Source organism: Podarcis gaigeae (assembly GCF_964106915.1).
Source record: "Podarcis gaigeae genome assembly, chromosome: 1".
NCBI lineage: Eukaryota > Metazoa > Chordata > Lepidosauria > Squamata > Lacertidae > Podarcis > Podarcis gaigeae.
Genome location: NC_139678.1, coordinates 3,860,995 through 3,976,845, shown reverse-complemented (window position 1 = coordinate 3,976,845; position 115,851 = coordinate 3,860,995). Strand labels below are relative to the sequence as shown.

The 115,851-nt window shown below is 47.9% G+C and overlaps 2 protein-coding genes and 1 long non-coding RNA gene across 3 annotated transcripts; 2 read left to right on the top strand and 1 right to left on the bottom strand.

Moving 5' to 3' along the window:
• The first annotated feature begins 11,967 nt into the window (after nt 1-11,967).
• On the top strand, nt 11,968-69,977 carry PYGL (glycogen phosphorylase L). The gene is made up of 21 exons (XM_083732903.1): nt 11,968-12,190; nt 15,272-15,516; nt 25,856-25,957; nt 26,826-26,904; nt 28,278-28,381; nt 32,697-32,828; nt 34,278-34,389; nt 36,762-36,844; nt 42,024-42,167; nt 44,847-44,939; nt 48,478-48,624; nt 49,862-50,025; nt 52,351-52,465; nt 53,999-54,100; nt 56,965-57,112; nt 57,881-57,939; nt 58,437-58,578; nt 61,269-61,476; nt 63,791-63,925; nt 65,853-65,919; nt 68,579-69,977. The coding sequence occupies exons 2-21, from the start codon at nt 15,274-15,276 to the stop codon at nt 68,777-68,779; spliced, it is 2,580 nt and encodes an 859-aa protein (XP_083589029.1). The 5' UTR covers nt 11,968-12,190; nt 15,272-15,273; the 3' UTR covers nt 68,780-69,977.
• On the top strand, nt 50,038-52,341 carry LOC310845095. The gene is made up of 3 exons (XR_014564450.1): nt 50,038-50,605; nt 50,985-51,618; nt 52,135-52,341. It is a non-coding gene; the product is annotated as an uncharacterized lncRNA (long non-coding RNA).
• On the bottom strand, nt 69,970-115,234 carry ABHD12B (abhydrolase domain containing 12B). Its single transcript, XM_083737402.1, has 13 exons — nt 115,033-115,234; nt 101,480-101,613; nt 100,241-100,343; nt 98,721-98,840; nt 98,174-98,204; nt 97,724-97,769; nt 97,503-97,632; nt 95,361-95,398; nt 86,070-86,152; nt 80,296-80,378; nt 77,501-77,579; nt 71,765-71,889; nt 69,970-70,099 (listed from the first exon to the last, which is right to left on the bottom strand). Exons 1-13 carry the CDS (start codon nt 115,143-115,145, stop codon nt 70,075-70,077), a joined length of 1,110 nt encoding a protein of 369 aa, XP_083593528.1. The 5' UTR covers nt 115,146-115,234; the 3' UTR covers nt 69,970-70,074.
• Nucleotides 115,235-115,851: the final 617 nt, after the last annotated feature.

Here is a 115,851-nt window from a genome sequence, read left to right as displayed (position 1 = left end):
TTCCCCTGGTTCCTGGGACGACACTGCGTGCCAAGGTCCCTTCGGCAGGTCTCTGCGCCAGCCCACTTCGGGTTGATCCTCCCACCAATAAGACCCTCCCGTGCCAAACCCTGAGAGTGATCCCTCTGGGGAACTAGTCCCTGGAGTCGTCTCCTCAGCTGATGAGAAACCCTGGAAAGTGCTGGCTGAGAGTGTGGGCGTGAAAAGATATTCGTCGAAATAATCCGCTGGCATGGGTTTGTGCAGGAAAATGGTATGGAATTCTTCCTTGAGCCACTGCTCCTCCACTGCATACTCTGGCACCCACCTGTTGGCGCTGGCTGGGGTGTCTTCTGTGGCGAGGAGATATTCTATCCCTTCCTCCCCCCACCTCGAGTCTAAAATCTCTGTGGCTTCATTGAGTGGCTCCTCTCCCGGCGACCCCCCCTTCTCAGGTGCCCCCCTGAGCGGTTCTGGTGCTGTCCCTGGCGCCTGAAACCTGTGAGGTGCCTTGTAGGGCGTTAGCACTGATCTATGAAAGACCGGGTGCATTCTGGATCCCTCCGGGAGTGTCAACCGGAAGGCCACCGGGTTGATCTGTGCCTCGACTTGGTAAGGCCCTAGCTGCTTGTGCCCGAGCTTCTTCTTGGCTAACGATCTGGCCGGGACTGCCTGGGCTGCTAACCAGACCCAGTCCCCCACCCGGATGTCCTCCCCAACTCTCCTGTGTCGGTCTGCCTGCACTTTGTAAGCTTGTTTTGCTAACTCCAACTGCCTCCTGAGCTGCTCGTGGACCTCCTGTAACTCCGCTGCCACGGCCTCTGCTCCCTGCGGCTCCCCCTCCCTCACCTTCTCTAAACCCGGGAAGGTTCTGGGATGCCGCCCATTGTTGGCGAAAAACGGTGTCACCCCCGTGGACACGTGCTTCGTGTTGTTGTAGGCAAACTCGGCCAGCGGTAGGTAGTCCACCCAGGTCGATGGCTGCTGGTTCGCGTAGCATCTCAGGTACTGCTGCATGACGGCGTTGACCCTTTCTGCCTGTCCGTTGGTCTGCGGGTGTCTCGCCGACGCCAGGTTGACCTTGACGTTCAGGATGCCCATCAGCTTCTGCCAGAAGTTGGAGATGAACTGGCGCCCCCGGTCGGACAGGATAGACCGTGGTAGGCCGTGCACCTTGAACACGTGGTCTATGAACAGCTTGGCTGTCTGTTCCGCTGTGGCCACCTTCGCGCAAGGAATGAAGTGGGCCATCTTGGTGAACAGGTCTACCACCACAAGTACCGCTGTCTTCCCCCTCGAGCTGGGCAGATCAGTAACGAAGTCCAGAGCCACCCTCTCCCACGGTTCGAACGGTGTCTGTAGCGGTTCCAACAGCCCCGCCGGTGGCTTGTGTACCGGCTTGGCCCTTTGGCAGGCGTCGCACCTATTGACATAATCCGCGACTTCCCCCCGCATCATGGGCCACCAAAAGTCTCTGGCTACCAATTCCACCGTCTTCTCTTTGCCGAAGTGCCCAGCACTGGGCGCGTCGTGCAACTGTTGCAGTACTCTCGCTCGGAGGTCGTCTCCCGGCACGTAGAGGGCCCCTTTGCAGATGAGCAGTCCGTCACTTATCTGGAACTCGTCGCCCCTCGCTGTGCCGCTGCGCACCTCCTCCATCTTGGCTCGAGCGAAGGGGTCCGCCTGCAGCGCGCGACGTACCACGTCCAGGTCCACCATGGCTGAGGCGCATGCCCACGCTTCCGGTGCGAAAATGTGCTTGGCCGCCGCCGGTGCCTCTTCCTCTAGATACTGCGGTTTCCTGGATAGCGCATCCGCGCATCCGCCATGATGTTGCTGTCTCCCGGGATGTATTCTATCCTGAAGTCGAAATCTGCAAAGAACTCCGCCCAGCGGATGTGCCTCTGGTTCAGGAACCTCGCCGTGCGCCAGTACTCCAAGTTCTTATGGTCCGTGCGGACCTGCACCGTGTGTTTGGCTCCGATGAGGAAGTGCCACCACGCCTTGAAGGCTGCATGAATGGCCAGCAACTCCCTGTCCCAGATGTTGTAGTTCTGTTCCGAGAACAGGCAGTGGAAGACAGGAGTGCCTGGCGTGCTCTGGTCCAGGGGGTCATGAAGAGTCGGACACGACTAAACGACTAAACAACAACAACAAGAAGGAGGGGGAACCTCCTGCCCGGAAACCAATGTCCCCACTGTGGAAGCACGTGTGGATCCAGAATTGGCCTCCACAGTCACTTGCGGACTCATTTGTAAAACCGTGTTGATGGAAGACAATCTTACTCGGCTACGAGGGATCGCCAAAGAAGAAGACTCTCTAGCCCCACCGAGGATCAAGCCTCATCCCGGTTTGGGGACTCCAGATATTGGAGGGTTTGGCTAAGTTGTTCAGCGGGGGCCTATGGGTTGGCAAGATTGGCCCCTGCCCAGAGGGCAGGCCCAGGGGGCACAAATCTCATGCCTCCCCACTTTGGCTTGGAGTGGCTAGGAGCCCACCCAACTGCCCACTCCCCAAGCTGCTCTTCCCCTGGCTCTGGGTGGTTCCTCTGGGTGCCCCAGCAGAGGAATCTGCTCCCTGGCATGGGCCACGGCAGCAGGGTCCCCTCCCCAATTGCCCAGTGGTGTACTTAGAAGTGCAGCTCCCATTCAGCTCCTTGCCAAGGGGGCAATGGAGAGAGCCTAGGTACGTCTCTGTTGTTGAAATACCGTATATACTAAAATATTTGTTGTTTAGTCGTTTAGTTGTGTCCGCCTCTTCCTGACCCCCTGGACCAGAGCACGCCAGGCACTCCTGTCTTCCACTGCCCCCCGCAGTTTGGTCAAACTCATGCTGGTAGCTTCAAGAACACTGTCCAACCATCTCGTCCTCTGTCGCCCCCTTCTCCTTGCGCCCTCCATCTTTCCCAACATCAGGGTCTTTTCCAGGGAGTCTTCTCTTCTCATGAGGTGGCCAAAGTCTTGGAGCCTCAGCTTCAGGATCTGTCCTTCCAGTGAGCACTCAGGGCTGATTTCCTTCAGAATGGAGAGGTTTGATCTTCTTGCAGTCCATGGGACTCTCAAGAGTCTCCTCCAGCACCAGAATTCAAAAGCATCAATTCTTCGGCGATCAGCCTTCTTTAGGGTCCAGCTCTCACTTCCATACATCACTTCTGGGAAAACCATAGCTTTAACTATACGGACCTTTCTCGGCATGGTGATGTCTCTACTTTTTAAGATGCTGTCTAGGTTTGTCATTGCTTTTCTCCCAAGAAGCAGGCGTCTTTTAATTTCGTGACTGATGTCACCATCTGCAGTGATCATGGAGCCCAAGAAAGTAAAATCTCTCACTGCCTCCATTTCTTCCCCTTCTATTTGCCAGGAGGTGATGGGCCCAGTGGCCATGATCGTTGTTTTTTTGATGTTGAGCTTCAGACCATATTTTGCGCTCTCCTCTTTCACCCTCAGGGGACGCAGGTGGCGCTGTGGGTTAAAGCCTCAGAGCCTAGGACTTGCCGATCGAAAGGTCGGCGGTTCGAATCCCTGCGGCGGGGTGCGCTCCCACTGCTCGGTCCCAGCGCCTGCCAACCTAGCAGTTCGAAAGCACCTCCGGGTGCAAGTAGATAAATAGGGACCGCTTACTGGCGGGAAGGTAAACGGCGTTTCCGTGTGCAGCTCTGGCTCGCCAGAGCAGCGATGTCATGCTGGCCACGTGACCCGGAAGTGTCTCCGGACAGCGCTGGCCCCTGGCCTCTTAAGTGAGATGGGCGCACAACCCCAGAGTCTGTCAAGACTGGCCCGTACGGGCAGGGGTACCTTTACCTTTACCTTTCACCCTCAGTAAAAGGTTATTTAATTCCTCCTCACTTACTTATACTTATACTTATACTTATACTTATACTTATACTTGAGTATAAGCCGACCCAAATATAAGCCGAGGTACCTAATTTTAGCACATAAAACTGGAGAAACTTATTGACTCGAGTATAAGCCGGTTCACCACACCACAAACCGGGTGGTATCGGCAGCGGCGGAGGAAGAACAAGCAGCCGAAAAGGGCTGCTTTCGGGTTGCTCGTTCCTCCTCCTCTGCCTCCGGCAGCGGCAAAGGCGGTGGTGGAGGAAGGAGCAGCCCAAAAGGACCCTCACTCGAGTATAAGCCGAGGGGGACTTTTTCAGCATAAATAATTTGCTAAAAAAGTCGGCTTATACTCGAGTATATACGGTATATAAAAATAATAATAAGAAAATTGTCCAGTAGCACCTTAAAGGTAAAGGGACCCCTGACCATTAGGTCCAGTCTCGAACGACTCTGGGGTTGCTGCGCTCATCTCGCTTTATGGGCCAAGGGAGCCGGCGTACAGATTCCGGGTCATGTGGCCAGCATGACTAAGCCGCTTCTGGTGAACCAGAGCAGCGTACGGAAATGCTGTTTACCTTCCCGCTGGAGCGGTACCTATTTATCTACTTGCACTTTGACGTGCTTTTGAACTGCTAGGTTGGCAGGAGTAGGGACCGAGCAACGGGAGCTCACCCCGTAGCCGGGATTCAAACCGCCGACCTTCTAATCGGCAAGCCCTAGGCTCTGTGGTTTAACCCACAGCGCCACCCGCGTCCCTAAGTAGCACCTCAGAGACCAACTAAGTTTGTTCTTGGCATGGGCTTTCGTGTGCTGTTGTTGAGGCTTTGCAAATTAAGCTGGTGTGGTTTGTGGCGAAGAGTGTTGGTCTAGGACCTGAGAGACCAGGGTTCAAAACCCTACTCAACCATAAAGCTCACTGGGCGACCTTGGGCCAGCTGCTCACCTCAGCCCTATCTACCTCACAGGGTTCTTGTGAGGATAAAATGGGGAGCAGAAGAACCAAGTAGGTCGCTTTGAGCTCCGTGGAGGAAAGATATAATTTTGAAACAAACAAACAACACAATACATTCCCAGCTCAGTCTCCAGGCAGGGATGTGAATGCCTCTCTCTGTGAAATCCTGGGGAGCTGCTGCCAGTCAGTGCAGGCTTTATGGAGCTAGAAGGACCACTGGGTCTGGGCTCAGTAGAAGGCAGCATCTTGTGTTCCTCTCCAACTTCCTTCCTGCAGGAAACTCCGGCTTCAACATCCGATTTCCCCCCAGCAACCGTATTGCAGGAAGCTGCACAGAGCGATGGCTTCAGGATGGATTGATGTCAGGTCTATATTCAGTCGCAGCCGGGGGGGGGGGGAGAGAGTGGCCCTCCTCCTGCAGCTCCTTTGCCCTCCTCTGCGGTGCAGCAGGCACCCCCTGCTGTGAGCAGTCCACCCCGCTCAGCATCTTTGCATCCTTCCCAGACCCAACATCAGGGAAAGCTCATTGCTCCTGTCGCCGCTAATATCACGGGCCTCAGCCAACCCTCTCAAGCAGAATTATCGCGGGCGCCGTCGCCAGGCAAAGGACACCCTCTCCTTGACTTCTAAATTCCATTTACAAGGGCCCTCTGAGCTCCTCTTCTGTCTGGAGTTAGCATCTTCTTGATGGGCAAATGGGATCTAAGCTCCCTTTCAGACTATAATCCTATCATTGGCTCTTGGTTCAGTTGGAGAGGTTAGGGGAAGCAAGACTCCATGTGACAGATCAGGTGTGCGATGCAGACCGGTTTTCAATTTCTGTATTCTGAAATTGCCACTGCATTCTGCTCTGGTCAGACCTCACCTGGAGTACTGTGTCCAGTTCTGGGCACCACAGTTCAAGAAGGACACTGACAAACTGGAACGTGTCCAGAGGAGGGCAACCAAAATGGTCAAAGGCCTGGAAACGATGCCTTATGAGGAACGGCTAAGGGAGCTGGGCATGTTTAGCCTGGAGATGAGGAGGTTAAGGGGTGATATGATAGCCATGTTCCAATATATAAAAGGATGTCACATAGAGGAGGGAGAAAGGTTGTTTTCTGCTGCTCCAGAGAAGCGGACACGGAGCAATGGATCCAAACTACAAGAAAGAAGATTCCACCTAAACATTAGGAAGAACTTCCTGACAGTAAGAGCTGTTTGACAGTGGAATTTGCTGCCAAGGAGTGTGGTGGAGTCTCCTTCTTTGGAGGTCTTTAAGCAGAGGCTTGACAACCATATGTCAGGAGTGCTCTGATGGTGTTTCCTGCTTGGCAGGGGGTTGGACTCGATGGCCCTTGTGGTCTCTTCTAACTCTATGATTCTATGATTGTATGATTCTGCATGTCATGTATAACTCTATAAACTTGTATCACATCGCCTCTCACCTGCCTTTTCCCTAAACAAAACCCAGAAGCCCCAAATGCTGCAACCATTCTTCACAGGGGACTCACCCCAACCCCTTGATCATTCTGCACTTCCAGAACATCTTCAAGGGCAGCCCCATGCAGAGTGCACTGCAGTAATCTATCCCAAAGGTTATTAGTGCATGGGTCACTGATATAATGATAATAATAATAATAATTTATTATTTATACCCTGCCCATCTGGGTGAGTTTCCCCAGCCACTCTGGGCGGCTCCCAATTGAGTGTTAAAAACAATACAGCATTAAATATTAAAAACTTCCCTAAACTGGGCTGCCTTCAGATGTCTTTTAAAGATAAGGTAGCTGCTTATTTGCTTCACATCTGAAGGGAGGGCGTTCCACAGGGTGGGCACCACTACCGAGAAGGCCCTCTGTCTGGTTCCCTGTAACCTCACTTCTCACAATAAGGGAACCGCCAGAAGGCCCTCGGCACTGGATCTCAGTGTCTGGGCTGAACAATGGGGTGGAGACACTCCTTCAGGTATACAGGACCAAGACCGTTTAGGGCTTTATAGGTCAGCACCAACACTTTGAATAGTGCTCAGAAATGTACTGGGAGCCAATTCAGATCTCTCAGGACCGGTGTTATGTGGTCCCAGCGGCCACTCCCAGTCACCAGACTAGCTGCCGCATTCTGGATTAATTGCAGTTTCCGGGTCACCTTCAAAGGTAGCACCACGTAGAGCGCATTGTAGTAGTCCAAGAGGAAGATAACCAGAGCATGCACCACTCTGGCGAGACAGTCTGCGGACAGGTAGGGTCTTAGCCTGCGTACCAGGTGGAGCTGGTAGACAGCCGCCCTGGACACAGAATTAACCTGCGCCTCCATGGACAGCTGTGAGTCCAAAATGACTCCCAGGCTGCGCACCTGGTCCTTCAGGGGCACAGTTACCCCATTCAGGACCAGGGAATCCCCCACACCCACCCGCCCCCTGACCCCCCAAAACAGTACTTCTGTCTTGTCAGGATTCAACCTCAATCTGTTAGCCGCCATCCATCCTCCAACTGCCTCCAGGCACTCACACAGGACCTTCACCGCCTTCACTGGTTCTGATTTGAAAGAGAGGTAGAGCTGGGTATCATCTGCATATTGATGGACACCCAGCCCAAACCCCCTGATGATCTCTCCCAGCGGCTTCATATAGATATTAAAAAGCATGGGGGAGAGGACGGAACCCTGAGGCACCCCACAAGTGAGAGGCCAAACCCTCTCAGTCCAGGAATGTCTATAGCTGGTGAACAATACACAGGTAGCCATAAGCCCTCCTTGCCACTGAAGTCACCTGTGTCTCCAGACACAGCTTAGAATTGCGAAGCACTTCCAAACTACTTACCTGCTTTTTGGGGGGGGCACCTCACCTTGAATAGGCCAGCACCCTGATTCCTGAACCTCAGCACCACTGACTCATATGACCTCTGCCTTGCCAGGATTCTGGTTTGGTTTATTGGCCCTCATCCCTGCCTCCGGACACCAGTTCAGTACCTGAACTGCCTTTCCTCATTCAGATGGAATGGCGAGATAGCATAAAATGTCCCTAAAGCGATTATGCCTAGCAAGTTGGGTCTCTTGCGTTTCCTGTACCTGCAAAGCCTCACGTGCTCTTAAGAATATGAGGAGCCTGCACGCAGGATCAGGCCAAAGGGGGCTCACCTAGGACAGCTTTTGTTCTCAGAGTGGCCAACCAGAGGCCTCTGGGAATCCCACAAGCAGGATCCAACCTACCTCACAGGGTTCTTGTGAGGATAAAATGGGGAGCGGAAGAACTACCGTATTTTTCGCTCCATAGGGCACACTGGACCATAGGGCACACCTAGTTTTTAGGGGGGGGAAATAAAGGGGGGGGAATTATTTTTTCCCCCAGCCCCAAAGAGCAAAGAAGCCAAGACAGCCAGCGAGATCCATCCCACTGGCTGTCTTGGCTTCCTCTTTAGCCACACGCAACCTCTCCAGCCGGGAGAGGCTGCGCGTGGCTTTGTTTTTAGCCATGGGGCTGGGGCGGGGGAAGCCTGAGCTTCCCCCGACCCCAGCCCCCAGAACAGGCTGCTATCTGCAAGCCTTCGGAGCCTGGCAGGAACTCCCACCACACTCAGAAGGCTTGCGGATAGCTGCCTGAAGCCCAGGGAGCGCAGCGGGAGTTGGCGCTGTGCTCCCCAGGCTGCAGGCTGCTATCCGCAAACCTTCGGAGCACAGGGGGAACTCCCGTCGTGCTCAGAAGGCTTGCGGATAGCTGCCTGAAACCTGCATTCGCTCCATAGGATGCACACACATTTTCCCTTCATTTTTGGGAGGGAAAAAGTGCGTCCTATAAAGCGAAAAATACAATAAGTAGGTCGCTTTGAGCTCCTTGGAGGAAAGATATAATTTTGAAACAAACAAACCACACAATGCATTCCCAGATCAATCTCCAGGCAGGGAGGGGAATGCCTCTCTCTGTGAGGGAGCTGCTGCCAGTCCGTGCAGGCATTATGGAGCTAGAAGGACCACTGGGTCTGGGCTCAGTAGAAGGCAGCATCTTGTGTTCCTCTCTGACTTCCTCCCTGCAGGAAACTCCGGCTTCAACATCCGATTTCCCCCCAGCAACCGTAATGCAGGAAGCTGCACAGAGCGATGGCTTCATGATGGATTGATGTCAGGTCTATATTCAGTCGCAGCCGGGGATCGTGGCCCTACTCCTGCAGCTCATTTGCCCTCCTCGGAGGTGCAGCATCAGGGAAAGTTCATTTCTCCTGTCTCCTCTAATATCACGGGCCTCAGCCAACTCTCTAAAGCAGAATTAAGCAGGACCCGACTGCAACTCCGTTTGCCTCACCTGGGATTCCCAGGACCTCGGAGGCACACTGTCTCTGACAGGGAGAGAAAACATGGTAGCCATTGCTGGCTTTCCTCTTCATCAATTTGTCTAATCCTCTATGAAAATCATCCAAATTAGTGGCCATCACTGCCTCCTGAGGGAGTCGTTGTTATTATTTTATTATTATTATTACTTAAATTTGTATACGATTTTTTTAAAAAAAATCACAAAATACATAAAAGGCAAGAACAAAAACAAACCAATAATTCAATCCCCCCTCCCACAACACATAGAAAAGTGTACAGGACAGAGCTTTCCAAACATTTCATCTGGGTGACACACTTTCTAGACATGCATCAATTCGCGACACAGTAAATCAGTTTTACTAGTTTGTGCTTAGACTAACCTAGTGAAGAATATAGAGAACATAAAGATTTGACGGATTATGAAAGAACCTAAGGAAGGGAAATGATTGAAAAACAAATGTAAAGGCGAGCAAGATAACTAACAGACATGCCGTGAATGCGGTGGAAGACTTTTATAATATTTTAACTAGGATTTATATATTGTAATGTTTGAAGCATGAATTTGGTAATATTATTGATTATGAAAAGTATTTTTTGCTTTTGTCTTTTCTCTCTCTATATATTTTTTTTTAGTTTGCATTTTGGAAAACATGTATATACACAAAATGCAAACTAAAAAAAATAATATTAAATGTGTTTACAGTGTTATGTATTGTTCTTTGTTTCTCTTTCTCTTTTCTTGTAAAATTCAATAAAAATTAATAATTAAAAAACACACACCCTTTTCCAGCCCTGGAAGGAGCACATGGAGCGTTTGTGCGACGCACCTACACACTGCAGCCGACACACGGCCAGTTTGGAGAGCTCTGGTATAGGATGTTAATCAGACCAAAGCCTGGATGAAAAGGAATGCTTTTTTTCACCTGATGCCTAAGGGTATATGATAAGACACTAGCCAAACCTCCCTGGGGAGAGCATTGCACAAACAGGGAGCCACTGTAGAAAAGGTCCATTCTCAAGTTGACATGCTCCGGAGCTTTTGTGGAGGGGAGGGTCACACGAACTCAGATGATGATTGCAGGGTCCAGGTCAGTTCATATGGGGAGAGGCGGTTAGTTTGCACTGGGCCTGGAAACTAACTGGTAGCCTGTGCAGTTGGGCCAGGGTAGGTGTAAGATGCTCAAACTGTCTTGCCCCACAGCTATCTTATCACAGCTATCTGCCAACCACCCATTCCCACCACCCTTCTGAGTAATACCCCTCCCCACCTTCTCACTATATAGAAGGGTCTGGAAACTTCTGTTTCAGTGTATCTGAAGAAGTGTGCATGCACACGAAAGCTCATACCAAGAACTGACTTAGTTGGTCTTTAAGGTGCTACTGGAAGGAATTTTTTTTGTTTTGTCTTGCCCCAGTGAGCCACCAAATTCTGCACCAGCTGAAGTTTCCAAACCGTCTTCAGAGGCAGGCCTATAAATAATGTGCTGCAGTAATCTAACCTAGAGGTTATCAGAGCATCTGGTACACAGGCTGAGACCCTACCTGCTCGAGGACTACAACTAATCCAAAATGCGGCAGCTAGACTGGTGACTGGGAGCAGCCGCCAATCTTTGTTCTCTTTGACATCTGGTGGGAGGGCGTTCCACAGGGCGGGCGCCACTACTGAGAAGGTCCTCTGCCTGATTCCCTGTAACTTGGCTTCTCGCAGTGAGGGAACCACCAGAAGGCCCTCAGAGCTGAACCTCAGTGTCCGGATAGAACGATGGGGGTGGAGACGCTCCTTCTGGACCGAGGCCGTTTAGGACTTTCAAGGTCAGCTCCAACACTTTGAATTGTGCTCGGAAACGTACTGGGAGCCAATGTAGGTCTTTCAAGACCGGTGTTATGTGGTCTCGGCGGCCGCTCCCAGTCCCCAGTCTAGCTGCTGCATTCTGGATTAGTTGTAGTTTCCGGGTCACCTTCAAAGGTAGCCCCACGGAGAGCGCATTGCAGTAGTCCAAGCGGGAGATAACCAGAGCATGCACCACTCTGGTGAGGCAGTCTGCGGGCAGGGAGGGTCTCAGCCTGCGTACCAGAGAGAGCTGGTAGACAGCTGCCCTGGACACAGAATTGACCTGCGCCTCCATGGACAGCTGTGAGTCCAGAATGACTCCCAGGCTGCACACCTGGTCCTTCAGGGGCACAGTTACCCCATTCAGGACCAGGGAGTCCTCCACACAGATTGAAACAGATCTAGAACTAGTTCATCTGTGAATGCCCTGACTTTGCTGGCATTCTGCTTCATAGGATGTCCGCCGGTTCTTGTATTATGAGAGAGCGAGAAAAACGTTTCTCATCCATCCAAGATGGATGGAAACTTGTCTTCTTGAATCCGAACAATTTATTGAAGGTGGCGGGTGGGAAGGGAAGAGGAACCCTTGCAACTGCCTACCGATAAGCTCTTATCCTTTTGCAAGAAGCTTCCGCCCCCCGCCCTTCCTCACCGTGCAATATTTAAATGCATATTTTAACCACGGACGTTTCTACCCCAACGTTTTCCCACGTTTCACTGCGTCTTTTAATCCAGACGCCCTAAACGCCATGCGTGCAAATCGCTTAGAAACCTAAATCTGGCACGGAGCTGGTTCACCAACGAACCAATAGCTTTGCCTACTCAGAGGTAAGGCCCTTTGAGCTCAATGGGGCTTACTCTCGGGTAAAGAGGGAGTGAGCGCCGCCGATTTCCGCTTCACGTCCCTGCCTGCCTGCCCGCCCTGCCCTCGGGGCATGGCAAACTCCTGGCTGCGCCTGCCATCCCTCTTGCAACCGGAGCAACGCCAAAGCGGCTGGGGAGGGAAGAAGGAGCACCGCGGGAGGGGCGGCAGCCAGTCGGGAGCCCGATCCCGCCCCGCTTCCCCATTCCAGGGCTGCGCTGCTCCGCCCGCCCCTTCGGGCAAGAAAACTTCCCTGTCCAGCGATGAGGAGGCGGGGTCCCGGGGCTAATAGGCGTCCGCCTCGGCCAATGGCAGCCTATAAAAAGAGGGGCGGGGGCGGGCCTTGGCTCTTTCCGGGAAAGATCCTCGAAGCGCCTCTGCGCAGCACCGAACCCCGAAAAGAGAGGGGACACCATCCTCCGACGCCCCGGGATCCAGCGCAGGTAAATGCTTCGCGATGGGCGACGCCCTTCTGCGCGCTTGTCTTGCTTGGCGTAGCTCCCTGGGGGGCAGGAAGAAAGGGAAAGTCCTGCAGGACACGCCCCAGGGGAGAAAGTTTTGGGGGCATTTGGGGGGCGGGGAGGGTGCCCCCCATTCCCTCCCTCCGACCCCTCGCAAGTAAGCGCGCAAAGGGAGAAGGGGGAGCGGCCCGGGTGTGCGCTGCTGCAAAGTGTGCGTAAAAGCGCACAGGGTAGAAGCGGGGTAATCGGCTGGCTCTGAACTTTCTCGGGTGCAAGGAGGCACTTCCTTGGGGTGGAGGCGGACCCCCCCCCCGACTCATGCGCACACCTCGGGACAGCTTTCTTCAAGGATGTTTTGCCTCCTCCCCCCCCCCCAACTCCCCACGGAAGAGTGGAAGGGAAGAGTGCAGGCGGTTCTGTTTAAGTGATTTTCCTTGCCTGCCAGGCAAAAAAGCCACAGTTCACACGTGACTCTGAAAGAGGCGTGTTGCACTTCTGAGGTCCGCAAGAGGAGTGTGAACGCTTCCGTCGGATGCGCGTTCTCTGGGGGGAAAGAGCCCCTCATCCGCTTTAAAGGTCTCAATCTTTCCCCCATAGAGGCAGCTCAGAAGTGACGCTGTGCTTCCGTGCACGCCCTTATTTGCCGGAGAGTAAACCTCATAGAACGCAGTGGGAGTTAATTCGGAGTAAGCGTGCTTAGATTTGGGGCTACACAGTGCAATCCCAAGTATGCTTACTCGCGAGCAAGTGAGGTCTCCTTTAAAAATGCCTCTGCATAGGGTGTTATTTCTGCCACGGACCCTCTCTGACCCACAAGTGGGGCTTTCTCCAGGACCAGTTAAACTCATTGATTTTGGACCTTCTCAAACCCGAGGCCTGAATTGCTTTTGGGATCTCCACATTGGTGTCTTGTCCCACTGATCACGGCCTTTAGGTTGGAAAGGGACTGAATTTGACTTTTCTGCATCAAGAGGCAGTGTGGTGTAGTGGTTAGACTAGGACCTGGGGGAGACCAGGGTTCAGATCTCCACCCAGCCATGAAGCTCACTAGGTGACCTTGGGCCAGACCTCTCAGCCTAGCCTACTCCACAGGGCTGTTGCAAGGATTAAATGAGGAGGGGGATGCACCGCGGTGGGATTCCTTGGAGAGAAAGATGGGGGTATAAATGCAAGCAATAAATAAATTTATTTATTCTCCAGTCTGATGGGAGTTGTAGTCCAAAAACCTGGCAGGCTGCTTTGTTATGTTCTTGTGTAACTCTATTTGCAAATGGTGTTGCTTGCCACCCTGGACCTCTTTGGGACGAAGGGCAAGATATAGATTGCAATAACCAAAGCGGAAATAAAATGTTCACACTGGGTTAGCATGAGACTCTTCAGGGTCTCCAAGTCCCACAGTGGGCAAAAGACTCCTGCATTTCAGGGGGGTTGGACTGCATGACCCTCAAGGTCCCTTCCAGCTCCAGGATTCTGTGAACTGACCAAAGTCCAAAGCGGTTTGGAGAGAGACGTAGCCCATTGTGCTGCAACCAATTTATCTGGGCTTTCGTGAAAGCCCAAGTGGGGCTCCAGGACTCGTGTGCAAAAAGGAAGGAGGAAATTGAGGTTCTTTTCTTGCTGCCTGGCAACTTCCCCTCTTTCTCAGGCAGAAAAGGTTTTCTCTGTCGTTGTGACTGGCCTGGTTAGCACTGAAGCATGTAATCTGGATTTGGGCAGAACACTTTCAGGCTGCAGTTGAGAGTTCCTATAAAATAATACTCTCCTCTAGACCCCCTTCTGCCTGACATGGGACCAGGGCCCTGCAGGACTTGATCTCCTCCCTCAGGCCATCGTAAAACAGAGCTATTCTGCCTGGCCTTCAATTTGAATTAGCCTTATCCTCTGTTCCCTTTTCCCCTTTCCTCTTCTATGAAGAAACCCTTTCTGGGACCTCACATTTAAATTCTTCCCTGGTCTCCTTGCTGGCCCTGGTAGGACCAACTTGGCCAGTTAGCCCTGGTGATCATTTGATGTCTACTGACTGGGTTCCCCTCCCCCAATGACCCCTGAATTTTTGAATTTTATTGATATTGATGCTGCATTTTCTGTTGTGTTTTATGCTGTTTTTAAGTCACATTTTAATCAATGTTTTATATTTGCTGTTAGCAGCCCTGAGCTCGGATTTTAAACTGGGAAGGGCGGGGTATAAATAAAAAAATATTTTTATTATTATTATATGACATGCTAGCTGCCTAGGTACAAGGTGAAACTTAATTTTGTAATTTAAGTTTAGGAACTTAATTGGAGAGTTAAAATCAAGATGTGGAAATATCAACAAAAGGCAGGATTGAGAATTGGACATGCTTCAAGGTTCAGACTATGGGAAGTCGTAAAATTAATAATTACCGTATTTTTTTGCTCTATAAGACTCACTTTTTCCCTCCTAAAAAGTAAGGGGAAATGTGTGTGCGTCTTATGGAGAGAATGCAGGCTGCGTAGCTATCCCAGAAGCCAGAACAGCAGCGATCCCTCTTGCTGTTCTGGCTTCTGAGATTCAGAATAATTTTTTTCTTGTTTTCCTCCTCTAAAAACTAGGTGCGTCTTGTGGTCTGGTGCGTCTTATAGAGCGAAAAATATGGTGCAATTTGGAAGATGATTTGACCTTTTTATTTTAGTTTTTTTAGTTTTATTGGATTATGATTTGATATGTTAATTGGATGTCTTTTATTGGAAAATTAATAAAAATGATCTAACACACACAAAAAAGGAACTTAAACGCCAGCCCAAACCCCTAATTCCACCTGTGTCCAGCAAAGGGGCAGTCTCCCAGCTGCTTCTTTCAGAGCCCAGCTCACTTTTAAACCAGACTCCTCCTCCTCCTCTTCCTTCCTTCATTCAGTCGCTTCTCAGCCCCACAGAGGGAGGCAGAGCAGGAGGGAGGCTGGCCTGAACAGGAAAGGGCTGTACCCGGTTGCTGGCCGGGAGCTCCAGAGGTCAGTGCCTTCCCGGCCGCTCTTTCTCACTTGGCGGCTGGGCCGTATTGTGCGAAGGGCACCCAGCGCTGTCGTCTCCTTCCTCCGACAGCCATGTCTCGCCCTCTGACGGACCAGGAGAAGCGCAAGCAGATCAGCATTCGTGGCATCGTTGGCGTGGAGAATGTGGCGGAGCTGAAGAAAGGCTTCAACCGGCACCTCCACTTCACCCTGGTCAAAGACCGCAATGTGGCCACCCATCGCGACTACTACTTTGCCCTGGCCCACACCGTCCGCGATCACCTGGTGGGCAGGTGGATCCGCACACAGCAGTACTACTACGAGAAGGACCCCAAGGTGAGACATGCGGGGCAAGCCAGAAAGCGGCTCTTATTGCTGTTTTGACACAGTTGAGCTGTGGAACTCCTTGCCACAGTAGGCAGTGATGACCACCAACCTGAACTAACGTTGGCCTGGTGTCCAGCAGCCTCTTGCTTAGCTGGTCCATCAGGACTCAGATTTCTATTTATGATTTGGTTAAATTGTGGATTGTTCCATAGTTTATATAACATGCTTTTGATTGCTAGCAGGCCTCTGTTTCTTGAACAGGTGAGATACATATTTTCAAAATAAGCAGGGGCAAAGTTCCCATGCTGAAAAATCAAGGAGTTCCAGGACCTAACTTCTTTAAATTATTGTACATGGAAATCGCCTTGGCACGGTGATTTAGAAGGTGATTAATAAATCGGCGGTGGGTCTGTGCAGGTGTATAAATCACCCCTTGACTGCTTCTTGGAGACTCTCACCTGGCGGTGTTAGGTGTGGTCCTTGGAAAAACAGACAGGCTTGAGGTGGTGATGGATGTGCCGTCCTTGGTTGAATTGCAAGAGCCACATGCCTTCGCATGCCGCCGCTCCTCAAGGAGGAAATGCGATGTTCCCAGGTGAAACCAGCGCCATTGTTCCAGCAAGGGTGAGGTCCGAGATCAGGGTGTTCTGCTTGGCAATGTGTGTGGCAGGACAAAAAGCAGCAGCTCAGGTGCCCTGCAAGGCTGTCCTCCTGTTGCTTTGGGGGACCTGGCTATATATGCACACATGACACAGTTGTGCAACATGTGCCTTGTGTAATGTCTCTAACACAAATAAGTGGGATGTCTTCAGCACCCTGGTCTCTCTCCCTACTCGGCCACTGACAGTCTCTTAGGCAGGGAACTTGAGTCCTTGACCCAGGCCTTTTATCACTCACCTTTCATGCTAGTTTCCACATTTTTTGTTGTTGTTTAGTTGTGTCCGACTCTTCGTGACCCCCTGGACCAGAGCACGCCAGGCACTCCTGTCTTCCACTGCCTCCCGCTGTTTGGTCAAACTCATGCTGGTAGCTTCCAGAACACTATCCAACCATCTCATCCACTGTCGTCCCCTTCTCCTTGCGCCCTCCATCTTTCCCAACATCAGGGTCTTTTCCAGGGAGTCTTCTCTTCTCCTGAGGTGGCCAAAGTCTTGGAGCCTCAGCTTCAGGATCTGTCCTTCCAGTGAGCACTCAGGGCTGATTTCCTTCAGAATGGAGAGGTTTGATCTTCTTGCAGTCCATGGGATTTTCAAGAGTCTCCTCCAGCACCAGAATTCAAAAGCATCCATTCTTCGGCGATCAGCCTTCTTTATGGTCCAGCTCTCACTTCCATACATCACTACTGGGAAAACCAGAGCTTTAACTATACGGACCTTCGTTGGCAAGGTGATGTCTCTGCTTTTTAAGAAGCTGTCTAGGTTTGCACATTTTTACGTGCACTTTTTGTGAATGCCCCCGTGTTTGAGGGTGCTGGTTGGAGGGCTGCCTCACAAAATGCAGATTTTGAAGGATGGCTGGGTTTACGTTGGAGGCTTGGAGGCAGCAGCACTTCTGAATCTCAGTTGCTGGAAATCTCAGGAGCAGAGAACTGTTCTTGTGCCTTGCTGCTTTCTGTCAGGAGACTGCCATCCAAATGGGGAGGGAGGCAGGGGGATACTCCGCAGATTCTGAGAAGCAGCTCCTCGTCTGGCAGTAGGGAAAGCCACACCTCCAGCAGAGCAGAGGGGGAAAGAGGTAGCCGGGTGGAGGGAAGGCTCGAAGATGCTACAGAGATCCCAAGCGCCTCACCTAGCACGGCACGGCCAGGAGACACACACTCTTCCGTCGCCCTGCTTGTGCTGAGGGGTGAAACAGAAGGAGGGGAGGCGGAGATTTGGGTTGTCCAAGTTCTTATGTTGGGGGGAAAGCCGGAAGGGGCCACTCCCGGAATCTGCAAGTGACTAAGACGGACATGAATTTTGTGGTCCTGCACTGTAAATAGTTTGCACAAATAAAAACCTGCGAAAGACAGGTCGGAGCCCTGCCTGGTTACTCGTGAGCAACCACCTCACCGCCTGACAGTTTCCCATGGGGGCATCTGGTTGGCACCAATATCAGGAAGATTCTGATATTCCTATCAGTATAGGAGGCTGGACTAGATGGGTCGCTAGAAGTGCAAATTACGTAGGTGGTTTCTCTTTAAATTGCAAACAGAATTGCAGAAGTCTACTTCTCTTTTCATTCTATTATTATTCTTCCTCCCTCCCTTTGCTTTTGCTTTGTTTAGTTTTGCTCTGTTTTCCTTTTCCATCTAGATAGCTCAGTTGGTTAGAGCGTGGTGCTGACAATGCCAAGGTTGCAGGTTCGATCCCCGTAAGGGACAGCTGCATATTCCTGCATTGCAGGGGGTTGGACTCTAGATCAGGTAGATTCCCGGCTGATCCTGGCAGATTGTGGGATCCTTATTGTGTACAAAAAGTTACGGGGGGGGGCCCTAAAAAAACCCTCTGTGCAATCCTCTCCCCAAAAAGCTCCACAATCCACCCACCCACCCCACGCATGCTCCTCCTCCCTCCAATGGGTAGATCACTGTCAGTTTTTTAATACTGGGAGCAGATCAGAGTCTCTTGGGAGTTGGACATGCCTAGACTAGATGATCCTCAGGGTACCTTCTGAAATAAAAAAAGGTCTTATATATAAATAATAAATGTTCATAAATGTACCAAGCATGTACATAGATATGGGGACCACATGTCTGGAGCAGCACAGGAAGACCAACCTGAAACCATTTTGACTCCCAAACTGACCAAATGTTTTCTCTGCAAGGGGTGAGGGGGTGAGGGAACCTTCCTATTCTCTCAGGAATTGGGGAATCACCATCTCAATGGAATGACTAGACTACCAGGAAAGGCAATCAGATAAGGCATTATCAGATAACTTGGCAGACAGGAGATAAACAATGCACTCAGATTTCTGCTGTAGACCGCCTTTTCTGTGATGTAGGTATGATGTTTGTGGGGGGTGGTCTTGGGTTACACCCCTTCTGTGATGTATGTATGACGTATGGAGGGGTGGTCTTGAGTTCCAGGGCAGGGAATTTAAAATGTCTATATAAGGGCAGCCACACCTTGGTTCTGGGTCCTCCTCTGTCCTCCTGCGTGTGAGGGGAGCACCCTGTTGCAACAGATCAATAAAGATCAGGCTTACTAGCTGCTTTGCTTCTCAATATTCTCTGGTTGGCCTCTGTTATTTTCTCCTACCAACGGAGAACCTACAAAGGACTCTTTAAGGGCTATTGTGTCCCCCATAAGGGAAGAAAGGCAGATTTTGTTTACAACTCTTCCAACCCTACAATTCTCCTTGCATTTGATGCCCTCTACTCTGGGTCGATTAGGACGCTGGTGGCGCTGTGGGTTAAACCACAGAGCCTAGGACTTGCCGATCAGAAGGTCGGCGGTTCGAATCCCCGCGATGGGGTGAGCTCCCGTTGCTCAGTCCCTGTTCCTGCCCACCCAGCAGTTCAAAAGCACGTCAAAGTGCAAGTAGGTAAATAGGTACCGCTCTGGAAGGTAAATGGCGTTTCAGTGCGCTGCTCTGGTTTGCCAGAAGCGGCTCAGTCCTGCTGGCCACATGACCCAGAAGCTGTATGCCGGCTCCCTCGGCCAATAAAGCGAGATGAGTGCCGCAACCCCAGAGTCGGCCACGACTGGACCTAATGGTCAGGGGTCCCTTTACCTTTTACTCTGGGTCAATGAGGGTAGGCACATGAAGGTGATAGATGGTTGAAGAAAGACTGCATGAGAGGCAGAAGGGAAGATCTCCTGGGGTGGGAGGCTGGGAGAAGAAAGGGAAGCTCCCAGGTGAGCTACCTCCCAGGTGACCTAGCTTTTCTCTTCCTGCTTCTGCTTTTGTTTAGATTACCTTGTTTTCTTTTTTTTTATAATAATTTTTTTATAGATATAATAATTTTTATTGGTTTTTTAACAAAAAGACAAACAAAACACAAAACCAAAACATATAAAAACATTTAAAACATGACTTCCCCATACCTCCCTTTCACTGCATCCTTGTTTTACAACTCTTTAGCAACCCTTCAGTCAATTTCTCTAGTAGTTTTCTTTAAATTTCCTTAATGTTAATGTTTATAGCTGTAATTCTCTATTTCTTACCCCTAGACATCTTGTCAGTCCTCAATTTTACAACAATTTTTAAGATATATTTTAAATTTCTTCCAGTCCTCTTCCACTGTCTCTTTCCCCTGGTCACAGATTCTGCCGGTCATCTCTGCCAGTCCCATAAAGTCAATCACCTTTGTCTGCCATTCTTCCAGAGTAGGTAGTTCTTGCATCTTCCAATACTTTGCCAACAGGATCCTTGCTGCTGTGGTCGCATACATAAAAAAAGTCCTATCCTTCCTTGGCACCAACTGGCCGACCATGCCCAAGAGAAAAGCCTCCGGTTTCTTTATAAATGTCCACTTAAGGACTTTTTAAATTTCATTATAGATCATTTCCCAAAAGGCTTTGATCTTTGGGCAGGTCCACCAAAGATGATAGAAGGTACCTTCAGACTCATTACATTTCCAACATTTATTATTGGGCAAATGGTAGATTTTTGCAAGCTTGACTGGGGTCATGTACCACCTATAGATCATTTTCATTATGTTCTCTTTTAAGGCACTACATGCCGTAAACTTAATGCCGGTGGTCCATAACTGTTCCCAGTCAGCAAACATAATGTCATGACCGATATCCTGTGCCCATTTAATCATAGCTGATTTAACCGTTTCCTCCTGTGTATTCCATTTCAACAGCAAGTTATACATTCTAGATAGATTCTTAGTATTGGGTTCTAGCAGTTCTGTTTCTAACTTTGACCTCTCCTTCTGAAATCCTAATTTCCTGTCCTTAGATTACCTTGTTTTCACGGTATCTCATTATGACAAAGCCTTAATGAAAATGCTATGCCACAAAAAAGCACAAAAAGTGAAAACGGGATTGAATTTCTTCTCCCTCCCAACTTGTGGATTTCATGGTGGTGAGGACTGAGCCTGGCTTATTAGCAGAATCCATGCCTTGCACCCAGAAGGCCTCAAGTTCAATCCCTGCCTTCTCCAGCTTTGAAAGATACGCTTCTTAATAGGGCTGGAAGAGCCCTTGTCACTGCCAATCCTGAAAAGCGATAGGCTGAAAAGCAGATCTAAATCCAGCGTGGAAGAAGCTGGTTGCCCTCCTCGAATTGGATTGACTTAACCATCTCTTCAGTCAGGTTTTGGACTGTTAACGGCCTTTAATGTAGAGCTTTAGCCTGGTAGATTAAGGAGTAATCCCATTTGTGACATCAGTCGGAAGCCCTTTCTCTCAAGTGAGGTGGACAGGCTCTTTGTTGAGACAGCTTTGCTCCTAATCTGCCCTTTCTCCAGCTCCCATCTTTGATTCGGTGCTTCATGCTAGAGACTTCCAGAACCACCTTCCACCCTGCCTCTCATTTTAAGTTTAGAAAAGTCCAGTCTTGCCTCATCGGATGGGACCAGAGGTGACCCCTGAGCCACCATTTATAGCTCACATCAGGTGCCAGGGTGTGAAATAATAATAATAATAATAAATTTTTATCTATACCCCGCCCTTTCCGGTTCAAAAACCTGGCTCAGGGCAGCTATCAACAAATTTAAAACACATAATTATAAAAGCAGCATAAAATACAGTATAAAAACACGCATAACAATAAAATTCAGAAATCAATTTAGGGGAAATAAGCATTAGATAATCCCCAGGGCTAGTTGGCTGAATTGGTCCTGCTTGGGCCAGTGAGGAGGCCAGGGGAGAATTAGCTGTGGGGTCTCAGAGTGGCTGATCTTCGTAAAAGGGGAGGGGGAGGGAAGAGAAGGGAAATAAAAGATCAGGCTGAATTCACATTAAAGGCCAGGTGGAATAGCTCTGTCTTACAGGCCCGACGGAAGGAGGTTAAATCCTGCAGGGCCCTGGTCTCATGGGACAGAGCATTCCATCAGGTCGGAGCCACCACTGAGAAGGCCCTGGCCCTTGTGGAGGATAGTCTGACTTCCTCAGGGCCCGGGACCTCTAAACTTTGCTTATTCATGGACCTTAAGGTCCTCTGTGGGGCAGACCAGGAGAGGCGTCCCGTAAATACGAGGGCCCTAATCCACAAAGGGCTTTAAGATGGAGCAAGCTTGCTTTCTGCTGCTCCAGAAGGTGGGAACCGAACCAACAGATCCAAATCACAAGAAAGAAAATACCGACTGAACCTTTCTGATGGCAAGAGCAATTTGCCAGTGGAACGGACTCCCTCATAAAGGGGTGGGTGCAATTTCCCTGTAGGTTTTTCAACAGAAGTTGGCTTCCCATTGGCCAGGGATTCTTTGGCTGTGATTTATGTAATTGGGGGTTGGACTAATGACCCCTGGGTGTCCCTTTCAACTCCGTGATTCTTTCTAAGGTGAGCTGTGCTTTACAGCAAAGGGCAAAGGGCAAAGGGAAAGGAATGCAGGTGGCGCTGTGATCTAAACCACTGAGCCTCTTAGGCTTGCCAATCAGAAGGTTGGCGGTTCGAATCCCTGCAACGGGGTGAACTCCCATTGCTCTGTCCCAGCTCCTGCCAACCTAGCAGTTTGAAAGCACACCAGTGCAAGTAGATCAATAGGTACCACTGTGGCAGGAAGGCAAATGGCTTTTCCGTGCACTCTGGTTTCCGTCACGGTGTCCCGTTGCACCAGAAGCTGTTTAGTCCTGCTGGCCACATGATCCAGAAAGCTGTCTGTGGACAAACACTGGCTCCCTCGGCCTGAGAAGCAAGATGAGTGCCGCAACCCCATAGTCGCCTTTGACTGGACTTAACTGTCCAGGGGTCCTTTACCTTCCCTTCCCTTTACCTTTACAGCAAAGGGGTTGGTCAGTGTGGGAACTGGGAGAAGAGCTGTCCTGATGAGCCCCCAACTCTTGCAGGAGTAGAAATCCTCTTAAAAGCACGCACAGCTAACTTATTTGATTTTGGTCCTGCTTTCTCATGCAAATGCTCCTCATAGATGATAAAACCAATAAAATAAAATACAGTGGTACCTCGGGTTAAGTACTTGATTCGTTCCGGAGGTCTGTTCTTAACCTGAAACTGTGCTTAACCTGAAGCACCACTTTACCTAATGGGGCCTCCTGCTGCTGCCGCACCGTCGCTGCGTGATTTCTGTTCTCATCCTGAAGCAAAGTTCTAAACCTGAAGCGCTATTCTGGGTTAGCGGAGTCTGTAACCTGAAGCGTCTGTAACCTGAGGTACCACTGTAATGAAAATTGCCCCAAACCACCTGATAAGCGTTGGAGAAGTGACGATCAGAGGCAGGGGATAAGCCTATGAATTTAAACAGGCTATATTTTAGCACTGAATATGTTTCCTCCTGACTTGAATAGGGATGCGGGTGGCGCTGTGGGTTAAACCACAGAGCCTAGGGCTTGCCGATCAGAAGGTCGGCGGTTTGAATCCCCGCGACGGGGTGAGCTCCCGTTGCTCGGTCCCTGCTCCTGCCAACCTAGCAGTTCGAAAGCACGTCAAAGTGCAAGTAGATAAATAGGTACCACTCCTGTGGGAAGGTAAACGGTGTTTCTATGCGCTGCTCTGGTTCACCAGAAGTGGCTTAGTCATGCTGCCCACATGACCCGGAAGCTGTACGCCGGCTCCCTCGGCCAATAAAGCAAGATGAGCGCCTCAACCACAGAATCGGCCACGACTGGACCTAATGGTCAGGGGTCCCTTTACCTTTACCTATGTTTCCTCCTGACTTGAATACCAGGGATTTCTGAGGACTCTCTCCCTAATTTTCTGAGCACTGGATGTTCCACAGGGTTTAGACATAGGGTGCCTTCTAAGATTTGTTCTTAATTACAACTATCCAAGCAGAGCAAATAAATCACCCCTACGGCTGGCAGAAAAACTACCCGCATCAAGGCACGTTTATTTATGGATGCCTTTTTTGTGGTTACTGTACACAAAGCTGGTTTGTACCAGATAAAAACACAGAATTCAGGTCTCCCAGGGAACCTGCGTGTCTCAAGTCACGTCATCTGCAACTTCCTTCCCTCCCCAGATGGCAGACCTGGCCCTGGATTGATCCCCGGCCCCTGCCTCCCAGAGCTGTCATTTTCTTTCTTTTTTCTCTCCCCCCCCCCTTTTAAAATTATTATGTTTATTGCAAAACATACAACATAAACAGACAAAAACAATACCACAACGACAACTAAACATTAATTGACTACACATCATCTAACATCACACATATTTTTGACTTCCGAATCACCTCATCGTGCTTTCTAAATAATCTTAACCTATACACACTTCCTGTTATATCTATTACATATCAAGAAATTTTTTTACCTTTATGATTTTCTTTAATATTCAAGATTCAATCTATACCTGTCAGGAGAACTGCATTATCACAATATTCTTTTAAATATTCTTTCAATATTGTTCATACCTTGCTCACTTTCTGATTTGAGTTTCCTCTTAATCTCCCGGTCATTTTCGCAAGTTCCAGGTATTCTATCATCTTCACCTGCCGGTCAAGCTTTATAGGAATTAAGTCACCTTTCAAATTTTTTGCTACCAGAATTCTGGCCGCCATGGTTGCAAACATAAAGATGACTCTAAAGCTGTTTTGGATTTCAGTGGACATAATGCCTTACAGAATCGCTTCTAGTTTTGTTTTGTTTTTTTGAAAGAAGAGCTGTCATTTTCTTAAGGCTTCAGTCATCTTAATTTTGTTAAAGGTGGCTGTCCGTCGTTTGCACCAATCGTGCTGGGGCCAAACTCAAAACGGTGCAATCTTAACCCGGCCATTTGGCTCTGGAGACGGTTGCTGCGTGTTGGGCAACGAGATTGTTTGCTCACCGATGTACAAACCGTGACGGAATGGAGTAAGTTTGGTGGGGGAAATGTTCCTGGAATGCGAAGCACATGTCTGGCAGAGAATGAATTGCGTCAAATTGATCCTTGCTGGTGGCTTGTGGTTTGTCTAGGTCTGCCGGCTCTTCTCTTCGCCTTCCCTTTATAATACAATCTCCATGGTTTGCTGAATGTAGCTTTCCCAAAGCAAAGGAAAGATTTGACTCTGATTAATAGAATACACACGAGGCTTGACCAGCAAGACTCTGTGAGGAGTGCCAATAATAATTCCTCTCCACCCCTCGGCCCAGTTCGTTTTATTCACAAAAGAACTTTTTACACAATGTTTGTAAGAACCAATCAGATTTCCTTTGAGCATTTCAAAAACCGCACGTGGGACAAAGTCAAAAGTTAAAACTGTTGTTGTTTAGTCGTGTCCAACTCCTCGTGACCCCCTGGACCAGAGCACGCCAGGCACTCCTGTCTTCCACTGCCTCCCGCAGTTTGGTCAAACCCATGCTGATAGCTTCAAGAACACTGCCCTACCATCTCGTCCTCTGTCGTCCCCTTCTCCTTGTGCCCTCCATCTTTCCCAACATCAGGGTCTTTTCCAGGGAGTCTTCTCTTCTCATGAGGTGGCCAAAGTCTTGGAGCCTCAGCTTCAGGATCTGTCCTTCCAGTGAGCACTCAGGGCTGATTTCCTTAAGAATGGATCGGTTTGATCTTCTTGCAGTCCATGGGACTCTCCAGAGTCTCCTCCAGCATCATAATTCAAAAGCATCAATTCTTTGGCGATCAGCATTTTTTATGGTCCAGCTCTCACTTCCACGCAGTGAAAAGACCATAGCTTTAACTATACGGACCTTTGTTGGCAAGGTCCAACTACAAAGAAACTATTTCCTACTTGAGCATGCATAGTAGTCCAGAGTAAATAAAATAGGAGTAAAAGGAGGAATAAAATTCATTCAGCAAAACCCCGGAGGCCATAAACAGGAGAGACAGGATGGCAGTATTTACCATCTCCTTGTGAACTCTCTTCCTGGCCCTTAAGATCTATCTAAAGATTAAACTACACCAAAGTAACCTACTTTGTACTGAGGATGCCTGATGAAGCAACCGGCCTGTGTTTCAGAATGCTTATACGTGCCTGTCAGGTGTAGAGAAAGCAAATGGCAGAGGTGGAGAGGCTTGTGGGATTCGATCAGAAACTATTGTCAATGAATCGACCCCAGTCAACGCAATTCTTTCATAGGCCTGTTCCATATTTCACAATTCCTCATAGCAATTCCACCTGAGCCCCACACTCTGGATATCTGCACCCCTACAGTTGAAAACTCGATATATCAAAAGTGCATGTTCAGGATCACTTCCTAAGGGATGGACTCTGCTCCCACCTTTTATACAGAGGACCCGGGGTTCAAACTCCAGCATCTCCAATCCTGGCAAGTTGCAATAGAAATGGCTATTTCTTCTTCCTTTCCAGAGAGTTTACTACCTTTCCCTGGAGTTTTACATGGGCCGGACTCTGCAGAACACCATGATAAACCTGGGATTGCAGAACGCCTGCGATGAGGCAATTTATCAGGTATGGGGGGGGGGGAGGACTACTGCAATGCGCTCTACGTGGGGCTACCTTTGAAGGTGACCCGGGTCAGAATCGAGAGGAGAAACAGTATTTTGAGACCACTGAGAAGTGAAATAAATTTATCGCCTTATGGATCAGGTCATGGGATGGAGTCGAGGAAGTCTGAACCTCTTCCTAGAAGCTCCTGGCTTTGCAAATCCGTTGGCAAGTCGGATCTGCCTCTGAACACCCGTTCACACAATGTTTCCCCCCTTGTGTGCGCACACAGAAGTGATTCCTCCCCACCTTTTAAAAAATAAAACTAATTCTGGAAGCGACAGCCGGTAGCACAAGACTCTGAAAACTTACAAGCGCCAGGTGGGGGAACTTGGCTGAATTTCCCAGAGGCTTGGTTGCCTCCCATTTGCCGTTAGATTTATTTCCGTTAATGGCCCACGGCTGATCTAAACGGTGCCTAAATCACTTGCACCCTCCCAGAACAAATTGTGCAGTTGTGTTGTGTAACGGGCCTCAGCCTGCCTGCTGCAAAAAAGTCTGATTTTGACAGTTGGGCCGCCTTCCGTTCCCATTTTTGTAGGGGTGTGTGTATTGTGGGGCTTCACTTATGCTTGAAACACAACTCTTGGGAGCGTTTTGCACAGAGGCGGTGTGGTTTAGTGGTTAGAGTTTTGGGCCGGGACCTGGGAGAACCGGGTTCAAATCCTTGGGGGCAATCATCACTACCTCTCAGCCTGACCTACCTCGCAAGGTTGTTGTGGGGATTAAATGAGATGGGGTGTGTGGAAAACCATGTATGCTGCCTTGAGCACGTTGGAGTAAAATGTGGGCTATAACTGAAATAAACAAATCTCTATATGTGGCTCTTTAGCTGGGGCTGGACATTGAAGAACTGGAGGAGATTGAAGAAGATGCTGGCCTGGGGAATGGAGGCCTTGGCAGACTTGCAGGTAAGTGAGGGAACTATAGAAGTTGTAGAGTTGGAAGGGACCCCCAGCGGTCATCTAGACCAACCCTCCGCTATGCAGGAATGTTAGCTGAAAGAATCCCTGAGACTTTGACATCCAAGCTCCATTGAAAGCATTATGCTACCACTTTAAGCAGTCAGGACCCCTCCCCACAAGGAATTCTGGGAACTGTAGTTCATTAAGGGCGCTGAGAGGTGTTAAGAGATTCATATTCCCCTGGGAGAGCCGCAATTCCCAGTGTTCTCTCTTCGGAGGGATCGATTGCTAAGCCACTCTGGGAATTATAGTTCTGGGAGGGGCGTACAAGATTTCTCTCGGCAGCCTCCACAAACTACAGTTTCCAGAATTATTTGAGGGGAGGCGTGATTGTTTGAAGTTGTATTGTGGTGCTTTCAATGTGTGTTGTGAACGTGGACCGCCTGTAACTTCTCAAAACTCATCTCTGCTTCAGCCAGTGAGCGCCTTGAAGCCCGGGTTCAAATGAGAAAACACGGGTGTGAATCACGAGGCCATTTCCAATCGTGCATAGGAAACTAATCTGAGCAAAAATGAACCGTCCTTCTTGGTTCAGAAATACCAGATTTTCTTGGCGCCAGTTCACAAGGACTCCGTTAATTTATGAAACAGTATTTATTTATTTTATATGTTTTGTAAAATTTACACACCTCTTGATTGTAGGGGGGGGGCCCTCAAAGCGGTTTCCAAAAAATATAAAACAATAAGATTATGACTTTTTGAAAAATCAAAACCATAATTTAAACCATGCAAAAAGTTCAAGCCACAATAGACTAAAAGAAATTAAAATTCCTACAAGTTTTCTGAACATTTGAGTAAGGTAAGGTAAAGGGGCCCCTGACCATTAGGTCCAGTCGTGACCGACTCGGGTTGCGGCGCTCATCTCGCTTTATTGGCCGAGGGAACCGGCATGCAGCTTCCGGGTCATTATTAAGCCGCTTCTGGTGAACCAGAGCAGCGCACAGAAACGCCGTTTACCTTCTCGCCGGAGCGGTACCTATTTATCTATTTTGCACTTGTCCCTGCTCCTGCCAACCTAGCAGTTCAAAAGCACACCAGTGCAAGTAGATAAATAGGTACCACTCCGGCGGGAAGGTAAATGGCGTTTCCGTGCACTCTGGTTTCCATCACGGTGTTCTGTTACGCAAGAAACGGTTTAGTCCTCCTGGCCACATAACCTGGAAAGCTGTCTGCGGACAAACGCCGGCTCCCTCGGCCTGAAAGCGAGATGAGTGCCGCAACCCCATAGTCTCCTTTGATTGGACTTAGCCATCCAGGGGTCCTTTACCTTTACCTTTTTGTGGTTGGAACTGAGCCCAGCCCTGCCTCTCCTTCCACAGCCTGCTTCCTCGATTCGATGGCCACCCTCGGGCTCGCAGCCTATGGTTATGGGATACGCTATGAGTATGGCATATTCAACCAGAAGATCAGAGATGGATGGCAGGTAACCTCGAAACCTAAATGTGTACGATTTGAAGTTTCTACCACTGAGTTGTGCAAGAGAAGGCAGCCTACATTGTTATTGGTGAAGGAAGTGCGCAATATATTTTATTGTGTGCACATATCTTGGAGTTTACTCACAAGCTTCCTAGCTTGCATTATGGCGAAATGCTTTCATGAGCTTTGCGCATAAGTGGGCATGGGTGCGCATGAGCCTTCCCCAGCCTGGCGCATTCCAGAAGTTTTGGATTATGGCTCCTGTCAGTCAATTGATTGATTGATTGATTGATTGGTTTTCACATATTACATTACAAAAGCCAACACCATTTCCTCACCATCCCCCCATACATTTACATTTATATTTCCTCAATATTATTCTTTATCTCCTTCCTCCCACTTCCCTCCGCCCCCACTCGATTTCCTCCACATTCTACAATTTACAATAATCTTTGCATTCTACAGTCTTCTCAAATCAGTCTTGTCAAATCATTACTTACTCATTTTTCTTCCATCCAGTACTTCACATTTTAATCTAGGCATATTAGCATATCTTTTTCTGAGCAATATTTGGCCATATATTCATCAAAACATTTCCACTCCTTTTTTAATTTTTGATTTGACTGATTTCTTATTATAGCAGTTAATTTTGCCAAAATTAAATATTCATTTAGTTTACAAATCCATTCCTCCTTTGTGGGTATAGTTTGTGACTTCTACCTGGCAGCAATCTCTATTCTAGCAGCTGTACCTGCATATAGAAAAATTCTCTCCCCCCCCCCCATGGTATCTCTTCATCTATCAATCCAAGGAGATATGTCTCTGGTTGCTTTGTTATTGATATTTTCAACATCTTCATGTACTACTATCCAAAATTTCTTAATTTCCTCAAACCTCCACCACATATGTATTGTTGTTCCTATTTCTCCACCACATCTCCAACAGAGGTTGGATTTCAATTTATATATCTTTGCCAACTTAACTGGCGTTAAGTGCCACCTATAGAACATCTTTACAAAGTTTTCTTTTAATTCTATACGAGGCAGTAAATCGTATTGTGGCTCCTGTCAGTCTTAGCCAACATGGCTGAGTTGTAGAATTAATCATAAGAGTTGGAAGAGACCCCTAGGGTCATCCAGTCCAACCCGCTGCAACGCAGGAATGTGCAGCTGTACCTCCCGGGCATCAAACCTGCAACCTTGGCGTTATCAGTCTCTAACCAGCTGAGCTATCCAGGCTGTAGTCCAAAACAAGTGGAGGCCACCAGGTTTATTTATTTTGAAGGATTACAAAGCCTTTTGATAAATTAAGAGCGGAAGAAGAGTCTGCTAGATCAGACCTGCGGCCCATCTAGTCCAGCCTCCTGTTCTCACAGTGGCCAACCAGATGCCTGTGGGAAACCTTCAAGCAGGATTCGAACACAAGAGCCCTCTTCCCTCCTGTGGTTTCCAGCAGCTGCTGTTCAGAGACATTTACTGCCTCTGACCGTGGACGCAGAGCCTAGCCATTGCGGCTAGTAGCCACCAACTGCCCTCCTCCTCCCTGAATTCGTCTAATCCTCTCTTAAAGCCATTCAAGTTGGTGGCCACCACTTTCTCCTGTGGCAATGAGTTCCATAGTTCAACGATGTGCTGCATGAAGGACTTTTATCTGCCCTGAATCTTCACCTGCATAGTTTCATCAGCTTCTACCGTGTCGCCGTTTAATCGTCTCTTTTCTAAGATCAAAAGTCCCGAATGCTGAAAGCTTTCCTCTCTCTTCCCTTGATAATTTTGGTTTCCCTTTCCTGAAAAACCTTCCCAACTCTATATCATCCTTTTTAGGCTGTGAACTGTGTGTGTGTGTGTGTTTGGTAAATAGTTGTAGGGCCCCCTCCTGTTTCTTTCAAAGGCTTCCAGGGAGTAGGCTGGGACAATGATTAACAGAAAATAATCTGGCAAACTGATAACTGGAGTTCAGGGAGGAGATCACAGACTAGATGTGCATAGGCTCATTTACCTTGGATTGATAAGAGTGACTTCCCTGCTCTAGGTCTCAAAGTGGGGGCAGAGAGGAGCGAGGGGCCCATTGCATCACCTCCAAACACGCTCAAGGGAATCTTCAGTGCAAAGGGCAATTAGCTCTCATTGGGCTAGTACAGAGGAAAGAGCTCTGGGATTCTTCCTTTAGGTGTACATCTCTGCCTTTTCATGTGCTGGGAAGTCCCAGCAAGTTCAGGGATCTGAGCCAACCTTTTTTTGGCAGGATTTTGGCGCATGGTTACGCCCTTCCGGGAGGCTCTGTGACGCCCTGAGCAATGTGTATAACAGGGTTCAGGAAAAGCCTTAGATGACTTCAGCTCTGGCCAGCAGAAGGAGAGAGCTCCAGGTTCTTCTGTAATAATAATAATAATAATAATAATAATAATAATAATAATAATAATAATAATAATAATTTTATTTATACCCCACCCTTCCTGGTTCGAAAACCGGGCTCAGGGCGGCTAACAACAAATTTAAAACACTTTAAAACACTTAATTATAAAAGCAGTATAAAAACATGAATAACAATAAATCAATAAATCAATAAGATAATCCCCAGGGCTAGCTGCCGGAATTGGTCCTACCTGGGCCAGCGAGGGGGTCAGGGGAGAATTAGCTGTGGGGTCTTAGAGCAGGTGATCTTCATAAAAGGTGAGGGGGAGGGAAGGGAAGGGAGATAAAAGATCAGTCTGAATTCAAATTAAAGGCCAGGCGGAATAGCTCTGTCTTACAGGCCCTGCGGAAGGAGGTTAAATCCTGCAGGGCCCTGGTCTCATGGGACAGAGCATTCCACCAGGTCGGAGCCATCACTGAGAAGGCCCTGGTGGAGGCTAGTCTGACTTCCTTAGGGCCCGGGACCTCTAAACTATGGTTATTCATGGACCTTAAGGTCCTCTGCGGGGCAGACCAGGAGAGGCGGCCCCGTAGATACGAGGGCCCTAAGCAAGGTTTGTTGAGGTTTTAGTGCTGTGAGCTATTCTTATCTTGCACTCAAGTTGCATATGCGTGTAGATAAAACCCACTATCCTAAAGACGCCACAGTTTCTGCTGGCCCTCATTCCAAGGAAACGAAACCTGGGGGAGCACCTGCAACCTCTTACGTGCTTCACTTTCGCTGCCCACCCACCCCCTTTCACCCTTCGCACAGCACCCCATCCATAGCTGTCCACTTACAGATTTGAAAATAAGGGACCAGCACCCTCGAAAATAAGGGATCAGCAGCCAAAATAAGGGATTTTCAAAACATAGGTATGTTCAACTTCTGAGCCCCTCCAAGCCAAAGGCAGAAAGCCCAGCCAGCAGCCAACCAAAGCCTCAAGCGGTGGTTCCCACAGCGCAGCAACCCGGCAAAGGGGATGCAGCAAGGGAAACCACCATCACCTCTCCGCTGGGAAGCGCTGAGCAAAGGCGAGTCCCCAGGCAATGCGGCTGATTTGATCGGCACAAGGCATGCAAGCTCCACCCCCCAGTCGTTCTTAGACTCCTTATTGGGTGAGCAACGCAGCCAAGCAACACAGTTGGAGCCTCCCTCCTCCCTGCCCGGCAGGGAGGGAGAGGAGCTGCTTCCTTTGAAACCCTGGAAATTTAAGGGACATCATCAATAAGGGACAGCAGCGGGACATGGCGCTGGGATAAGGGACTTTCCCGCCAAATAAGGGACGGTTGACAGCTATGACCCCATCCCTTTGGGTCTTCTGTTCTCCTTGTCACCCTCTGCTTATGGACAAAAGCTCCATGTATGAATGAGACAAACGTCTGAACTGTTTACCAGCATTGCCAACCATGTAGTCCTCTGTTCCTTGCCAATTCCCTCCCCACTTTTTTTTACATACTTGTTGTACAAATTGCTAGAAAACTAGAGTTTGAAGAGGGTGGTGAAGATGAATGAAGGATAGGTTGGTCTGCCTTAAAGAACTCCAAGCAAAACCAAATTGGCAGGGAGCCTTTTTCTTGTAACTTGTCTTGCAATAGTTACTAACCTGCTAGTTTTAAAGGGAAGGTGGGATATATTTTGGGAGGATAAGAATGGCGGTCATGATTTCAAAAATGCCTGATTATTCACATGTTGTTATCAGTCCTCTTACTGTATAAAATGTTATGAGAACATTTCTTTAAACTCCAAGCTTAACCAAACACTGGACGTGAATTTAGGGGCCATATAAAGAAGTCCGTTCCATATGTGTTTTCGTGCATAACTGTTCCTCTGTACTGAATTGTCATTTCCGTGAATGACACTGATCGTGACATGGTCCTGTCTGGTTCCTCCTTCTCGTGCTCATCCTGATACTTTTCTCTCTCTAGGTGGAGGAAGCTGACGATTGGCTAAGACACGGGAACCCCTGGGAGAAAGCCCGGCCAGAATACATGCTTCCCATTCATTTTTATGGAAGGGTGGAGCACACCCAGACCGGCGTGAGATGGATCGATACCCAGGTACTGGGAGAGGGGGCACCTCCAAGGTCTTGCTTGTGGGGAGGGAGGAAGTTCAACTGCCCATAGCCAAGAAGATTATTATTTGCCTCACCCAGTAGGGAAGGGGGATAGATTGGATTCCGTTTCCATTTCAGTGGGAAACAACCTGATTTGCACTTCTTGAACCAATACAGTGGTACCTTGATTCCCAAACGCCTTGGTTCCCAAACGCCGAAAACCCGGAAGTAAGTGTTCTGGTTTTCGAACGTTTTTCGGAAGCCGAACGTCCGATGCGGCTGTCGGTTATTGTTTCCAGGACGCCTGCCCCAATCAGAAGCTGCGCCTTGGTTTTGGAACGTTTTGGAAGTCAAACGGACTTCCGAAACAGATTAAGTTTGGCGGTTTTGTTTTTGCTATTTTGCGTTTTTGTTTTCAAGGCTTTTTCGGTTAATTTGTTTTTGTGACTGTGTGGAACCCAGTTCAGCTACTGATTGATTGATTGTGTGACTGCGGAAATGGATAAAAGCCCTTCATCCAAACAATGACTATCAGTACAGATAAGAAAAAATAATATTATCTACAATACTATCTAATTCATTTTGTAATATAGTACATTGATTATTGCTTTCATTTTATGGATCAATGGTCTCATTAGATAGTAAAATTCATGTTAAGTTGCTGTTTTAGGGGTTGTTTTTAAAAGTCTAGAACAGATTAATCCATTTTGCATTACTATATATGGGAAAGTGTGCCTTGGTTTTGGAACACTTTGGTTTTGGAATGGACTTCCAGAACAGATTAAGTTTGAGAACCAACGTACCACTGTAATGTGATTTTCATTTGAAATTTGCCCTGAATTTTGCAGTGCCACTGTTTAACCAAATAATGTGTGCAAAAGCTTGCATATATCAGTGAAAGTAACACATAAACACACATTATACAGTGGTACCTCAGGTTACAGACGCTTCAGGTTACAGACTCCGCTAACCCAGAAATAGTACCTCGGGTTAAGAACTTTGCTTCAGGATAAGAACAGAAATTGCGCAGCGGCGGCAGCGGGAAGCCCCATTAGCTAAAGTGGTACCTCAGGTTAAGAACAGTTTCATGTTAAGAACAGACCTCCAGAATGAATTAAGTTATTAACCTGAGGTACCACTTTGCAAATGTGTGTGTGTAGGGAGAAATTCATACTAAAATTGCCGATGGGTTTCCGTGAGGACTTTAAAAAAATAAAACTGGAGAAATGAGAAAATGGCACATTTGATCAATTAGATCAATTTGTTGGGCTCACCTCCAGAATCTGGCTTCCTATGATAGAGGTGCCCTGCAAGATGTTGACCCCTCCTATGAAGGAGCACCTGTGTCTGAAATGATGGGGGCAGTGGTGGTGGGGGGGGTCCCTTGGCCAGCCCCTCCCTGGGAGGGCACCATGCAACACAGCTGATGCCCCTGGGCCTTTTCTCTCCACAGGTGGTCCTGGCTTTGCCCTATGACACCCCAATTCCTGGCTACATGAACAACACGGTCAACACCATGAGATTGTGGTCAGCTCGGGCTCCCAACGATTTCAATCTCCGCGACTGTAAGTGTTTTTGTTCTGTTTGCAAGAATATTTATATACTGCTTTTCTTAAAACCATTTACAGTGGTACCTCAGGTTACATACGCTTCAGGTTACAGACCCTGCTAACCCAGAAATGGTCTTCTGGTTAAGAACTTTGCTTCAGGATGAGAACAGAAATTGTGCTCTGGCAGCACGGCGGCAGCAGGAGGCCCCATTAGCTAAAGTGGTGCTTCAGGTTAAGAGCAGTTTCAAGTTAAGAACAGACCTCCGGAACGAATTAAGTACTTAACCCGAGGTACCACTGTACAGTCATACCTCATGTTACATTTGCTTCATGATACGTTTTTCAGGTTGCGTCCCGCGGTGACCCGGAAGCACCAGAAAGGGTTACTTCTGGGTTTCGCTGCTCGTGCATGCGCAGCAGTGCTAAATCGCACTTTGCGCATGTGCACAAGGGCCAAATCATGCCGTGCACCTGCGCAGATACTGCGCTTCAGGTTGCGGGCTTTTCATGTTGCGAATGGGCCTCTGGAACGGATCCCGTTTGCAACCAGAGGTACCACTGTACAACAATTATACACAAAACTGGGCAATACACAAAGCATATACAAGAAGTTAAAATCAGAAATCAACTAGGAGCTATTCTTAATTGTCTGCGTAGGCCTGGAAAGTGTGGGAAAGTTGAGGGTGGCAGGAGAGGATATATTGATTATTAATATCCTCCCTAACTCGCACTAGCAAGTTTCTTTATATAGCAGAGTTACATTCCCCTTCTTATGCAGCAGAAAGCTGGTTGCAAACTCGTGTAAGTTTCTTAAGACAATACGAATGGAAAGGTCATGCCCACCTACTAGTCACATGCAAGGAAGGATGTTCCAGCCAGGTGTAACAGTTCAACTGACTGGACCAACATCCCCTGCATGACCACTCTAGCAAAACAAGGAATGTTGTACTTGACTGCTCCCAGTGGATTACATCCCACAGAAAGGTTTTCAGCAGATGTTTAAAAGGTGGCCCAGAAGGCACCTGCTGAAGTTCTAGTGGCAGAGAGTTCCACAGGGCTGTTGGCACTAAAGGCTCGGTTTCCTGTTGTTGTCAAACGAGCCTCGGCAACTTGGGGAATGACCAGCCACACTGCTGCTGATCTCACTAATCAAGCTCGGATGTTTGAGATAGGGATAAATTGCCTCTTTTTGGGCTGTAGTCACAGAGTGTCTAGAAATGGCCACCTTCTTTCCTTTCCTTTTTCCTTTTTTTAAATGCTTTTTATTGGTTTTCCAAAACAAAATTAAATAAAACATATACTCTTACATTCAACATTTTTGTATCTTCTTATTTACCATGCGCATTATTGCACCCTGATTTCCTTCCTTCCCTACTTCGGCTTTCACAATTAACATCCTTTCTTACAGATTCTTATTTACACTCTGTCCACGTCACAAGATTTATATAAACCCTGCTACAGTCTTTAAGCTTCTACAATTATTCCGTATGTACTCAACAAATTCACTCCACTCCTCTTTGAACTTTGTTACTTTTTGGTTCCGAATCTTATTGGTCATTTTCGCCAATTCAACGTATTCAAACATTTTTGTCTGCCGCTCCATTAAAGTTGGGATTTCCTGGGTTTTCCATTTTTGAGCCACTAGAATCCTAGCGGCGGTCGTGGCGTACATAAATAATTTGTGGTCCTCTTTTCTTAATTCATCCCCTAGCCAAAACGCCTCTGGTTTCTTTGGGAAGGTGTATTTAAAAAGTTTTTTCATTTCGCTATAAATCATGTCCCAAAATTTTTTCATGATTTCACATGTCCACCACATTCACCATCTTTTAATTTACACTTCCAACAAGCTTTGGTACTCACTCTGTACACTTTTGCTAGTTTAACCGGAGTGATATACCACCGGTACATCATTTTCATTAAATTTTCTTTTAAAGTAGAACATGCCGTAAACCTCACACCTTCATTCCATAATTTTACCCAATATTATATATTTCAATTTTGGTTTCCTTTCCTTTTTTGCTGTCTTGCTCTGCCTAGCTGTTGTCAGATAGTTGATTGGAAAATTCTCATTAGCTCCCTGCTCCCCACCCCACCGCAGGCCACATCTCTGACCAACTGGTTCCTGGATTCACTTTTCAAAGAAGTCAGCTGTTGGGCCACAGTTAAATTTCTCTAACATTTTGGCCACCTTTCAGCCGCCTGAGGTTTTAGTCGCCAAATGCTTGCAAGAAAATTGTCACCGTTACACAGGACTAGAAACTTGAGATGGATGGATGGGAGGGGAACAAGAAGGAAGCTGAAATTGCATGCTCCCTGCCACACACCATGTGTCTCTGAAGTTGACAGTTTGTTTTTTTCCTCCCCAAACCTTTTCTCTTTTTTCCTAGTCAATGTTGGTGATTACATTCAGGCTGTGCTGGACAGAAACTTGGCTGAGAACATTTCCCGCGTCCTTTACCCAAATGATAACGTAAGTCCTTGGGTGCAGAAATGCAGCCTTCCTCTTGTAGATGTGTGAGAGGGGTTGCTTGGGAGAGAGGGAGGGAGAGGGTCAGCCTTTCAGAACCAAACAAGGAAATGATTTGAACCATCTTGCACGCTCATAACTCTGGATGCATGAAGCATCCTCATAAAAGATCTGGGAATGGGCTTTGTCACCAAGTTCTTGGCTGTGGGTCTGCCTCAAGCAGGCTTCAAAATATGTTCATCTGGAGTGTTCTGTAAGAGCAGCTCTCAGTGCCAGACCTCCAAATCTCACCTCTCCCACAAAAGCTGCAATTTAATTCCCTGTGTCTTTTGCTGCAGACAGGAACAGATCTTCATTAAGGCATCATCTGTCTCTCATTGCCGGTTGTGCTTTGGGCTTGAATTGGTCTTCTCCAACCTGGTGCTCTCCAGATGTTTTGGGACTGGTGGGCATTGTGATCTGCAACATCTGGAGGGCACCGGATTGGAGAAGATTGCCTTACACGAATGTGCCTGGTGCTCATCTCATCTTTGCCCATCCAAGTTTAGTCAGTTACTTCTGCAAATATCACATAAACCACAAGTTGCTGCCGCATCAAACTGTGGTTTGTGCAATCCCACCAAACCAGGATTGCAAAGCATGTATTAGGTAAAGGTAAAGGGACCCCTGACCATTAGATTCAGTCGTGGCCGACTCTGGGGTTGCGGCGCTCATCTCGCTTTACTGGCCGAGGGAGCCAGCGTACAGCTTCTGGGTCATGTGGCCAGCATGACTAAGCCGCTTCTGGCAAACCAGAGCTGTGCACGGAAACACTGTTTACCTTCCCGCCGGAGGGTACCTATTTATCTACTTGCACTTTGATGTGCTTTGAAACTGCTAGCTTGGCAGGAGCAGGGACCAAGCAACAGGAGCTTACCCTGTCGCGGGGATTCGAACAGCCAGTCTTCTGATTGGCAAGCCCAAGGCTCTGTGGTTTAACCCATAGTGCCACCCGCATCCCTAAAGCATGTGTTATATAATAATAATAATAATAATAATAATAATAATAATAATAATAATAATAATTCATTATTTATACCCCGCCCATCTGGCTGGGTTTCCCCAGCCACTCTGGGCAGCTTCCAACAAAATATTAAAATACAATAGTCTGTTAAACATTAAAAGCTTCCCTAAACAGGGCTGCCTTCAGGTGTCTTCCAAAAGTCTGATAGTTGTTTATCTCTTTGACATCTGGTGGGAGGGCGTTCCACAGGGTGGGCGCCACTACCGAGAAGGCCCTCTGCCTGGTTCCCTGTAACTTGGCTTCTCGCAGGGAGGGAACCGCCAGAAGACCCTCGGCACTGGACCTCAGTGTCCAGGTGGAATGATGGGGTGGAGACACACCTTCAGGGATACTGGGCCGAGGCTTTGTTGGCACACCTGGTTTTGGAGGGACCACCTGAGCAACAGTCTCTCGGGTCAGATGTGACGGTCAACAGTGTGTGAATCGGTTACTTGCCATGTTCGCAGAAACCAGGGCTCACAAGGGGGGCATCTCAAGGCTCAGCTTATGTAATGGCAAACCATTGCTGAGGGTTACATGTGCACCAAAGTATGTGGAACATTTAATAGGTCCCTCCAACTTTTTCATTCTTAAGGACTTAGGCGTAGGTCTAATCCCCTAATCTTAAGGCATCTCACGAGATTAATAAACAAGGTGAGTGTCATTTGCCTTCCTGACTTCTTTTCCTCTGAGATGTCACCAGTGCCGGATTTACGTATAAGCTAAACAAGCTCTAGCTTAGGGCCCCACTCTCTTGGGGGCCCCCAAAAAATTTAAAGGAAAACAAATGATGTACATTTCCATACTATAAGATAAAAAACAAATAAAATAAAACCTACATAGAGCAACAGTGTTTTGTGTTGTGTAGGCTCCTATGATGTAAGTCATGTGTCCCGCCTGCTAGCCTGCTCCCTAAAATATCACTGGTTTGCTCCTTTCTATATATAGGGTGCCTACATAGAGCCTAGGACTTGCTGATCAGAAGGTTGGCGGTTTGAATCCCTGTGTCGAGCTCCCATTGTTCAGTCCCTGCTCCTGCCAACCTAGCAGTTTGAAAGCACGTCAAAGTGCAAGTAGATAAATAGGTACCACTCCAGCGGGAAGGTAAACGGCATTTCCGTGTGCTGCTCTGGTTTGCCAGAAGTGGCTTAGTCATGCTGGCCACATGACCCGGAAGCTGTACACCGGCTCCCTCGGTCAATAAAGTGAGATGAGCACCGCAACCCCAGAGTCGGCCACGACTGGACCTAATGGTCAGGGGTCCCTTTACCTTTACATTCTGCATGGACTGGTTGCATGGCAACATGGGCAAATGGCTTGAGATACCTATTAGGTCCATCAGTTACCATATAGCTTATATTCAACACAAAAAGCAGTGACAATTTGTTGTTGACAAAGGACAGCTGGACATATCAAGGACCCCATTACCTTCAGTAGCTTAGGGCCTCATCAAACCTAAATCTGGCCCTGGACGTCACCATGAGGACTGGAAACAAAACAAATAATTGTTGGGAAATACTGTAGTTACTGGATTGCTATAAGAGGAGGGTGCCGGGTTGTTTTTTAAAGACAAAGTGGGGGGCCTTTGTGTGCGAATGTTTTCCTGTTGCTTTCTCAGCCCTTGAGCTGTTTCAGGCATTTGACATTGTCTTGTTCAACCCTCGCTGCCGCAGCTGGCACACCTGGTGAGGAGAGCTCTGTGTAGATCTGTAACTTTGGCGTGGCAGATTCGTTGGCATCGCTCCCTCAACCTTCGCCTGTGACGTATTTCTGTGCTTTTCCCTGCTCTTGATTTCTCACCGAGGTGGCAAACCTGTCTCCGGATCGTCCCCCTGAATGTGGAGGGAGTGTTGCGGGGCAGGATCCTCCTCTAAACCTTAAAAGTCCCTGCCTTTAGAAAGCTAGCCTCTCAAGGAAAGGGATTCTTGCCCTCGCTGATATTCTATTTGTCGACATGGAAGGGGTGTGTGTGTGTGTGTGTGTGTGTGTGTGTGTGTGTGTGTGTGTTTATATGGAGTATCTGAAATGTTTACTGCCTACACAAGTTTACTGCCTCCGTGAGAACCAGCCTAGAATTCCTTTTTGTGTCTTGATTTTTCACACCTGTGTCATTGCTTAGCCTAGCTTCTTTGCTGTTAATGGGGGAGGGGGGTATCTGATGGAAATAATACTGAGTTTTTTTCTTTAGACATCCAAGTGCTTTTAGGGCAGTCATGTGTGATTCCACTTAACTATACTGCTTAGGCCTGAGAATGATTTGGGACGGTCAAACTGCTTCATTTCCCATTGGTAATATCCTGTAACTCCTTGCTAAAATCCAGCAACTTTTCACGCCACAAATGTTCAGGGTGGGGGGTGGGATTCTGCATAGTTTTGGTTATAATAGCCCCCAATGTGGTAGCATTGGGGAAGTATCACAGATTAATTAATAAAGCAGAATAAATCTGCCACGGATGCACTATTATTGTGTTAATATGACCACTGTAAAGCACTAAAGCAGGAATGTCTAACCGGTCGATCACGATCTACTGGTTCATGTTCGATCCTTGTTGATCATGGGATCCTGGTCAATCACCAGCCAGAAAGGGAGGGGAAACAGGAAAAAAAACCTCCACAACTTTGATGAAGCCTCCCCCCAAAAAACTCAACAACTCTGTGCAATCCTGGATAGATCAGTGCCAGTTTTTTTATACTGGGAGTAGATCAGTCTCTTGGGAGTTGGATGTGCCTCTCTCTCCATGAATTTGGAATATTCTTTCAAGGTTGTGGGGGGGGGGAGGGTTGAATCAGGGAGAAGGTTATTTCCATTCATGTGGTATACATTTCTAGGTACTGGAAATCTAAATTTCGTCTCTCTGAGCAGCTTTCACCAGGAGCACACAGTTGCTTACCTTGTGGCGACAGCAATTCTTTCCTTAAAAAATAATTTTTAAAAATCAGAAAAATCAGGCAACCAGGTTTGAAAATTGAAACCGATTCATTGGCTGTTAGATTGTGCTAGACCCCTGCAATGCCTTAACTAGTGCCGAAACACTTAAGCCTGCCTCAGTTCAACGAATCTATCGCATTTCAAAATTGCAGTCCACACCTTGGGGGTCAGGATATGGAGTGAAGTGGCCAGCTTCTCTGCGAAACCCAAAATTTTTGCTCAGTCCCTCATTTAATTTCCCCAGAAGATTTTTAGATTAAAAAAAATAATAATTCTAGCCTGCTTCATACAGTTTGTGTTCATCATTTCAACAACTGTTTTTTAGCTGTAGTTATCCCCTCCCCTTGAGGCTAAATTCTAGAAATACCATGGCAATTCAGACTTAACACTTTTGATTTGCAGTTAAAGAGATGCTTGACTAGTAAAGGTTAATTCGCCGCCATGTGTCATCTGTGTGCCCTCTGATTCCAAACACCCTTCTTTTGCGTCTCATCACCAAACTTCTTTTGGTTATCAGCCCATCTCAAATATTATTATTATTAATAATTTCATTTCTATACCGCTTTATATTTTTAAGAAAAATCTCAAAGCGGTTTACAACATATTAAAACACCAATAAAACAATCCGGAATCAAACATTTCTGAAGAAAGTCAAATGTGGCGTATGCAGTCAAAGCAACATAATTAACAGAAAACTAAAATATTGTCTTAAAGATTTCAAAATAAAACATTACAAAGGAGGTCAGCTGCGGAATACATATTTAACACAAACAAAGTTAACCCAAAAAACTACAAAAACCTAAACGTTTCAAAAAAAGAAAAGAAAGCAAAAACGAAAACCATTGGTAAGTGAAGTCAAATATAAAATATCTCGTCCATCCCCAAAATTCCCTTTGGATTATTCACGGAATAGTAAAGGTTAAAGTGCTTTGGGAAATGAAAGGTATTTTTAAAAAATGTTTCTACAGTCATTTTTATACACAAAGTGATTTGCAGTCCTCCCCCCAAAACCCTGTGCAATGAATTCACAGTTGCTCCCATTTTACTCCCCAGTTGTGATGGGAATTGTAGGCCAAACATCTGGAAGGGGGGGACCAGCTTATGGCAAAGACTGCACTAGGACACGCCACACTGTTCAACAGATAAGCATCTTGCCTGGTGTGTCTTATTATCAATGTTCCCAATTGGGACGTTCCTCTCCATCTTTGCAGTTTTTCGAAGGAAAGGAGCTGCGCTTGAAGCAAGAATACTTTGTGGTGGCTGCCACCCTGCAGGACATCATCCGGCGGTTCAAAGCCTCCAAATTTGGGAGCACCGAAAGCGTCCGGACAGCTTTTGATTCCTTTCCAGACCAGGTAGTTTTTTTTTTGTGTGTGTGTGTGTGTGTGTGTGTGTGTTGGCTTTCACACAAAATTCTTTTTCTTCTCTGGCCATCCCTTGTAGCCGAGTAAGATTGTCTTCCATGAACACGGTTTTAACAATGAGTCCGTAAGTGACTGTGGAGGCCAATTCTGGATCCACACATCCTTCCACAGTGGGGACATTGGATTCCGGGCGGGAGTTGATCACGGTGAGGGTTTGCCAAGCATGCCTTCCTCTTAGCATGTTTCTCCCTTGCGTCCTGAGTTCAAGTGTCTTCAAAGCCCATGACCCCTTTGGTAAAGGCTGTTCTCCAACTGGAGCCCTCGCAGGCCAGTGTTCCAAGTTATTGGTGTTTATGCAGTGGAACCTCAGGTTGCGGACGTTATCTGTGACGGAGGCACTTCCGCAACCCACAGCGTTCATAACCTGCAGCACCGCTTCTGTGTACGCGCGTGACACGATTCTGCGCATGCACGAAGTGCAGTTTAGTGCTTCTGCGCATGCGCGAGCAGCGAAACCTAGAAGTAACCCTTTCCGGTACCTCTGGGTTTCCCGCGGTCCACAACCTGAAAACGTAACCCGAAGCGTTTGTAACCCGAAGTACCACTGTACTACATTTTTAAAAATTTGCCTTGAGAGCGTCTTTAAACCTCTTTTGTTGACCACCAGCCTTACACTTTCCATTTTTAAGTTCAGAATAGAGTAGTTGCTTTGGAAGACGATCATCAGGCATCCAAACGACATGACCAGTTTGCAGCAGTGAGGATGTGAAATTCAATAGGACGCCTCTCCTTCATCTGGTTGTGAAATATGCACGGCTGCAGGGCCACGTCGAGCCAGGATTCTGCCCAAGAACATATCTAGCAAGGGTTTTAGGTCTGGAAGATGTAGTCATGCAGGTTGCGTACATGACATAGAATTGTGGAGCCCGAAGAACCCCCTGCACTGCAGGAATTTAAAGCACCTGGCTTCCCCCAAAGATTCCTGTAGTTTACCTCTCACAGAGCCACAGTTCCCCGCACCCTTAAGGTAAAGGTAAAGGGACCCCTGACCATTAGGTCCAGTCGTGACCGACTCTGGGGGTGTGGCACTCATCTCGCTTTATTGGCCGAGGGAGCCGGCATACAGCTTCCGGGTCATGTGGCCAGCAGGACTAAGCCGCTTCTGGCGAACCAGAGCAGCGCACGGAAACGCCGTTTACCTTCCCGCCGGAGTGGTACCTATTTATCTACTTGCACTTTGACGTGCTTTCGAACTGCTAGGTTGGCAGGAGCTGGGACCGAGCAACAGGAGCTCACCCCGTCGCAGGGATTCGAACCGCCGACCTTCTGATCAGCAAGTCCCAGGCTCTGTGGTTTAACCCACGTCCCTCCCAGCACCCTTAGTCCACCTCAGTTCCCAGGATGCATTTGGGGGAAGCCAGGTTCTTTTAAGGTGCTTTAAATTTGTGGTATGTATGCAGCCATATTTACATAATTTATTATATGCATCTGCACTGAAACGACTCACATAAAAACCAAGCGGTCTTAGTACTGTAGTACAGTCACAGTACATTTAAAAGTATGGTGTCACTTCATCGTAACGCTAAATAAAAATAAACAATTAACTTGCCTCAATTTTTTTAGTGAGCATAAAGCTCCCCAACAGCTCAGGTAACAATATCCAGACATTGTTACAGCTCATGTAACACTATCGCATCAGTAGCTAGGGAGAGGGAGCGAGCCATATAATTGTCCTGATGACAATTATATGTCATTGAATTCAACTCAGTATTGATCCAGAGTAGATTCCAACGCAGGCATAGGCAAACCCGGCCCTCCATCATCCCCAGCTAACAGGACCAGTGGTCAGGGATGATGGGAGTTGTAGTCCCAAGACATCTGGAGGGCCGAGTTTGCCTATGCATGCTCCAACGTATAGTTAGCAGAGTAAAAACTTAAACACGTTGCAGAATTCCAAAAAAGTAGACCAGAGGCAATTGTATTTCATCCAGCAGAGCTTTACTGCTACTGAAGGCAAATTAGCATAATTAGTGACAAATCCAGTGCATTCAGGATTGGCATTTTCCATAAGAAATCTAGTTGCAGCAGATTTAACTTAAACTTACAATAACTTATGATTCTAAAACCTTAACACTATAGCATACTATGTACAGAACAACACACAGAAGGGAAACAGAAAGAGAAAGTGAAACCCAGGCTCCTTCTGGCCTTACTTTAAAAAAATAAAAAATGGACAATTGGCTCCCAAATGCTAGTGCAGGAAATATCACAGTATGTTGAGGTAAGAGATAAGAGAACCAGTTTAAACCAGTTGTACTCCACTTCTCTGAAGGTATAACCCAAACATCATGAACCTTCTGCTTGTTTCTTTCACGCAGAGAAGCTTCCGGAACCCTCTTGAATTTATTAGAATAGGAAAGATCTCTACCCATCAGATCAATACTTTCTGCACTAAGAAATGCAAACTGACAACATAGTAGTGATGATTTCCTCTGGGCATGTGCAGAGCAGCAAGAACCATTCTGTGCACAGCTGGGAGGAGGGGGCAGGAAAAAACCCAGCGATGAGTTCTGTCCGAGGTAGACTTTAACCTACAGAATCTCTCCTCTTAGACGCTAACTAGCCAGTTTGGGGGACCAAATTAATTGTTCGGTTCTTCTACATTTGCAGGTTGCCATCCAGCTGAACGACACGCATCCCGCCATGGCCATCCCCGAGCTGATGAGAGTGTTTCTGGACATTGAGAGGCTGCCGTGGGACAAGGTTTGGAACAGTCTTCCATGTCGCTCCTGTTTCTTTCCAGGGATCAAGGTCTGGAGCCTGGTTGCTGGATCAGGCCAATGGCCAATCTGGTCCAGCACCCCGTTTTAATAGTGGCCACCAGATGCCTCTTGAGGAGCCTCAAGAGCAGAACCTGAACTCAGCACCACGCTTGCAAGGCCAGCTAAGTAGAGCAAGGCTCTGATGGTTCTACGGCAGGCATGGCCAAACATGGCCCTCCAGCTGTTTTGGGACTACAGTTCCCAGCATCCCTGACCACTAGTCCTGTTAGCTAGGGATGATGGGAGTTGTAGTCCCAAAACAGCTGGAGTGCTGGCATTTGGCCATGCCTCTTCTACGGTTGTTGTTGTTGTTTAGTTGTTTAGTCATGTCTGACTCTTCGTGACCCCCTGGACCAGAGCATGCCAGGCACTCCTGTCTTCCACTGCCTCCCGCAGTTTGGTCAAACTCATGTTGGTAGCTTCGAAGACACTATCCAACCACCTCGTCCTCTGTCGTCCCCTTCTCCTTGTGCCCTCTATCTTTCCCAGCATCAGCGTCTTTTCCAGGGAGCCTTCTCTTTTCATGAGGTGGCCAAAGTATTGGAGCCTCATCTGTCCTTCCAGTGAGCACTCAGGGCTGATTTCCTTAAGAATGTAGAGATTTGTTCTTCTTGCAGTCCATGGGACTCTCAAGAGTCTCCTCCAGCACCAGAATTCAAAAGCATTAATTCTTCGGCAATCAGCCTTCTTTATGGTCCAGCTTTCACTTCCATACATCACTACTGGGAAAACCATAGCTTTGTTGGCAAGGTGATGTCTCTGCTTTTTAAGATGCTGTCTAGGTTTGTCATCGCTTTTCTCCCAAGAAGCAGGCGTCTTTTAATTTCGTGGCTGCTGTCGCCATCTGCAGTGATCATGGAGCCCAAGAAAGTAAAATCTCTCACTGCCTCCATTTCTTCCCCTTCTATTTGCCAGGAGGTGATGGGCCCAGTGGCCATGATCGTTGTTTTTTTGATGTTGAGCTTCAGACCATATTTTGTGCTCTCCTCTTTCACCCTCATTAAAAGGTTCTTTAATTCCTCCTCACTTTTCTTCTACGGTAACTTCATATTTTCATCTGAATGATGCAACTGTACGTTGGGGAACTTCTAGGTCTTTCTCGTGGAATTGGTGTGGGGACCTTCCCACGTGGTAGCGCCATTCAGCTGCACCTCTGTCATCAGATCTTCTCGCAAAAAAAAAAAAGACTTCCTGGGCGAATAATATGTGCCAAGGGAAGGATGCCACGAAGTTGAGGTCTTTCACAATGGCTCCACCTGCTGGGTGCTGGTGGTAGGGAATTGTAGAATCGTAGTGATGTATGGGTTTGACCAAACTGCGGGAGGCATTGGAAGACAGGAGTGCCTGGTGTGCTCTGGTCCATGGCGTCACGAAGAGTCGGACACGACTAAATGACTAAACAACAACAACAAGTGATGTACGGAAGTGAGAGCTGGACCATAAAGAAGGCTGATCGCTGAAGAATTGATGCTTTTGAATTCTGGTGCTGGAGGAGACTCTTGGAAGTCCCATGGACTGCAAGAAGATCAAACCTCTCCATTCTGAAGGAAATCAGCCCTGAGTGCTCACTGGAAGGACAGATCCTGAACCTGAGACTCCAAGACTTTGGCTACCTCATGAGAAGAGAAGACTCCCTGGAAAAGACTCTGATGTTGGGAAAGATGGAGGGCACAAGGAGAAGGGGGCGGCAGAGGACGAGATGGTTGGATAGTGTTTTCGAGGTCACCAGCATGAGTTTGACCAAACTGTGGGAGGCAGTGGAAGACAGGAGTTCCTGGCGTGCTCTGGTCCAGGGGGTCACGAAGACTCGGACACGACTAAACGACTAAACAACAACACCAAAAAAGTTGGAAGGGACCCCCAGAGTCATCTAGTCCATCTGGAAACTTTTGCACAACTAGGCCGTCCTCTCCATTCACAGAGAGTTAGCCTTCAGAAAGGGAAAGGGGAATCAGACAAAAGGAGTTGTTGTGGCTAATCAGATTCACCCTAATCCACACGCAGGGGCTGCAAACAGGTGGTACCTCCTTGAGGGTTCCCCCTGTGTCCTTCTCTGCCTGGGCGCAGAGAGAGAGAGAGAGAGAGAGAGAGAGAGAGAGGTTTTTAGAGAGAGATGGGGTGCAGAAAGAAGCCCTCTCCCCCAGGAACCAGAATGCCATTAGCATTATTCATTGCCCAGATCCAGGCTGTAGGGGTCAAAGTGTCTCTCGTACAGTCCTCTTTGCGTGCATGGGGACATAGGTCCAGCAAAGTTCAGACCGCTGGCCTCGCTGCTCCACCTTCAACTCCAAACCTCCTATCTACCTGCCCCACCTGCTTCTTTGTTTGCAAGCAAAAGCCATGCAAACATACACACAAACCCCTTGTATTCTTTCTGATATGCGGTCGCTAAGCAGTTTCCAGGACTCCTTATCTTCAAGGTTGGAACAAACTGCTAGTGAGCTGCAATCGGCATCTATTATGGTAGCTTTTCAGTCTATCTGAGTTCCTTTCAAAGGAAAGGGTAGAGCAGAATTAAGAGGCTTGGTTTTAAAAGCACGTAGCATATGTACCATATTGGCCCGAATATAAGCCACACTTTTTTTTTTTCAAATTCCCATCTGGCACGGCTGCCCCCCAGAGAGCAGCCCAGGAGCATGGGGCAACGGTGCCCATCCCGTCTGCACCTTCCAAGTCTCCCCCAAGCTGCCAAATTTTAAAGGTGTGGCTTATTAGATTAGCTTCAACTAGAGCCCAGGGCCTTTTCAACACTGGCCCCGGCCTGGTGGAACGCTCTGTCTCATGAGACCAGGGCCCTGTGGGATCTGATTTCTTTCCGCAGGGCCTGTAAGACAGAGTTGTTCCGCCTGGCCTTTGGCTTGGAGCCAATTTGATTCCCTCCCCCTCTTTCTTTTTCCTTTCTCCTCCTGTGATGAGGCTGCATTCAAATATTTTAATGTTTCAATATTTTAATGTTGTATTTTAATCTTGTTTTTAAGTTGTATTCATTCAACTTGTTTTTATTATTGCTTGTTAGCCGCCCTGAGCCCGGCCTTGGCTGGGGAGGGCGGGGTATAAATAAAAATTATTATTATTATTATTATTATTTGCAAGTATGGCTTATATTCAGGCCAATATGGTATGTCATAAATGTCTCAAGCAAGCATTGGCTTACTAGGTTGCCAAATGCACAAGTTAGCCATGGTGCCTCTGGTTCATTCAAGTTGCCAACTTCCTAGAACCATGTTTAAATAATACAGGGTGCCTTTTAACCTTGACACCAGCACTCTGTACCAGTGAGCGCTGTCACGCATAAAAAAAGCCCTGAGTTCAGGTTTCCTCCTTTTAATCTATCTAAAATATGTATTTTATCCCCCATCGGGGATTGAACCTGGGACCTTCTCAATGCAAAGCAGATGCTCTGCTACTGAGCTACTTCAGCCTTCTGTTTCCTTTCCTTGTCCTGCTCACCGTCCTTCTCTCACTCTCACAAATCCTAGGCCTGGGACATCACCACGCGGACCTTCGCCTACACGAACCACACGGTTCTCCCCGAAGCCCTTGAGCGCTGGCCGGTGGAGCTGGTGGAGAAACTGCTGCCCAGACACCTTCAGATCATCTATGAAATCAACCAGAGGCACCTGGACGTAAGCAGGGCTGTGTCGCCGTGGTCCCCGGTTCTGGTTTTCAAGCCCAGTGCCATGATTCCGGGGGCAGCGGAAGTGATTTCCCAGAGAGCCATTTAATGGTGCAGATGTTTTTGCCCTGCTTGCCTAGGGCGGAGCTCACACTCCCCAGTGGCTCCCTGGATTCCAGGATTGGCTTTGCTCTTGCCCACAGCGTGCCAGAGGGCAGCGCAAGAAGGGCTTGCCCTCCCTCCGATTTGGCTTCAGGCACCATCAGGGATAACCGAGGAGAACAGAAGCCAAGTTGGAGTGAGGGCCATGCTTCCTGCCCTCACTCTAATGCGGAGGTCAGCAAGGTTTACCTGCCATGGGCCCCTTAACTCCCACGGAGATTGCTCCGTGGGTCACAGCGTGAGTGCGCGTGAGCGTGTTTCCGGTGTCTGTACATGTGCAGACGCGATTTCCGGCACGGAGGAGACATGCGCGGCTTCCCATTATTTACATATAATGGCGCTGTGGGTTAAACCACAGAGCCTAGGACTTGCCGATCAGAAGGTCCCTGCAACTGGGTGAGCTCCCGTTGCTCGGTCCCTGATCCTGCCAACCTAGCAGTTCAAAAGCACGTCAAAGTGCAAGTAGATAAATACCGCTCTGGCGGGAAGGTAAACAGCGTTTCCGTGCTCTGCTCTGGTTCGCCAGAAGCGGCTCAGTCATGCTGGCCACATGACCAGGAAGCTGTACGCCGGCTCCCTCGGCCAATAAAGCGAGATGAGTGCTGCAACCCCAGAGTCAGCCACGACTGGACCTAATGCTGCATTACATGGCAGCAAAACAGGACGGAAAGGCCCAGGACCTAATGGTCAGGGGTCCCTTTACCTTTACACTCGGAGCATTCTAACTCAGCTCCTTCCTAATCAGCATCAAACAGGGGGGAAAGAACAAAGGACAAAAATCCTACAGCACGGAAACACAGTAATAAAAACATCCTGTCTCCGTCACTTCCCACAATGTGGAATGAAAACATAACCATCATATGATATAAACAATCCCATGACTGCAACACAGGGAAAGAATCCTAACAGTCTTACCCCCTGCAATACAGAAATACTAGTTCTGTGACACCCCCTGTCAAGCTCAAGTTTCTGCTGTCATGTGGAGGGCTCTCCAGGGAGCTTCGAAACTGGGTTGGGCATCTTCCGGCATCCTTTTGGAGCGCTGTGAGTGCCTGAGCCATCTTGCCCTCCTTGTCTCTGCTCAGAGAATCGCAGCCATGTTTCCAAAGGACGTTGACCGCCTCCGGCGGATGTCCTTGATCGAAGAGGAAGGCATGAAGCGCATCAACATGGCACACCTGTGCATCGTGGGCTCGCATGCCGTCAACGGAGTCGCCAAGATCCACTCGGAAATTGTCAAGTCGCAAGTGTGAGTACGGGCGGGCATTTCCGCAGGGCCCAAGTGGGTGGGCGTGGAAAAAACCTGGAACTAGGGTTTAGATCCAATGTGGGCTTCTGGGTGCTTTGCCACTGGGTCAGTTGGGTGGTGGTTGGGTAGAGCCCCTGAGCACGTGCAGATTGTGGGAGCAGGCAAGAGGAAATGTCTGCAGCCACCCCTGTGGAGAAAGGTCGGCTTCCCCCAGAACATTTCCCTCTCTCCTTCCACCTTCTCTTGGTCACTGTTTCTTTGTAGTCAATACCTTGACAGTTGTGGTATTGTGGTTTCCTTCCCATTTTTAGTCTGGTGGTTTTTGTTTCTGTTTTGTACTTCAGAGGAACTTCTGTAATCATCTCCCTTTCATCTGGTGCTTTCCTACCCAACCCTTCCTCTGAAGCAGAGCACAAGAAAACAGAAAGTAGACCCACTGTGCAATGCAAAGACCAATAAAATTGGCGATAAAAAAGTAAATCACAGTGAAAACTATCTGTGAAATCGCAGCCCCAAAATAGTACACACACACACACACACACACACACACACACAGTGTTTCCTATAAGATGTTGTTGTTGTTTAGTCGTTTAGTGGTGCCCGACTCTTCGTGACCCCCTGGATCAGAGCACACCAGGCCCTCCTGTCTTCCACTGCCTCCCGCAGTTTGGTCAGACTCATGTTTGTAGCTTCGAGAACACTGTCCCACCATCTCGTCCTCCGTCGTCCCCTTCTCCTTGTGCCCTCCATCTTTCCCAATATCAGGGTCTTTTCCAGGTAGTCTTCTCTTCTCCTGAGGTGGCCAAAGTATTGGAGCCTCAGCTTCAGGATCTGTCCTTCCAGTGAGCACTCAGGGCTGATTTCCTTCAGAATGGATTCGTTTGATCTTCTTTCAGTCCATGGGACTCTCAAGAGTCTCCTCCAGCACCTGCACCATAATTCAAAATGATGTAGCAAAGGTCAACTTGGACTGCTATAAGAGAAGTTTAAGCACATACACGCAGAATAAGTCTATTGTCAGGAGTGAGCCAGCAATAAATCACATGGAGCAATTTAACTCTTTATTAGAAGAAACAAGGTCTGCTCCGGAGTGCCAGGCCTAATAAGCACACAACTCTTCTCAATAGCTCTTGCCCCTATGAAGCATTTGTGGAGACCTTCCCACAACTGCCTAAGTCACCTCCTCTCCCGGGTCCTTCCCAAGCAATCTGAGACTATGCCAACATACCTGTCTTTGCTCCTCCTGCTTCACACCTCTCCTGGTCCTGGGAGATCAGAAGGGAGGAGAGAGCATTGCAGCAAGAGGGGGACACACCCTGACTTCTTCACCAGCTTGACTCCTCTCTGCCTCCCTCATCCCTCTCTCCTGCTTCCGCTTCTGATTCTGGACTTCTCTCTGACACAGAGTCTCCCAGCTCACCAAGCCTTGTTAGCCCTTCAGCTTCCGACACCTCCTCTTCTCAGTCTTCTCCCTCTGACTACTCATCGTCGTCCCACCACCACCACTCCCTGGGCTCTGAGCCTTCTGCCCTTGGGGGTCCCCCAGCTGTACAGTAGAACAGTTAAGTGAAGGGAGGTGCTGTTGCACTTACCGTATTTTTCGCTCTATAGGACTCACCGGACCATAGGAGGGGGAGAACAGGGGGGGAAAATTCTCCCCCTCTCTGCTCAGCGCCCCTTCAGCGAAGCAGCAGGAGAAATGGATCCCCTTCCATTTCTCCTCCCACTTCGCTGAAGGGGCGCTGCGCAGCTCTCCCTCTCTGCTGAAGCCAGGAGAGTCTTGCTCTCCTGGCTTCAGCGAAAGGAACCCGAAGCCTTTGGAGGGCAGCGTGAGGTCCTGCTGCGCTCCGAAGGCTTCAGGCGGCTATCCCTGAAGCCTAGAGAGCGAGAGGGTTCGGTGCGCGCTGACCTCTTTCACTCTCCAGGCTTCAGCGAAAGCAACGCGAAGCCTCCGGAGCATGGAGGGAGCACTCCCTCTGCGCTTGGGAGGCTTCGCGTTGCTATGGCTGAAGCCAAGGAGCCTGCATTCGCTCCATAGGACGCACACACATTTCCCCTTCATTTTTGGAGGGGAAAAAGTGCGTCCTATAGAGCAAAAAATACGGTCAGTCCTGCTCGTGAGTTTCCCTTTGGGGCATTTGATCGACCACTTTGCAAACAGGATGCTAAACGAGAAGGTTGGCCTGATCCAGCAAAAGACTCTTCTTACGATGCATTGTTAGCTAAGAAATCTTGATGATATAACAATAAGAATTTATTATTTCTACCTCACACATCTGGGTGGGTTTCCCCAGCCACTGAACTGAGAACTTCCTTCCTGCGCAGGTTCAAGGACTTTGCAGAGGTGGAGCCAGAGAAGTTTCAGAATAAAACCAACGGCATCACCCCTCGGCGGTGGCTCCTGCTTTGCAACCCGGGACTCGCAGAGTTAATTGCAGAGGTATGCAGCCCACCTGCAGTTGACTTTGCTCTGGCAGAAATCGCACCGTTTCCATCAAGGTGGATCGTGTCCTGATGTACCTTGGACAGCAATAAGGCTGCTTCTGTGCAGCAGTTTATTCCATTTCCCTGTTAATTTCCACGTTGTATTTGAGCTTTCACGTGATGCAAAAGGCACTTCTATTCTGGAATATAGCATGCATTCAGAGATCATTTCTGTGTCATTGGTCTTCAGCCCCCTTTACCCAGAAAATCACAGTACCTTAACCCAGAAAATCACAGTAGCAAAGTGATGAAAATTGGGGGCTGTATCCGAACATAGCTCTGCCTACCATTTTCATGGGGAAACAGAGGCATGCTGTTTTTTAAAAAAATATATTTATTTATGCATTTCATTCATAAAACTAATATATCGTGTGATTGTGAAAAGCAACAACTTCAAAACAGTTTACAAAAGATTTACGAAAGATTATAGCTAATGCTTTGGATTAAAAACGGTTGCTTGTCCACAGTAAAATCAAGAAAAATTCACAACCCTACAAAAGTTAAAATGCTAAAAGATGTCCAGACAACCTCTAATTTCTAAGCATGTGATGGGTAGGTTTGTCTAAACAGGAATGTTTTTAACAGGCACCGAAAAGAGTACGGTGAAGGCACCTGCTTGATAATAATAATAAAAATAAATTTTATTTATATCCCGCCCTCCCCAGCCGAAGCTGGGCTCAGGGCGGCTAACAACAATCAAAATAATCCAACGATTCTAAAAACATTTCATTATAAAAATTAATTAAAATCAAATTGATGGCAACCATTAAGCAAAATTCTGTGCAGATTGCCAAAGGAGGGGGGTCAGGCTGCACCCTGACCAAAGGCCTGGTGGAACAGCTCGGTTGCAGGCCCTGTGGAAAGATGTCAAGTCCCGCAGGGCCCTAGTCTCTTGTGACAGAGCTGTTCCACCAGATTGGAGCCGCAGCCGAGAAGGCCCTGGCTCTAGTTGAGGCCAGCCTAACCTCTCTGTGGCCTGGGATCTTCAATAGGCAGGGAGTTCCAAAGTTCTGCCGCACTAAACTATTAAGTTCTTACAAATGCAGAACGGGTGTTTTGTTTTTGTTTTTTATAATATTTTTATTAATTTTAAGAAATACAGAAAAAAGAATAAAGGATAGTTATAAGAAAGTAGAGAAGAATTACGGATTTCCATATTCTTTTTCCATCAAATCTAAAGGACTTCCCCGCATCCTCCAAACCCTGCGTTCTCTGTCATATAAAACATCCAATTGTCTCCAATTTTTTCAATTATTTCCCAGTATTTAGGCCAATGGGCCTCCATGTTAAGTCTCAGAACGGGTGTTTTGCGACGCCTGTCGTGGTGCCAGTTCCACCAATCGAAGTGGTCAGGCGGGTGCATGTAAGGCTGGCATGGTAAGAGGCAGAAAAAAGTCTTTTTTGGGGAGGTGAGCAAATACCTCGGAAAGGCTGCTTGTCTTGAGGCAGGTGGTCTGGATGTCTCAAGCCCCCCGCTTCTCTTTTACAGAAAATAGGAGAGGAGTACGTCAAGGACCTCAGCCAGCTGACGAAACTGCACCGGTTTGCCAACGATGAGCTTTTCATCCGGGAAGTGTCCAAAGTCAAACAGGTAAGCGGGTGGAGGAGCTGGGCGTCTTCTTGTCGACGCTGCAGCTGGAGAGGAGGCAGGATTCTGCTCCCGAGATTCCTGGGAGACGCTGGACTTCACGGCAAGCAAACGTTGTGGCGGGGGGGGGGGGGACAGCCACACGGCCTGTGATGGCTTGTGTATGCTCTTTGCAATAAGCACCCTCTGCTCACTCAGAGAGAGATTATTTTACATATGGGACGCGGGTGGCGCTGTGGGTTAAACCACTGAGCCTAGGACTTGCCGATCAGAAGGTCGGTGGTTCGAATCCCCGCGACGGGGTGAGCTCCCGTTGCTCGGTCCCTGCTCCTGCCAACCTAGCAGTTCGAAAGCACGTCAAAGTGCAAGTACGTCAAAGAGCAAGTACCGTATTTTTCGCTCTATAACACGCACCTGACCATAACACGCACATTGTTTTTAGAGGAGGAAAACAAGGGAAAAAACATTCTGGATGAAACAGTGGATGTATCATTTTTGGGCTTCATGCTGTGGCCACAGACATGTGCTCTGATGGTGAATTTGGGATGACCCAATGCAAAGGTCCTGAGAATCCCTGTGGATCCATGCTCTGTAACCACGTTTTTGCACCATTGCAGCCCCAGGCAACAGTGGGTGCGTGATTTTTTTGGTGCAGGCTGTAGCCATGGACATGCTATGTGATCTGATGTTGAATTTGGGGTGACCCAATGCAAAGATCCTGAGAATCCCTGTGGATCTATGCTTTTTAACCACGTTTTTGCACCATTGCAGCCCCATGCAACAGTGGGTGCGTGATTTTGGGGGGGGCAGGCTGTAGCCATGGACATGCTATGTGATCTGATGGTGAATTTGGGGTGACCCAATGCAAGGATCCTGAGAATCCCTGTGGATCCATGCTTTTTAACCACATTTTTGCACCATTGCAGCCCCAGGCAACAGTGGGTGCGTGATTTTTTGGTGCAGGCTGTAGCCATGGACATGCTATGTGATCTGATGGTGAATTTGGGGTGACCCAATGCAAAGATCCTGAGAATCCCTGTGGATCTATGCTTTTTAACCACGTTTTTGCACCATTGCAGCCCCATGCAACAGTGGGTGCGTGATTTTGGGGGGGCAGGCTGTAGCCATGGACATGCTATGTGATCTGATGGTGAATTTGGGGTGACCCAATGCAAGGATCCTGAGAATCCCTGTGGATCCATGCTTTTTAACCACATTTTTGCACCATTGCAGCCCCAGGCAACAGTGGGTGCGTGATTTTGGGGGGGCAGGCTGTAGCCATGGACATGCTATGTGATCTGATGGTGAATTTGGGGTGACCCAATGCAAAGATCCTGAGGATCTATGCTTTGTAACCACATTTTAAGTGGGGAGGGAAGGAAAAACACAGAAGGGACAAGGAGCAGGAGAGGGGTGTGCAGAGAAGCAGCTGGCTAAGAATGCAGGAGAGGGGTAGGGAGGAAAGGAAGGCAAAAGTTTTCCCCCACCCAAGCCAGCCAGCCATCTCTCTCTCTCTCTCTCTCTCTCTCTCTCTCTCTCTCTCTCTCTCCCTCCCTCCCTCCCTCCCTCCCTCCCTCCCCCCCTCTCTCTCTCCCTTCCCCCCTCTCTCTCCCTCTCCCCCAGCAGCACCGGAGCTTGCCTGGAGGGGAGGGGCTTTCCCTGCTCTTTGTTCCGTTTCAGCAAACACAGCAAGGAAACAGAGAAGGGTGGGCAGTAAGACCCTGAGGCAGAATGCAGGAAAGCAGCCGCTTCCTCTCTTCAGGTTTCGCTTCTCTGTGCAGCGTGCAGCCCCGCGATTTGATTTTTGCTTGATTTTTCGGCTCCAGGGACCACACATTCGCTCTATAACACGCACAGACATTTCCCCTTCCTTTTTAGGAGAAAAAATCTGCGTGTTACAGAGCGAAATTTACGGTAGATAAATAGGTACCACTCCGGCGGGAAGGTAAACGGCGTTTCGTGTGCTGCTCTGGTTTGCCAGAAGCGGCTCAGTCATGCTGGACACATGACGCAGAAACTGTATGCCGGCTCCCTCGGCCAATGAAGCGAGATGAGCGTCGCAACCCCAGAGTCGGCCACAACTGGACCTAATGGTCAGGGGTCCCTTTACCTTTCCTATATTCGTAATATGTATGTATTAATGTTTCCGTGCGCTGCTCTGGTTTGCCAGAAGTGGCTGAGTCCTGCTGGCCACATGACCCAGAAGCTGTACGCCGGCTTCCTCGGCGAATAAAGCGAGATGAGCGCAGGAGGGGCCCATGATTTACATCTTAGGAGAGCCTACACAACACAAAACACTGTTGGTGTATGCTGGTTTTATTTTATTTGTTTTTCATCTTATATTTTGGAAATGTACATCCAGGGTTTTCCCCCCTTTACATTTTTTGGGGGCCCCCAGGAGAGTGGGACCCTAAGCTAGAGCTTGTTTAGCTTATATGTAAATCCAGCACTGTTCACACATGATTCCACTCTCTTTGCTTTGCAGTGCTTCCCCCCAAATGTTACCTTTAGGGGGGGGGCAGCCTTGCATTACATGGCAGCAAAACAGGATGGAAAGGCCCAGGAAACTTCTGTTCTATGAAAAGTTGCGGGATTGTGGCAGGAGATTAAGGGACGGACCCCGGTTGGGAAAGGAACTGTATGTTGACTCTGAAACATTTGCAGGTGCAAACGGTGTTGAAAATGAGGGTTGTGTGTAACCGCGCCAATATTGTCACGAAAGCAGAGCATCATTAATGCACAATTAAAAGGACGTCCCGGTAACGGCACTAGGCAGGGGGCTGCTGTATCCAGTGCCCTCAGACCATGCCTTGCTGGCTATATTTGCTGCCACTTTGAGCGATTGCTCCTTCCCTCTGCTCTCTCAGGAGAACAAGGTCAAGTTTGCCCAGTATTTGGAGAAGGAATACAAGGTGAAGATCAACCCGGCTTCCATGTTTGATGTCCAGGTCAAGAGGATCCACGAATACAAGCGGCAGCTCATGAACTGCCTGCACATCATCACCATGTACAACCGTGAGTAAGGACACGGGGGCAGCTGGGCAGCCTGGGCATTCATGGTTAGTAGGCAGTGACAGCTTCACCTCCTAGGTGTCTTGGTGGAAAAGAAGAAGAAGAGGAATTTGGATTTGATATCCCGCCTTTCACTCCCCTTTTGTTGTTGTTGTTTAGTCGTTTAGTCATGTCTGCCTCTTCGTGTCCCCCTGGACCAGAGCACGCCAGGCACTCCTGTCTTCCACTGCCTCCCGCAGTTTGGTCAAACTCATGCTGTTAGCTTCGAGAATACTGTCCCACCACCTCCTCCTCCGTCATCCCCTTCTCCTTGTGCCCTCCATCTTTCCCAACATCAGGGTCTTTTCCAGGGAGTCTTCTCTTCTCATGAGGAGGCCAAAGTCTTGGAGCCTCAGCTTCAGGATCTGTCCTTCCAGTGAGCACTCAGGGCTGATTTCCTTCCGAATGGAGAGGTTTGATCTTCTTGCAGTCCATGGGACTCTCAAGAGTCTCCTCCAGCACCATAATTCAAAAGCATCAATTCTTTGGCGATCAGCCTTCCTGAGTCTCAAAGCAGCTGACATTCTCCTTTCCCTTCCTCCCCTACAACAAGCACTCTGTGAAGTGAGTGGGGCTGAGAGACTTCAGAGAAGTGTGACTGGCCCAAGGTCACCCAGCAGCTGCATGTGGAGGAGCAGGGAAGCGAACCCGGTTCACCAGATTACAAGTTCACCGCTCTTAACCACTACACCATGCTGACTTTCATGTTGTGTTCTCCTTTCTCTCCCACAGGCATCAAGCGAGACCCCATGAAGCTGTTTGTGCCCCGGACGGTGATCATTGGCGGCAAAGTAAGCGATGGGTTTGCGCTGCACATTTCGAGAGGGGACAGACTAGGATCTGCTGGGGTGCCTCTTTTGGGCTGCCCTTGGAAGTGCCTGCCTGCCTGCCTGCCTGCCTTGGACTTGTCAGTGGCCAACGTACCACATCTTGTGGGAGGGAGTTCCACCGATGAATAATTAAGCCCTGTGTGAAGGAATGCTTTTCTTCACCCTTCCTGATGCTACTACACATCCAGAGTGCTAGTGTTACGGGAGAATGAGAAAAACACCTCCCTAAAGCATAATTTCATGTACTGCTAACGTGACCACACACCACCACCACAAAAGGAGAGTGTGAGGTGTTGATGGGGAATTTGTGCAGCTGAAAAGTCTGCTTAAACAACAACAACAAAATACATCTTGAAAGCATCTGGAGGGTCCTGGTTTCAGGGAGGCTAGGGGGAAGCGCAAGGATGCCCAGCTGCCACTGTTCCTTCTAAGCGCTTGCCTTTCTGCCCGCCTTTCAGGCTGCTCCTGGCTACCACATGGCCAAAATGATCATCAAGCTCATCACTTCAGTTGGCCATGTGGTCAACAACGACCCTGTGGTGGGGAACAAGCTGAAGGTCATCTTCCTGGAAAACTACAGAGTCTCGTTGGCCGAGAAAGGTAAGGACAGCATCGCCTGTTGCTGGCAAGAGCTGGCGTCTCCTGGCAAATGGGCCTAAGAGTCAAAATGTGTTTCAAACTGCACTTGTGCCTCATTGGCATTCCCTACGACATTTTTCCTGTTCTTGGTGGGTCCCTCTTCCTTTGGCTAAAATGTTGGGGGTGGGAGAACATATCTGTGGCCCTCTAGATCAGTGTTTCCCAACCTTGGGCTTCCAGCTGTTTTCAGACTACAATTCCCATCATCCCTGACCACTGGTCTTGCTAGCTAAGGATGATGGGAAACGCTGCTCTAGATATTATTCAACTCCAACTGAACGCCAATTGCTGGAAACTGAAGAAAGGGAGAGTACTCTGGGGCCCATTGGGTTGTATCCAACTAAGTTCTACTCAGAGAAGAACCATTTAAATTGATGACAACGACTATCGTGGGTCCATTTCTTTTCACGGAATCCAGTCTTCACATGACAGAGGGCTTGCAGTAGAGCTTCAGTAACAGACCTTAAACATTTGATAGATTGATGGATTGCATTTATAATCCCGCCTTTTTCTCCAAGGAGCTGAAGGTGATATAAATGATTGTCCCCCTCCTCATTTAATATCCCCCAACCTTGTGGTGTAGGTTAGGCTAAGAGGCAACCACTGGCCCAAGGACACCCAGTGAGCTTGATAGCTGAACGGGGATTTGAACCCTTGTCTCTCCCAGGTCCTACTCCAACACTTTCTTCTTCTTCTTCTTTGGCGATCACTCGTAGCCAAGTAAGATTGACTTCCATGTTGTTGTTGTTGTTTAGTCGTTAAGTCGTGTCCAACTCTTCGTGACCCCCTGGACCAGAGCACGTCAGGCACTCCCGTCTTCCACTGCCTCCCGCAGTTTGGTCAGACTCATGCTGGTAGCTTCGAGAACACTGTCCAACCATCTCGTCCTCTGTCGTCCCCTTCTCCTTGCGCCCTCCATCTTTCCCCACATCAGGGTCTTTTCCTGGGAGTCTTCTCTTCTCATGAGGTGGCCAAAGTCTTGGAGCCTCAGCTTCAGGATCTGTCCCTCCAGTGAGCACTCAGGGCTGATTTCCTTCAGAATGGATAGGTTTGATCTTCTTGCAGTCCATGGGACTCTCAAGAGTCTCCTCCAGCACCAGAATTCAAAAGCATCAATTCTTCAGCGATCAGCCTTCTTTATGGTCCAGCTCACACGGTTTTAACAGTGAGTCCATAAGTGACTGTGGAGGCCAATTCTGGATCCACACGTCCTTCCACAGTGGGGACATTGGTTTCTGGGCAGGAGTTGATCACGGTGTGGATTTGCCAAGCGTGCCTTCCTCTTAGCACCTTTCTCCCTTGCGTCCTGAGTTCGAGTGTCTTCAAAGACCATGACACCTTTGGTAAAGGCTGTTCTCCAACTGGAGCGCTCGCAGGCCAGTGTTTCCCAGTTGTCAGTGTTTATACTACATTTTTTAAAGATTTGCCTTGAGACAGTCTTTGAACCTCTTTTGTTGATCACTAGCATTACGCTTTCCATTTTTAAGTTCAGAATAGAGTAGTTGCTTTGGAAGACGACAATCAGGCATCTGCACAACATGACCAGTCCAACGAAGTTGATGTTGAGGAATCATTGCTTCAACACTGGTGATCTTTGCTTCTTCCAGTACACTGGCATTAGTTCACCTGTCTCCCCAAGTGATGTGTAAAAGAAACAGTGTTATACCAGGTCAGGCTATTGGCCCTAACTCGAAGTTGTCTCTTGGGCAGAAAATGTCCTTAACAGCTTTTCCCTCAGCCTTTATTACTATTATTATTATTATATTATTATTATTATTAGTAGTAGTAGTAGTAGTTTTCAATTACAATAATCCAATAATATCCTCATTATAACAAAGCCAAATTATAATACAATTAGTAATACCAATAATTCAGACGCCAAATTATACAATTTAGGTAGCCTCCCACGTGCTAGAATTGATGCTTTACTTTATTTCTGTGTTCCAAAATCTTCTAAATTTCAATTACTCTCAAGTCAAAATCCCTTATACAGCAACTGCAATTTTAACAACTTCCATTTGTATTGACACATTGAATGATTTATAAAGCTAAACTGCATCCTTGTTCTTCCTGTGAGTGGCAGTTATTTTGTCCATGATGTTTCTTCCTGTCCTTTTAAAATGTTACGTCTATCTTTTCCTGGTTGTTGCTGTTCTGCATCATGCCTTGGGCAGAGCTGATATCCCATTGTTGTTTCAGAAGTTCTCCATTCCTCTGTCCCGTAGTTCATTGTTTGCAACTTTAGCAGCAGCTGCCGAAATCACACTGTCCCAATAAATATCCTCTTTTCGCCATTTTTCTCTCGGCCTGGGAAGGAGAAGAAGCTGTCGAACTTCAAATAACTCAGTACTGAACCTTATCAACTCCTTGTCAAGCTCGCAGATTCCTCTCCCTCAGCCTTTAAATTGGAAAAAGCCAGAAATTGAAATTGGGACATTTTTTTTCCCCGTTGCCCCACTGAGCTACACCTTTCCCTTTCCTCTAGGTGCAAGGCAGTTTGATGATTCTGCATGGGGTTTTTTTCTGATTACCTGCTGCGAGACGTCATTTTTGGCTGTGACAGAAATGGAAACTAATAATAATAATAATAATAATAATAATAATAATAATAATGGACTGCAGGAATGGCTAAAATTGCACCCTCTTGGCAGTGATCCCAGCCACAGATCTTTCGGAGCAGATTTCCACAGCAGGCACCGAAGCGTCTGGCACCGGCAACATGAAATTCATGCTGAACGGAGCCCTGACCATTGGGACAATGGATGGCGCCAACGTTGAGATGGCAGAGGAGGCTGGAGAAGAGAACCTCTTCATCTTTGGCATGAGAGTGGAGGATGTGGCTGAGCTGGACCGGAGAGGGTGAGTATGGCAGAAGCAAAGGTCTCGCCCACACTTTTTGCGTGACCTGTATTTTGATTGGATTGTGCACGGATGATTTACACACACACACACACACACATACACACACGGTTCCAAGAGCTTTTCTCTTTTTTCTTTTTAAAAATTTTTAAAAATATATTTACAGTGGTACCTCTGGTTAGGTACTTAATTCGTTCCGGAGGTCCCATTAAAGCATCCATGATTAAATGGGTGCAAGATATTGGGGGAAATATTATGCTTGAACAATGGGGGAAATTGTGGAAAGATGATATGAAATTCACTTACAGATAGGTAGCCGTGTTGGTCTGCCATAGTCAAAACAAAAAAAAATTCCTTCCAGTAGCACCTTAAAGACCAACTAAGTCAGTTCTTGGTATGAGCTTTCGTGTGCATGCACACTGTGTATCTGAAGAAGTGTGCATGCACACGAAAGCTCATACCAAGAACTGACTTAGTTGGTCTTTAAGGTGCTACTGGAAGGATTTTTTTTTGTTTGTTATGAAATTCACTGTGTGTTATATATTGAAAGAAAATTACCTTAAAATGCAACATAGATGGTAATTAACACCTGAAAGAATAGCAAAAATGAATAAAAATTGTGGCAATGTCTGCTCTCGATGCAGCACAGAAAAAGGTACTGTGATGCATATATGGTGGAATTGTTTACACATCTGTAATGGGTTAAGGGGCTGCTTGTGCGTAAATGGTTGAGTTCTCAACTCATGCAATCAGTTTCTAAACTCTCCCAGTCCGCGGAGCCATGGATGCATGGCTACCTCAATCGCTGGCAGAATCCGTCAGTGGGCGATTCCGGAATTTACGCCAACATAAGAGTTCCTTAACGGAAACTCTCCTTCTGGATTCTCTGCGTGACAGTTTCCTGCGCGGAGTAGGCGTCCCCAGCGGAGGTCCTGAAACCTCTCCGCTGTTCTCACTGGAAGTATCTTGGAGCCATCCCTCCGACTGAGTTTCTGCGGGAACTCTCTCTCTCCCCCTGCTGGTTCCTTCCTCAGCATCCGAGGGTCTCCTAGCCTCCTTGAGCCCTTCCACCACCTGACTCTCCGATGGCAGTTCCCTGACAACATCAAACAATTTTGGGAAACAATATATAATGAAATGAAAAAAAATGTTCAGATATTCATTTAGGAAAACATCAGAAAGTTTTCTATTGGGAACAGTGGCAGGAAGTCTAAAGGAAGAGGACAAGACATTATATTTATACGCAACAGTAGCCGCAAGGCTATCGATTGTGAAAAATTGGAAAAGTGTTATAATAACAACAAGTGGCTTGCCAAATTCTTGGAGTATTACAATATATCCAAAACAATGGGAGAAATCGGAAGGATCTCAAAAGAGAAGATAGACAGGGACTCCAGGAGCTTTTCTCATTGCTTCATGGTTGTGCCTTGCAAAAGTTTGATCTTGCCCACTGAATTAGATCTTATCCAATTCACAGAAAATCCAGAGATTTTGCTTATGGTAAGATCAGATATTTGACCCCTTGCATATGTTAATGGTGCAGATCAATAATTGCTCAATAATTTGAGTCACCCTACAGTTTGGAGGCGGCTGTTATGGCAATTCTGTTGGCAAAGTTAATTTGCCTAATACAGATGGAGTCCGGATAAATGCAAAAACCAGACAGTACTGAACAAAAACGGTATATAAATCGAAGAGGAAGACTCCCTCCGAATTGCACAGTCACTCAGAGCATGTGCTGCCTCAGTAAATGTGATTCCTCCATGTGAAACAATACTTACACCTATCGCCATCTTGACAAGTTGGCTTTCATGTGAGCGTAATTAACCCTTAAGTTACAAACCAAATGATCCCTGCTGCTGAACTTCCAACAGATTTTCCTCACCAAATCAAGGGAGGTCACATTTCTGCCCCTCCTGGTATAACAAAATGAGATAGCTGAGGATGTCTTGTGACTGCAAAGCCAGGAGCACATAACAAACCAGGCAGAGGGCCTTCTTGGTAGTGGCGCCCGCCCTGTGGAACGCCCTCCCACCAGATGTCAAACAGAAAAACAAGTACCAGACTTTTAGAAGACATCTGAAGGCAGCCCTGTTTAGGGAAGCTTTTAATATTGAATAGGTTATTGTATTTTGATATTCTGTTGGAAGCCACCCAGAGTGGCTGGGGAAACCCAGCCAGATGGGCAGGGTATAAATTATTATTATTATTATTATTATTATTATTATTATTATTATTATATTAATTTTAATATACATGGCCATCGGTAGTATTCAATATGTGTGCTAAAGGTTTTCCTCCCTCTTTCCATCAGGTACAAAGCTCAGGAATATTACGAGAGGCTTCCTGAGCTGAAGCAAGCTATGGATCAGATCAAGAGTGGATTCTTTTCACCAAAAGAGCCCGACCTTTTCAAAGATTTGGTCAACATGTTGTTCTACCATGACCGGTGAGTGGAGACCCCTTTGCAGAAACCTGTTGACAGCTTTGGCTAACGGTTGCTTGTGCCACACTCTGTAACTTGCCTGGCCTCTGTGCCTCAATCACAGCAGGGTCTGCTTTCCCTGACCCTCCACTCTGGAAAAAAGTTTAAGGAACATAGATTTGGGACCCCAAGGGTCATCCAGCCCAACCCCCTGCAATGCAGGAATCTCTGCTAAAGCATCCAATCTCTGCTTCAAAACCATGGAAGGAGAGTCCACAACTTCCAGAGGGAGACCTTTCCGCTCTTGAACAGCTCTTACTGGGGTGTAAATACCGTATTTTTCGCCCTATAGGACGCACTTTTTCCCCTCCAAAAATGAAGGGGAAATGTGTGTGCGTCCTATGGGATGAATGCAGGCTTTCGCTGAAGCCTGGAGAGCGAGAGGGGTCGGTGCGCACCGACCCCTCTCGCTCTCCAGGCTTCGCGGACCTCTCCGCAAGCAGGAGGAGCGCTCCCGCTGCTTGCGGAGAGTTGTCTGCATGCCGAAGCCTGCCCTCACTGAGCTCAGCGCGTCCAGGCTTCGCAGATCTCTCAGCAAGCAGCGGGAGCCAGCGCTGGGCTCCCACGGCTTGCAGAGAGCTGCCTGTTTGGGGACTGGGGTCAGGGGAAGCTTGGGCCTCCCCCGCCCCAGCCCCGCGCCTGGGGGAAAATATTTTTTTCCCCTTTATTTTCCCCCCAAAAAACTAGGTGCGCCTTATGGGACGGTGCGTCCTATAGGGCGAAAAATACGGTATGTACAATTTTTTTGGCAAAGGGTGTTTAAGGGGATAGCAGAAATCACAGGGTTAAAGCTGACCGAAAGTCCAGAGGTAGCAGTATTATCAATTTACGATGGGGTGGAAGGTTCACTGGCTATGAAGGACTTGCTCACAAATTTATTGACAGCCGCACAAATTATTACAGCTAGGAAGATGGAAGGGGCAAGCAGAAAATAAAATGTTATAATGGTACAAAGAGGTTTGCGATATAGCTATTAATGATAAATTAGCGTGTGCCATTAAGGTAAGATGGGGAATATGCAGGAGAAATGATTTTGAGGAGATACGGAGGGTGTTTGTAGAATTTGTACTGTTAAAACGGAAAGGGGTCAAACCATCGCAAGTGGTGTTGAAATTTTGGGAGGTTGGATAGCTATAATGCAATGGTCTCAGGGAGCACATTTTTATGATTATGTGTGATTAATTCTTGATTTAATAATAAAAAAGTGAAAGGGGGGAAAGGTTCTTCCTGATGTCAGGGCCTGTTGAGGACCCTGTTTTTATTTTGACAGGACACTGGACTTTGATGGTGGCCTTCCTATTTATGTGTAAAATAATAATACAGTGGTACCTCGGGTTACATACGCTTCCAGTTACAGACGCTTCAGGTTACACACTCCGCTAACCCAGAAATAGTGCTTCAGGTTAAGAACTTTGCTTCAGGATGAGAACAGAAATCGGGCTCCAGAAGCACAGCGGCAGCAGGAGGCCCCATTAGCTAAAGTGGTGCTTCAGGTTAAGAACAGTTTCAGGTTAAGAACGGAACTCCGGAATGAATTAAGTACTTAACCCGAGGTACCACTGTAATACAGTCATACTTCGGGTTAAATATGCTTCAGGTTGAGCATTTTCAGGTTACACTCCGCGGCGACCTGGAAGTAATGGAACGCATTACTTCTGGGTTTCGCTGCTCGCGCATGCACAGACGCTCAAAATGACGTCACGCTCATGTGCAGAAGCGGCGAATCGTGACCCATGCATGTGCAGACGCGGGTTGCGTTCGCTTCAGGATGCGAACGGGGCTCCGGAACGGATCCCGTTTGCATCCGGAGGTATCACTGTAATAAAAAAGGGTCTTCATTGTTCAGGCACAAGCCCCCCTAACCGCCCGCTCTGACTCCTTCCTCGAATAGGTTCAAAGTCTTCGCAGACTACGAAGCTTACGTCAGATGTCAAGACAACGTCAGTCAACTCTACATGGTAAGCTGGGCGGAGGGTGTTTGCCTGCTGCCAGCGGTCTCCTGAGATTGCCTTACCCTGTGTAAATGCACTCGCTTCGATCGGCCAAACTGGCCCCGTTCCAGGCACCGCATAATGCCCGTTCCACATTTGTAAGAAGGGCTTTCAAGCGAGGTGCTAGGAGAGGCTGGAAGGAAGCCCAGGGGGGCCTCGTACCATTGCTCACCTTCCCAGATTCTCCGAAATGGAATGAGAGGGAAAGCGCCCCTCCGCCAACACCACGGCCCTTTTTCTGGAGTTCTCCCAATATGCATGGTCCTGTGGGACAGCAGGGAGGAGCGGACGTCGCTCCAAAATGCAACAGATTCCTGGCTGGGCGTTCCCCTATAGCTGTTTTAAAACAGCTGCACTAGTTTTCAATTCATTTCCAGGCCCAGTTCGAGGTGCTCATATTGGTGTTAATGCCCTGGGACACAGGTGGCGCTGTGGTCTAAACCACTGGGTCTCTTGGGCCTGTCGATTGGAAGGTCGGCGGTTCGAATCCCCGCAACGGAATGAGCTCCCGTTGCTCTGTCCCAGCTCCTGCCAACCTAGCAGTTCAAAAGCATGCCAGTGCAAGTACATAAATAGGTACCACTTCGGCGGGAAGGTTAACGGCGTTTCCATGCGCTCTGGCTTCCATCAGTGTCCCATTGCGCCAGAAGCGGTTTAGTCCTGCTGGCCACATGACCCGGAAAGCTGTCTGCAGACAAACACTAGCTCCCTCGGCCTGTAAGCAGAGATGAGCACCACAACCCCAGAGTCGCCTTTGACTGGACTTAACCATCCAGGGGTCCTTTACCTTTACATTTTACCTTTAATGCCCTAAATGACTCAGGTCCTGCCCTCAGACACTCAGGGGTGTCAGCGTGGGGTGAGAGGACCTTTTCTGTGGTGGCCCCTAAGATGTGAAACTCCGTCCTCATAGAGGTGTGTCTGGCACCTTCATTATACAGCTTCCGGAGAATGCTGTAGATTCACCTCTTTACCTTGGCTTTGGACAACTGAGGTGTATTATTTGTGGCTGCAAGTTGTTTAAACCTGCTTTTAATACTATGTTTTAATGTTGTGACCTGCCTGGGACCTTAAAAGAGAGAGCGGGGGAAAAACACTAGTCTAGCCATAAATACACAAGTTATTTAGCCTGCATACTTTCTGTCTCCCATGCACACCTGTGTTTAGTAAACTGTGGCCTTTTGTAGTTTCCTGGGTGTGCTTATTAACTCCATCACCTGTGGCTATTTCATCAGCATCCTTGTAGCTCAGGTGTGACTCACCTGTGGCCCTCCAGGTGTTGCTGGACTAAAACTCCCTTAATTCCTGGCCATTGGCCATGCTGCTTGCTCGGGGTCCAAAACAGTTCTCCCTCCTCCCTCCTGTAGTTGAAATCCCTCCTTATTACAATTCTGCAGGTACAGTGAAGTTTTTCCTTCCCTCCTATATTTTGAGATTCTTCTACATGCTGCACTTCCTATGTAGTTCTCCTCTTGCTGCTTCTTGCAAGATAACCACCTAGAACAGTGGTTCCCAATTGGTAGTCTGCAAACCCCAACTGATGTCCATGGCACATATCCATTGACTGACTGTTTGTGGGCGCCGTGTGTTCGCACGGGTAACGTGACTCTCACAGGAGCGAAGCCCGGAAGACGTACGTTTGCTCTGAGACATGTTGGCACCATTCACAAAACAAGAACTACTACAGGATATCGAGATTTTCAAAAGAAGGGGTTCGTGGCTTGGCTTTTGAAAAACAGGGGTCTGCAGTTCCTAGCTAACTGGGAACCACTGACCTAAAATGTATAATAATAATATTAATAATAATAATAATAATTTTATTATTTATACCCCGCCCATCTGGCTGGGTTTCCTCAGCCACTCTGGGTGGCTCCCCACAGAATATTAAAAACATGATGAAACATCAAACATTAAAAACTTCCCTAAGCAGGGCTGCCTTCAGATGTCTTCTAAAAGTTATGTAGTTTTTATCTGCTTGACATCTGACGGGAGGGCGTTCCACAGGTGGGTGCCACCACCGAGAAGGCCCTCTGCCTAGTTCCCCTGTAACCTCACTTCGTACAGGGAGGGAACTCCCAGAAGATCCTCAGAGCTGGACCTCAGTGTCTGGGCTGGACAAAGGGGGTGGAGACGCTCCTTCAGGTAAAATGCTGTCTGATTTCCCTACCATCAAACTTGGGGCTGGGTTAGGTTGGAACTTGAAACAAACCATCGCTTTGGCCCGGAGTGTTTTGTTGAGCAGTCAGAAAGAACTCTGGGCATGGAAATGAGAGACTTCCAGTTGGTCGCCCAGTAATGGCAGATAGGAGCTCTTTCGGCTGAAAGAGCCCCAGCGCTGTGAAGCAGGGGGAGACCACAAGAGGGTCACGGTCCCCCGGAAAAACCTCGGGCGTTCTGAGGACCTGGTGATCCGATGGGTGCCCTTTGGCAACCCCGGTAACCAGGGGGATTTGAGGAAGTCACTTAACAACGTTACAAAGATTGGTTTAATTACAAATAGGATGTTTGTTTGTTTGTTTTAATTTTGGGGGGAAATTAATTTAAAAATTTGAAGGGGAAAAATGGAAATGAGACCTTTGCGACTCTCAAGTCAGCTTCTTCTTTTTGGCCTATCTCCTTTTCTCAGAACGCCAAGGAGTGGACCAAAATGGTGATCAGGAACATCGCCGCCTCCGGGAAGTTCTCCAGCGACCGGACCATTAAGGAGTATGCCCGGGACATCTGGGGGGTGGAGCCTTCCGACTTGAAGATCCCGCCCCCCAATGTGCCCCGGGACGTGGCGGACGAGATGCTGGCCAACGACACGTCTGAAAAGATGCACGTCTGAGTTTGCACGAGTCACAAGGAGTTAGCTCTACCCGAGTAGTGAGTGTGCGATCCTGTGTGGTTTGTGCGAGGCTGGCTCACGCTTGTTTAGTGACGCTAACAGTAGTTAAAAGTTGTGGGCTCTTTTTCTTTCTGCTTTTATTGGCGTTGAAAGGGGAATCTGACTTATTCCCTGAATTCTGCAGAAGTGCAAAGCGAGTTGAAGGGCACTTCTGAGTGTCATGAACCCTCCCCCGCCTCCCCCTCCCTTGGCAGCCTGGGAATTCCTAGTCCTAAGTCTCTTTTTCGAAGGTCCCAGGATGGGGCTCCTGTTGAACCTCCTGCAAAACCAGCTTCCAGGAGGGACCGATGGCAAGATCGAGTCAACAAGCTGCTCTTTTGCATCCTCAACTCTTTTTAAAAGATAACAAAGGGATTGGTTACCCATCAGATAAACCCTTCGCAGAGGGAGTGGACCTGTCTGGGGAGAGAGGTGTGTCGAAAATGGTGGCAGCAGAATCCCTGGGGGTCTTAATGTTGCTGTCTCAGCCATCTTGTGGCCAAGGATCTTCCCCCCAAAAAGGGGCCCCTGCTCCAACTTGCCTATGACGGCATCCAGACTCTTTTCTGCATTTCAAAGCTCTGTCTCTGAGTCTGTTGTTTTGGGTTGTTTTATTCTCCCAGCATTTGGCAAATGGCAGTCGGGTTTTCTGTGGCTTGCTATCTGCTCTGATTTGGAATTAAAATGTGGGTTTTCCCAGGAGAAGCACTGGAAGGGGGGAAAAACCCCACCCACTCAGATGCAGAAAGTACAGACGTGTGCCTGGAAAGTGGGGTGCAAAAGGACGTCTGGCTGAGCCCTATAATCTGTCCTACAGTCGCTGGACCAAAGTGCTTTTAACGGATACCCTGAGGTATTGCAGCAGGTGCTATGTGTTCAGTGCCATTGGTGCGCTCAGCAGGTACATGCCGGCTGCTTGCGCGCAGTGAGAAAGATGCGCTAGGAAGGGGAGGGAGATTGTCCTGTTCAGGTAGTGCTTAAAATATCCACTTTTAGGTGCATTGATACAAAAAAGAAGCAGCAAACCCCACATCTATGCAAGGCCTGCATGCATCAGTTTGTGTTCTCCCCGCTTTCTTGTCTCCCGGGTCCACGCCACAAATCTTGCATTCCTGGAAATTCACCTGGTAAAATAAAAACGAAATCCACTCTTCCTGTTCATGGCTCGTTTTATTATCTGTAGCAATTTGAACTGGAGTATGGTGCAGCGTTCCTTGCTGGGGGGCAGCGGCTGTTCTCTTCCTGTGTTGCTGCTGTCACTTAACACTCTGGAGGAAGTTTCTGTTTGGGAACAGGAGGGAAACAAAGAGGCATGATTTATATTTAACCAGGGGCCATGCCAAGTATCTACTTAGGCAGGGATGTCTTAAGCAAATATCCACCCGGCCGCCTCAGCATCTCACAGGCTCAGTCGCCCCCGAACTCACGGCACAGAGCCGCCCGCAGCAGAAAAGCCCGCCACAGCGCTTCAACCAATGGGAGGCCACTTCCCCGGACTCAACTCTTGGGCCCCAGACTCTCAGCCTGGCACCCCTGAGAGCCCAGCGCCCGGGTGCCCCACACCCCTAGCACCTATGGGTAAGACGGCCCTGTAATTAGGCTTGTCTTTAGGCTAGGACAGGGTTTCTCAAACTTGGGTCTCTATCTGTTTCTGGACTACAACTCCCATCATCCATGACCCACGGGCCCTGCTAGTTAGGGATGATGGCAGTTGTAGTCCCAAGTTTTGTAAACTCTGGTGCAACATTTGGGCGGAAGAGTACACTCTGTATGTGGGTGCACATATATGCCATTTCAGTAAATATGGAAGGTGTGTTTGTTTCAAATTGGGGAAAGTGATCCACTTGCAGTAGACCAGCCACTTCTGAGGATGTCTTCCCCATCACCTAGGTCAAGTGTAGCCAATGTGGTTTCTTTTGTCTTATATTGGAGGAAGCCACTTTAGCCCTGCAAGAACTTCCCAGCCACTGAAAGCCACCTCTGACCACAGGGCCAATAATAATAATAAGAAGAAGAAGAACTTATTATTTATAGCCTGCCCACAGGGCAGGCGCAACTACCAAGAAGGCCTTCTGCCTGGTTCCCTGTAGCTTCACTTCTCGCAATGAGGGAACCGCCAGAAGGCCCCCGGAGCTGGACCTCAGTGTCTGGGCAGAACAATGGGGGTGGAGACGCTCCTTCAGGTATACTGGGCTGAGGCCATTTAGGGCTTTAAAGGTCAGCACCAACACTTGGAATTGTGCTCGGAAACATACTGTGAGCCAGTTTAGGTCTTTCAAGACCGCTGTTATGTCTTGACATAACAGGCCCAAGTGCTGCTGTGGCATTTAAGCATGTTCTTCTTGGCCATGCAATGGAGAGACATGTTCCCTTCGCCTGCCATACTGATTTCCGCAATGATCACAGAGTTATTTTAAAAAATACTGAGGTTATACAGTCATACCTCGGGATGAATACGCTTCAGCTTAAATATTTTTGGGTTGCACGCTGTGGCGACCCGGAAGGAACGAAGCCACTCGCACATGCGCAGACGCTCAAAATGACATCACGCGCATGCACGGAAGCGGCGAAACGCGACCCGTGCACACACAGATGTGCAGTCGTGTCTTAGGTTCGCTTCAGGATGCGAATGGGGCTCCGGAACGGATCCCGATCGCATCCAGAGGTACCACTGTACTGCTAATGGGCAGGGCAGGAGGGTTGGACAGTCTCTCATCAAGGTGCAGGAGCGATGAAGAAGGGGTCCTCCCTCTTGCAAACAGCCTGGGATAAAGGCTGCTTCTTGGGCTTCCAGCACAGCAAATTTGCACATCCCCCTCTCTGCTGCAGCAGGCAGCTGTGTGTGCCCAGCTCCTTCCTTCATCCCAGCCCTCAAAGTGTCAAAGGGAAATCAGGGGCTGGGGACCCCATTCTGCAAAAGCGTTTCTCTTCTTTCCCCCCACTTACTTGAGAATGCCGGCAAGATCAGGATGGAAGGAAATGTAGTCGTGTCCTAAGCCCAGGGCAGAAGGTAAAGGAATAAACACGACGTTCTCTTTCTTCTCCGAAGCGTTGTATGCAATCTCAAAGAGCTGTAAGGGAACGAATGAGGCAGGTGGCAGCATCTGGGGTTTTTTAGTTTCATAGAATCTTACGGGGGTCGTCTAGTCCAGGGGTTGGCAACCTAAGGCCCATGGGCCGGTAGTGTCCCACAAGGCTTGTCTAACTGGCCCATGGCGAGCCCTGCCACTGCCCGCTCTTAGCGACGCGGGGACCAACTTCTGGGTTGATGGCGCCTGTGTGGATGCGCATGGGTGCTCTCCTGAACCGGATGTGCGCCGGAAATAGTGTGTGCGCACGTGCACAGGTGCTCCTCCGACCCAGAAGAGTGTGCGTGCACACACACTCCGGCCCATCCTCTGACAGACGGAGCGTTAACCAGCCCATCCTCGGATAAGGTTGCTGACCTTTGATCTAGGCCATTCCCCTGCAATGCTGGAATCTCAGCTAAAGCATCCAGGATAGATGGCCATCCTATTGGTAAAACCTGTTTGGTGTTTTGCAACTTTCCGACTAGTTGCAGGACCTTAGCCAGACCTGGCAGAGTACATGCAGAATCCACGGAAGCAATTGGCGACTTAGCTGCAGACAGGATAGACGACGCAGGAACCAGGAACTTGTAGTTAGGAGTTAGGCGACTCATTGACTGAGCTTGTTGAGGGCTGGAATACTCAGCTCCTGGCAGCCATCGATGAGATCGCACCTAAGCGCCCTCTGCGACCCCGCAGAAACTGGGCTCCCTGGTTTACCGAGGAGCTTCGGAAAATGAAGCGGGACCTCAGACGGCTAGAGCGAGTATGGCGGGGTGCCCGTGACGGAGCCTCAAGAACATCTTATAGGGTTTTTATGAAAACCTATGAGATGGCTGTGAAGGCCGCTAAGAAGTCTTACTTCTCGGCCTCCATTGCATCCGCTAGCTCTCGCCCGGCGCAATTATTTAGTATAATTCGGTCTTTAACGTCCCTTGAAGGACAGCCAAATTTAAATAACAATCTGACACATAGCTGTGAGGCATTTGCGAGCTTTTTTGCGGAGAAGGTCCTGTTGCTCCGCCATGACCTCCCTGCCAATTTGGATACAATAAAGGAACTGGAGGCCCCTTGACTGTCCTCGGGTCCAGTATTGGACCATTTTGACCGGATATCTCCAGCCGATGTGGACAGACTCCTCCGACCTGGAAAGCCCACCACCTGTCCTCTTGACCCGTGCCCGTCATGGCTGATTAGAGCGTGTCCAGACGAGGTGCGGGCCCCCCTGGGGGATATCATCAATTTGTCCCTTGGCACCGGGATATTCCCAGAGGAACTGAAGGAGGCAGTGGTGCATCCGCTCTTAAAGAAAACATCATTAGATCCCTTAGATCTATCCAATTACCGCCCGGTCTCGAATCTTCCATTCCTGGGTAAGGTGATTGAGAGAGTGGTTGCTGAACAGCTTGGTAGGTTTCTGGATGAAACATCTGCTCTGGATCCATTCCAGTCCGGCTTCCGTGCTGGTCATGGGACCGAGACGGCTCTGGTCGCCCTAACAGATGATCTCCGTAGGCAGCTGGATCGAGGCGGGTCGGGGCTGCTGATTCTTCTAGATCTGTCAGCAGCCTTCGACATGGTCAATCACGAACTCCTGGACCACCGCCTTGCCGACGTGGGGATCCAGGGCACAGTCCTTCAATGGCTGCACTCGTTTCTCTCTGGTCGGGGACAGAGGGTGACGCTCGGGGGGGAATTGTCATCGCGCCACTCCTTGGTGTGTGGAGTGCCTCAGGGTGCGATTCTCTCCCCGATGCTTTTTAACATCTTTATGCGCCCCCTCGCCCAGCTTGTCTGGAGTTTTGGGCTGGGTTGCCATCAGTATGCCGATGACACCCAACTCTATCTGTTGATGGATGGCCATCCTGACTCGGCCCCCGATACACTGGCGAGATGTTTGGAAGCTGTGGCTGGATGGTTACGTGGGAGCCGGTTGAAGTTAAATCCTTCGAAGACAGAGGTCCTCTGGCTGGGGCGGGACGATATGGGATTGAGGGGGCAACTCCCATCTCTTGCGGGGGTGCAATTAGTGCCAGCACCGTCCGTTAAGAGTTTGGGTGTAATCTTCGATACCTCCCTCTCTATGGAGGCGCAGATTACAGCTATAACAAAGGCGGCATTTTTTCATCTCCGCCAAGCTAAGCAGTTGGCCCCTTATCTCTCTCGCCCTGACCTAGCCACTGTGATCCATGCGACGGTCACCTCCAGACTGGATTATTGTAACTCGCTCTACGTGGGGCTGCCCTTAAGACTGACCCAGAAACTCCAGCGGGTGCAGAATGCCGCGGCGAGACTCCTTATGGGGTCTTCGCTGTGAGATCACATTCATCCGGTACTATACCAGCTGCACTGGCTCCCGGTGGAGTACAGGATCAGGTTTAAGGTGCTGGTTTTAACCTTTAAAGCCCTATACGGCCTAGGACCCTCGTACCTACGGGACCGCCTCTCCTGGTATGCCCCACAGAGAAACCTACGGTCTGCAAATAATAACATCCTCAAGGTCCCAGGCCTCAGAGAGGTTAGGCTGGCCTCAACTAGAGCCAGGGCCTTTTCGGCTGCGGCTCCAATCTGGTGGAACGCTCTGTCACAAGAGACTAGGGCCCTGCGGGACCTGACATCCTTCCGCAGGGCCTGCAAAACAGAGTTGTTCCACCAGGCCTTTGGCCAGGGCGCAGCCTGACTCCCTCCTCTGGCAACCTGCTTAGAATCTTGCTTAATTAGTTGCCATTAATTTGATTTTAATTGATTTTTATAATGAAATATTTTTAGAATGTGTTTTTTAGAATCTGATTGTTTGATTGTTGATTGTTGTTAGCCGCCCTGAGCCCGGCTTCGGCTGGGGAGGGCGGGATATAAATAAAATTTATTATTATTATTATTATTATTATTATTATTATTATTATTATTATATACAGAACACGGATCTTTAGCTAGCTCTCTCTGACACAACTCACAACTCCTACACTGACACACAGACCTCTGAACCTCTGAACTCCTGAACTAACTCATTCCAGTTAGTAGGCCATTAATTATCACTCCCTTGAAAGAGCTTGACCAATCAGGGAGCTGTCTGCATGTCTCTGTTATCACCAGGCAGACTTACTCCTTCAGATTGCCTTCTGCCTGTCTGCCAAACCTTAATTGACTCTGTGTGAGTAGCTGCATGTACACAGTTTCCCAACACATCCAACCTCTTAAGGAAGGAGAGACCACAACCTCTCGTGGGAGTCTGACAGTAAGAGCTGTTTGATAGTTGAACAAAGTTTTTCTGAATGCCTAGTCGGAATCTCCTTTCTTGCAGCTTGAAGCCACGGGTTCGAGTCCTACCCTCCAGAGCAGAAGAAGACAAGCATGCTCCCACCACTTAAGATATTTGAAGATGGCCATCATATCGCTTCTCGGTCTCCTCTTTTCCAGGCTAAACATACCCAGCAACCCTTCCTCATAAGGCTTGGTTTCCAGACCCTGGGTCATCTTGGTTGCCCTCCTCTGCGCACGTTTCAGCTTGTCAACATCCTTCTTAAATTGTGGTGCCCAGAATTGGGACACAGTATTCCACGTGTTGTCTAACCAAGGCAGAATAGAGTGGCACTATTACTTCCCTTGATCTGGGCACTGTTGATGCAGCCTAGAATAGCATTAGCTTTGATTTTAATGCTGCATCACACTGTTGACACATGTTCACTATGTCCCGTAGATCCTTTCCACATGTACCGCTAGTAAGTTAGGTGTCCCCCATCCTATATTTGTGCATCTGGGCGCTGTGGTCTAAACCATTGAGCCTAGGGCTTGCCGATCAGGAGGTCAGCGGTTCGAATCCCCGTGATGGGGTGAGCTCCCGTTGCTTGGTCCCTGCTCCTGCCAACCTAGCAGTTCGAAAGCACGTCAAAGTGCAAGTAGATAAATAGGTACCGCTCCGGCGGGAAGGTAAACGGCGTTTCTGTGCGCTGCTCTGGTTCGCCAGAAGCAGCTTAGTCATGCTGCCCACATGACCCGGAAGATGTACGCCGGCTCCCTCGGCCAATAAAGCGAGATGAGTGCCGCAACCCCAGAGTCAGTCACAATTGGACATAAGGATCAGGGGTCTCTTTACCTTTACCTCTTCCTGCCTAAGTGCAGAACCTGACATTTGTCCCTATTGAAATACATTTTGTTAGCTTGCACCCAGGTCTCCAATCTGTTAAGGTCAGTTTGAATTCTGGTTCTGTCTTCTGCAGCATTAGCTACCTTTCCTAGTTGGGTGTCATCTTCAAATTGGATGAGCACCCCCTCAATTCCTTAAAGTCATTTATAAAGTTGTTGAACAATAACAGGCCCAGGACACAACCCTGCAACACCCCACTGTCGTTTTTTTCCAGCATGACGGGGAACTATTAACTGCAATACATACAATACCCGTAAAAGGATCAAACTGAGAAACAGATACACACGACTTGTGATTTTTTATTATTATGGTTTTATCCCACAGAGTTCATGGTGGTTTCCAAAGCTTTCCCCCCCCCCCTTCCCTCATTTTATCCTCTCAACAGCCCTGTTAGGTAGGTTAGGGCTGAGAGAACTTGCAGCGGGAACACAGGACGTTTTGTGAGCTGGAACTGGAAACAGCATCCTGTTCTGACAGTCTCATCGCTAGCCCTTCTGCAAAATCACACCTTGCGTTGCGAGGTGAGGCATCGGCCTGTGGTTTCATTTCCATTGTCAACATCCCCACCTCCAACTTGGCCCTGGCTTGAACCTTCTGATGCCACCATTCTTCAAAAGGTTCAAAGCATGATGCAGCATTTTTTAAAAAATTACCGTATTTTTCGCTCTATAAGACGCGCCAGACCACAAGACGCTTTTGGAGGAGGAAAACAAGAAAAGAAAAATTCTGAATCTCAGAAGCCAGAACAGCAAGAGGGATCGCTGCGCAGTGAAAGCAGCGATCCCTCTTGCTGTTCTGGCTTCTGGGATAGCTGTGCAGCCTGCATTCACTCCATAACACGCACACACATTTCCCCTTACTTTTTAAGAGGGAAAAAGTGAGTCTTACAGAGCAAAAAATACGGTATATGTAGAGTGAACAACCCATTCACCACTCCCTCTCAAAATGAGCACCCTGGTCCCTCTGAAATAAATGCAGCTTGCTTTGAATGTTCAGGAAATGACTAAGCAACAAGGAATTCGAGGCAGAAGTTGCAAAGGATGTTTTAGAGCAGCGCATGGGTACCAGCTGCCCTACGGCTGTTGGATTGCAACTTCCGTCAGTCCCAGCCATCATAGCCCAGAGCCAGGGATGATGGGAACTACAGTCCAACAATCCCAGAAGGGACAAAGGTTCCCTAGCCCAGTTTGAAAGTGTAACCTATCTGACCTTGCATTTTCAGCCCTAGAATGGCAATGACAAATAGTCGCTCGCCTAGGATGAGGAGAACTGTGTCCCCAGGCGACCAAACAAGGAGCCCTTTGTAATTGTGAAAATAATCCATAGTTCTGCCCGCCCACCCCCACCCTGCCACCATTTTACTCGCTAAGTGAGCAGATAACCATGAGGCTTCGTTTCACAGCTGCATGGCCTTCCCACTTTTAAAAGAAACGAAGAAAGAAGATTAGAATAGTACAAAGGCTTTGTTACCTTTCTTCCATGCTGTATTGGTATGATCCCATCGTCTTCTGCATGAATGATCAGGATAGGACTGGACAACAACTGGACGCTGCAGATGGAGACAGAATGCAATGAACCACCAAGCATTTGGTTATCCTGGTTTTATCCTGCATCTTTGGCCAAACCCTGGCTCCCAAAGTGATTTGGAAAATTAGAACACGAGATGATTAGATTTATATACCACCCTTCATCTGAAAATCACAAGACAGTTTATGAAATAGGTAGAACTTTAGCCGAGAAGCTGGTTAAATCAATTAAATTTGCACGGGAGTAATTTAAAAAATGGTTTTTAAGCAAGAGTCATACTTTGGCTTTAGATGTGATGTAGAACAATCTTACAAGAGGCATTCTCTCTATTTTTTTTTTAAGTGTGAGGCCAGCTACAAAGCCTTTCCTGATGCCCCACCTGGTCTCCAATATAATTTTTCAGTGGTAGCAGCCCCACCAAGCAGAGAACAGATTTAAGAGTCTAGAAGTAGCACATGGTTTTTAATCTAAAGGGCTGGGCAGGGCAGAGCGGTGACCCAGTAAGCAGCAAAAATTGTCCCTCCTTTCTCATCAGGTTGATCATTTGATGACCAGGCAAGAAGTCATAATCCCCATCCTCATCTGATTTTTACAGATCCCCTGAGGGGAGGCTTGTCTCTCTCTGCATACATAGAGGAAGTTTGCAAGAGTGAGGGGTAAAACCCATTTTGGTCAGGTGAAGCACTATTTTTGGGTTAGCAGAGTCTGTAACCTGAAGTGCATGTAACCTGAAGCGTATGTAACCCAAGGTAACTCAATGCAATCCCATTATGCTGTTATACTTCCCTCACTCAGCAAACATACACAGTAATAATAATAATAATAATAATAATAATAATAATAATAATAATAATTTATTATTTATACCCCACCCATCTGGCTGGGTTTCCCCAGCCACTCTGGGCGGCTTCCAACAGAATATTAAAATACAATACAATGGTACCTCGGGTTACATACGCTTCAGGTTACAGACTCCACTAACCCAGAAATAGTGCTTCAGGTTAAGAACTTTGCTTCAGGATAAGAACAGAAATCGTGTTCCGGCAGCAGCAGGAGGCCCCATTAGCTAAAGTGGTCTTCAGGTTAAGAACAGTTTCAGGTTAAGTATGGACATCCAGAACGAATTAAGTACTTAACCCGAGGTACCACTGTATTGTGCAGCACCTATAACACTGCCAGATCTGCAGATCTAAGCAGTCAAGAAGGCACATGTGCAAGACGAAATGCTGTATTTTTTGCTCCATATGACACACCTGACCATAAGATGCATCTAGTTTTTAGAGGGGGAAAGCCCCAATTTTTTTGGGGGGGTCAGCTCACAGTTGTGCAGCTTCTTTAGGAAAGGGAGCCATCTCTACAGTTTCCAGACAGATAATCTAATTAGCCAGTTGCATGTCGCTGGGGAAACAAACAGCCTCCATCTGCAGAACATTCAACAATGGAGGCCTGGGCAAGGGGCTGGACCACACATTCGCTCCATAAGATGCACAGACATTTCCCCTTACTTTTTAGGAGGAAAAAGGTGTGTCTTATGGAGCGAAAAATACAGTACTCCATAATGTGGAATGTTGAGGAATATTTTAATCTTTTTTTCTATATTTATTGCCGAGTTTCTCTTTTGAATGTTTTAAAGAGTTGTTTTCACTGAACATTGTGATAGGAATTTTATGGTCTTAGATATATGGTAATGTTCATAAGCGTACCAACCAATCACGTACATAGATCAGCACAGGAAGACCAACCTGAAACCATTTTGATTCCCAAACTGACCAAATGTTTTCTCTGCAAGGTCAAAGTGGGAAACCTCCCATTGTCTCTTTCCTCACAAATCCTGTCTTAAGGGCACATTTAGGATATGAATAGGGTGGGAGTCTGTGACCTGGCCCAGGAACTAAGTATTTATCATTACAAAAGACTGGCCAGGCTCCCCAAGCAATCCAATCAAGTAACCTGCCAGACAGGAGAAAAACAAGGACAGGAGAAAAACAACATTCAAATTTCTGTTTTAGACTGCCTTTTTTGTGATGTAGATGTGATATATCTGAGGGGTGGTCTTACATTACACCCCTTCTGTGATGTATGTATGATGTATGGAGGGGTGGTCTTGCTCTACAGGGTGGCAATTTTAAAAGTCTTTATAAGGCCTTGCACGCCATTTGTCTTGGTCCCTCCTCCTCTCCTGCGGGTGAGGGGAGCACCCTGTTGCAACAGATCAATAAAGATCAAGCTTACTAGCTGCTTTGCTTCTCAGTATTCTCTGGTTGGCCTCTGTTATTTTCTCCTACCAATAGGGAACCTATGTAAGGACTCTATATGGGCTCTTGGATATCCCATAAGGGAAAAGGGCAATTTTTGTTTATAACAACAGCCAGTGTGCGTAATGGTTAAGGGTGTTGGAGAGCAGGGTTCGAATCCCCTCTCAGCCATGAAAGCTCGCTTGGGTCAGCCTCACAAGTTTGTTGGGAGGATGACATGGGAAAGAAGAGAACCATGTGCACCGACTTGGAGATCCTTGGAGGATAGAGGTGGTATATAAATGTTAATAATAACGATAATATTCTCTTTGTAAACCATTTTAAGGGTTTTGCTTTGTTTTTACAAGTAAGCGACGCATGCCTTTTATGAAACAAAACAAAATAAGGGGACACCCGTTTTGCTCAAGTGTACGCAGACTTCTACAGGGACAGGTGCCCCAAACAGAACCACCTCGCTGCCACCGTGGCACCCTTCAGACTCACTTTTTGTCGTTTGGGAAGATCATATCTGCGAGAGCCATCGTGTCTAAGATCAGATAGTCAAAGCCAGGAAACTTGCGGTAGATCTGTTTCAAGAAAGGGCAGGTGACTCGTTAGAAGAAGTCGTAGCGGAACAGAGAGCCTGGAAAAAAGGTGGACATTTTCCATGGGTGGAAAATGCCTTTGTGCAATTGCCCCAGTAAATGTGTCAGCAAAGCAAACGTGTGTGGGGCAAGGGGGGGGTCTATATTGCTGCAATATCAGTGGCAAGAGGAGTCCACGTTCCAAATATAACATACTTTCTGACTGAGGATTTATGTCAGGGGTCAGCAAGGTTTACCTGGCCTGGGCCAGTTCACTCCAGTGGAGATCCCTCCATGGGTGGATGGCGGCTAACAGATTGAGGTTGAATCCTGACAAGACAGAAGTACTGTTTTTGGGGGACAGGGAGCGGACTGGTGTGGAAGACTCCCTGGTCCTGAATGGGGCAACTGTGCCCCTGAAGGACCAGGTGTGCGGCCTGGGAGTCATTCTGGACTCACAGCTGTCCATGGAGGCACAGGTCAATTCTGTGTCCAGGGCAGCTGTCTACCAGCTCTCTCTGGTACGCAGGCTGAGACCCTCCCTGCCCACAGACTGCCTCGCCAGAGTGGTGCATGCTCTGGTAATCTCCCGCTTGGACTACTGCAATGCGCTCTACGTGGGGCTACATTTGAAGGTGACCCGGAAACTACAATTAGACAGAATGAGGCAGCTAGACTGGTGACTGGGAGCGGCCGCCGAGACCATATGACACCAGTCCTGAAAGACCAACTTTGGCTCTCAGTACGTTTCCGAGCACAATTCAAAGTGCTGGTGCTGAGCTTTAAAGCCCTAAATGGCCTTGGTCCAGTATACCGGAAGGAGCGTCTCCACCCCCATCATTCTGCCTGGACACTGAGGTCCAGCACCGAGGGCCTTCTGGCGGTTCCCTCGCTGTGAGAAGCCCAAGTTACAGGGAACCAGGCAGAGGGCCTTCTCTGTAGCGGCACCTGCCCTGTGGAACGCCCTCCCACCAATGTCAAAGAGAAGAACAACTACCAAACTTTTAGAAGACATCTGAAGGCAGCCCTGTTTAGGGATGCTTTTAATGTTTAATAGGTTACTGTATTTTAGCGTTTTGTTGGAAGCCGTCCAGAGTAGCTGAGGGGACTCAGCCAGATGGGCAGGGTATAAATAAATTATTATTATTATTATTATCATCATTCGTGGGCCAGAGCGCGCGTGCGCCCGCGATTTTCTGTGTCTGCACAGGCGCAATTTCTGGCATCTGTGTCTGTGCAGGTGTGATTTCCTGCGTCTGCGCAAATGCGATTTCTGGCACTGCAAAAGTGAGTCCCCATGCTGTGCTGCGCTGGTTTAGCACAGCGCACGGGGACTCGCAGAGAGGGTGGCTCAGTTTGGGGGCAGTTCATGGGCCAGTTAAACGACCCTGGAGGGGGCGCTTATGGCCCATGGGCCTTCAGTTGCCAACCCCTGGTTAAGGTTTTTCCCAATGGTAATTACTGTATTTTTTGCTCTATAAGACGCACTTTTCCCCTCCTAAAAAGGAAGGGGAAATGTGTGTGCGTCTTATGGAGTGAATGCAGGCTGCACAGCTTTCGCTGAAGCCAGGAGAGCAAGAGGGATCGGTGCGCACCAATCCCTCTTGCTCTTCTGGCTTCGCTTCGCTGGAGAGCCGCTGTGCAGCTTTCCCTCTCTGCGCAGCGCCCCTTCAGCGAAGCGGGAGGAGAAAGGGAGCCCCTTCCCTTTCTCCTCCCGCTTTGCTAGAGAGGCGCTGAGCAGAGAGGGAGAGAACATTTTTTTTCTTGTTCTCCTCCTCTAAAACTGGGTGCGTCTTATAGAGCGAAAAATACGGTGCATTCGGTGGTCCAGAAAAGGCCTCCTTTAGATCATCCTTGTTTTTAATTTACGCACACAGTTTGCAAAGCACATAAACCAATGGCACAAAATTTTTAAAAAACAAAACCACACAGCATAATTAAAACACACAACAAAGCATATAAATGTCCATGATGAGACAGACTCATTAAAACAGCATGATATGTAGATTGAGAGATCAAGGGAATGCCTGTATAAACAGAAGCCTCCCAAGATGCTGGCAGGTTGCCACTTTTGACGGGGAGTCTCGCATTTCAGGACGTTCCAGCACTATTCGGAGCAACTGGCACTTGGAGGCACGCTGCCTCCAACTCAGGACAGACAGAAGAAAGCCCTCCTTCACGCAGCACACCGTTAAACTGCGGAACTCACTGCTGCAGGAGGCAGTGGTGGCAACCAACTTGGCAGGGCTTTCAAAGAGGACTGGACAGATTCATGGGGCAGAAGGCTATCATCAACTACTAGCCACAATGTCTATCCTCTGGTCAAAGGCAGCAATGGTTCTGAATACCAGTTGCTGGAACCTGCAGGATCCTTGCGCTCGGATCCTGCTTATGTGTTTGTTTGTTTTTAAATAATTTTTTATTAATTTTCAACACAAATAAAAACAAAACAATCAACACACACAAACAAACACAAACATATAAACATGTATAATTTCAAATCTTTTTTTTCATAACCTTACTTCTCGGACTTCCCCCTCCCTCCCCTTCTCTGCTTCCCTGTTTTAAAAGTTTCTTCAACAACCCTTCAGACCGGTTAATTAATCACTTATTGTCTTTTTAAATTTCTTCTGGTAATTAATCTATCAATCAATTACAGCTGTAATTCTATATTTTCCTTTACCTTGACATTTTAACATTCATCAATATTACAACAGTTCTTGAGATATACTTTAAACTTCTTCCAATCTTCTTCCACCGTCTCTTTCTCTTGGTCACGAATTCTGCCAGTCATCTCTGCCAGTCCCATATAGTCAATCACCTTCGCCTGCCATTCTTCCAGCGTGGGTAGTTCTTGTGTCTTCCAATACTTTGCTAGGAGAATCCTTGCTGCTGTGGTGGCATACATAAAAAACGTCCTATCCTTCCTTGACACCAATTGGCCGACCATGCCCAGGAGAAATGCCTCTGGTTTCTTATGGAAAGTACATTTAAGTACCTTTTTAATTTCATTATAAATCATTTCCCAGAAGGCCTTAATCCTCGGGCAAGTCCACCAAAGGTGATAGAAGGTACCTTCAGTCTCATTGCATTTCCAACATTTGTTATTGGGCAAATGATAGATTTCTGCAAGCTTGACTGGGGTCATGTACCACCTATAAATCATTTTCATAATATTTTCTCTTAAGGCATTACATGCCGTAAATTTTATCCCGGTGGTCCATAACTGTTCCCAGTCAGCAAACATAATGTCATGACCAATGTCTTGTGCCCACTTTATCATAGTTGATTTAACTGTCTCGTCTAGTGTATTCCACTTCAACAGCAGGTTATACATTCTTGATAGGTTCTTAGTATTGGGTTCTAACAGTTCTGTTTCTAGTTTTGATCTCTCCACCTGGAAGCCAATTTTCCTGTCTTGTTTAAACACCTCCATTATTTGATAATAATGAAGCCAATCTCGTACCTTAGACTTTATTTTCTCAAAACTCTGTAGTTTAATTTTTCCACTCTCTTGCTCTATAATTTCACAATATTTTGGCCATTTAGAGTCCATATTAAGTTTTTTCACCTCCTTAGCCTCCATTGGTGATAACCACCTAGGAGTTTTATTTTCCAGCAAGTCTTTATATCGAATCCAAACATTGTATAATGCTTTCCTGACAATATGGTTTTTAAAACCTTTGTGAACTTTTACCTTGTCATACCATATATATGCATGCCAACCGAATCTGTTATCAAATCCTTCCAAATCCAGAATGTCTGTGTTCTCAAGAAGTAGCCAATCTTTCAACCAGCAGAAAGCTGCCGATTCATAATACAATTTTAAGTCCGGCAGGGCAACCCCCCCTCTATCTTTAGCATCAGTTAATATCTTAAATTTTATTCTGGGCTTTTTGCCCTGCCAGACAAATTTAGATATGTCTTTCTGCCACTTCTTGAAACAGTCCAATCTGTCCACAATCTGTAATGTCTGAAACAAAAATAACATTCTAGGCAATACATTCATCTTAATTACAGTAATTCGGCCTAACAAGGAAAGCTTCAAGTTTGACCATATTTCTAGATCTTTCTTTACCTCTGTCCAACATTTGTCATAGACAGAGCTGTTCCACCTGGCCTTTGGTCAGGGCGCAGCCTGACTCCCTCCTTTGGCAATCTTTACAAAACTTTAGTTTATGGTTGCCATCAATTTTGATTTTAATTCATTTTTATAATGTTTTATAATGTTGTACTGTTTTAGTGTTGTTAGCCGCCCTGAGCCCGGCTTCGGCTGGGGAGGGCGGGATATAAATAATTTTTATTATTATTATTATAGTTATCTTTAAATAAGTTCACATTTTTAGATGTCATATTAATCCCCAAATATTTTACTTTCTTTGCCACCATTAATCCAGTTTCACTTTGAAACCTCTCTATTTCAACATTTGTTAAATTTTTCTCCAAGACTTTGGTTTTTTGCTTATTCAACTTAAATCCTGCTACCTGACCAAAAACTTGAATTAGTTCTAGAACTCTTCTCGTACTAGTGTCTGGCTGTTGTAAGGTCAATACTAAATCATCTGCAAAGGCCCTCAGTTTATATTGTTTGGCTCCGACCTGAATTCCTTTAACCAGCTGGTCCCTCCTAATCATATTTAACAAAACCTCCAAGACAGATATAAAAAGCAATGGGGATATTGGGCACCCCTGTCGTTTCCCTTTTTCTATAGGAAGTTCTTCAGTAACCACATTATTTACAATTAACTTTGCTTTTTGTTCAGAATATATTGCACCTATACCATTTTCAAATCTTTGGCCTACCCCCATCCCATGGAGATTCTTCTTAATAAAACTCCAAGAAATGTTGTCAAAAGCTTTCTCCGCATCCACAAATATTAATACAGCCTTCGTATTAATATTAACTTCTAACAGTTCTATAATGTCAATTATATTTCTTACGTTGTCTGACATATGTCTCCCAGGGAGAAAGCCAGCCTGGTCCTTGTGAATCTCCTCCACCAACACCTTCTTCAACCTTTTTGCTAAAATGTCAGCAAATATTTTATAATCCACATTAAGTAATGATATAGGGCGGTAGTTCTTGATCTGGTTCTTTTCAGTGTCAGTTTTTGGTATAAGTGTAATAAATGCTTCTTTCCACGATTCGGGTGCCTTTTTCCCCTCTAAAATTTCATTGCAGACCTCCTTCAACGGTTGTATTAGCCATTCCTTCAAAGCTTTATAGTATCTGGAGGTCAATCCATCTGGTCCTGGAGATTTCCCCAATTGCATATTCTGGATGGCACCCTCTATTTCTTGTTCTGTTATTTTCTCATTCAAAACCATCGTACTTTGTTGTGAAATTCTTTGTAGTCCATATTTTTTAAGAAAATCATCTATTTCTCCTTCATTCTCCGGCCCTCGATCCTGCTTATGTGTTTCCCATTGGGGCATCTGGGTGGCCACTGTGAGAACAGGATGCTGGACCAATGATCTGACCTAGAATGCCTCTTGTCATGTTACATTTGACTTTTGCTCAAGGTGCACTTTGAGGCCGTATTTGGCTCCCAGGGCTGAAGTTCCCCACCCCGGCCAAACAGAATAGAAATTAAAACCGCTTGCCAACTGGCACACCCCGCTGTTTACAGAGTTGCTCAGCAAGCTGTTTCAGTGGCAGCAAGAGGGCCACGAAAGAAGAGAACTAAATCTTACTTTTGTAATGGGGATGGTGGCAGCTGCATCCCGGATGTTGGTGTAAGGAGCCTCGAGAACCAGCGCGTCCACTACGGTTCCATCTGCGGGGGGAAGAGGTAGGAATTGGAAAATGAAAGTGGAAGCAAACGCAGTTCTGGGCTGCATCAACACAAGTCGAGTGTCCAGATCAAGGAAAGACATAGTGTATTTGGGGACTTCCCTGGCTGTTTTCTCGCCCATGTAGGACCAGTCTGGATAGTTGGCCTTGGTGAAGACTTGAAATGAGGCTGCATTTTAATGTTGTGTTTTAGTCTTGTTTTTAAGTTGTATTTTGATCAATTGTTTTTATACCTGGTGTTAGCCTCCCTGAGCCCAGTCTTGGCTGGGAAGGGCGGGGTATAAATAATAATAATAATAATAATTATTATTATTATTATTATTATTATTATTATTATTATTATATTTCTTGTCAATTGATAAGAAAGAAGATTCCTACTAAACGTTAAGAAGCACTTTTGGATGGCAAGAGCTGTCAGCAGTGGAAGAGACTCTCTCAAAAGGTGATGGACTTTCCTTCCTTGGAGGTTTTTAAAAAGAGGTTGGATTGACATCTATCAGTGATTTCTTAGCTGTGATTCCTGTATTGGGGAATTAGATCCTTGGTGTTCCCTTCCAACACTATGATTCTGCGATTTAATTCTACAATTCTACGAAAAGCCCTTGGAGAGACGCCAGGACAAATCCCTGGAGAAAAGGCAGCTTCTCCCCACCAGAAGAACCAGGGCAGCAAGCTATTCCAGTCCGACAGAGACAAAATATACAGAAATCCAGGCTGACTTGAACAGTCAACTTGCAAAATTTGAGGAGGGTGTGGAGATGGAGCCCTGTTACCCCTCCAGAACAACTGCAAAGCAAATTCCAACAAAATGGAGCCCTGTTTGATTGCTGCCGACACAAAATCATTGCAGGGTCGCAATCTAGTCCCCAAATGCAGGATCTCAGCTCGGAATCACATGTCGAGTTCCACTCTCATCCCATCTACAGTTACAGATAGGTAGCCGTGTTGGTCAGCCATAGTCAAAACAAAATAAAAAAATTCCTTCCAGTAGGAAGAAGTGTGCATGCACACAAAAGCTCATACCTAGAACTAACTTAGTTGGTCTTTAAGGTGCTACTGGAAGGAATTTTTTTATTTTGTTTTTTCTCATCCCATCTGTGATAGGAATTTTTAGGTCTTAGATATATGGTAATGTTCATAACTGCACGTACATAGATCAGCACAGGAAGGACTTCCGGAGGCGGCGCGAACGGTAATGGCTGCCCTTTCCTAACTGGGAGAGGGAAGCTCCGCTGGAAAAGGGTCGTCCGCTACGGCGAAGCGGAGACCCATTCTGGAAAACCGCAGGCAGCGGAAGCCTGCGGTCTCGGGACCCGGCGGGCGCCAGGAGCAACCCCCGAAACGTTGAGGGAACCCCGTAAGGGGCTCCGGATCGCAGAGGGGGCAGCGGCGCTGTGGGTCTATGCGCATTCAGCGGAGCGAAGCCGCGCTGCCGTTGCCGGTGAGCGCCGACCTTTCTTCCTGCAATACAAGATCCTAAAATGCAACAACCCGTGAGTAACTGAGGACTTAATTAAATTTTGGGACTAAAATATTTGAAAATAAGCTGAAAGCGGAGAGACGAGGAAAAGGAAGTCCGTCTTCCGCAGCCATTGACCTTTAAAGCAAAGAGCAGGAGGAGTGGAGGCATAGAGAGAACTTTTTGACAGCTCAGATTGAGCACCCGCAGAAATTACTTTTAATCCCTTTAAAGACTGTAAGCAACTGAATTTTGGACTTTGATCAGGACTTATATATTCTCTTCTTTGTGGATTACAATTTTATTTAAGAAGCCCAGGTGTCAGAACTGCCGGAGCAGTAGAACTGTCAGACTGCAAATTTGGATATATTGTACTTAAACTTTGAGACAGTCTGAGGGAGTTCAGAATGGTTACGTTCTTGCATTATGGAATTCCAGTAAGCACAACTTGAAATATTGTGGCAAACCTAAAACCAACTCTGCTAAAACTACTTTTGTGAAGATCCCTAAGTACTGGTTCAGATTTCGTATGATTGGAATGGACTCTTCTTCCTAGGACATTTTATGCTCCCCCTAGAGGATTGAGGATTTATAACAAAAACATTGTTTTACTTTCTATTTCCCGGCCCTCTGTTTGACTGTTACCATCTGGGCCGTAGCTTTCCCATGGGAACAACTCAGCTTGACCTTGACTGCTAGATAACTTTGGAATGAGTGGCGCAAAAAGAAAGGGATTAAGAACTAGACAAACAACTCTGACAACCTTAACTGCAGCCTCACAAACACGTAGATCATCTGTGCCTACTCTGCCCTCGGAGGAAAAAGCTACCTCCCTGTCACAGGCAGGGGAGGGAGAAACTGAGGAATTACAACTAGAAGAGATGGCTTCAGGAGGATCTGGTTCTGTACTAGAGAGAATTCTTGAGAAATTGGAATCTTTGGACAGGAAAGTTGACCAACAAACTGCGAAAATTGACCTTAATACAGAAACTTTAAACAAATTATCTGGGCAAGTTGCACAGAATGCACAAGCAATCGGACAACTGAAGGAGGCTGCAGGTGAAAATCAGAAACTGGCCGAAGAGACCAGCCAAAGAGTGGGAGAGTTGGAAAAAGAAGTAAGGCCGCTCAGCAAGCAGGTTGGGGAACACCAGACCTACCTCTCTATGTTGGAACTTCGGAACAGGGAGACTAACTTAAGGATAAGATCGATACCAGAAGTGGAAGAAGGTAACCTAGCTGAGTTTTTGACCAAAGAATTCTCCAAGTTCTGGGGTCTAGAGGAGGAAGACTTCAAAATTGTGTCAGCCTTCAGACTTGGAAGACTTACAAAGAGAGAAAAGCCCAGAGACTGTTTGATTACGTTGAGATCAAAGGAGGAAAGGGACAAGATTCTGGGCCTGCACTACGGAAGATCTCTGAATATTTCGGACAAAAGAATTGAGATTTTTAAGGACATTCCTAAACAGCTGTTGGATCTCAGATCTGAATATTTGGACTTAGTAAAACTGTTGAGAAGCAACTCAATCATCTTTAGGTGGGACTTTCCCCAAGGATTATCCTTTACCTTTAGAGGGAAGAAGATTAAAATTAGAACTTTGGAAGATAGGGATAAGTTTTTGACTACCTACGGAGAGGACCTTCACAAAGGACTTGAACTACCCTCAGGGCCTGAACCACCACAGGTACCTGTACCTCAGAACCCTGAAGACTTACAGAACAAAACACCATCCCAAGGAAACTAAACAGATTTATCCAGGATGTCTCTGCAACTTTTAAGCTGGAACATAAATGGCTGTAACAGCCCGGAAAAAAGGAAGAAAATCTTTCACATATTAAAGAAGGAGCAACTAGACATCACTTGTCTACAAGAAACACATGTGACTAGGCTCCACAGAAAAATATTGGTAAATAAAAGGTTAGGCCAATAATTTATATCTTCGGATTCAGTTAAGAAGAGAGGAGTGGTGATATATGCAAAGGAGAGCCTCTCACCAAAATTTCTATTTAAAGATGAACATGGAAGAATTTTGGCAATTGAAATACAGCACCAAGGAGAGAAAATTTTGATATTAGGAATCTACGCTCCAAACGAAGGGAAATCAGAATTCTACAAGAAGTTGCATGAGATTATGCTGGATTATCTGGACTATGATAACATCATTATGATGGGAGATATGAATGGGATCGTTTCAACGAATATGGATAGGTCACAAAGCCAAAAGGTTACTAAAGATGGCAGACTACCAAAGACATTTTTCGAAATGACAGACAATATGGACTGGATTGATATATGGAGGACAAAGAACCCCTTGGGGAAAGAAGGAACATTTTTCTCTGAAGCCCAACTGACTTGGACAAGAATTGACCAAATATGGATTTCTAGAGGTCTGGCTCCTAAGGTGAAGAAAGTGGAAATCTGCCCAAAGACCTGCTCCGATCATAATGCGTTGAAAATGGACATGACATTATTACCAACCGGCTCCTTCAGATGGAAGATGAATGACAATTTGTTTAGAGATCAGGAGATTATTAAGAAGGCCAAAAAAACAATAAAGGACTATTTTGAGATAAATTTGAACACTGCTGTGGAAAAAAGAACAATCTGGGACGCAAGCAAAGCTGTGATGAGAGGGTTCTTGATACAACAGAACGCCATAAAGAAAAGACTACAAAATGAGAAAAAGGATAAGATTTTGGGGAAAATTAAGGAGTTAGAGAAGAAACTAAGAGTAAACCCGAAGTCACAGCCGATCTTGAGAGAAATTAAACTTCATCAGGCACAATACTCTAAACTGATAAATCAGGAAATAGAATGGAAGATTAAATTAATGAAACAAAAAACATTTGAATCGGCTAACAAATGTGGGAAACTGCTGGCTTGGCAGTTGAAGAAGAGACAAAAGTTGAACATAGTAACAAATTTGGAAATAGAAGGAAGATATATTCAGAACCCGGTGGAAATTAGAAAATGTTTCCAGAAGTATTTTAAGAAATTATACACTCAAGGGCCACAAAATGAGGAAGAGATTGCAAAATTCTTGGAGAAAAATGGACTTAAAAAACTATCACAAGAAAATAGATCTCTCCTGAATAGTAAAATAACACGTCTAGAGATAGAACATGCCATTCAGAATATGAAGCTGGGCAAGTCTCCAGGGCCAGATGGCTTGACCTCCAAGTATTATAAGACATTAAGTGACTTTTTGATTCAACCACTGATGGAGGTCAGCAATGAAATTATGGAGGGAAAGAAGGCGCCTGAATCGTGGAAGGAAGCTTTCATCACATTGATACCAAAATCAGAAACTGAAAAGACACAACTTAAGAACTACCGTCCCATCTCCCTTTTAAATGTGGATTATAAAATATTTGCTGACGTTTTGGCAGGAAGACTCAAAAGAGTTTTAAATGAGATAATTCATAAAGACCAGGCAGGCTTTCTCCCAGGAAGACACTTGTTTGCTAATACAAGGAACATTATTGACATTTTGGAACTTCTGCAAACAAATATTAACACTAAAGCAGCTTTAATTTTTATAGACGCGGAGAAGGCCTTCGATAACATCTCTTGGAAATTTATGAAGGGGAATTTAAAAGAAATGGGAGTGGGGCGGGGTTTTGAAAATGGGATTGACGCCATTTACTCAGAACAAAAGGCAAAACTGATAGTCAACAATGTGGTTACAGAAGAGTTTAAGATTGAAAAAGGGACACGACAGGGCTGCCCGATTTCCCCCTTGCTGTTTATTTCTGTCCTGGAGGTGCTCTTGAACTTGATTAGAGGGGACCGGTTGGTGCAAGGGATTCAGATCGGAGCGAAACAATATAAACTTAAAGCTTTTGCAGATGACCTTGTTTTGACATTGCAAGAGCCAGAATCTAGCACAAAAAGAGTGTTACAATTGATTCAGGACTTTGGTCGGGTAGCGGGCTTTAAACTAAATAAACAGAAAACTAAGGTGTTGGGAAAAAATTTGACAGATGCAGAGTCAGAACGGTTTCAGAGAGAAACAGAACTAACTGTGGTTAAAAAAGTAAAGTACCTAGGGGTAAACATAACAGCAAAAAATCTGAGTCTTTTTAAGGATAATTATGAAAAATGTTGGTCTGAAATTAAGAGAGACTTGGACAGTTGGTCAAAATTGAAGCTTTCTTTGTTAGGCCGAATTGCTGCTATTAAGATGAATGTATTGCCTAAGATGTTGTTTTTGTTTCAAACATTGCAAATTGTGGACAAGACGGAGTGTTTCAGGAAGTGGCAGAGAGATATTTCTAAATTTGTCTGGCAGGGCAAAAAGCCCAGAATTAAGTTTAAGATATTAACTGATGCGAAAGAAAGAGGGGGCTTTGCCCTGCCAGACCTAAGGTTGCACTATGAAGCCGCAGCTTTCTGCTGGCTAAAAGACTGGCTACTTCTAGAGGACACCGATGTGTTAGATTTAGAAGGTTTTAACAATGCATTTGGTTGGCATGCATACTTATGGTATGACAAAGTTAAGATCAATAAGGCCTTTAAGAACCATATTGTCAGGAAAGCAGTGTTTAATGTCTGGACAAAATACAAAGACCTATTGGAAAATAAAACTCCAAGATGGCTATCACCTCTGGAGGCTAAGGCCCGAAAAAGACCCAATATGGAGGCCAAATGGCCGAAATATTGGGAAATAATAGAGAAAGAGGGAAATAATTGGAAATTGCAGAGTTTGGAAAAAATGAAAGACAAAGTGCGAGACTGGTTACATTACGCTCAGATTCAAGAAATTTTTAAAAAGGATAAAAAGTTAGGATTCCAGGTGGAGAAATCGAAGTTGGAAACAGAATTGTTAGAACCTAAGACTAAAGTACTCTCAAGAATGTATAACTTGCTGTTGAAATGGAACACACAAGATGAAATGGTTAAGTCGGCCATGATAAAGTGGGCAGGATATTGGGCATAATATTATGTTTGAGGATTGGGAAAGGTTGTGGACCACGGGGATGAACTTCACGGCATGTAATGCTCTGAAGGAAAATGTAATGAAAATGATATATAGGTGGTACATGACCCCAGTTAAACTTGCCAAAATATGCCATGTGCCAGACAATAAATGTTGGAAATGTAAGGAAAATGAAGGAACATTCTTTCACCTCTGGTGGACTTGTCCCAGGGTGAAGGTCTTCTGGGAAATGATATATAATGAGCTGAAAAAGGTATTTAAGTATACCTTCCTTAAGAAACCAGAGGCCTTCCTCCTGGGCATTGTCGGCCAGATGGTGCCAAAGAAGGATCGAACACTCTTTTTGTACGCAACAGCAGCAGCAAGGATACTTATCGCCAAGAAGTGGAAAACTCAAGATCTACCCACTCTGGAAGAATGGCAGATGCAGCTGATGGACTATATGCAACTGGCTGAGATGACTGGCAGAATTCGAGACCTGGGAGAAGAGAGGGCTGAAGAAGATTGGAGGAAATTTAAGATTTATTTACAAAAATATTGTGATTTGGTGGAAGTTAAGTAGGATGTTTGATCATAAATAATTGGCCACCACAAAATCGGATCGGAATGGGATGTAAAGTGAGATTAAGAGAAATTAATTTGCAGAGGATTATATTTAAATAAGTGGTTATAAAATTTGCAAATTAGATGATAAATTGCATGAAAAAAAAAATCTATGATGATGAAAATGGTAGCGGGAGATGTGAGGAAGTCCAAAGAAGTTATGAAACTCTGTTAAAAGCAAGGTTGTTTATTGTTTTTGTACTTTATTCTGTAAAAACCCCTAATAAAAATTATATTAAAAAAAAAAGATCAGCACAGGAAGAGCAACCTGAAGCCATTTTGATTCCTAAACTGAGCAAATGTTTTCTCTGCAAGGTCAAAGTGGAAAAGCCTCCCCATTGCCTTTTCCTTCACAAATCCTGTCTTAAGGGTATGTCTGTGTTTGAATAGGGTGTGAGCCTGTGACCTGGCTCAGGAACTAAGTATTTATCATTACAAAAGACTGGCCAGGCTCCCCAGGAAATCCAATCAAGTAACCTGCCAGACAGGAGATAAACGAAGACAGGAGAAAAACAACATTCAAATTTCTGTTTAAGACCGCCTTTTCTGTGATGTAGGTGTGATGTATCTGAGGGGTGGTCTTACATTACACCCCTTCTGTGATGTATGTATGATGTTTCTGGGGGTGGTCTTGATCTACAGGATGGGAATTTCAAAAGTCTTTATAAGGCCTTGCATGCCATTTGTCTTGGTCCCTCCTCCTCTCCTGCGTGTGAGGGGAGCACCCTGTTGCAACAGATCAATAAAGATCAAGCTTACTAGCTGCTTTGCTTCTCAATATTCTCTGGTTGGCCTCTGTTATTTTCTCCTACCAATAGGGAACCTACGTAAGGACTCTATACAGGCTCTTGGATACCCCATGAGGGAAAAGGGCAATTTTTGTTTACAACACCATCTTTCCGGGGCTTCTCAGCTTCCTCATCACCCCAGTCTCTTCCAGCCCCTGTAGACCTAGGGGCAAACTATATGCAGTTTTGAGTGAGGGGCATTGGGAAAGTACATGGGTAGGGCGTCACAAATGAGGATTCAGCAGAAGTAGGGGAGAAAGTGGGGAGGGGGACCCAGTTGCATCTGTCATTTGTGTTGACAGCCTCTCTCCTGACGTCATACGCAAACAGATGTTGCTTCACGCACGCGTTAACAGAGAGCTGTAAGAATAAACCGGAGAAAGAAGGGCGTTTTGAACATGCTCAGAAACACCCTTGAGGAATCCGCGTCCACTGAAACGGATTTCAGGGCCAAATCTGTGGCTCATGCCCCCCATTTGCTCACCCTATGCAAAAGCCAATCTCCTCACTTCCAAGAAGAAGAAGAAGAAGCTTGGATTTGATATCCCGCTTTATCACTACCCGAAGGAGTCTCAAAGCGGCTAACATTCTCCTTTCCCTTCCTCCCCCACAACAAACACTCTGTGAGGTGAGTGGGGCTGAGAGACTTCAGAGAAGTGTGACTGGCCCAAGGTCACCCAGCAGCTGCATGTGGAGGAGCGGGGAAGCGAACCCGGTTCACCAGATTACGAGTCTACTGCTCTTAACTACTACACCACACTTGCTTAGTTTAAAGGTTTAATAGCCCTGTAAAAGTAAAGGGACCCCTGACCATTAGGTCCAGTCGTGGCCAACTCTAGGGTTGCGGCGCTCATCTTGCTTTATTGGCCGAGGGAGCCGGCGTACAGCTTCCGGGTCATGTGGCCATCATGACTAAGCCACTTCTGGCGAACCAGAGCAGCGCACGGAAATGCCATTTACCTTCCCGCCGGAGCGGTACCTATTTATCTACTTGCACTTTGACGTGCTTTCGAACTGCTAGGTTGGCAGGAGCAGGGACCGAGCAACGGGAGCTCACCCTGTCGTGGGGATTCGGACCACCGACCTTCTGATCGGCAAGTCCTAGGTTCTGTGGTTTAACCCACAGCACCACCAGGCCATGTCCTTCACACAAAAGCGTGTGCAAATGCCTCTCTCTAATCTGTAGCTCAGTGGCAGAGCATCTACCTTGGTGGCAGAAGGTCGCAGGTTCGATCCCTGGTGCCTCCAAGTAGAATTTAGGAACAGGCTCCCTTGTCTAAAACGCTGGAGAGCTGTTGTCAGTCAGTGTGGACAGCACTTTGCAGCTTCCTATGTACTCACAACCAGCCCCCCTTGGATTGTGAGGACATACCCCTTCCACACACAGATATTAATAATTACCTTTTTCTTTCAGCCTCCTAGCAGTGTTGGTAGCAATTCTGCAGGGAAACAGGAAAGAGGGATATTGTCACATCGCAGGCCCAGAAGATCTCTCCTGGATCAGGCCAATGAATTATTGACATGGGGACCGGCTATTATTATTATTATTATTATTATTATTATTATTATTATTATTTCTACCCCACCCATCTGCCTGGGTTTCCCCATCCACTCTGGGCGGCTTCCAACAAAAGATTTAAAAGACATTAAAACATCAGTCAATAAAAACTTCCCTAAAGAGGGCTGCCTTCAGATGTCTTCTAAATGTCAGATAGCAGTTTATTTCTTTGAGATCTGATGGGAGGGCGTTCCACAGGGCGGCCGCCACCACCACGAAGGCCCTCTGCCTGGTTCCCTGTAACCTCACTTCTCGCAATGAGGGAACCACCAGAAGGCCCTCGACGCTGGATCTCAGTGTCCAGGCTGAACGATGGGGGTGGAGACGCTCCTTCAGGTATACTGGGCTGAAGCCGTTTAGGACTTTAAACGTTAGCACCAACACTTTGAACTGTGCTTGGAAACGTACTGGGAGCCAATGTAGGTCTTTCAAGACCAGTGTTATGTGGTCTCGGTGGCCGCTCCCAGTCACCAGTCTAGCTGCTGCATTCTGGATTAGTTGTAGTTTCCGGGTCACCTTCAAAGGTAGCCCCATGTAGAGCGCATTGCAGTAGTCCAAGTGGGAGATAACCAGAGCATGCATCACTCTGGCAAGACAGTCTGCGGGCAGGGAGGGTCTCATCCTGTGTACCAGAGAGAGCTGGTAGCAGTGGCATAGCGTGGGTTGTCAGTACCCGGGGCAAGGCAAGTAATTTGCGCCCCCTAACCTGTGGATTTGTGCCCCCTAACCCTAACCCCCAGATGTTGCGCCCGGTGCGGCTGGCCCCCCCTGCACCCCCCACGCTACGCCACTGGCTGGTAGACAGCCTCCCTGGACACAGCTGCCTGTGGGAAACCAGTGAGCAGAATTCGAACACAAGAGCCCTCTACCCAGCTCAAACCATGTTTCAGACACTGAGGTCTTGAGTGAGGTACCAGGTTTGTCCACAGGAGAGACAAAACCACACCTGAAGGTTGTAAGGGTCAACACCGTTTCCTCAGACCAAGATAGAGCAAAAGCTCTAGTCCCATGGAAGACAGGTAACCAGAGGTTTGAACTGGTCAATCCAGTTGCATGTAGTTCCAAAAGTGGAACTGGTACAACAGGGGTATACTATGTGTATGACAACTGTTTGTTTATGTCACTTGATGCTGCACTAGCTTACGCAGCAACGGTTACCTAAAAATGGGGGAGTGATGTTAGGATTTTTATCTATCCGAGATGCTCCAGCAAGTAGTATACATCATGTGAGTGTCTGAGTGAGCGTGAGACAGGACGTCTGAGTACTGTTGGAAGTCAGTTTCACTTCTGTATGTGATGCAGTTCTGTAAAGTAAAGGTAAAGGGACCCCTGACCATTAGGTCCAGTCGCGGACGACTCTGGGGTTGCGGCGCTCATCTTGCTTTACTGGCCGAGGGAGCCGGCGTACAACTTCCAGGTCATGCAGCCAGCATGACTAAGCCGCTTCTGGCAAACCAGAGCAGCGCATGGAGACGCCGTTTACCTTACCGCCAGAGTGGTACCTATTTATCTACTTGCACTTTTACGTGCTTTTGAACTGCTAGGTTGGCAGGAGCAGGGACCGAGCAATGGGAGCTCACCCCGTCACGGGGATTTGAACCGCCGACCTTCTGATCGGCAAGCCCTAGGCTCTGTGGTTTAACCCACAGCGCCACCCGTGTCCTGATGCAGTTCTGTACTGGTGTTCAAAGAGCACAGATGTACTGATGGAGTCTCCGTCTTATAAGACTGTAAATAAAGTAGTTTAGAACTACTGATGGAGTCTTTCTTCTGCTAGGATAAGCTAGAAGACTAGCGTGCTCTTCTCAGAGGAGAGGGGTCACTTATTACCGGTCTCTCTGGACTGAGGGAGATTTACGGCCAGAGAGGACCACCAGAGAGATGTCACAATGACTTGGGAAGTTTGCAGCCTTCCTGGGCATGTTTCCAACAGAATCCACAATAAAGAGGGCACCCGGAGACAGGGCTGAGAAGGCAAAACCTACCCAGTGCCCATCGAGTGTCCCCAAAAGATGACTGTGCTGTTGCGGCTGCGGGCTTTGACCCAGTTGTAGATAAACAGGATGTCCGTGGTGAAGCCGTTTTCGCTGGGGTGGCCAGTGGAGTCTGCGTAGCCTAGAGGGAGGCATCGAATGAAGGATCAGGGGAAAATAGACCATCCGCGTTTCCCGCAAGAGCCTGGCATTATTTGTGCGTCGGAACTTACCTCGGTAGTCAACAGCCAGGACGTGGAAGCCGCTGTCACTCATGGCCTGTTAAACAAATGAGCCAAAACTTCAGAAACAGAAAGCTAAAAGGAAGTCCTTCTTCGCGCAGTGCAAACTATGGAACTCATTGCCACAGGAGGCAGGGGTGGCCAGCTTCGAAAGAGGATTGGACAAATTCGTGGAGGAAAAGAGGGCTGTCGTAGCTACTACCCACAATGGATGGTCTGACTCCGTAGTCAGAGGCAGCAATGGTTCTAAACACCAGTTGCTGGAAACCAGAGGAAGGGAGATGGCTCTTGTGTTCGAATCCTGCTTGTCTGCTTCCCATTGGGGCTTCTGTTTGGCCGCAATGAGAACAGGAGGCGGGACTCGATGGGCCATTGGCCTGTTCCAGGAGGCTCATCTTATGTTCTTATTTTTAAAGGGGAAGCGGGAACACCACAGCTTACCTTTGCGAAACGAACTCTGTGACTTGCTGCTCTGTAAGAGAGGTCAAAGATGAGAGCCAAGTGTTTAATCATTGTCGCCGGCGATCAAAATTGCCAACTTGCTTATTTCCAGAATGACTCATAAACAGATCACAAGCCAGCCATTAAAAGACGTGGTTTAAAGCAGGGCATAGGCAAATTCCAGCCCTCCAGATGTTTGGGACTACAGTACCCATCATCCCTGACCACTGGTCGTTAGCTAGGGATGATGGGGATCGTAGTCCCAAACATCCGGAGGGCCGGAGTTTGCCTATGCCTGGTTTAAAGTTTTAAAGTAGTTAAATGAGCAAGACTATTCAGACTCACACCGTCCACAGGAGGGGGAATGGCGCCACCAGGATGCCCTTGGGTGTTGAACCCGGGACCATTCTGCATGCAGGGCAGGTGTCCTGCACTAAGCTACAGCCCTTCTGTCCCAACATCCAGACGACACGTGCAGGAGAATAACAACTGAGCAGGGGAATAACAGCATGGACTCTGCCTTTGTTCCTTTCAGTCTCAAACTCACCTGGTCCCCCCATTGCCATGGAGATAGATTATGATGGGATTATCGTCCGCCAGGGCCTCTTCGTACCAGCTGGGGCCCTTCCCCTCAGCCTCCTCCCGCATGTTGTCAGGCAAGGAGTGCCTAAGAAGAGAAGCAAAAGGCCTATTCAGCCGCAGTGGGGAATGCCCCACTGCGGATGGAAAGGGGGAGCAGTGAGGCGAGTTGCATCTGCCCAGATCAGTGCACAAAGCGAGCCTTGAGCACATCAGCTAAAAATACGGATTTGTGCACAGAGAAATGAGAAAGCAAAAGTGAGAGCAAAGCCGATAAGCGCATGCATGGTGCTTTGCAGATACGGATCATCCTCAAGCCTTCCCTCTGTAGAAGCTCGGTCCTGCCAAAAAACTCTTAATTATGAGCTCCGTCTAAACTTAAATCCACCCAGTCTACTGCCCTTACTGACACAAGACCCCCATAAAAGTGCGCGGTTTAAAATTGTGCACCAAAAACTCCTCTCCTGTGGACTCCACCCACGTAAGCTTCTCATGACGGGCTTTATTAAAGCAAAAAGGCTAATTGGACAGCGTCTGAAAGACTTAGAGCAACAGAACAATCTGGCCATTATAAAGAAATTCTGTCCTTAGTATGCCTTTTTTCCCCCCTTCTCAATTTGATACCCTGGCACCATATTTGTACAAATTAACTATCCCAAAATACAGACGTGCCTTCACACTGGCCAGATTGGATGTGATGCCCTCTGCCATACTTCAGGGCAGGTACCCAAAGATTGCAACTGACTCTGCCCTTGTGCAATCTGGAAACAGTGGCACATGTTCTCCTGTCCTGTCCCCTTTATAAAGATCTGAGGAATGAGATTATTAACCCACTCTTACTTACCATCCCAGGCCGCCCATCTGAGGCCACATTGTTATTTCTTTTATCAGATCAAAATGATCAGATGATAATCTTGGTCATTTGATTGCCCTTTTTACCCATTGCTGTCTTTTTATTTGTATATATTGCTTGTTTTATGGGACACGGGTGGCGCTGTGGGTTAAACCACAGAGCCTAGGGCTTGCTGATCAGAAGGCCGGCGGTTCGAATCCCTGCGATGGGGTGATCTCCCGTTGCTCGGTCCCTGCTCCTGCCAACTTAGCAGTTCGAAAGCATGTCAAAGTGCAAGCAGATAAATAGGTACCGCTCCGGCAGGAAGGTAAACGGTGTTTCCGTGCGCTGCTCTGGTTCGCCAGAAGCGGCTTAGTCATGCTGGCCACATGACCTGGAAGCTGTATACCGGCTCCCTCGGCCAATAAAGCGAGATGAGCGCCGCAACCCCAGAGTCATCTGTGACTGGACCTAATGGTCAGGGGTCCCTTTACCTTTACCTATTGCTTGTTTTATGTTGCCATGGCCGTTGGCTAATGCGAATAAAGTTTTATCTATCTTATCTATCTATGGATCATCCTCAGCCCCAGATCAGAATGGGAGCGAGACTTGGAGGGTGACATGCAGATCAGCACACGGCCCCTGCCCTTACTCACCAAATCCCAATAGTGATCCCCGGTTCGGAGGTGAGATAAAAGTTCCTCGTGTGATTCAGATATACTTCGGGCTTCTGGAAATCCATCCCAAAGGGAAAAACAACTGCAAAAGAAGTTCACGTTGGAAATTGGCTCCCTGGCAAAGGCCTGGCGTTCCCCATGCGCCCCCAACACTTGTCAATGCCACAATAAGCGGGTGAGGAGCATCTCTGCTTTATGACTTCGAATGAACGGGCAGCAAAACCAAACCACGTGTGACATGGCAGAAGTGGACAAAGGAAAGTTTTCTTCCCTCTCTCTGAGAACTAGGACTTGTGGACATCCAGAGGAAGATTCAGGACAGATGGAAGAAATTACCTCCTCATCACAGGCCATGGTTACACTGTGGAACTCCCTCCCACAAGACGGCCACCAACTTAGATAGCTTTAAAAGCAGATTGGAAAAATTCATGGAGGAGAGGGCTACTAGCAGGCTCAAGAAGTATCAAAAAGCGTTAAAAATACTCAATTAACTGAGGTTCTGCTGCCCTAGCAGAAGCCTGCCCCCCGTAATGTCGTCTTGGGGGGGGGGGATCTCCCAATTTAAAAAATCCTGGCTGTGCTCATGGAAGAAGCGAGAGAAGCAGCCAGATGTGGAGTCGCATCCATAGCACTCCCTCAAAATCCAGAGGTTTCCACAAGCCCCAAAGGGACTGGCGGCCTCTGGATTAAACCACCCATTTTTCCAGCCTAGACAGAACACAGCAGCAGCATGTTTGCAAAGAGCTGCAGAATATGCGCACTGCCTGGGCGGCACTGGCTCCCGGTGGAGTACAGGGTCAGGTTTAAGGTGCTGGTTTTGACCTTTAAAGCCCTATGCGGCCTAGGACTCTCGTACCTACAGGACAGCCTCTCCTGGTCTGCCCCGCGGAGGACCTTAAGGTCCGCAAATGACAACACTTCGGAGGTCCCAAGTTGCAAGGTGGTTAGATTGGTCTCAACTAGGGCCAGGGCCTTTTCAGTACTGGCCCCGACTTGGTGGAACGCTCTCTCACAAGAGACTAGGGCCCTGCGGGACTTGACATCTTTCCGCAGGGCCTGCAAGACAGAGCTGTTCCGCCTGGCCTTTGATTTGGACTCAGTCTGACCCTTATGTTTCCCTCCCCTTACGGTTTTGATTTATGGGCTACTTTTAAAATGGGCTACTTTTAAAATGATTTTAAAATCCCAAGGCAGGCAATAGGCAGAGAGAATACTTACTGAAATTAAGAAAGACAAACTTTTGCAGCAGCGAAGGGAACATGCGGATGATGAAGGGGATGGAGGCATACAGAATAAATACATTCAGGATCAGTGTCTTGATTTTACTGGCTTGGAACCAGTCCAGGAGCCCCCTAAAAGATAAGGAGATAAAGAAATAATGATATTGGAAACTGCTATATATAATTACTAAGAAATTCAGATGGAAGAGATTTGAGGAAGTCAAATAATATGTTTATGAAGATGGATTTTAATTAAGTAAGTAAGTGTTAGTGTAGTGATGATTAGTTGTATTTTATGTTTTATATTCTTTTTTCTCCCCCCCCCCCTTTATTACTGTCAATCTTTTCTTTTGTTATATCTATGTATGGAAAATAATGAATATTATTAGGGGAGGAGATAAGGAGGTAAAAGACTTAAATGAGCAAACAAAGGACAGTGATAATTATTTCCATATTATTTTTATTTATTGCATTTCTATCCCCACCCTTCCTCCAAGAAACTCCAAGCGGCCTACGAAGTTTTCCTCCTCCTCCTCATTTAATCCCAGCAAAGGTAGGAGGTAGTTTCGGCTGAAATATTGTGACTGATGAACCAAGGTCACCCACTGACCTTCATGGCAGATTGGGAGATTTGAACCCTGGTCACCAGGGAGATTTGAACCCTGGTGTGTTGGCTTTCTTATCGCTATTTTTATTTTTTAATGATGAAAAATAAATGAAGATGTGGCCATTTGTTTAAAATTTTGTTGACTTGGCCAGGAATATTACATACACCCGAGGAGTACATATAGCTCAATGAGGATAAAATTTGGTGAAAACCATGTGTTTTAAAGAAAAAGTGGCTTATGAGCAATAGTGGCTTTCTCACAAGCATACGTCTTTTTTAAGAGTAGAATAAGAAGACAGAGAAGTTTTAATTATAAGTATAATTTAATTATAATTAATAGTCAAATTTGTCTGCCCGGGCCTCTGCCTGGCTCTGCAAGGCCCTGCCTAAATCTGCCCTCAAATGCCACTCCTGCAGGAGAGCGATGACACGAGACGGGGCCTTCTCAGTCGTGGCACCTCACCTGTGGAACGCCCATCAGAGCAACATTCAGTCCGCCCTCAATGTCGAGATACTGAAGAGGAGGCCAGTGGCCGATTTATTTGGCCAGGCATACGGACCACACAACAGATGTCAAATAGATAAACAACTATAGGACTTTTAGAAGACATCCCTATACGGAAGTTTTTTACGTTTGGGGTTTTATACTGGTTTTGTTGGGAGCTGCCCAGAGGGCCTGGGACAACCCAGTCAGAAGGGCAGCTGTCAGGGTTTCAGGGACAGAGAGCGAGGGGGAGGGGTCCCAGGGCGATGAGGAAGAGGACGACGATGACCCGAGGTTGTCAGTGAGTCCGTCAAGTGAATCCGAGGATTCCCAAAAGGGAGCCCCCCTGGTCAGGCCAAGGGGCAGTAGAGAGGGAAGCAGTCAGAAGCAGGGGAACGAAGAGGGAATCCCCAGTGGGGGTTGGAGATCGGGACCGGCCTCTCCGTCGGAACGGAGTGAAGGGGGTGGAGTTACCAGTGTGTCAGAAAGAGCAGAACAGGGAGCAGAGAGGGGAAGGAGTTCGGAGCAGAACGTCCTGCCGGAAGGGGAGGAGTGTAGTACCGAGAGTAGCGTAACGGTCGAAAGGAAGGTCAGAGGCAACGTACGCGCGCCAAGTTCAAATGTGGAGGCGCGCGGAAATGAGGAGAGCCCTGAGGAGGAGCCTGGTCCCAAAGCACGAAGGAGGGGGGAGCAGGCGTCAGAAGACTCAGCCTCAGGGGAGTCCCGGAGGGAGGGAGCACAGGGGGGCAGGAAGACCCTGCGGAAAAGGAAGGAGAGGAAAAGGTGGAGCAGTACAAGCCTCTTAAGCTGGTGCAGGGGCGGGACTGACTCAGAGGGGACTTCTACGATCTAAGAGTAACAGATCCAGAGCCACGGAGCTTGGATGTAATGCCAACAATGTTCTTCAATAAAACCTTTTGTATATAACTTGGACTGGACTTTGGTCTCTTGTGAGCTGGGACCACGGGTGGCTCTGACAGTAAGTCCCCTCCCAAAGAACGCAAAATTTTTTTTTGCAAAGCTCACAAACGGTGACAGCCATGAGTGCGGAGGATCAGCTGACAGCACTGCGAACTACAGTTTCCGAACTCACCGCTGCAGTCCTTGCGTCTCAGAAGAAGCATGACGAAATGGAGAAGCGCTGCCAAGACCTGCAAACAAGGTGGGAGCGTGCAAGCAGGGAAGGGTTCCCAGGGTCCAGGTCTGAGGGAATTGGACTTGGAAGGCGGGGGGGCAGCCTAGTCACCCACTTCGATGGGAACCTGAAGCACTACCCCAGTTTCAGAGCAGACGTTTTGTATGCATTGCACTTGCTTCGTCATGACTTTAAAGATGAGGAGGAGAAAGTGGGGTTTATTGTTTCTCACTTGTATGGGGCGGCCAGAGACTGGTTGCGCAATTTGTGGCGTGAAGATGGCCCTGCCCGCCGCGATTCTGATGAATTCATTAAAGCGATGGATGCCTGCTTCCAGTCAACCGTAGATTTGGATCTTGCACGCAGGGAGATATTTGGACTGCGGCAAGGCAAAGCCACTGTGCGTCAGTACCATTCCAGATTTTTTGCTTTACTGACTGCGTTACGCTGGGAGAAAGACTGCACACCTGTGAGGGATTTGTTCTGGGAGGGTCTCAGCGGTCCCATAAAGGACGAACTTGCCAGGGGAGACAGACCTCAGACCCTGGAGGAGGTGGTGCAGAGGGCTCTGGCGATTGGGATACGTCACGAGGGACGTCCTTGGCACAATGAGGAAGAACGTCAGGTGCGTCCACCAGCGAGAACGTCTTCTTTCATCCCCAGGGAGTTCAGTCAGTCACATCCCTCGCCGCTGGGGAGGCAGGGGGAGGAGCCGATGGAACTTGGTGGTGCTAAGGCTCAAGCAACAGCCAGAGCCCCAGCTTCCGGTGCAGTAAAGGCGAAGCCTCCTAGAGGAACCAGGAAGTGTTACATTTGCGACAGTGCACTGCACATGGCGAAAGAGTGCCCCCAGAGGCTCCAGAAACACACTGCAGCTTTAGCAACAGTAGCAGCAGAAGTGATCCAAGAAGAGGAGCTTCAGGGAAACGAAAGTGCCTGGCTGTAAGCACGAATGCTGGGGCTCAGCCAGGCGGATCTATAGAACAGTCCCCAGCGTCTTTGCAACCCACAGACCCTTTACCACCCAAGCCAGCAGTGCAGCTCACCGCAACACTTCAGTTGCCAAATGGGACCACCCTAGAAGTGCCCCTCACGATCGATTCTGGGAGCAACGCCGATTTCGTGGGGATGCAATTCGTCAAGCAGCATCGCATAGCGCTTCTGCCCGCCACGACGCCTCTGAACGTAGTCACGGTGGATGGCAGGAAATTGCTTGGAGGGCAAGTTGTGCAACAGACACCTCCCATGGTGATGCGGATAGGAGATCACCGAGAAGTCATTAGCTTCAATGTCACCCACCTGTCTGACACGCCTATAGTATTAGGCATGAGTTGGCTGGAGAGACACAGTCCTGCTGTAGCGTGGTACCAACGCCAGATCACCTTTTGCTCATCGTACTGTGCTCAAAATTGCATCCAGTCCTGCCAGGAGGAGGGGGCTGAGCACCAGCTGCGACTTGGCATGGTGCAGGCAGTACCTAGCAAGTACGAAGGGTTCCTGGAGGTTTTCTGCGAGAAGGAAGCTGACCAGTTGCCGCCCCACAGACCTTATGATTGTGCCATCGACCTGGTGCTGGGGGCGCAGTTGCCGACTGCAAAACTGTATTCCATGTCTGAGGACGAGATGCAAGAGCTCAGGGAGTTCATAGAGCACAATTTGAAGCGTGGATTCATCCGGGAATCGAAAGCAGTGGGGGGCAGTCCTGTGTTCTTTGTAAAGAAGAAGGACACGCCCCAAAAAAGACTCATTGTGGACTATAGGTTCATAAACAGTATGACCAAGCCCAAGGCCTTCCCCATGCCCAAGATAGATGATCTCCTAGCAACCGTGAGGAAGGGGAAGATCTTCACCAAATTGGATCTGCGTGGAGCGTATAACCTCATACGCATCCGGGAGGGCGATGAGTGGAAGACGGCCATGTTCACGCCTCTGGGCATGTATGAATACAGAGTTATGCCGTTTGGTCTCCAAAATGGATCTCACGTCTTCCAAGCCTTTATGCATCACGTGCTAGCGGGACTTCTCTACAAGAAATGTGTGTGTTTCCTCGACGACATCCTGATCTTTTCGGAAACGGAAGAGGCCCATGAGAAGGACGTAAAGGAGGTCCTGCAGAGACTACGGGAGAACAGGCTCTACGCCAAGTTAGAGAAGTGCCAGTTTGATGTGACGGAGGTGGATTTCCTAGGCTACAAGCTGTCCGACAAGGGGCTCGCCATGGACAGCGTCAAGGTCCGCGCAGTGTTGGACTGGAAGAGCCCACGCAATCGGAAGGAAGTCCAGAGATTCATTGGCTTCGCCAACTTCTACCGCAAATTCATCAGAGGTTTTGCAAAGGAGACGGCAGCGATCACGGACACTCTGAGTTCCAAGAAGAAGAGGTTCGTGTGGACGGAACAGGCGGAGCGCTCTTTTCGGAAGCTTAAAAGCCTTTTCGCCTCCGAGGAGCAGCTGCTGCACGTGAATCCAGGCAGGCCCATGCGAGTGGAGACCGACGCGTCAGACAGAGCGGTTGGAGCCGTACTCCTGCAAGAAGATCCACATGGAAACTGGAGACCCGGTGCCTTTTACTCCCGAAAGCTCAGCAAGGCGGAGCAAAACTACACCATATGGGACAGGGAGCTGTTAGCCATTCACGCAGCTTTCAAAGCGTGGCGACACTTCCTCATAGGAGCCAAGCACACAGTACAGGTCCGCACGGATCACAAGAACCTAGAGTATTGGCGCACGGCGAAGCTCCAAAGCCAGAGACACATGCGCTGGGCGGAATTCTTCGCGGATTTCGACTTTCGGATAGAGTACATCCCAGGAGATTCCAACGTTATAGCCGATGCGCTATCCAGGAAACCGCAATATCTCGATGAAGCGGCGCCAGTAGCAGCCAAGCACATTTTCGCACCGCAGGCGTGGTCGTGCGCTGCCATCACAGTAGATCTGGACGCGGTGCGACGCGCGTTGCAAGTGGATCAGTTCGCACAGTCCAAAATGGAGGAGTTGCGCAGAGGTGTGCAGAGTGGCGAAGAGTTCCAACTACGCGACGGACTGCTAACTCGCAAAGGTGCCCTCTACGTGCCAAGCGACGAGCTTCGCGCAAAGGTTCTGCAGCAGTTGCACGACGCCCCCAGTGCTGGCCACTTCGGTAAGGAGAAGACAATAGAACTGGTGGCAAGGGACTTTTGGTGGCCCCGGATGCGCGGAGAGGTAGCGGATTACGTCGCCAGGTGTGACACTTGTCAGAGGTTCAAGCCAGTACACCAGAAGCCAGCGGGGCTGTTGGAACCGCTGGAAATGCCACAGCAACCGTGGGAGAGGGTAGCCCTGGACTTCGTTACTGACCTGCCCAGCTCCAGAGGGAAGACGGCGGTACTGGTGGTTGTGGACCTGTTCACCAAGATGGCACACTTCATTCCGTGCGCAAAGGTGGCGACGGCGGAACAGACTGCCAAACTCTTCATTGATCACGTGTTCAAGGTGCATGGGCTGCCGCAGTCCATCCTGTCCGACAGGGGGCGCCAGTTTGTTTCCAATTTTTGGCAGAAGCTTTTAGGTATCCTGAACGTCAAGATCAACCTTACGTCGGCGAGACACCCACAGACCAACGGCCAAGCTGAGAGGGTCAACGCGATCATGCAGCAGTACCTGAGATGTTACGCCAATCAGCGACCCGCAGCTTGGGTGGACTACCTGCCGATGGCGGAGTTTGCCTATAACAACACGAAGCACGCGTCCACGGGGGTGACGCCGTTCTTCGCGAACAACGGTCGTCATCCCAGAACCTTCCCGGGGTTCGGGGCACCGAGAGAGGAGGTGCCGCAAGAAGCCGACCAGTTTGCAGCGGAGCTGCAGGAGGTGCACGAAGAGTTGCGGAGACATTTGGAGCTGGCCAAGCAAGCATATAAGGTGCAGGCAGACAAAAACAGGAGAGCGGGGGAGGAGATCCAGGTGGGGGACTGGGTGTGGTTAGCGGCCCAAGCGATGCCAGCCAAGTCGTTGGCCAAGAAGAAGCTAGGGCACAGGCAGTTAGGGCCGTACCAGGTGGAGGCTAAGATCAACCCTGTAGCCTTTCGACTAGCCCTCCCCGAAGGTTCCAGAGTGCATCCGGTATTTCACAGGTCGGTGCTCACTCCCTACAAGGCACCGCACAGGTTTCAGGAGTCTGAAACAGTCCCGCAACTACACACTAAGTCACAGGAGAGGGAGAGGGCGCCTAGGGCCGAACCACTCAACGAGGTCACAGAAATCCTGGACTCGAGATGGGGGAAAGAGGGGGTAGAATACTTTCTAGCCACAGAGGGCACTCCAGCCAGTGCCAACGGTTGGGTGCCGGGCTACGCTTTAGACGAACCTCTTCTAAAAGACGAGTTCCATGCCCTTTTCCCGCATAGACCCATGCCAGCCGAGTACTTTGATGACTGGCTCTTTACGCCCACACTCTCAGACAGTACTTTCCGGGGTTTTTCTTCAGCCGAGGAGAGAACGCCAGAATCTAGCCCGCCCAGGGGATCGTGCTCAGGGGTGGACACAGAACCCTCTTATTGGTGGGACGAGCAACCAGAGGAGGACTGGCGCAGGAAATGGCTGACGGGACCTTGGCCGGCAGCACCAGACGAGGTACCAATGGAAGAGGGAGAAGAGAACACTTTGGGTCAAGAACCCGAATTCGAACACTCATACACCGAACTGCAAGCAGAGGAAATGGAGGTACACAACCTGTATCCTGCATCCACCTCCGAAGAGCTGCAGCTCCTACAACCTGCACCCGATGGGCGGGAGGGGGGAAGGGGGGGCTTCGAGGGGGGGATGGATGTCAGGGTTTCAGGGACAGAGAGCGAGGGGGAGGGGTCCCAGGGCGACGAGGAAGAGGACGACGATGACCCGAGGTTGTCAGTGAGTCCGTCAAGTGAATCCGAGGATTCCCAAAAGGGAGCCCCCCTGGTCAGGCCAAGGGGCAGTAGAGAGGGAAGCAGTCAGAAGCAGGGGAACGAAGAGGGAATCCCCAGTGGGGGTTGGAGATCGGGACCGGCCTCTCCGTCGGAACGGAGTGAAGGGGGTGGAGTTGCCAGTGTGTCAGAAAGAGCAGAACAGGGAGCAGAGAGGGGAAGGAGTTCGGAGCAGAACGTCCTGCCGGAAGGGGAGGAGTGTAGTACCGAGAGTAGCGTAACGGTCGAAAGGAAGGTCAGAGGCAACGTACGCGCGCCAAGTTCAAATGTGGAGGCGCGCGGAAATGAGGAGAGCCCTGAGGAGGAGCCTGGTCCCAAAGCACGAAGGAGGGGGAGCAGGCGTCAGAAGACTCAGCCTCGGGGGAGTCCCGGAGGGAGGGAGCACAGGGGGGCAGGAAGACCCTGCGGAAAAGGAAGGAGAGGAAAAGGTGGAGCAGTACAAGCCTCTTAAGCTGGTGCAGGGGCGGGACTGACTCAGAGGGGACTTCTAACATCTAAGGGTAACAGATGCTGAGCCACGGAGCTTGGATGTAACGACAACAATGTTCTTCAATAAAACCTTTTGTATATAACTTGGACTGGACTTTGGTCTCTTGTGAGCTGGGACCTCGGGTGGCTCTGACAGGCAGCATATAAATTATTGTTGTTGTCTTTGTTATCGTTGTTGTTTGATTTTAAATTACCTGTGTAATTGTTTCTTTTATTTCTGCAGTTTGCTGCCTTGTGCTGTAAGCTGGACAGACAAGATGCTAAAGAGTTTTGTATAAACAAAGAAACAAAATAAATTCTTTAGCTGCAATTCCTACATTGTAAAGGGTTGGACTAGATTAGCTAACCACCTCCTTCTGGGAGATGATCTATAACAAAATGAAAAAGGTATTTAAATAAGAAACCAGAGGCCTTTCTCCTAGGCATGGTGGGCCAATTGGTGCAAAAGGAGGATATAACTTTTTTTATGTACGCCACAACAGCAGCAAGAATACTCATCGCAAAGTATTGGAAAACACAAGATTTACCCACCCGGGAAGAATGGCAGATGAAGGTGATGGAATATATGGAACTGGCTGAGATGACTGGCAGAATCCGGGACCAAGGAGAAGAGTTGGTGGAAGAAGATTGGAAAAAATGTAAAGTTTATCTTCAAAAATATTGTAAAATTAAGGATTGTTAGAAAGATGTTGGGAAAAGAAAATTATGTGGTTTTAGCATAAAAGACATAAAGGATTAAGTAAAAATGAATTGGTGAAAGAGAGAAGGTAAAATTATAGTATGTTAAGATAAATTATTAGCATAAAAACAAAGTTGGAAGGATTTGCTGGAATATTTAATTGAATTAGAATACAAAAATGGGAGGCGTGAGGAAGTTAAGGAAATAAGTGAATGTAAGTAAGTGAGTTAAAGGTTTGACTTGTTTTTTTATTTCTTTTTTCTGTTTTTTGATTATTATTTTTTTACATGTATTGTTTTTTCTTTTTCTTCCTTTCTGTAACCTTTAAAATCTAGATTAGATTAGCTAACCACCTCCCTCCTCCGTCTTGCTAGATTTTTACACAAGACATGCCAATAATGATCTTAGCTTCTGGTGCAACAGTTGGCTCAGCAAAGGTCTGGGCCCACAAGTAACCCAGCTCATGAGCGATTTCGCTTTGAGGGTGCTTTGGCAAGGCATCGAAACACACCCAAGAGGCAGCAACTCACCTTGCTGTGATGCAGCAACCAAATCACAACTGCAATAGTCAGCTTCCAAATAAGCAGAGCTCGGTTGAGTAACACCTGAAAACAACACCCCCGGAGCTCACATTGCCCTTGCTCCCTACCCTTAGGTATTGGCGACACCACAAACTCCAAAAAGCTGCCAAAGCACTTGCACACTCCCAGCATGTTGCGACAGAGTCAGCTGCGGCAAGTGCCTATTGCCCAGTGCCAGTGCCGTCACTCGCACGTCTTCCTCTCTCATCCCTGGAGGCAGTTCTGCAGCTGTTCCCACCCTTTTGATTTACTGAAACAGCTACAGGCCGGCTGTTGTAATAAACAGCAAGGGGTTTCGCGGGATAAAACCAAGAAAATAAAACGGATCCCAAACCTTGCTGAATTTATTTACTTAGTTAGAGTGGAAGATGCTTTAGTGTATGAATCGAGGGCCAGATCAGAGTGGCCTGAGAGTTTTATTATTTGTTTGTTTCTTACGTTTATGTCAAGGCAGTGTACGTGGTTCTCCTCACAACAACCCTGTGAGGTAGGTTAGGCTGAGAGAAGGTGAATGGCCCAAGTCCATCCAATGCGCTTCATGGTTGAGGGGAGATTCGAAAGCCAGAACTTCCAGACCCCAGTCCTGGGTTCGAATCCCCACTCAGCCATGAAGCTCATGGTGTGCCCTTGGGCCACCAGAAGACAACACAGTTTACATAGTGAACTGATCAGGGCTGTGACTCTTGACAGGCCCAGAAAAAAGTTGCTCATGAAGGCTAATTCTTTTTAATTACAGCTTATCACCTGGGCCTATCTGTAGGCAGGTATTTCAGCATTAGAAATAGCCCTGGAGCCCAGTGTGTGCATTTGTATGGAGGCAGGAAAGCTGGAAGGAGGGAGATTATATCCCACACAGTCTGGCTGCTCTGAGGTGGAGGGAGCAACAGTGAGAGGCTCCTGTAGGAACCTCAAACTTTTGTACTGCTAGAATGAAACTTATGGGTCAAATTGAATAAGACTCTGTTGCTGCCCCCACAATTGCCCCCTTTTGTTCTCCTTCCCCTCTGCCACCATAGCAAACTCTGTGAGGGCAGGATTTTATTTTTTTACACAAATACACACACATGGAGGGGAGGGTGCCCAGAGCATGTGCAGAGTGCCCTGTCCATGCAACTGACTTGCCCCCCCCCCAAAAAAAATCCTGATATTAACAGAAGGCCTCTGTGCCAGATGGAGAAGACAGAAATGGGAGCGAGGCAGGAGGGCATGGAAGAACATAAATGCACTCTGCACATTCCCAGAGGCACTCAGCTAACCCTGAAAACCAGACTTTGGCACGATTGCCCTCAATTCCCTAGTCCCAGAGTAGCAGGGGGCAAAGAGGAAGGAGGAGGGGGGAATGCTAGGGACCATTGCAGAAGTCCAGGCCACAAGTTGTTGTTGTTGTTTAGTCGTTTAGTCGTGTCCGACTCTTCGTGACCCCCTGGACCAGAGCACGCCAGGCACTCCTGTCTTCCACTGCCTCCCGCAGTTTGGTCAGACTCATGTTTGTAGCTTCGAGAACACTGTCCAACCATCTCGTCCTCTGCCGTCCCCTTCTCCATCTTTCCCAACATCAGGGTCTTCTCCAGGGAGTCTTCTCTTCTCATGAGGTGGCCAAAGTCTTGGAGCCTCAGCTTCAGGATCTGTCCTTCCAGCGGGCACTCAGGTTAGATTTCCTTCAGAATGGATAGGTTTGTTCTTCTTGCAGTCCATGGGACTCTCAAGAGTCTCCTCCAGCACCAGAATTCAAAAGCATCAATCCTTCTTTATGGCCCAGCTCTCACTTCCATACAGGCATGTGCTAATTTTAAATAGTTGTTGCTGTTAATCTATTGCATTTATATCCCCCCTTTTTTCTCCAAGGAGCTCAAGGTGGCACACATGCCCCCCCCACTTAATCCCCACAACAGCCCTGTGAGGTAAGTCAGGCAGAGAGAAGGCAGGGACTCACCCAGGGTCACCCAGGGAGAGCTTCATGGCTGGGTGGAGATTCGAACCTGGGTCTTCTGAGCCCTAGTCAGACACTCTGACCACTGCCCCACACTGGTGGAGCCAATGAAGAGGATGGGTTGCTGAGATTTTGCAAGATGTCTAGACATTTTCGAATCAAAGGCAAAAGGGGGTTTTGGGTGTGTGTGTGTGTGTGTGTGTGTGTGTGTGTGTGTGTGTGTGTTTAATGGGGGAAGGAGCAGAAGGTCTCATCCTGAAACAGCACTCCTGGCAGCTCCTGCAGATGGCAGACCAGAGGATTTTGGCCTCTGCCTACCTCCAGAGACATGGCCTCAGTTAAGAGGGTCCGGGAGGGAGAGCATGGGGCAAAGACCCCAGACCAAAGACCCTGAAGCCCAAAGGTGTGTCTCACCCCCATTTTTTGGCCTCTGAGCTTTTGCAAGAGCAAGGGCTCTTAAGCAAGGAGCATTGCACTTCCAGGCTTGGACAGGATCCCATCAGTGGGACGGGCAGGTACAGGATGGGTACCAGCGGCCTTCGTCCCACTCACCCACGGCTAACTGGCTGGCTCCAGAAACAGCATTGCAAATTTCCTAGTGTGCAACAGTTCACACCCACTGCGCCGCCGCCACCCTGGGGAAACGACAGCTCTGGTTAAATCCGGGGTGTAAATAAGTTCCCCAAACACCTCCTTACCATTAAATGCTTGCTTTGCTAAGGATTGCAGTGGAGGAGAATGAACTGTGACAAAAGCACAGCTTTTCTCTCTCACTCCTAACACCAGCAACTCGTGGACATCAAACAAAACTGAGCGCTGGAAGATTGAGGAGAGAGAACATAATGTTGTCCTTCACACAGCACAGTTAAACTATGGAACTCACTCAAGTCCCGCAGAAGGCAGGGATGTCTCCCAAAACAGGCCGCTCATTCAACGGGGAACGGAGGGTGGTGTAATGGTTAGAGCGCCAGTCTAGAACCTGGGAGAGGCCAGGGTTCAAATCCCACCCCCCTCGGCCATGAAGCTCAGTGGGCTCACACTCAGTTGATCACACTCAGCCTGACCTACCTCATAGGGTTGTTGTGGGGGTTAATGAAGGAAGGGGAGAATGATGTACTCATTGGAGAAAAGGGTGGACTATGAATATTATTAATGTATTATTGTTATTATAATGATGATGGTGATGATGCAATAAGTAAATCATGGTTGATTTACTTATTGTAAATCAATATTTACAATATTGTTATTAGCCGCCCTGAGCCCAGCTTCGGCTGGGGAGGGCAGGATATAAATAAAAAAATTATTATTAATTTATTATGGGACGCGGGTTAAACCACAGAGCCTAGGACTTGCCAATCAGAAGGTTGGCAGTTCGAATCCCCGCGACGGGGTGAGCTCCCGTTGCTCGGTCCCTGCTCCTGCCAACCTAGCAGTTCAAAAGCACGTCAAAGTGCAAGTAGATAAATAGGTACTACTCTGGCGGGAAGGTAAACGGCATTTCCGTGCGCTGCTCTGGTTCACCAGAAGCGGCGTAGTCATGCTGGCCACATGACCCGGAAGCTGTATGCCAGCTCCCTCGGCCTATAGAGCAAGATGAGCGCCACAACCCAGAGTCGTCTGCGACTGGACCTAATGGTCAGGGGTCCCTTTAAAAGGTAAAGGTAAAGGTACCCCTGCCCGTACGGGCCAGTCTTGACAGACTCTGGGGTTGTGCGCCCATCTCACTTAAGAGGCCAGGGGCCAGCGCTGTCCGGAGACACTTCCGGGTCACGTGGCCAGCGTGACATCGCTGCTCTGGCGAGCCAGAGCCGCACACAGAAACGCCGTTTACCTTTAAAGGGGTCCCTTTACCTTTACCTAAATCATAAGCAAACAAACTGGAACATTGAATTTGCTCCGGGAATGTCCTGGCTTGGAAAGCTTGAATCACTGGCACCCATCCTGAAAGCCAATAAAAAACTTGATCGCATGCATGCTTACTCTGATGCAATTCCCACGGTAATCAAGGCAACTTTACTCCCTAAAGCACGTTCCCCTAACGTGGCGCTTCCAAGATGTTGCTAGACAACTGCTCCCAACATCCCTGACCCTTGTCCCGGCTAGAACACTCTGCCCTGAAACTCATTCTCAGCCTACCCGACTCTGCAGGGTTGTTCGAAACACAAAACGTGGACTAAACGAGGAAAAGCGCGGGGGGGGGGGGGATAGAATTGTGACAAGCAAATTCCTTTTGGCCAGTGCTGAATCCTGCCATCTTTCCTCTCTCCCTGTTGCAAACATCGCCAAACTCCCCGTTCCCAAACACCCCTTTTCAGGTCATCGCGCGCGCGCTCCGTTCCCATTTCCAGCCTCTCTTGAAAACAAATGATGCTCAAAATGCATGTGACCTTATTTTTTTTTTGTCTGAGCCTGAAATAAAAGCAAACCCTTCCTCCTCGCCAGCGCGTGATGAAAACCGGCAGCGAGGGAGCGAGGAAGCGAGCGGATGGGATGGCGGATGGAGGCGGGGAGCGCTCAGAGCCTCGCCGGGTGGAGAGAGGCGCAGGTGCCCGGAGCGCGCAAAGCGGGGCGACTTAGAATCCTGGCACGATAGCCTTGCAAGGGACCCCCAAAGGCCATCCAGCCCAACCCGCTGCAATGCAGAAATCCCAACTCCACCAACCTCTGCCTCCCGCGATGGAGAGGCACCCCAGCTCCCTGACTTACCCGGCAGGTTGCCGGGGGGCCCTCGATGCGGACGCGGCCTGTCCCAGCTTGGAAGAGGCCGCGATCCCCTTGCCCTGCGCCCCCGAAGGCGCCTCCTGGGCGCGCCGCTTCATCCTTCGCCAAGCCGAGCCGCCTGCTCCGCTTCCGAGTGCGCGGCGGCGCCCGCGGAAGCGCCTTCTCCCCGTCTCCCTTCTCAAGGGGCGAGGCAAGGGCGGAGCGCGCCTCTCGCTGGGGCGGTGCTCGCCTGCCCGTCTGCCCACTCAGGACCGGGTCCGAGCTCCCACGTCGCAGCAGCCTGGTAGACTGCGCCGGCCGCTGGCGGCTCTTCTTCTGACTGCCCGCGCGGCTGCGCCCAGTGCCTCTGCGCGCTGATGGCGTGCGATTTTGCATGAGCTGTTGTGCATTTGCGCGCCATCATCCGACAAGTGGTTTGGCAGGTTTTCTAAAATCATTTTTATTTTTATTTCCTCCCGCAGAATCGGTAACAAAGCAGCCACAAAACAATCCATGTCATTTCTATAAGTCATAAAACGTGGCAAGACTAACAAAACGGGGGATAAATATTATTTCACAGTACATAATGATTGAAATAAATCAATTAAATAGATTCGACAATGAATCAACTTGGGAAACATAGAATAATAGAAGTGAGCCCATGAGTCCTGCCTGCTTATGTGCTCCATTTTGCGGTATATGCTGCCGGTATTTCTCGTCCATCGGTTGTTTCATTTGTATCCTTAATAAAATCACACCACACACTGTAAAAATTAACTTTTTTTCTGGTCACCTCAATTTTTCCATTTTTGGCAGGTTTGCAGC

Excerpts from the sequence above, each read along its gene's own strand:
- PYGL (XM_083732903.1), top strand. The coding sequence starts at position 15,274 with ATGTCTCGCCCTCTGACGGACCAGGAGAAGCGCAAGCAGATCAGCATT. Across the intron at positions 25,958-26,825 it reads GCGATGAGGCAATTTATCAG|CTGGGGCTGGACATTGAAGA; the intron begins GTATGGGGGGGG and ends GTGGCTCTTTAG. Across the intron at positions 44,940-48,477 it reads AGAGGCTGCCGTGGGACAAG|GCCTGGGACATCACCACGCG; the intron begins GTTTGGAACAGT and ends CACAAATCCTAG.
- ABHD12B (XM_083737402.1), bottom strand. The coding sequence starts at position 115,145 with ATGAAGCGGCGCGCCCAGGAGGCGCCTTCGGGGGCGCAGGGCAAGGGG. Across the intron at positions 101,614-115,032 it reads GCCCCCCGGCAACCTGCCGG|GGGGCTCCTGGACTGGTTCC; the intron begins GTAAGTCAGGGA and ends CTTATCTTTTAG. Across the intron at positions 98,205-98,720 it reads CATGGCAATGGGGGGACCAG|AGCAGCAAGTCACAGAGTTC; the intron begins GTGAGTTTGAGA and ends CCTCTCTTACAG.